Below are 144,179 nucleotides of genomic sequence, written 5' to 3' on the forward strand. Positions count from 1 at the left end.
CATAACCGGCTGGTTGGATTCCTTTCTGACTGACCCATTTTAATGGGGTTGGTCGGAAGGGAATCTGAATCGGATTTCTGAATGGCCTCCGACGGGCTTGAAGAGCCCGTCCGCCATTCGGAAAGTCTTCAGTAATCCCTCAACCGGCTCTTTCCGGCCGAAGGATTACGATGGCAGATTCCCAAAGCCTTTCTGTGCCGGCCTTTTCGACACACAAAGGCTTTGAGAATCTGTTTTTGAGGGCCCCCAGCAGGGGCCCCATGGGTGGGAAACAGCGTTCACAATGCTGTAAACACAACGCAGTAACTTTACAATGCGGTCGTTCGAAGGACCGAGTTGTTACCACGTGTGCCATTACATCGCAAGTCGTATCAACGACTTGCTGTAGGGGGTGTGCAACACCAGGGAATGTGTTGGAATTTAAATCCAACACCTTCCCTGCTGTTGGGCAAACTGGAGTAGGAATGGTAATTAATACTATTCCCAGGTCCAGCGCGCCCCCTACAGCAAGTCGTTGAAACGACTTGCGATCTAATGGCACGCATGGTAACAATGCAGTTGTTGTAACAACCGCGTTGTATAGCCATGCGTAGTGAATGTATGCGATGTAACGTCATACATTCCCATGGGTAGAAGGCTGCCAAATGGCGGCCTAGGGGGCACCAATGGTGCCTGCCTGTTTATCCCTGCACCCAGTGGCAGGCACATTGAGGTGCCTGCCACGGGATTCAGGGATGAACTGCACCTCTGCTCTTTCAATGACAGCATGCATTCTGTTCAGAATGCATGCTCCCATTGAAAATTAGAGGATTGCGACCAAACTGGGTTTGGTCGCATCCTACTTGCTGGGCTAGAACCGATGACAGGAGGTTGTTCGGTTCCAGTTCCCAACCGATGTCGGATGGACTCCGGTCCGTTGACATCGGAATCGGCCCCTTATTTGTATAACTAGTTTTACTCTTTGAAATTATTCAGAGTCACTCATGTCAAGATCAGGGTGGAAAATGGGATGAAGACACCCAAATATGATTGGAACAAAAGGAAAGCTGTTCTCAGCCGAAAATGGAGAATCCAAAGCAAAGGTTACATAGTGTGAACTTAAATGACCTTTAACACTTCTTTCTCTCACTGGAAAAAGAAAAATAACCAGATTTCTGTGTTCACAAACAGTAGCAGCTTCCCAATAGCACTCCAGGAATTCCATAAGAATGTATAAAAAGTCTGAAATGTACTCAGATAATAGGCTGGAGAGAGTAAATGCCCCACATAGCTCAAAACGCTTCTGCTAATTGGGCACAGAAAGTTGGCTAAAGTAAGATACTGAAAAACAAAGGGGGATATTATCAAGAAACGGCGTTAAAATTATCGCCACTTTAGCGGCAGAAAACTGCCACTAAAGCGGCGATAATGGGCTTGATAATATGCCCTTGAGAATTCCCATAGAAGCTCATGTTCTGGTGTCAACATGGGCTTCGATTGGAATTCTCTGCCTATTATCGCCGCTTTAGCGGCCGTTTTCTGCCGCTAAAGCTGCGATAATTTTAACGCTGTGCTTGATAATATGCCACAAAATTTTCTAGAAGAATGGATAGCGAGGAGCACATAGTTTGAATGAATAAAGCAGGAAGGAGTGTTAAATAAACAGGAAGGTATGGTTTATAGAAGAAGGAGCCATGCAGTACATAATCGGAACTACACACTAGCAGCAGTGACAAATCCTAATGGATGCTATTAATATCACACATTCATTAAGCGTTTAAGGCGTAATAAGGACCTAATTTTCTCTGCCTGGGACATTCAGCTCTTCCTGTGTGGTGCACTGCTTTGTTTAATCAATCAGGCTCTGGGTAGGCTCAGCCATACGCATTAAAGCTATTTAACTAGTGCTGCTGGTGTGGAGACGGTATAAAGAAGTAAGGTGCAGTGCTAAAATGAGCTTCAAGGATGAAGAGAGCAATACCCAGGACTCCTAAATCAAGGATGTTAACTTACTTGAATACTTGGATCAGAGGAAGTGACATCACACGCCCTTTCACCTCTAATAGCATCACCAGTGGCGTAGGGCAAAATGATGGGGCCCCCTGCAAAATGGACTCAATGGGGGCCTGAACGGTTGGGCCTCCCTGTACTGCAGGGGCCTGCACGGTAAAGCAGAGTGACTTTCCTGAGCATTTAACTATTTCTTATTCCATGCCATTGGACGCATTCTGCAGGGAATGGACAAGGAGGGGAAAGTTCACTGCCTTCTTCATCTACGAGAGCACAGGTGGCCAAGACCAGACTGGTCCTTCTGCCACTCTGGCACTTTCCCATTGGGCTGTAGGTCAACAGTTGCTTTCATAGTTGGATGGGTTATCATGACTGAACTATAAAAGCCCCTTACCCAGTCTAGCGGTGTTCTACTGCAGTGTGGGCAGGTTTAAACAGGGATGGACTTAGTTTGCCATCCGGGCTGAAGGTAGCAGGGGCAGAGCCAGGGCCATGGTGAACAAAGGGATAGCTAGCGGTAAGAGTAGGCGTTCATTTATACATGGTACTGTGATGCCTGCATTAGTTATGCTATCACTAAAATGTGCTGCCTCCATACATACATCTTCATTACAACGGCCCATTATTTTCCCCATTAATTCCTTCCAGCTGGAGCTATTGATATATATGGGGAGAAGGGGGAGGTAGTAACCAGGGTCAATTGGCGTTAACAAGGATTACAACAGGGAGCCATAGGTTTCCCTGAAAAATTTGTAATACCAGGGGATTCATTAATCCCTGATGGCCCAGTGGTTCATTGTGTCCCTCTGTTTTTCCCTATGACACATTGCCACACTACAGCCTTATTTATTTACTGCCCTTCTTACACTTATGCCGAGGGATCCAGGGGGCATCTCATCAAGGCCATGCGATAATTATCGCTCAGCGCTCTTAGCGCGAGGATAATTATCGCCGGTCAACTCTGAATTTTATCGTGGAGATCGCGTGCTATCAGCAACGCTTATCTCCAAAGCGATAAAATTCAGAGCGCAAGCTGCCAATTGTGCGATTATCGCTGGAAATACAGCAATAATCGCTCAAGGTTTGGCGAAAGCTTGCTGATAGGGCAAGGCATACTTAGCCATGATATCCACCTTACATAGGATATCATGGCTAAGTCAGTCTTGAAGCAGGCGTAAGGAAAGTAGCGATAACAGAGGTTATCACTTCTTTGCTTGTCGCTCTGCAGGTTAGCGTGCCCATAGATAATTGGAGAAATGTCGCTTAGCGACATTTCTCCAGTTATGTCAGGGCAGGAACGCCCACTTTGCATCTCATTAGAGATGCAAAGATGGACGTTGGGGGAAAGGGCGATAATGCAAGGATTCACACAATAGCGTAACCTTGCTGATTAGGCGATAGAATTATCCCCGCTTTCTGTCCAAAAACGGACGCTAAAGCGGTGATAATTTTATCTCCGGGGCTTGATGATATGCCCCCAAGTACCTTGTCGGTCTCCCTCATGCTGCTTTGCATACATGAAAATGATAGCATTGTGGAGGTAGTTTGAGTAGTATTTTAAACTGCCAACGTAAGACTGTTCTTTGAATTCATTTAGGGAAATAAAAGTATATATTTGTGTTGCGGTTCACTGTGTTCGCGTGGAATGTCTTCACGACGTTAGAAGTCTGCATTTTTGCAGAATCAATAAGTATTGCCTCTCGTTTTGAGTTGCTTGCATATCTCTAGCCTCCATGTGCCTCTTGCTTTAGAGGCACTGTCTCTTCGGTTGAATTGAATGCATTGTGGAGGACTTATGCGGTGGGCCTCATTAACTTTGTTGTATTTTATCTTTAAGACATCTAATGATAAGGCTATTGATAGGAACTGTTGTTGAAGTCGATTCACTGTAGGGATACTTTGTTCCTCTTTTTAAAATGTTTTGACAGAGGTTACAGCAAGCACCTGGTGTGCTCTGCTCTATCACAATGATGTAACCACTTCCACGAAGTCCCACTAGCAAGGACGGATTTAACTTTTAAGTTAACTGTGTATATTCTTACTGATAATGAGTACTTCAACCTGGGGGATCCAAGTGATGTAATTAGAGTTAACAAAACTCATTTAACTCAAGTAGGCAGGCTTTGACCAAAAACTTGATCTCGCCTGGAAATGATATCTACCACAAAAAAATTGAACACCTCCAAAATATGAAAAAAAAATCTGCTTATAAAAAAAATAGATTTAAGATAAAAAATATATATATGAACAAATACCACCGAATTTATGACAAATATCGACTAATTCATAATTAGGGCTCCCGGTTTCATGCTATTTTTTTTTTTTTAACATTTCCTTTTGTATTTATCCATAATAATTTTTGGGCCATCTTATTAGTATTTATCCATATTTATTTTGTGGTTTGAGAATAAGTGGAGTCAAATTTTTTACATTTCTGCATTTATTTAACTGATAAACATACACACATACTTTGATGTCTGTCGCGTTTTAGCACAATTAACAGCCAAATATGGCAAAACACTACACCCAAAGGAAAATATTAGCAATTTACTGCTAATATATTTTAACATATGCCTGTATTTAAAGATATCTTACCCTGTTTTTTAACTTCCCATTCTGTCTATCTGCTCATATGTTGTCTTGGAATTCACAACAGAAAGCATGCAAAGTCACTCATTCAGAGCACAATTTTCAGTATTTTTCCGTCTTAAAAAATAAATATGGACAGGAAACACATTGGGGCATATCAGCAACAACCGGCGATAATTATCGCTAAGCGCACTTAGCGCTAGGATAATTATCGTCGGCTAGCGTGGATTTTTATCACTGAGAAAGCGTGCTATTAGCAACGCTTATCTCAAAAGCGATAAAAATCCTAGCGCTAACTGCCAAACGTGAGATTATCGCTGGAAACCCAGCGATAATCCCACGAAGTTTGGAGATAGCTTGCTGATAGGGCCTCACATACTTAGCCATAATATCCACCTTCCATAGGATATCATGGCTAAGTCAGTTTCACAGCAGGCGTAAGGAAAGTAGCGATAACAGAGGTTAGCGCTACTTTTCTTGTCGCTATACTGCTTTGCGTGAGGCTTGATAATAGGAGAAATGTCGCTAACTTCTCCCGTTATCCTGGGGAGGAACGCCCACTTTGCATCTCATTAGAGATGCAAAGATGGGCGTTAGGAATTCAGGCGCTAAGGCAAGGTTTCACGCCATAGCGTGACCTTGCTAATATAGCGGTAAAATTATCGCCGCTTTTCGGTCGAAAACGGCTGCAAAAGCGGCGATAATTTATATCGCCGCCTTGTAGATATGCCTCATTGTTTTCTGTCTGTATTTATCTGTAAATATCAGTAAAAACTGAAAACTGGGAGCCTTATTCATAACGCAACATATTCTATTCATCACACCAACAAAAAACACATTGATAAAATAGTGGAGAAATTTCAGAAGTAAAATGCTATACAGTTTGCCTGTGGTGCGTGTCGAAATAATGTGAGGGCCAATAATGGATATTAGGGACTGGCTGCACAGGAAGTAATGATGCAAACGCGCTCGACTTCAGAAATAGACTTCAGGATGATTTGAAGGTATACAGTGGTAGTGGGAGTTTAAGAGGTGACAGGAGGGAGGTGGAGAGGTCCTTGGCGAGCACAGGATGGGCTGACTCTGGCCTTTGTGTGGGAGAGCGCTAGCATCCAAGTGATTCTTGTCTGACCTGCATTACTCTGCATTAGCCGCACAGACCTCCTTGCTGCAGCTGTCAGTCCCGCAAATTGGTCCTAATGAGCAGGACACCGAGGCTGGCCACGGATGCCTTGTAAATCGATGGCTTCTGACATGGGGCAGTCTCCGCACGGCCATCACTGGGGCGAGACAGGAAGATTGGCCTGAATTATAGAGGGCCAGCAGCGCAGGGACATCGCCTGGCGTGCAACGTGTGGGGGAGGGGGTGGCAGCAGAGATGGAGCACTCAGAGGGTTTTTTTGCAGTAGAAAGTGTCAATTGGAAAGACATTCTCCGCTACAACGGGGGCAATCAGGTGACTCCAAGTCAGTGGACACCTCAGCTCAAGGGAAGAGCTTTGCTTTAAATATCAATATATTCTGATAATTGTCGCGTTGATTATTTTTCCATTGCGCCCAAATCGATGATTCAGAAAAAATATCGATTTCTAAATGGAAAACCCTGGACTAGAAGCAGGGGTTGCAATGACATGTAGTCACCTTGGTTCCAATGGGTAAAAAAGAAGGGTGAGGGGTACCGTGTACCCCCTTTTAAGTGTGTTTCCTGGGGCGGGAGAGGTTTCGTCAAGTCCACTGCTTTACACCGTCATCTTCTTCCCTTGGAGCTGAAATCAGTTCCATCGCTTGCCTTGTTCAGAAAGTCTCTGAAAACTTGTCTTTTTGTACAGAACTAGGAAGTTATGGGACATCATCGAAAGCTTCCCTCTTTTAATGGGGACCCCCGTAGTTAGAAGCTGCCTGTGACTGTTATTGTAGCACTGAGATGTCTATTGGTGATTCAAGCGCTTTGTCAAGTACAAACAGCAAATCTACTTCCTGTCTTACTCAGTGCCTAGATGCCCCTTGGTAATTGCCTGCATTCTATAAATATTTTCATTCATTCATTCCAAGGATGAGAGAAATGAATATGTGATGTTTAGGTACCAAAGCCCGTCCAGAATCATCTTATTCTGAATTCATTTAGTACATGAAACCGAGGTGTTTGTTAGAAAAAAAATGCAAGGCCCCTGGTTACAAAAAAGGACAAATGAATCTGCTTAGAGAGGAGTCATTTTCCTTAGTGGTATACACAATTTGCATAATTTCTCATTCCGCACTACATTTTAGAGCAAAATGCATCCAAGTATCAATTTCTGATGCGAGGAAGCATTTTACACTAAAAAAGGGCAAAAAAAGCACCATGAGCAACCACTCACGTTTGAGTTGTACATCTGCATTGAAATTGGGCTTTCGCTATAACATTTTATTATAAATGGCGCATAATTACTTAAAGTGGTATAATGGCAAAACATGCTGTGCCAAGCTTAATACATAGTTCCTGAAATTATGCAAATTATGTCGGCATAATTTAAATTTTGACCAGGCCTAATTTTGTTTACAGTTGTCTGAAACATTAAACGAAACAAAACAAAAACAAATAGCAAAATGACCATGTCCCATCCTCATTGTAATAGCATCCTAGTGTTTCAATAACCGAGACAGTTATGCTGTGGGATCACAGGTCTCTTTGTGATGCTTTCAGAAGAAGACGTTTTCGAAAGTTACATCAAACTTACTATAGGTGTATCTTGGCCCGGAAAATGGATTGAAGAGCCTACAGGTTGACTCAGACTGCGTGGGTTCTTCAAGGTCACTATCGAGTACCAGCAAAGAAGATGGAAGATGGATGTGCGTTGATGATATCTACTAAAGGATGTGTGCGCATGTGGGGTTAGCTGCCTGTGAAGTTCAAAGAAAGCTTACCAAACAAAGCGACAAACATCATTTGGACAATGTCTCAAAATCACAAATCAAAGTGAACGATCACCCAATAACTTTCATCATAGACAGTGGTTCGTCGATTAATATAATGCCAGTGGAAAAGTTTAACAGCCTATACCCTGTGCCTCGCCTCACTTTGTCATGCACGAAGGTGTACATCTGGGCCACTTCAGAGTCATTGCAAAGACAAGGGTCATTCTCAGCAACAATGCGGCACAAAAAACATCATTGTGAGCCACCATTCATGTTCTACAAGGTACTACGTTGAGTGCCTGTTTGCTCAGTTTTTCCACCCCTGCTGTCATGGGATTGATATCCCTCAACTAAAACCACTGAGCTCAGTCTGAGGTAACAAGCCAATTCCCGTCATTGCTCCATGGCCTGGGAAAACTAAAGAAAAGAAAAATACAGACTCATTGCCCTGTTTCTCAGAGGCACCGTAGAGTTGCTTTTCATTTACAAGAAGCTGTAGAGAAAGAGTTGGTAGCACTCTTAAAGCATGATATCATTAAATGCTCCAAAGGCCCCACGCCATGGATTTCACCCATAGTAGTAGTACCGAACAAGGATGGTAGTGAAGCAGTATTCATTTGTGTTGATATGTGGCAGGCCAATAAAGCGATTGAGATGGAGAGAATCCCGGGTCTACACATTGCAGACACGATCATGCAATAGGATGGAGGCAAATTTTTTTCCAGTCTCGATCTGAATAAAGAATACCATCAACTTGAGTTGGAGAAGAATTACAGGTACATCACTACCTTTTTGATTCATGTTGGTTTGTTCAGCTAGAAGAGACTGAGTTTTGGAGTATCTTCGGCTGCTGAGCTATTTAAGGATGTTACTCGCCGAGTAATCCAACCTGTTATACATGCCTTCAATTACTATGATGAGATACTGTTTTTTGGGCGAACACAGGAAGAACATGAGAAAGTCCTTGCCCAAGTGTGCCAGTTACTTGCTGATGCAGGTCCACTCTGAAAGCTGCAATGTGTGAGTTTCACAAAACCAAACTCAAGATTTTTGGGCACATATTCTCTGATGGGTGAATGACTTCAGACCCAGACAATGTGCATGCACTGTCATCCACTTGCCCCCATGTTACTATGCTGCAATACTTTTTTAGCATGGCTAGTCATTGCTCAAGATACATTTTTACTACATTGAGAGACTTGACAAAGCAAAATGTACCATTTCAGTGGTTTCCGGAATGCGACCAGAGTTTCAAAGACATTAAACATGCCATTGAGAATGCAACTGAAATGGCCTAGTTTGACACCAAGATACATAGCGAAATAACAGTTGATTTGAGCCTGGTAGGGCTGGGGACAATCCTTGTTCAACACAATGCCCATCTGAATGCTCACAGCCACATCGTGGCCTTTGCCATTTGAAGTCTGTCTAACAGAACATGCCTAGTCTCATCCAGGGAAGGAGAGTCAGGCTGTGCTGTGGGCTTGCAAACATTTTCATGTATTCCTCTATGGAAAATGATTCACCATCATCACGGATCACCTGGTGTTGCTTACAGTGTATGAAATCCTGAAGGATAAGATGGCCCCTCGAATTGAGAGGGGGTTTATAATATTAATAATACCCATTATTGGTAAAGCGCAAACTAATCACCCCTAAGGGTCTCAAGGCGCAGGGGGTCCTCAGGGAGATTAAGTGAGCTATTGCCCAGAGTCACAGGGTGCTGGGCTGAGCTGCCGCTGGTGCCAGGAATTGAACCATGATCCCCATGCTCCAGAGTCAGCCACCCTGGCCCCTACGCCTCACCTTTCCCACAGGGTTTAGAGTGCAAGAGTACGACTAAGAGGTCATGCACAAATCAGGGAAGGATCAAAACTCAGCAGGTTACTTTTCACAAGTGCTGCTATCTCATCAGAGTTGGACCTCAAGGACAGCTGAAGCATATCTGAACTTTATAGTGAGATCCAGCTCACCAGGGGCTCTGTCTGTTGAACATATCATTTTGTCACCAATGCAGATAAAGGCATGACCATAATCAAAGAACTTATTAATACGCAATTAAGGAGGAGAAGTACCCGGCCCCCTGCCGACGAACTTGAATTCCAAAAGTTCAAAAATGTACAGGATAAGTTAGCCATCACCCAAGAAGGCGTTATACTGCAAGGCTCAAGAATCGCTATAACTCGAAGCCTAAGACAGCTGGTCATCTAACTGGTCCATAAAGGACACTGTGGTATCGTAGCCACCAAAAGAGATATAAGAGATTGATTGTGGTTCCCTCGGCTAGATGAGCAAGTCGAGAAGGAGCTGAAGGCGTGCCACATTTGCAATTGTTTGTCCCCAAAAGTGACGCAGCACTCAGTGACAATGTCTGACCTTCCTACCCATCCTTAGGAGAGGGTTGCAGTTGACTTCTTTGCATCTTTAGGAAAAGGACACCATCTCATGGTAGTCATAGGCGAATATTTATTTGGTGGAAGACCTATCTTCAATAACCCATAACAAAGTCACAGATTGGCTTGATGACATCCTTGCAACGTAGAGTATACCCAAAATCCTCAAGTCTGATAATGGCCAATCCTTTAACAGCAAAAAGTTCTAAGAACTTCTTGTACGACTCAACGTCAAACAACAAAAGAGTACACCTCTTTGGTTCCAAGCCAATGGTGTAGTTGAATGATTTATGGGTACCCTCAAGAAGGGCATTCAATGAGCATCCATGAAGGGAATTGAGCTGTACCAAGCCATGTGCCAACTGATGAGAGTCCAGCCACCTTGCTATTTAGGAGAGCCATCAGAACAAAAACTACCTCAATAGACCCCGGATCAATCAGTGAATTCTGAGCTGACATGTTTCGAGACACCGACGCAACTCAGAAAAGGAAAATGAATATATATGCAGATCAACGTCGCCATTCCCAGGAGACAGTCTTAGACAAGAAGACTGGGTACTGGTTAAGCAGAGACAAAGACAGAAAACGGACACTCCTTTTGATGCTGATCCTTTACAGGTCATTGCATGCAAGAGACATATGGTGACAGCACATCGTCCCAGACAATCCATCACTCAGGACACATCACATTTTAAACGCCTACCGTGACACTTGTCGAGTCCTGAAACCATACGTGAGGTGACCCACCAGCAGGTATGGCTCAAGAGCCTGAGCCTATGTTGCATTTGCTTGATCAGAGTGGACCTCGATCACCTCAGAACACTCGAGCCGGCAGACAAGTGCGAGCAGCTCGCCAACTAATCGAAGAAAAGTGATTTTAGTGGTCTCCCACTTTTTATTTAACAAGGGGTAGATGTAGCACATTGATGTCATGTGAACTAGGATCCCTGTGGTTCTGGATGGACTCTGAAGAGGAAAAACATAATATGTGGGGAGGTGTTAGAGTGTGGTTAATGGGGAGTATGATGTAATGCCTAGCGCATGAGTGTATGCTGAAGAATAAAGTAATGCTTGATCGCAGCTTCCATGTGGCATCATTTATCTGCATGCTGGGGAAGAGGCTGCAACATCAAGGGGACAATGAAGAGACATAAGGGGCTAACAGTGAAAAATGCATCTGGTAACTTGGAAATAGAATTGGAGGACTAGCAATGAAAGATAAATCAGTGAGTGGAAGAAAAATCAGGGGGAGAAGGAAAGAGGTTGTAGGATGTGACAGAAACATTTACCACCATATTGTGAAAGCATTATTGTGAGGGTGGTAAATGTGTAATAAGTCTATTTTGTGGCCTATCTGTTCTGTGTCATTTTATTGTAATGATGGTGTGTTGTCTTTTTTTAAAAATAAATATTTTTATTTTGTTTTGAAAGTAAAACAAAACGTCAAACAAAGCATGAATACACGATACACAATGAGTATCAGTCCACACCATCTTTGTAGGGCAATTATAAGAGCGATATGTCTTTTGCAGGTGAGTTTGTAGATGAGTTTGAACGACCTGGGCGTACAAGGATAGAAAATCACATTTACATTGTTCGTAGTTACTAGCAGTAGGGTCAAACATTACATCTTTTAAGGCTCCTCCCCCGATATTTCTGGCAGCAGTCCCCTTCCCTCTTCATCCCCCCCACTTCCAGACCATAGTATTTTTTCCATGGTGCCCATTTCTTCTGAAATGTCCGAGGGCAACCCCTAGCCTTGTATGTCACTTGTTCTGCAACCATATACAGATCAAGACTTGCCCTCCATTCATTAAGTGTAGGTAGATGAGGGCCCCCCCAGTACTTAGCTATATCCGTTTGGCTACCACCAACCCCAAGTTGGCTAATACAAGTTTGCTTTGCAGGATGTCCGTAGGGATTCCCAGGAGAAGATACTTTGGTTCCAACTCCAGTTGGACTTCCAATATATTATTGAGCTCTCTCACAATCCTTCCCCAGTAGGTCTGGATCCCGTTGCATTCCCAAAAGGGTGTGTATAAATGTTCTGCATTCCATGCAGCATCTGGGACAATCCGGGCTTGCAGCTCTCCCTATTTTGTGCAACCTTGCTCTATCAAAATAAGTTTGATGTAGAATTTTGTATTGAATGAGATGCAACCTTAGTTTAATTGCCACTTCACGTGGATGCATGAGAGCGGCCTCCCAATCAATGTCATCCAGTACCCCAGTGGTTCTCTCCCATCTAGCTCGAAGTGGACCCAATTTGTCGGGCATGTTATTGAGTAAGGTAAACAAAATTGCTTTGGCTGGGATCTCCTCCTGTAGGAGTCGACTCTCTAGCGGGGCTTATTCCGGTATTGTCTCCCCATCCAGGCCCTCCGCAACTCATGCATGCTTCAAATGAAGGTATGCATATGCCTGAGTATCACAGAGCTGGTATCTGGCTTGGAGTGAGCAGAATGAAGCCAACACACCTTTCTCCAGGACATCCCCTATTTTAGAAATACCAATTAAGTCCCATTGCCTAAAGCATCTCCGTTTTCCAATCTCGATCAATTTAGTTCCCTACCACAGTGGGGTCTCTCTGGTAGGTTTTTGGTCCCATTTCATTTGCTGCTCGGCACTTATCCATGCCTCTAATGCCCTGTGGGTTGCTTATTACAGCCGGCTACTTCCCTTGCCACCAGGTGCCTGGATCCATTCATTGATTACAATGAGATGGGATGCTCTATAGTATGCCCTAAAATCTGGGAGGCCCAACCCCCCGAAATATATGGGTTTCTTTATAGTGTTTGAAGTGCAATGCGTGGATAGGCCCCATCCCAGAGGAGCAAGTGCAATTCACTGTCTATACTTTTGAACATAATTTCTGGTATCTTACTGTAAGTGTTTTGCAATACGTAAAGCAACTGGGGGAGTGTAATCCTTTTATACATGACGGCCCTCTCCATAATCGTCAGTGGAAGCATACTCCATCTCCTAACATCTTCCTGGAAGTTTAACAGGGCCCGCCTGATGTTGCCTGCTAAGCTAGTTGCCACGTCTATGGTAATGTAGAGGCCAAGGTAGGTAAACCCCTCCATCGACCATCGCAAACAGCTAGGGTAGGTCTGGGGCTCCACCACCGCCCCACCGGGTACAGGGTAGATTTACTCCAGTTGATCCTATATCCCGCATGCTGCCAATAGTCATCAAAAATGTGTAGGATTTGAGGGAGTGTCTCTGTCGGGTTCATCACATATAATAGAATATCATCCGCATGTAAAGATATGCGTTCCTCGTCCAGCAGTCAGGATTCGTCTACAAAACCACCCAGCCCAAGGAAGACTCTGATGACACAGGCCAGTGGTTCCAATATAAGGGCAAAAAGTAAGGGGAAAGGAGGTATCCCTGCCTAGTCCAACTTTGAATCGGCCAGGTTCTCGAGAGAGCTCCATTGACCCGTACCCTAGCTTCGGGCTCAGTGTATAGCAGTGCCACCCAGCACCTGAACCCCGGGCCAAATCTGAATTTCTCTAGAGTACGTCTCGTAAAAGGCCAGTGGATGGTATCAAACGCCTTCTCAGCATCAAGGGAGAGGAGCAGGTGGGCCTCATCCCGGTCTTGAACAGCATTCATCCAATTAGCCACGCGTCGCAGGTTATAGCGCGTGGCTCGCTTCGGCATAAAGCCAGACTGGTCTCAGTGTATCGGAGGGGTAATAACCGTTAAGAGGCGTATCGCGAGAATGGTGACCAGGATCTTTGTTTCTATATTTCATTACGAGATAGGACGATAGGACCCATAATCGTCCGGGGGTTTCCTCGCTTTGGGTATCACCACTACCGTTGCCATTCTAAGGTCCGCTAGAGCGACCCATTGTCTTTTGAAGCCTGAAACTTCTTAAGTAAATGTGGGGCCAGTAGGTTACTGTGTGCTTTAAAAAATTCCCCAGAAGCCCATTAGGGCCTGGGGTTTTCCCCGATTTCAATCGACCAATGGCCTCTGTTAACTCTTCCAGGGTGATATCTTCCTCCAGCCTATCCCTCTCATCCTGGGCGAGACAAGGGGGTTAAACCTCATCAAGGTACTGGGTTATTTGTGCCTCACTCGTTTGTGCTCGGGCTGCATAAAGTGCTGAGTAATACCAAGTAAAATAAATCACCCACTATATCTTGGGGTGTAGTGTAAGTATGGCCTTGTTCCCTAATGGACATAACCCACCTCGACTCCAGTTCCTTCCTGCCCAACCAAGCCAGCAGCTTACCCGCTCTATCTCCTGTCTCATATAATCTATGCTGAACTGCGAGCTGGTGAGCCCGCGCCTCTTGGGTGACCGGTGCCTGGTATTCCCTCTTAGTAAAATCAATTTGAGGAGGGTATGTTCACTCAACGTGGAGGCACCACTACTTTCGAGGTCCACTAGCCTGCATTCCATAGTGAAAATCTCTTGGGTTTCCCGCCTTTTTTTCTGGGCAATAATATTTTGGGTTCTATCGCGTAGGACAACCTTGAAAGCTTCCCATAAAATAATGTCAGACTGTCCTGAGCAGTCGTTCTCTTTGAAGTAGAGCTCGGTTTCCACCCTGAGTTCTTTGGCAACCGTTTCATCTTTCAAGGCCAAGGAATTCAGTCTCCAAGTAGTACCTTGACTTCCCTTCTCCCTCCCACCCTTAAGAAGAGCGGTGAGTGGTCCGAGATACCCCTAGCCAAATATTCCACCTCCTCCACCTGCTCAATCTCGCCAGCTGAGGCAAAGAGGTAATCCAGCCTCAAAAACACACTGTGAGCCCCAGAAAAGTATGAATATGCAAGTGTAGATGGGTGGTGGCGCCTCCAGAGGTCAGTTAACCCAAGGGCAGCTTGGAACCTCGCTAGTGCAGTAGTTTCATGCGACCCAGGTCATGTCAGTGTACGATCCAAAGAAGCCCAGGTTCTGGTGTGAACCTGGGCTTCTATGGGAATTCACAAGGGCATATTATCAAGCCCATTATCGCCGCTTTAGCGGCAGTTTCTTGCCGCTAAAGCAGCGATAATGTCATCGCCGTTCCTTGATAATATGGCCCCAAGTTTTGTGGTTCCAGATGCTCTGGACTGCTACATATGTGCTATCTGGGACCTCCTATTGTCGAGTAACCCGGAAAGGGGGTAATTTTTTGATGAGGATTGCCACTCCCCTCGAACCTCAAGTGAATCCTGTGTGTGCCATGGTGGTGCAGCGCTCCCTACCCAGGAAAGAACAGTGTGGGCCCATGAGATGCGTCTCCTGTAGAAATAATATATATGGTTTGAGCCTTTTAAGGTAATTAGATTCTAAACCACATTTGATTTTGTTCCCTAACCCATTGACATTCCATGTCATCACTGTGTAACCACGCAAAACCAAAGGGGATGGTGGACGGAGTGTTGAACATTGCAAGCACTCATCCCCAGTCAACTGATCTGGGTTTAATTCATCATCGTTCTTTAGCTCACTCTGCCACCCCAGTTCAGACATGGCCATATGCAAATCAGTCTGACCCTGTGCCTCATGGGAACAGTCCAGCCTGAACTGCCAAGCCATGTCTTCCCTGAACCGGAAACAAGCATCCTGGGACCGGTTTCTGGCTAATCAGCCGTCATCAGCCAGGCTAGCTTGAATCCAGTGGCAAAGTGAGCAAGGGACCCACGATCTGGGTTTAATCCATCATCATTCTTTAGCTCACTTGGTCACCCCAGTTCAGACATGGCCATATTAAAATCAGTCTGACCCTGTGCCTTATGGGAACAGTCCAGCCTGAACTGCCAAGCCATGTCTTCCCTGGACCGAAAACAAGCATCCTGGGACCAGTTTCTGGCTAATCAGCCGTCATCAGCCAGGCTAGCTTGAATCCAGTGGCAAAGTGAGCAAGGGACCCACGTCTGGGCATACCCTGCCAACTTAGGGTGAACAAAGCAAAACCAAAGGGGATGATGGACAGCGTGTTGAACACTGCAAGCACTCACCCCCAGTCAACTGACCTGGGTTTAATCCATCATCATTCTTTAGCTCACTCCGCCACCCCTGTTCAGACATGGCCATATGCAAATCAGTCTGACCCTGTGCCTCATGGGAACAGTCCAGCTGATTTCCATATGACCATGTCTGAACTGGGGTGGCCGAGTGAGCTAAAGAATGATGATGGATTAAACCCAGATCAATGTACCTTTGGATGCGTAACGCTATACAACGAAAGTTTTGCAGGGAAGGTGATGCGTTGGTTCCTTACACGCAGGAACGGTGATGCGTTGGTTTCTTACTCCGTTTCCGTGGCGATGCCTTCTTCTTGATGCGACACGATGTGTGCACGCCCGACGGCCGTGCGGTGACTCAACGATTCGTCTGAGCCGCAACAGGCCCTGCGACACGCTTTTCTGGTGATGCGAGATGCTTCGGCGAGGCGATGCGACAGCTGCAGCAGCGACACCCTTGTTCAGTGATGCGACGACAGTGGCTGTGGCGGCGACACTCTTCTCCGGTGATGCAAGACGCTTCTGCGATGCGATGCGACAGCTGCAGCGTCTACACCCTTGTTCCGTGATGCGACGACAGCGGCTGCGGCAGCGACACGCTTCTTCTTCGTGAGTCACGCTTCCAGATCCTTGCGACACAGAGTCCCTCAGAAAGCCCAACACAACTGCAGGCACTTCCAAAGAACTCTTGGGGAGCTGGTGGCTGAAGTCTGTTGTCCCTGAGATTTCAGCAGGAGGCAAGCTCTTTCTCAATCCCTTGGAGATCCTTCACAAGTTGATGAAAGTACACGCAAAGTTCCTCTCTCCTCTCTTTGGCAGTTAGGCAACCACTGCAGGCCAATCCCTCAAGCTTAGGGATAGTATCTCCTCAGTCTCTCTGGTTCCTCTCCTCAGCAAAGGTTTCTTCTTGTTTCCCAAAAGTGATCTAAAGTTCTGGGGTCTGGGTCCCCCTTTTTATACACAGTTTCTCTTTGTTCTCTAAAGGCAGAGAGGCCTTTGCCTAGTCCAAACCAGTTCTGGTCAGTCCTGGAGCACTCTGTTTACATGACTCCTTTTTTTCTTTTACAGTGCAGGGCAGAGACATCAGACGCACCACAGGAGGGGGAACCAGCATTGTGGAGGGAAGGCACAGCCCTATTCAGGTCCTTGGTGCAACTCCTCCCACCCATATGCATGCAGATCTCTCTATTTAGTCCTGTGCTGACTCACCTTGTCTCCTGGAATCCCCCAGCCCCTGTCACTCAAACTCAAGACAAGGAATACACAACCTAGCAGAGGCAGGCTTGGATTGTTAGACAAGAAAATACCTACTTTCTAAAAGTGGTATTTTCAAACACAGAATGTTAAAACCAACTTCACTAAAAGATTCATTTTATCATTCTGAGTTCAGGCATACAAAACTCGAATTTCTACCTAGTTCCCTGAGTCAGTTAGGATTATAAAATGTAATAATCAAACTGCCCATTCTGGCCTATGGGGAACAGGTAGCCTTGCAATAGTGAAAAACGAAAATGGCTGTAATTCACTATTAGGACATGCCACACACACCAGGGCATGTCCTACCTTATACTTACAATGCAGCCTGCCCTTGGACCTACCACAGGGGTGACTAATTTGCAGAAAAGGGAAGGTTTAGGGACTGGCAAGTGGGTGCACTTGCCCAGTCAACATAGCAGTACCAGACTGTACACAGGCTCTGCAATGGCAGACCTGAGACACATTTTTACAGGCTGCTTCTGTGGGTGGCACAACCAGTGCTGCAAGCCCACCAGCAGCATTTGATTACAAGCCCTGGGCACCCATGGTGCACTGTACTAGGGTCTGACCAGTAAATCAAATAATCCAATCATGGACTTACTAATCCATACGTCAATTTACAATAGAGATCATATGCACTTTAGCACTGGTCAGCAGTGGTAAAGTGCCCAGAGTCATAAAACAGCCACCAACAGGTCAGAAAAATTACAGGAGGAAGGCAAAAAGTTCAGGGATGACCCTGCAAAAAGGGCCAAGTCCAACAGAGGCTTTCTATTCCCTAAGCCTCGGGGACCTCCCTGTCGTTGCCATGGTAGCAATCTGGTGTTTTAGCACTTTTCTCTGCCGCTTTTCCTTAGGTCGGTCCTGACTGGAGCTCGGTCTTTTGTCGATAGGCAAGGCAGCAGCTGGGGTCAACCCATGCCTCATCCGAGCCCGTTCTTCAATCCAGGACCATGCCTCCTCCGGTGTCTGGAAGAACTGCGTCGTACCTTGGAAGATAACTTTAAGTTTGGCTGGGAACAGCAACATGTATTAGATGGCTCAAAGTTTCACTTTAATGGGGTCAAAGGTGCGTCAGAGTTTTGTACATCTCGCTAATAATCTGGAAACACCATCACTCTTGAGTTTTCATATTTAATATCCCCCTTTTTTGTATCTCCCTAAGTATGAGATCTCTGCCTTGAAAATCCAAGAACCGGGCTATCAGTGGCCTAGGGGGAGCTCCTGGTGGCGGTCGGACATTAGGCACCCTGTGCTCCCTCTCTATGACAAAGCATGATGAAAACTGTGCCTCCGGGAGAGTATCCTTGAGAAATGTCAGAAGAAAATGTCCCTGGTCAGATCGTTCCACATTTTCCGGAAAGCCTATGAATCTCAGATTATTCCTACGGGCTCTATTTTCGGATCATCGACTCTCCAGGCCACCTCTTTCACTGTAGCCAAGAGTCCTGCCACATCTTTACATGTGGTGCGTTAGGTGTCTTCTAATTCCGAGAAACGTTGTCCTGCTTCGGTAACTCTTTCGGAGACTTTTCGCAGGTCCTGGTGCAGGAACGTAACCTCAGTTCGTATCTCTCCCATCTTACCTTCCAGGCTTTTTTTTCGGGATGCATGAATTGTCTGTAGAATCGTAGCAGTATCTGCGAGGGGGGCTGGATCTCCCTCTGCTCCCCCGGGCGTCGGAAGTACCATGGTAAAGAGGTCCAACTTCCCCTGTTTTGATATTTTAGGCTCCTTGTACCTCACCATCTTAGCCAATCTTCTGGAAGGCCGCAGTCGCGTGCCTCTCCCTATTTTTGCGGCCACCGCTGCCACCAGTGATGGGCTCCCTGCATTTCTCCCCTCAGGCTGCCACGGGGATGATGTGTTGTGAGCATTTGCACTGCATTATTGTATTGTGCAATTGTTGTGGTGTGTTCTAATTTGACAATGTTGCTGTTTTGTGCCCTATATGTTTCTATATTTATTGTATTTTGCTTTATGTTATTGTGTTGAAGTCTGCTGTGCTCTGTAATTAATTTAATCTTGTCAACAAATGTCGTTACATTTAAATCCAAAAGCAACATATTCCTTTTTGTTTTCTGTGACAAAACAACTAGACAATTATTGTCTAGTGTGGTAAAATTCCGCTGATCAAGCTCTTCTGCTATTTAGGACAACAATCAGCCCTAAACTGTGGCTCAAACCATATCTTGCATTAAAACTTTCATTGCCACTTTATGTGATATGGCCCAAAGTGTGAGGAAGTTTTATATACATTAAATGTTGCACATTAACGTGACATTAACACATATTCAGACTACTGCTATATGTAGAGAGAAAATATGTTTATTCATATTTAGTTGTTATTGTAGCTAATGTAGACCAGAATTTCAAAACAAGATAATGTTGGTTGCCATCTTTGTTTTCTAACATTAACCTTTTTTTAATTTCTAGTGAAGTTCAAGTTCAATGCTGTTGAAAACTATGTTCTTTTCTTTTCTTACCATATGAAGGTATAAAATATGCTTCTCCAATCGGTTAGGCGAAAAAAGGGGCGGGGGTGTGGCTGTCATATTTAAAGAGCAGCTCACACTTACATCTTCAACCCCTACTCTTATTCAGGGTCTAGAGGGTCTACACTTTTGCTTTCAGGTGGGTCCTCAACTATCCCTAGCGGGATTAGTCATCTATCGCCCCCCTGGGGGGGAGGAGCCCCACCTGATCACTTTGATGGATATTATCATCCAGAGCTCCTTCCTCCACCCTCAATTTCTGGTCGTTGGCGACTTCAATATTCATATGGATAGGGAGGAATGTGTCCCTGCAGCTTTACTAAGGTCAACATTGGATACAGCCAATCTAAGACTCATTAATAAGGGCCCCACACACAGAGCGGGACACATGCTTGATTTAATATTTTCTAATATTGACAATGTGTTGGCAGAGACACCGCTGCCAATGGTATGGTCAGACCACTCGCTGATTCCATTTAAACTAAAGTTAGCGGTGGACAAACCTGCGACAAGTAAGTGCTCTTTCAGGAAGAGACAATGGAAGAAGCTAGTTCCCGCTACGATGGGGCCAGTTCTTGCCCAGAACACACCTTCCCTCACCTCAAATGTCGAGACTGACGCACTGTTACTCAATGACTGGGTCGGAAACATGGTGGCTTCTATTGCACCAGCATCATACGCGACATCCAAGCGTGATTCCCCGTCCGCTCCCTGGTTCTCTCAGGACCTTAGAATACTAAAGTCGGACTGCAAAAGGCTGGAGAGGCTTTGGAGGCTACATTACGGACTCCTAGATAAAGTCCGATATAAGGAAGCTTCAAAAAAACTGCACAAAGCCATTAGAAAGGCAAAAAAACAGTTCTACGCTGACTCTATTCAACAAGCTGAACACTCGAGCAGAGAAACTTTTAAATTAGTACAGTCCTTCTTTAAACCTAGGTGTGTTGAGAGGGAGGTTCCCCCGTCGACCAAGCTGTGTAACAACATCTCTGACTTCTTTGACTCAAAAATTAAACAAGTCTATGAATCTTTTGGGCCAGAGAAAAAAACGGTAAAAACGGACTTTGCCGATAAATTGCCGGATTGCGCTACCTTGACACAATTTGAGCCAATAGCACTAAACTTGGTTTCGCAAGAACTTAGCCGTTGTCAGTCAGGATCTTCTGACGACCCCTGCCCTCCAAAACTCTGGAACTCCATAGCTGAATTTGTGGCTCCTACTATTCAGCAAATATGGAATGGGTCCATCTCCTCTGGGGTGTTCCCGAATATCTGGAAACACGCCACTCTCCTCCCGCTAAAGAAAAAACTAAATGGGGACCCCAAGGATCTTAGCAATCTCCGCCCGATCTCTCTGCTGGCGGCACCGGGCAAAATGCTAGAGAAACTAATCCAGCGCCAATTGAATAAATTCATTGAAGGAAATAATATATTACATGAGACGCAATCAGGCTTTAGACCCGGCTTCAGCACTGAGACGGCACTAATTGAGGAGGCAGAGTCAGTGAGGTGGTCGATGGATTCAGGGGACTCAGCGATGCTGGTGCTCCTGGACCTGTCGGCCGCTTTTGATACGGTCGACCACGCCATACTGCTGTCTCGTTTAGCGGAGTCAGGCATTAAGGCCCAGGCACTGGGGTGGTTACAGTCATATCTGACCCAGAGAACACAGAAGGTGGCGCTGGGTTCCGCCTCTTCAACACCTAAGGCCCTCAGCTGCGGCGTCCCTCAGGGATCGGCTCTTAGCCCACTTCTATTTAATATCTACCTGGCTCCGCTCTTCACGCTGATTGCCAATTGGGGGGTCAAGGCTATCTCATATGCCGATGACACCCAACTGGTGTTTCCGTATTCAGAAGTGTCTGAGGCGTCTTTTGCAAGCTTCAAGGGCTGTCTCCAAGATGTGGCTTGCTGGATGAACACAAATAAACTAAAACTCAATGCTAACAAGACAGAAGTGATCTTTTTCGGTAAAGGCCCCCCTCCCCCATTTGATCTTTGGTGGCCGGTAGAGATGGGACAACCTCCCTCGCCCAGCCACTCGGCAAAAAACCTGGGAGTGCGGTGGGATGACAGTCTGTCTTTTGTATCACACGTCCAGCAAAAAGTCGGTTGCTGTCTGTGCAAGCTAAGAAATCTACGTAAGATTCTGCGACTCTTGCCAGTAACTTGCCGAAAAACAGTGATCCATGCCATGGTAACATCCAGGCTGGATTACGCTAACAGCCTTTATCTAGGCCTACCAAAATACCTTATACATCGATTGCAACTGGTCCAAAATGCGGCTGCGAGACTATTAATGCGGATTCCTTTCAAGCATTCGGTCTCTCCACATCTTCTCTCACTTCATTGGCTACCAGTAGCAAATAGAATAAAATTTAAGGCACTTACATTGGCTTTCAGATCTCTATATGGCACTTGTCCAAACTATCTGAAAGCCCGATTGCCTAGATACACACAAACCCGCTCTCTCCGTTCCAACAACCGGGTTCTGATTGCAGTTCCTAGAGCAAAAAGAGCACGGCTGGGAGGACGGACTTTTTCGGCAAATGTGGCGTCACTCTGGAACAGCCTGCCCCCTGCTCTTCAACAGGCCCCTTCTGAAGCCTGCTTTAAGCGCATGCTGAAAACCTGGCTTTTCGCTCAACCACGCTAGGCGCTTACACCTCTAGCTCTCTTGATCAACATTTATATCTTGTTCTGCAGCGCCGGGACACCTCCTTGTGAGGTAGCTGTTTTCGCGCTTTATAAAATTCTGTGTTATTATTATTATTATTTTCTTTTGTTTGAGATTTTCTTGTAATGTTGTTTTAATGCACAGCTTTTTTTTAAAAGACGCCTGTAGTGTACAGTCGAGACAATGTATCCTAACTTGTTTCATATAGTATACATTTGAAGGCTGCAAAGAGTAGCTTGTATTCGGAGAAACCTTGATAAACTACTGAATATGTAATCGTATCATTTCGCTTTAACCCAACTGTACAGACTATTTGACAGCTTCCTGTAGTTGTGTAAACTGTTAGAGGTTTGTGTATGTTGGGGAGTAGGACAAAATGGAAGATTTCAGAGTGCTCTCTCTAAGAGAGGACTGACCTTTCCTTTGTCCTTTCCTTTGACCTGACTCCATGCTGGTTTGTCCTGTTCTACGTAAAATATGATGTAATGTGACTGCCTAATAATTGAAGCATCATCATTCTGATTATAAATTGCTGCTAATTTAGTTTTTGCCTTCTGTAAAGTAATAACTTTTATGGTTTGATACTAAAATATTCCCTGTTCTTTTTGTGTATCATAAATGTGCTTCACATACTATTGAATGGATGGACTTGTTGACAAGGCCCAGGTGTGGAACACGAAAAACTTTAGGGGATTACACCCACTCCCACTCCATCCAGAGAAGTGCTTTATGCTTCATGCTACTCAAATTTGAGCCTTACATGTGTGAAATAGAATAAGGTGGAAAACAGCCTAGAAGGTACCTTCTCTGTAGAGCTTGAATTAAGAGCACAGACTTCGTGAAAACCAAGACCATCATTTAGTGGAGAAAACCACAAGTGGGTTTGTCTGGAACCCCAGCTTCCATACAAATTACAAATCACTTGCGTAAAGCTTAGCAATAAAAGTGCTATGTTTAAAGTATTTTTTTCTGTATCCATGATCACATCATGCAAAAAGCCTATACCATAAACAAAATCCTGTTGGTAATTGTCAAGAAAAAAGACCAAAGGGGGTTGCAAAGTAGTTATCACACAATATTCCACCTTTTCCCTGCTAAGCACTACATTGGAGGTAAGGTAAAGCCAGGCACAAATGAAGATGTACGTGAGACTTTACTTCCTGATTTATACCTCAAGTCTAAATAATGCAATACGTGTCTACCTTACAGGCACCCAATATTGTGAGCATTAATGTTCTGCTCAGGTAGTACCACTTCTGTATGTTGAGTCCTGTAGGTGAGTCGAGGGGCAGATTATGAAAGTTGTGTAGAGCCCTTTCTTGCACTGATACACACCCTCATTAGTGTACCTGATGCAGACGTGGCTGTGTTATAGATGCCCTATAGCATAAAAATGTGATTTCTCCAGACCGAGTGCTAATTTTCCAAATTACAATATCCTCGAGAGAGAGAGAGTGCAGAAGTGAAAGAGGCAGCAGAGGTTCAACCCACTTCACCATGTTTCACAAGTGAGGCACGGCCTGTCTCCACAGGGGTCCAGAGAATTCCAAACAGGCTATAAAGTCTGTAACTAGCCCCCTGCATGGGGAGGGAGCTCCTGAGGGGTTGCAAGCAACCTCCTTGCCTACTCCCAAAGGGAGCCATTTAAAGTACACTAACTTGGTCACCTCCAAAGTGTAGCACAAATAGTGAGTTTTGTGACTGTCTTTTAACATTGTGCCTGCATCTGCAATTAGGCAAATGCTTACAGACCAATGTGTTCTCATTTAAATGAGGCCAGGCCACGATAAAATGAGGGACTATCCCTTTCTACATGCAGGTGCAGGAAAGTTGTGTGAGAGCAATGCATATTACAGACGTGGCTGCAGAATTATCTGACGCCAGGTGAACAGACTGTACTTTGAATTCGGGTTCTTGCAGATTCTCCTCCCAGTGCTTTGGATTTCCTAAGGAAAAACAATTCCTATTAATTGTTGCCTGATTCCCCAAAGCACAACGAACATTGCGTGTGTTTCTTGTCCTTTCTCTGTGCTTTCTAAATGGCTGCTCTAGCTAAGGGCCTTATTATGAGTTTGGCGGTGCGGGAGTGAGACAGCCCCGCTCCACACAGCCAAACCCATGTTTGAACCACCCACCAGATTATGAGTTTTCTCCTGTCTGGCGGGCAGTTTTTTTGGCATTCCCACAGCGGTGCCTATGAAATAGGCATGGCAATGGGAACGTCAAAATCAGTACAGGCACGGCATGGACTGCTGCAGTTTATGCCGTGCAGGTACTGCTGTCCATTCACACAGGGGGGAACATGTTGTGCCCCCTGTGTGCATCCACATGGTGTGATACACCAGGAGCTCTATAGGGCCCCCTTTGTTTCGTCACCACCACACTTTTCTTGGTGGTCGCACCGCCATCAAAAAGGTGGCAGTGTGGAAACTTGTAATATGCTTGGCAGGGCCGCTGCGGCCCCGCCAAGCATTTTGCAGCCTCAAGACCGCCGCACCAGCCCAAGGGATCTCTGATCCCTGGCAGTGGTCCCACGGTGGCCCAACCTCACTGGTCATATAGGGCATCAGAAGACCATCATCGCCATGCACCTGTGAGACTGGTGGCCTGTGGACTGCCAGACTTGTAATAAGGCCTAAATGTTTTCCTTGTTAACAACTCACTGCAGTTTACTGCTTTTTATCTCCGCCGGATTATAAAGTGATTTATGCTGCTGTCCAATATATGTGCAAGGGTTTCATAGATCAAAAAAAAAGAATGGCTTTTTTGGCTCAGAATTATCTCTAATTCCAGAATGATGCACAATATTATGATGGTAAATCTTATATATTGGCTACTTGATGGGTGTGTTGGCAGTGGAGATTTTTTGTCTCTTTTATTTCTTATGTTTCATAGCGTTTGTATGATTTATTCTGCTTTTTAGTAATTCGTAAGGTAACAAATTTATTCCAAGACAATAAACTTACACATTACTTTACATAAGTAATAACAGAGAATATGCAGCCATATTGTGTATATATGTTCATATCCATCACCGAATACTACAGTATGAAAGCATTCAAATAGAGAAAGTGACTTTCAGACATTCTTAGTGCAGACAGTAAGCTGAATTGTCACTAGCAACTCATTTTATTATAGTGAAACGATGGCCATTTAAGCATTCTCTAAGCAAACATGTATCATTGAACAGAAGCCAGCTTCACTCAATCTGCCCATAAACCTTAAATGTTCTCAGGAGGCTAAAAAGGAGTTTTGATGTTGTTTTGGTTTTAATTAATTACTTCCTAACCATAACTGTTCTTCAACTGTTATAGATTCCATAGGAAATGCGTTTTTGACTTGTCTATATCTTTGATGCCATGTGACAAATCTTAACAAATTTTTTGAAGAAAACTGTGCCAGCAATTCTAGTTGTACGTTGAAAGTTTCAAGGCGATCCGTCAAGCAGGGGCCAAGAAAAGGAGGGTCAAAAAATTTGTATTGTCCATGTTAATTCCCATAAGAATTTTAGATACGACTACAGGCTGAACCGCTGAACAGAATTACACTAAATTTGGCAGAAAGTTGCTGTCGGTTCAGAAAGCGACCTTTTTGTAAATTGGTGCAAATCTATTCAGTAGTTTTAGAGATATTAAATGAAAAAACGAATTTGTATACCTAGGGACGCGAAGACTCCACAAACCCTCCCGATCTTGTGCTGATATATGACTGGCTGCCAACACTTCAACCAGCAAGTGTTGGCAGCCATCTTGAGACTCTGCTACAGCTGAGTCCCTGAAAAAACATTAAAAAAAGAAAAGGGGGCAGGATAGGAATAACTTGATCACTTAGCTCTGCTCCTAGGGTCCCAGAGGGACCCCACCAAGATTTTTTAAATTTTTTATTTTCACGAACAATCGTGGTGAATCAAAGACTCCAGCCAAAAGAAAAAAAACAAGCACGGACTCCCGCGCCTGTTATGAAAAGAGTCCTGGGTGAACCAGGTGCAGGGAGCATTGTTTAAAAAAAGGACGAGGGCTCACTGTGCCCCCTCCTGAGGTTCCCGGGGACCACCAACTCATTGGGGCTTTATTTTTATAGATGGAGGAGGGGCGTGCAGACCCCCACTCTTGGGCTTCATAGAAGCCCCAGGGATCACCACCTCCCTGAGGAAATAAAATACCATATTAAAGGGGGGCTGCGGGGGCTTCCCAGGTGCCTGGCACCACGACCTGCCCAGGACCTGTCAAATATATAAAACTGTGAGGGATGTCTGAACGGCCTCCCTCCTGGGCCATATATGGCCCCGGGGACCACCACCTTCTCGGGGCAGGCCCATGATAGTGAAAGGAGAGGGCCATGTGACCCCCCTTCTGGAGCCCTTAATGCCCCTGGGGAACACCACCCCCCAGGGCCGGCTCCTGCTACGTCCTGGGGTGCCCATCCCCGGGACATAACTGTTTTCTATGACCTGGTGGGAGCTTTGACAACTCCCGCCAAGACAGAGCAAACACTAATTCCACTCCCAGCAAGTGGGAGCTGTCAAAGTGCCCCTGCTTGCTAGAAGCGGAGTTTTCATCGGTTTCCCTGCCGGCTGTCATGCGAGCAGGGACACAGATGAAACTATGTTTAGCAGCCCCCTATGTGTAAGAACAATTCTGGTTCCCGCTGGAGATGGGGAGCCGGCGGGGCCCGCAGGGACATTCAGGCTCCATCTGTGGTCCCCAATACTGCTGACTGGATTGCCCTGGGTGGGTTCCATAGCAAAATAAACAAAGAAGGGGGTATCCTTAGATGAGAGAAGGTAAAGACCTTCTGTCTGTTAGAGAGTTCTCAGAGAAGAAAAAAGAGAGGAATTATTTCTTTTTTATGAAACCCCTCACTCACCAACCTAGTTGGTGACATGCTTCATCATCGGGGTCCACCCGAGCAGTCGAATACCACTCGGGTGTGCTTCAACGCCTGATTACAGCGGAGCAGGTTTGTTATTATATCAGTACGTGTAAGTGACGTGTGTGAGTGAGTGAAATAATGTTAAAAGTAATCCTACTGTACTCCCTAACAAATTTAATATGGAGCAGCAGGGTCACGATTAAAAAAGTGGTGAAGTGTAATACTAATGTAGGTTTAATTTGACCTAAAGTATTATCCAAATATTGACGGTCTACATGTTTCAACCTTTGAGTGTAATCACAGGTTTTCGTCAGGACCTATCGACACACCGGGCGGTCTATACGCACTAAGGTGCATCCAACCCTGGAGCGTCTTTGTGCCACCTACATATACTTGCGAAGGTGGTAAAAAGGGTTCAGGGAGTCCTCTGTGTACAGATGAACCTGAAAAAAGCACATACAGTTCTGGGCAATCAGAAAATGATCTATTTAGAATTAGAATGAACAGTGCCCATTTCCGTGTGAACTCTCATTTTTGCGCATATAATCACCTCATTCTGAGTTATGCACCCCATGTAATTACCATTGGTTGTTGGAACCGAGCATTCGTTCCATATTATGCGAAACAAGCATCAACCCACTAAATCATTGTGGAAATCGTGGGTGTCTTACAGCTACACAGCAATTGTGAGTATACTTGATGTGTGATTCTATAGAGCGGACAAAGACGCACGTGAAAAAAGACTCTATTTGTGACATGTGTGCGCTAAGGAAATTATTTAAAAACAGAACATGGTGGAAAAAAGGAAAAGACTCAAGACTCACTCGCGATTCTTACTCGAATCGTGTCATGGGCTCATAAGGGAGACAGACGGTGCTGCATTACTGTTGGACAAGAAACACAAAACACGGGCGGCAATGGTCAGAACACTTAACTCTAAGTGCCTCACGTGTGCGTAGCCACCATACATACTTCCCTACATACTCTTACCTCAGCTCACCGACTGCCTACCACAAACCTGCGGTGCTTCCCCCAGGCACCCGGATGTTACTGAATGGGCAGCAAGGCTTCAACTAAATACTCCTCACTTCCTGGTTATACGTCACATGACTAGTGGGCGTGGCCTGGAGTGAGGAGACAATTCTTAAAGCGACAGGTCGATTTCTGCCGGTGAATGGCTAGTCATAGGTGAGAAAATAAAAGGAGTCCAGAGTGATTATTAAAAATATATTTACATGGAATAGGACCTTCCACACGTAGGAGGAATGCTACAGAAAGGAAAACAGTAGTTCAGTTAAAATTACATGGCACAATGAGGTTATCTGTTCAGCACAGAGTTCCAAGGTATGCAATCGTTCATACCATGTTTGTGGGTGGACAATCTGTGTATCCAGCGTTGTTCTTTTTCATACAGATATTTCTGTGTGTTAGTACCAGTCACAGTTTCAATTATCGTCCAACGCATATCGTTGGGTGTATGATTGTGTTGAAGAAAGTGTTCTGTTAGACGCGTGGTTTGTTTTTAGCATCTAATAGTGCTCCTGTGCTCACAGATCCTCTGCTTCACTTTCCTTGTTGTCATCCCTATGTAACGAAGTTCACACGGGCAGGTAATTAAATATACTGCATTCGTGGTGTTACAGTTTGTATGTTTTCTTTGTGACCATTCTCTGCCAGGTTCTAGGGAAAGTGTTTTTGTGGCTGTGGTGAGATGGCACACACTACAGTCTCCGCATGGAAAATAAATGACCTGTAATGTTAGGTAGCCCCATGAATTAAGGACAGTACATCTTGTTGGTGTTTCTGGTTGTTTTGGTCTGGTGTGTACCAATGCATCTTTAATACTCCTTGCTCTCTTGAAAGAGAACAAGGGTTTTTCCCATTTTAGATTGCCTGTATTCAGGATGTTCCAGTGTTTGTTAATTGTCCTTGTGACCTGGTTAGAGATAGTGCTGTATGTGGTGACGCACGTAAGAGGCGTGTCAGTCACTTGTTTCGGATTGGGTTCCAACAGTGCCTCCCGGTTCTGATTAGCAGCCCGTTTTTTGCAAGTTGCCAATATCTTTTCGGGATATCCTCTGTCTGACAATTTGAGTGACAGGTCATTAGCTTGGGAGCGGAAGTCAGAGCTCTTGCTACAGTTTCTCCTAATTCTGAAATATTGTCCGAAAGGGAGGGGCCCGCAGGGACATTCAGGCTCCATCTGTGGTCCCCAATACTGCTGACTGGATTGCCCTGGGTGGGTTCCATAGCACCCAGCATGTGAAGACTAGGCCACAGGGCATGGGGTTCTCGGGGCTGAAATTGACCCATGGAGGGGGGCCATATATCCCCTCTTCCCTTGTAGGTATTGGGCAACCGCTCCGCACACCATAGTAGTATGCAAAGGTCCTCCTGGCTTGATAGGCAGCTTACCAAAAGGTGCCCCTGTATGTTTCTAGCCAATTTTGGTGACACCTTCTTCATGCCAAGGAATATGAGGTCATCTCCACCAAACAAAGAAGCACTCACTTCATATAGCTAAGGGGAAGTACCCTTGAATGGTGAAGATTTACCTATTTGAGTCTTGTTTTCCTCTCTATAAGAGGATTCATGTTATCACAGATTTCTGGTTAAAGACGCAGAAGGAACACTCACATTGCCGAAATACACACAAGGTCCCTGGAGACATTTCCTCGTGGTCCATTACACAGATGTAGTGTAGGATACGCACCGGACCTTTACCCAAAGATGTAGCAGTTACTAATTAGCCAGAAGTAAGTATTGTACTTGAGTAGATATGTTGTTCAAAACTGTGGAATCTTGTTCTATAAATGGGCAGGTGCCGTTCCGTTGTGGCACAGTCACTCACACAACTCCTGACACACCCACACAGACACTTAGACACCCACTCACACACCCACTGACAGACGCACACAGACATTGATACACACTCTCACAGACCCACTTACACACCCACTCACAGCCCCACTCACAGATCTTCTCAGACACTCTCACATACACTCATAGACCTACTCAGACACTCATGCATCCACAGAGACTCACTCAGACACTTTCAAAGCCACTCACAGTCACAGACCCATTCAGACACTTATGCACCCACTCACAGACCCACTCCGACATGTACACACACTCACAGACCCACTCAGACAGTTATGCACCCACTTACAGAACCACTCATGCTCTCTCACACTCACTCACATAACTAGTCAGAGACTCATGCACCAACTCACAGACCCAATCAGAGACTCACTAACCCACTCAGAGTCTCATTGAGGAACTCATGCACTCACTCACAGACTGACTCAAACACTCATGGAGGCACTCACAAAACCCACTGAGACACTCACATACCAACACAAAGACCCATTAGGAAACTCATGCACCCACTCACACACCCATACAGCCACTCACACACCCACTTCCAGACCTATAGAGCCACTCACACCCACAAAACCACTCACACATCCAGTCACAGACCCATAGAGCCACTCGCACACCCACTTACCGAACTATACAGCCACTCACACACACACTCTTAATAGTTACAGGTTACAATTTGGAAATTAAACTTGAAAAAACTTTGAAATTAACTAAAAAAACAAAGGTTACAGGGACATTATAGTTAGGCCCAGATTTCACTTGTACAAAACCATAGAAATTCAGCAGTTATAGTTACCTGAGCTAGCTATAACTTAAATCTCCACAATACACTGCATATGACCTTACATTAGATCACTCATGACATGGTCAGTGTCATCAATAATGACATCTCAAATAACCCTGTAACTTTTGCTTTTTTTGTTGAATGTATATATATATATATATATATATATATATATATATATATTATCTACTGGCGGTCACCAGTAGATAGTTATAGTTAGGACCGTGTTTCCATAGGAAGTCTGCAACATTCTATTTGGAATAACTTTGGCGCCGGTTGACGAATCCTCGCAAAATTTTCAAAATAGGTGGGGCGCTCCGCTCCGCTCCTACCCTGAAAGTCTCGGGGTGATTCGTCAAGCGGGGGCCGAGAAAAAAGGGGGGTCCCAAAACACGTTTTCCATATGCATTTTTCCATAGGGACCTTTAGTCCAAGGTACAGCCCGAACGGCTGAACAGAATTACTTGAAATTTGGCAGAGAGGTAGTCCTCAGGTCAGGGAAGTGCCTTTTGCAGGTCTGGTGTCAATCTGTTCAGTAGTTCCTGAGAAAATCAAAAGTAAAATCATATATATATGTGGGCGGAGCCTAACCACACATCTCATCCTGAGATCTGATTGGCTGTCAGCACTTCATCCAAGAAGTGTTGGCAGCCATCTTCGGACCAATATACATGATAGCACCTCATTAAAAAGCATTGCAGTTAATAGAAGGTTTTAAGACTTTAGTTACATTATAAATCATTTGTTGATGGTACCATACTCATTTTAGGAATTGTGGTATGTTCTAAGGTGATTTCACCATGTGAAAAAGCCTTCTGCTGGGATATCATGATTGAGAGAAAAATATTTTCTCATGCTTTTCCCACAGAGGTTTGGAAGGTGATCTATAAGCTAAACTGAGAGCATATTTTCTGTAAATTCACATTATCTTTCTCAGTCATGTGAGAATGAAGTCTGACATTCTCAGTAAAACATGTACATCCAACACGGGCAGAGACTGTCAGTTGATTCCTTTGTGTTCTACTGCAGCTTCCCAGAGTGTTCCAAAGAACAACTAGAGCGCTAACAGTCCTACTTATGCCAAACGTATGGCACACCTGAAGCCATCTTGGTCGGAATAAAGTGGTAACTCTTAAAACATTTAATTTAAAAAGGAACAAAATGAGGGGGTTCATTTTTCCATAAAAAGTATGATTAGTGCTGCAGAAAGAAAAATTAGGGCACATTTTGAGTGACTTCTCAAATCCTCTTCTATTTCATTAAACAATTCTGACATGCAGACTGAAACATGCTCTTTCAATACCAGCAGCAGTTTTCCCTGGTGAGCAGTAGCTTTACTACAGTGATCTAATGAGCAAAAAGAGTGCTAACATTCTGAATTTATGGCAAATGTGTGACACATCTGAATGCCTTCTTGATGGAATCAAAGTAAAAAACTGAAAGTATTTCCTAATGAGGAGACTGCAGTAAATGAGGAAATTAGGAAACTTCATAACAAATAAGTCTCCCAAGATGGCCACCAGAGACAAAAGAGCCCAAATGTAGCCCAAATATCACCCAGATGTAGCCCAAGTATAGCCCAATAACATAATGTCCCAGAGTGTTCTTAAAAACAACTAGAGCGCTTACTGTCTTCATTATGACAAAAGTATGGCACACCTGAAGCCATCTTGATTGGAATAAACTGGTAACACTTAAAACATTTAATTTAAAAAGGAACACAATGAGGGGGTTCATTTTGCCATAGAAATTATGATTAATGCTGAAGAAAGAAAATGAGGGCACATTTTGAGTGACTTCTCAAATCCTCTTCTATTTCATTAAAAAATTCTGACATGCAGACTGAAACATGCACTTTTAATACCAGGAGCAGACTTCCATGGTGAACAGTAGTTTTACTACAGTGATCTAATGAGCAACTAGAGTGCTAACATTCAGAATTTATGGCAAATGTGTGACATATCTGAATACCTTCATGATGGAATCAAAGTAAAAAACTGAAAGCATTTCCTACTGAGCAGACTGCAGTACATGAGGAAGTTAGGAAACTTCATAACAAATAAATCTCCCAAGATGGCCACCAGAGACAAAAGAGCCCAAATGTAGCCCAAAATCACCCAGATGTAGCCCAAATATAGCCCAATGACAGAAGTGTGCAAAACACTTATTATTTTGTGTTTTTGCAGTGTTATATAGTGCAGACTTGTCAGGTATTGGAGTGCTTTACATGAGCATTGGTTACATCTAGGCCTGGGCGGCAAATTCTGTTCCGTTCGCGGAATTTGCGGAATTTGGGTAATTTCGCGTTCCGCGGAGAACGCGAAATTGCCCAAAAATCTGCGTTCCGCGACTTCGCGAAATGTTTGCTTGTTCCCGTTCTCAATATGCGTGTTCGCGAGATATTTTACCCCGAGCGCGCAAACAGCGATCGCGAACAGGAAAAAAGTATCGCGAACAAGCAATTCCGCGTGTTCGCGTAATTTCTGCGTGTTCGCGGAGATTTTTTACTGTTTCGCGGAGATTTGCGAAACGCGATTACGCAAATTCCGCCCACCCCTAGTTACATCACACAATAACAAATTCATTTTGGTTGTAGACATGGGGAGACTAAGTGATTTGACCAAAATCACAGAATGTCGAGCTGAAGCAGAAACTCCAACCTTGTCCCCAGTTGCAAAGTCTGCAGTTCTGGAAGTAACACCACATCCTCTCCCCTAAGTGCAACATTTAATCAAGTGGTCAACTGGATAAAAAAACATAAAGATAACAAATAATTTAAAAGTGCTTTGTCGCTATTTGAAAACTCAGAAAATATGTCCTTATTTTAGTCTTTTAGAGCACTAACCATAATTTTGATGCCAATATGACCCTCTCATATATGTAATTTCTAAAGGAAATGCTCTAGGTATTACAGTTTTGATTACATCAAGATAACGTCAGGCGTTCCACACTTTTGTAATAAATATAGAATGTTAGCAATCTAGTTGTTCATTAGGATACTGTTGAGAGGCAGAGGCCAGGGGCACGGACTCTGAAAATTGAAGGCAGGTAGGAGGGTGCAAAGTCAACAATTTAACCACACTGAGCAGGCAGGAAGGGCCGTGGCAGCACAACAGACTATGGAGGGCAGTGGAAAGGGGGGCATGGGCAACAATCCAACAATACAGGACTTGCAAGAGAGGCTGTGGCAATGTAATAGACCATTGTGGGCAGAAGGAAGCGGCAATGGTAGTACAACCATACATGCCAACAAACCCGATTCAGCCAGGAAACGTCCAATGTTTTTAAGCTCAAATGGGCTTTATTTGATCTGTCTCCTGTCTACAATCTCCTCTTTTTCAATGTAACTCAAAGGGGAAAATCAATACCCCAGTTTTTTTCAAAATCTCCCTCTTACCAAGTTCAAAATGTTGGCAAGTATGGTACATTGGATCATGGAAGGAAATGGGGTAGGGACATGGACTTGGATAACAGAGGACAGGAGGGACATGGAGAGGTGCACCAAACTGACCCTGCAGGGCAGGCATCAGGGTTTGCAGCAGCACAATACACCACACAGGGCTTGCGGGACGGGAGTGCAGCACAACAATCTATAGAAAGCAAGAGGGAGGGGACAGGACCATGCACATGGACAACAGAGAACAGAGGGGCAAGAGGCAATGGTAGCTAGCTGACCATAATGGACAGACAGGAGAGAAAGCTGCAGCATAACAGACCAAAGGGCAGGAGGGACGGATCAGGGGCATTACAATGGAACAGACAAGCCAGGAGGGAGGGAGTAGGGGTCTGCACATGTAAACAGGGCAGGAGCAGCAAAATAGCCATGGAGGTCAGGCAGGATGGGCACTAGAAGCAAGACACACCATGAAGAGCAACAGTGAGACTGTGATGGCATACACACAGACCATGGAGGGAAGGTGGGAGGGGGTCAGGGGCAGCTAATTGACCACACAGGGAAGGTATGAGGGGCCATGGCAGCACAGAAGACCATTCATGGCAAGTGGGAGGGTTAGTGGCAGCACAATAGCTATGATGGGCAAGAAGGAGGGTGCAGGGGCATGCACAAAGGACGATGGAGGATAGAAGGGAGGGTCAGGACCTGTGCACAGACAAGAAAGTTCAGGGGAAGGGGCCTCACAACAGACCGCACAGGGCAGGCAGGAGGAGCAGTTGCAGCACAACAGACCAGGGAGGGCAGAAGGGTGTGGCAGTACAATGGACCATGTGGACAGGAGGAAGAGGATAGGGGCATGGCATGTGGACAGGCAGGGTGGAGGTGGCAGGGACAGGTTACAGTCATCTGACAATGCTAGGCAGGTGGGAGGGGAGTGGCAGCTCAACAGAACACTCAGAGTAGATAGGAGTGGCAGGTCCATGGAACATGGTGGGCAAAAAGGATGGAGCAGGGGCATGCACAAAGACATCGGAGGGCAGGGGGAAGGAGAATAGGGGCAGCAAGCTAAGCACAGAGTTTAAGCAGGAGGTCAATGATGGGACATAGAATTGGGCAATGGAGGGCAGGAGGAGTGGACTGGTACATCATACTAAATTGAGGGCAGTGGCAGCACATCAGACCATGCATGGCAGGAGGGAGGAGGCTAGTCCATGGATTCACACAACAGAGGATAGGGAGGAGGGGGATGGGGCAGCAAGCTAACTGTTCAAAGAAGGCGGGTATTAGGAACTTTATTGTTTTTAAAACGTGTGTCTGTGCGAACTACTTAAAATATGAACAAGTATGCAGCATAATCTCACTTTTATTCAGGAAGAAGAGGACGTCTGTGACTCCGGGCTCACTTGGCAGAAACATCCCCTGACCCTCCACCCCCTATCGCAAAATGTAATGCCCGTGAAAAGGGTAGGTGAACACAGTGTTATATAGAACATAGTCCTGAGAGCACGATTGAAAATGAAAACTAGATATAGTGTATGGTATAAACTATGCACCAAAAAGTGTGATATAAGATGAACCGGGCGTGAAATATAATATGCAATACATTGTGCACAATGACAGATTCATTGGAGAGCGCGAGATAGCACAGGCACTAGCGCGTGCTATGCGATATGCGCCTTGGAGTGTAATATGCACAGGGCAGTGTTGTGTAACCTAACTAGTCTCTAAAGTTGTAATATAAAATATGTGCTGGGAGTGTAACGTTGCATATGCACTGTGACAAAGATATGGATCCCAGATTGTAATATGTATGGCATAGCACTGTGCGTTATAACATAGGCATCGAGGAAGGCACGTTAGATGGGGCTATATAACCCATGCGAAGACAAGTGTGGCATGACATATTCACGGGGTGGTGTTTCAGTGCACATGGGCTAGAGAGTGTCATAGCATATGCACTAGCTAGTGGAATACAACACAGAGGTATGTGGCACTCAGCAGACAATGGTGGGTGCAACACAGCATTGGGCTCTGCCAGGAGCGCGCTGTGACTCTCAAGTGATGTTCGTCCCCTTTCCAGAGAGTAAAATAAAAAGTATTACACATCCGGCAGTGGATGTGTGTTTTATTAACCGTGAGGGGGGTTTCTTGCATAGTTTTGGTCGAATTTTTGTCGAATCCCCTTTGAATGGCTTGGTGTGCATGTGTATTAAATGTGCCCGTCAATAGCTACCCATGTTTGTATAAATAAACGACAAGGGTGTCTACCGGGATTAGGCACGGTAAGGCATCAGACATGTCAGAGCTACACTAGATGTGTAAATACATTCTCCGTGGATTCATTGTATGCATAGTCGCCTTTTAATGAATATCACGCAAATCGTCATGGTGATAGGTACGTACGGTTTGTCCAGCATGTCCTAGGTGTGTCTATAAATATATATATTTTTTAAAATAATAATAAAAGGTGGCCGGCCCTGGGGATGGGGGTCAAAAAAATATAATTAGGAGACAGGCCCTGGGGGATGGGGTCATCAGGGCCAATAAATTAGAATAAGAAGGGGAACCACACAGCCCCCCTTCTTAAAAAATTAAAATAAATAAAAGACTGGCATCGTGCCGGAGGCGACGCCCCCTCCTTGCAGCACTCTGCAAACGCGCTCCCTGGCGAGTTGTAAGTTAGGGAATTAATTCCTCTTCAATACTGAGGGTCCCTGAGGTCCAACTAGCCCAACAGGCATCTCCAGTATGCGCCAGGGAGCTGTGCTGCAGACTGGTGTTCTGAGGCCAAGCCCCTTTTTACACCTCTCTGCAATGCAGCTCTGTGGCGCTTACTGGAGGTACCTAGTGGTCTAGTTTGACCCTAGGGACCCTTAGGATTCAAGGGGGCTTAATCTCTCAACTTAGAACAGCCACAGGGTGCGTTTACACAGTGGTGAAGGGAGGGGACGGGGCCTGAGGTGATGTGTGCAAACACGCACTATGGCACGTTTTAAATTGGGGATATAATTTCCCTTCAATACTGAGGGCCCCTGGGGGCTAACTAGCCCACCAAGTGCTTCCAGTAAGCGCCACTGAGCTGCATTGCAGAGAGGTGGTCCAGGCCGTGCCACTTTTTACACCTCTCTGCAACGCAGCTCTGTGGCACTTACTGGAGGTACCTAGTGGGCTAGTTGGACCCTAGGGACCCTCAGGATTCAAATGAACTTGATCTCCCAACTAAAAACGGAAACAGGGCGTGTTTACACAGTGGTGAAGGGAGGGGACGGGGCCTGAGTTAACGTGTGCAAAAACGCCCTGTGGCCTGTTTTAAGAGGTATTTTTAATCCCCCTGCCCTATTATATACTAGGGGCTTACAGAGGAGGTCATGCTAATCACAGGGGGACCCCAACGCATAATGTTCCCTAGTGTATGTAGGTGTTTTCACTGTATTCTAAGTGTCTTTTAACATAGCACTGGCTCTAGGACTGGTTAGTCAGACTCAGTTACCACCAGTATCCGTCTGAAAAAGTTGAGGGTACAGGATGATTTCGCAACAAGGCTTCTTTCTGCTCTTCTTTTTGTTCTTTCTGCACGCTATCCTTCTTCCTGCACTTTTCTTCGTCTTTGAGGACTTCTGTTGCTTCTTTCTGCACTTCTTTTTTTTCTTTCTGTGCATTTTTTCTTCTTTCTTCACATGTCCTATCTCTGTAGGCATAGTTAGAAATTAGCATTTAAAAAACCTTTGAAATTCACAGAAAAAACTTTAGGTTTCAGGCACGTTATAGTTAGGAATTAGCATTTAAAAAACCTCAGAAATACACTGAAAAAACCATAGGTTTCAGGGGTGTTATAGTTAGCTGGACTTTTCACTTGTACAAAACCATTGAAATTCCCCCGTTATAGTTAGTTCAGCTAACTATAACTCGCGCGCCCGCAATGCACTGCTGATGACGTCACATATTACATCACTCATGACATGGTCAGTGACATCACTCATGACATCACTGATGACATCTCAAATGACATCACTGATGACATCACTGATGACATCATCCTTGTGATAGAGTGGCAGACCTCCTCTCACCCTGATATAACCTTTGATACACACATTCAAAAATAGAGACTAAAATTTTCAAAACAATGGACATACCAATACCAGTTACAACAACCTCTTCAGTAATTCTAAGATCCACATACACATCCACTCATTCACCAACAGTCCTATACAGTCACTCATACATGTACTCACTCATCATATGTACTCATACACCTATACATCCTGTTACACAATGCCACTCATCCATAGAGTTACTCACACACATAGTCACTCATGCTAATAAAGAATCAAACATACATTTACTTGCATATACAGTTATACACACACCACCACACTTACTTCTACGGAAACTTACACATACTTAGTCTTTTAAACAATCACTTATAGAAACACATACTTATTCATACAGGAACTCTTTCAATCTCTCACTCTCACATATACTCACTTATATACACCAATAGTCACATATACTAGTTTAAAACATATGTAGTTACTCATAAAGACACTATTGAGACAGTCATTCACTCACTAACACACCCATACACACACTCATCCACCCATACAGTCCTGCACACATGCTGTCTTCAACACATACAAACAGTGAGTCACTCATTCATGCAACTATGCACTAGGTAATACCCCCCACCGAACCATGCAGACACTCAGACTGATACTCAAAAAACCAAATAATAACCTATATAGACACCCATGTAGCTACTCACCAACCCATGCAGCCACTTATACACAAAGTGAGAGACTGATACAGATATTTACATATTTAAACATTACTCACTAAGCCATGTATTCACTATGATACACTTAATCAGTCAGTTACACAATCAATTTTTCAAAAACAAATCATCCATTTAGACACTCATATACCCATTTATTCTTCCATCGACCTTGAGATATACATATATAAAACATATTTAATTTTCAGAAAAACACACATTCACTGGATGATGTCATCAGTGATGTCATCAGTGATGTCATTTGAGATGTCATCAGTGATGTCATGAGTGATGTCACTGACCATGTCATGAGTGATGTAATATGTGACGTCATCAGCAGTGCATTGCGGGCGCGCGAGTTATAGTTAGCTGAACTAACTATAACGGGGGAATTTCAATGGTTTTGTACAAGTGAAAAGTCCAGCTAACTATAACACCCCTGAAACCTATGGTTTTTTCAGTGTATATATATATATATATTCACTGAAAAAACCATAGGTTTCACACATGTTATAGTAAGCTGGACATTTCACTCGTTAAAAACCAATGAAAGTCCCCCGTTATACTTAGTGCAGGCAACTATAACTCACGCGACCGCAATCCTCTGCTGATGATGTCAGATATTACATCACTGATGACATATGTGTCTTTATGAAAAATAAATATTTGTAATATATGTATTACTAAAGATACAGTATTAGCATCAACAGAGGATTGCGGTCGCGTGAGTTATAGTTGCCTGCACTAACTATAACGGGGGAATTTCATTGGTTTTTAACGAGTGAAATGTCCAGCTAAATATAACGTGTGTGAAACCTATGGTTTTTTCAGTGAATTTGTACGGTTTTTTAAATGCAAATTTTTTTTTGAGATTTTTGGTAAACCTATGTATAAAATAATATATGTACTATATCCTGCATTATGGAATGGTTAATTTTTTTTTTATGCATTTTTTTCCGTGCGCGTACGGTAAGCTGACGCTATGTGCTCCGTACGTCATAAGTACGGTGCGCTTACGTGATACGATGCGCGTACGGTAAGCTGACGCTACGCGCTCCGTACGTCATAAGTACAGTGCGCTTACGTGATACGTACGTGACGTACGCGTACACGCATGCGTGTTGCACGGAAGCAACGTCGCAGTTACGCAGGGGCGTGTAATGCGCATGCGCGAGTGCGTCTTACGTACGCGCTCCGTAAGCGCTCCGTAAGCGTCACGTTTGCGCATGCGTACTTGTTTACGAGCGCGTACCGTAAGCTTACGGAGCGCGCACGGTAGGTCATGTGATCCACAAAGAACACTTTTCATTGGTTGAAACTACTTTCAGTTCCAGAAACTTCCCACACCACACCCATTCCCCTCATTACTGCTTGAGATCCCCTAGGAGAAGGAGCTGAATTGACATTGAGATACAATGGCAGAGCAGCAGACCTCTTCTGAGAGTGAGCCTAGCAGCACCATCATCAGACAGAGAAGGAGGAAACAAAAGGATTCTTTTGTTTGGGAGTATTTTACTTCTCCAGAGGGGCAGAAAAAGGTCAATGCTCCATTGGTCACTTGCACACTTTGTGACCGTGTTTTATCTAGAGGAGATCCAAGGAAGAAGTATTCCTTTGGAAATCACTCTATGAAGAGACACCTTAGGGATAGACATCCCAGGACCTTTGCTCGACATACTGGAGAAAACTCTTTAGTAAGTCACCTGAGCCCAACCTCAGAAGCTCAGCCGAGTACATCATCGGCAGCTCAGCTGAGCCCTTCCTCTGAGGTGGGAGCATCACCTTCTTCTGCTCCTCTGGACATTAACCCTCGATTTGGGAGGGTTGCAATGAGGTGTACAACGTGTTGTGGTCTTATTGTTTTTGGGGAGACCAGTGTTTCCCTTATTAACAATAAGATAGACCAGCACATTTGTAGACGCTCATAATATTCCCATTCTTTCTTTCCTCCATCCCTGTATTAACCCAAAGGCTCTTTTAAGAGCCAACCTTACCTCACAATTTTTTTTTTTTTTTTAAGCTTTCCTTTTTGAAAAAATGTTTTTGCCGTGTGCGTACGGTCCGCGTAATAGTTACGCGAATTTCTCCTCGCGGAATTTCTCCGTTTACGCCGTGCGCGTACGCTACGCGCATTCGGCGATTTTTTGAAAAAAAAATAAAATTCATTTTTGCCCTTGGGGGTCCTTCTGGGACCCCCTGACAAAGGCTAGGGGGTCAGGAACTGTCCAGCCTGCCCCCTTTTCACGTTATCCACCTTTGTTTTTCACCCCCTCAGACTGCGAGAGACAAAATGGCGGCCGACACTTCCTGGTTTCGACCGATTCGAATGTTTACTGAGATCTAACAACCAATCAGAATCGCGCTCGTGCACGGCGGCGTGCGCGTACGGTAAGCTTACGGTACGCGCTCGGAGCGCGCCCATAGATATATATATTGATTTAAATGCTATTTTCTCAGGAAATACTGAACAGATTTACACGAGACCTTCAAAAGGCACATCCCTGACCTGAGGGCTACCTCTCTGCCAAATTTCAAGTAATTCTGTTCAGCCGTTCGGGCTGTAGCTCGGACTAAAGGTTCTATGGAAAAATGCATGGGGAAAACGCGTTTTGGGACCCCCCCTTTTTCTCAGCCCCCGCTTGACGAATCCCCCCCGAGACTTTCAGGGTAGGAGCAGAGCGGAGCGCCCCACCTATTTTGAGAGTTATTCCAAATAGAATGTTGCGGATTTCCTATGGAAACACGGTCCTAACTATAACTATCTACTGGCGACCGCCAGTAGATTATATATATATATATATATATATATATATATATATACATATATTCTCCACACCAAGAACCGGACACCGACAGGAGATAAAATCTTTATTCCTCCATTACGCTGCGACGCGTTTTGGTATTCAGTGCCTTGATCACAAATTGCCTTTTGTATTCTATACATGTATGAATCAATTGATACTATATTCGATGCTTTTTTGAATATTTGTCCCGATTGGTTTTATTGAGAAGTTTTTTGCCTATTCATGTGCAATAGTTATTGATTAGTTGTCCCTTTCACTTATTACGATGTGTCATCACCCACTTTGGTTTCATCACATTTTAATTACGTTTTAAGTAATAATTGAAAGTTTCAGGTATTTTTACGATTTTTAAAATATTCCTTGAAGTTTATTACAATTTTTAAATGTACCTAATATTCATGAAGCAATGTCTATTATGTCTAGTTTATAATTGTTGTCAATAATGCTAACATTTCTGAACGTAGGCACTTGCCTAGTACTCACAAATGTTTCCTCCATGTCTATTTGTCATGTGCTCTATGTCAAATACGATTGTATGCACGTAGCACTTTAAATTTTGCACTTTCCTCCACAAGCGTCATGTGATCAAGGCCTCTTGAAGGCCAAAACACGGACATGAAGGGTATTCAATAAAGAAAATCTTCTTACCGATTTATGGGTCTGCTTTCATCTGTTTAGCTGAAGGATCGCAGTGGCGAAGGCTAGCGTATATATATATATATATATATATATATATATATATATATATTCACTGAAAAAAACATAGATTTTACAGACGTTATAGTTAAGAATTAGCATTTAAAAAACCTTTGAAATTCACTAAAAAACCATAGGTTTCAGGGACGTTATAGTTAGTTGGACATTTGACCAGAGAAAATCGCCTGTTATAGTTAGTTGAGCTAACTATAACTCACGCGCCCGCAATGCACTGGTGATGATGTCACATATTACATCACTCATGACATAGTCAGTGACATCACTGATGAGATCACTGATGACATCTCAAATGACATCACTGATGACATCCAGTGAATGTGTGTTTCTGTAAAGTTTAAATATTTTTCATATATATCTATGCCAAGGTGTATTGAAGAATGAGTGGATTTACAAGTGCCTGAATGTATTATTTAGTAGGTGCGTGACTGACTGTAGAAGTGAGTGATTGAACGTATCTTACTGAATGCATGGGTTAGTGACTAAACTGTGTGAAAGTCTGTATTAGTCTCTCAGTTGGTGTATAAGAGGCGGCATGGGTTGGTGAGTAGCTACATGAGTGTCTATATGGGTTATTGATTTGTTAGCTGAGTATCTGTATAAGTGCCTAAGTGTCTGTGCGGGTGGAGGGGGGGGTGTGAGTCTGTGCATAGATGTCTGAGTGGGTGATTCACTGGTTGTATGTATTCAAAAGTGCTTCTGGGAAGCACTGTATGGGTGAGTTAGTGTGTGTATGGGTGTGTTGGTGAGTGAAAGAATGTCTCAGTGGTATATGTGTGAGTAACTACATATGTTTTAAGGCAGTATATGTGAGTGTTGGAGTATATAAATGACTATACGTGAGAGTAAGTTATTTGAAGAGTGGGTGTATAAATGAGTGTCTGCTTGTATCAGTGATTGTATAAGACAGTAAGTATGTGTTAGTATCTGCATAAATAAGTGATGTGGTGTGTGTATAAATAACGCAGCTGGTGTGTATAACTGTATACATGAGTAAATGGGTATGTGATTAATTCTTTGCATGACTGACTAGGTGTGTGAGTAACTCTATGGATGAGTGGCGGAGTGTGACTGTATATATTATAGTACTGTATTGATGAGTAACTGCATGTATAAGTGACTGGATGTGAGTGTAGACCTAGGAAATAATGGGTGGTATGTAGTAGCTGGCATTGTTGTGTGCATGTTTCAAAAAAAGTAGTCTGTATTTTAGAGTGCGTGTATCAAAGTTTATATTAGGCCATCAGTATGTGCATCAGATTATCACGTGGAGGATGTCATCAGTGATTTCATCAGTGATGTTATTTGAGATGTCATCAGTGATGTAATCAGTTATGTCACTGACCATGTCATGAGTGATGTAATATGTGACGTCATCACCAGTGCATTGCGGGCGCGCGAGTTATAGTTAGCTCAACTAACTATAACGGTTGAATTTCTCTGTTTTTATATGAGTCAAATGTCCAACTAACTATAACGTCCCTGAAACCTATGGTTTTTTAGTGAATTTCAAAGGTTTTTTAAATGCTAATTCCTATCTATAAGGTCTGTAAAACCTATGGTTTTTATAAGGAATTTCGAAGGTTTTTTAAATGTTAATTCCATAAATTAATATTTATAAAACCTATATTTTTTCAATTTTTTTTGTAATATTTTGGAACTCTAATATCATTTTTTTTAAATTAATTAAAAAAATGGTGTAATGTTTTATATCTCCAAAAAATATGAATATCTTTTTTTTTTTTTTTTTAGAAGACTGGATTCCCATACCGGTAGTGTATCAAGCTCCATCAGCATGCGAATCCTATCCGCCATATTGCTAAACTCGTAAATGATGCACATTTCGTATCCAACTGGTTTGTGGCACCGCGTCCCGTGTAACATCATATACGTATGAGGTCGCGCCAGCTGCTACTTTGGTATGCAACGGGTTCGCAGTACCAAGCCACACGTTACATCACATACGTGTGAGGTCGCGCCGGCTGTGCGTTCTGTATGCGACAAGTGCACGCTGCCAGGCCCTGTGTTACATCATAGATGTATGGTGTTGTGCCGGGTACGCCATTCCCTCATTTTGTTTTGGTCTCAAAACTATATCTAAATATGTTTAAAGTGTATATGAGAACAAGCGATAATCTAAAATATTTTAAACATTTCTATATTTCTAACTGTAATAAACTTATATTATGATAAATATATTTTCTAAAAATCACGTCGGGTGCGGCCTCCTTGCACGCTCGGTGCGCGATTGCCATGTGACCTTAAAGAAAAGCATTTCATTGGTTCATAACATTTCCCATTGTAACAGTTGGAGGACCCCACCTATTTTAGTCATTCTCTCTACAGCGTTTGATGAGAGACTCCTGTTCTGCTTAGAGAGCTTTTTTGAAAACATTTTGCTATGTACACATATCTGACACTACACACAACATGCAACCATCATCTTCATCAATATTCATGCTCTGTAAAGTAGCCTTCCACCTGTGATAGCCATGCACCTAAAAGTTACATACCCAAAGTTTTCCCCACTGCCAGAGGTAACATGGTTGCGTACGCTGTCTACAGCACAAGGTAATGTGGTATGGCCCAGGGGCAATATCATGCATAGATAATGAACACACGTACACAGATAGATAGTGGAAGTGGGTACGGGCACGTGCGCTCGACTCCTCTTTAGTATCAGGGTCACATATCCAGTGACATCTGTGCTGGATGCGTGTGGGGTGAGTGTAAACCAGCCCTCAGGGAATGGTTGCGGCTAGCATCAACTACAACATTAATCATTGGATCACACACAGAGATTCAATAATAAAAGGGTCAATAGTTTGTGCTGCCGTAAGGTAGGGACACTAGATGTGAAATAATACACAAAAGATTCTATCGTAAAAGAAGCATAACTTGTAGTATACTGAGATACAGGCAGTAGATCTGAAATAACACACAAAAAGATTGTATTATAAAGGGTCCATCAGTTCAAGTGCACTCAGATAGCCACATCAAAAGCATTCAGCATGTGCACAGCCAGCGATGATCCGTGCTGCGAGCGGGCCGTGCTAGGAGCAATGTCTGTTGCCTACAGGACTGCCTCATCTGCAATAGCGACTCGATCTGAATTGTAAAAACTGAGAGCGGTCAGCAAGGGCCCACAGCCACGTGCCATTGACTTGAGCTGTCCTGTTTGCAGTACGCGAAGCAACAAAAACCATGTGCGGACCCTGCGATGATGCATATGTGTAGTGCGAACAGAGCGCACTGGAGCAATGTCTTTTCCCTATAGTACTGCATCATCTACAATAGCAACTCGATCTGAATTGTGAACACTGCTGTCTGCAGTGTAAATTGAAGGCAGTATTCAGCACAGTCATCCATGAATATTTTTTTTCACTTCCTCTTCACAAAATACAACAACATAAATTACAAAAACTCTGCAATAAATAAATCAAAACAATTCGAATTGCGATCTCTGCTGTCCACAGTGGAGACTGTTATTCAGTGTTCTTTTCCACTACCAAGAAGTATTTGGTCATTGTACTAAACCTATAACTCATCTAAAAAAACTTCTTCAAGCATGTATACTAAAAGGATATTGTGTATATTTCAATAGACGTTGTAGTTAGTTGCCTACTGTATTCTGTAATTTAACAATCACCACTCAATCTGAATTGTGAGCCCTGCTGACCGCAGTGTAGGCCAGAGGCAGTGGTCATTAACGCTTCACAGCCACGTGCCGTTGGATTCGAAAGCACGGAGTTGGTTGCACCTGATCGGGGGGGATACATACAAATAATCACAGACTTTAACTTCTGACATCCTCAATCACAGAATCAAGACTCCGTTTCACTGTTCGGACCTGCTGTACCGCGTTGTACTCCACCGTCTGCAGTCAACCAGCCCAATAATCATGTGCAGCAGTTAGCTACGGAAGCACAGAGTGTAATACACCTCAACGGAGGGAATTCTGTGAAAACCAAGCAGCAGGTAATATGGGACATCGTCCATTGGGGGATCAAGACACCATTCCACTTTTGGGACCTAGAGTTGGTTGCACCTGGTCGAAGGCAGTACCTTCATCTCCACTCTCAGATAAAGTTCTAACATCTTCCATTGTGGGATCAAGACCCTGTTTCACTGTTCAGGACCTGCTGTACCGCGGTGTACTCCAGCAACTGCAGTCAGCCAAGGCCAATGATCATATGCAGCAATTAGCTACGGAAGCACAGAGACTGATGCACCTCAACGGAGGGAGTTCTGTAAAAAACAACAAGCAGCAGGCAATATCAGACACCATCCATTCTGGGATCAAGACACCGTTCCACTGTTGGGACCTAGAGTTGCTTGCACCTGGTCGAAGGGAGAACCTTCATCTCCACTCTCAGATGCAGTTCTAACATCGTCCATTGTGGGATCAAGACACCGTTCCTCTGTTGATACCTGTTGGACTACTGTGTTAGTAGTATACATAGCACTCCACGGTGCTGGGCCTCAGGCTGGGCGTTGTCTGCCTGTGTCGCGGTAGCCAGCGTTGATCTCAGGAGCCTTCCCAGCTCGCAGACCTCGGCCCAAAAGCTTCAGCGGGCACGTGGTGGGCCCTCTTTCACATACGGCGGTGTGGAAAGGTGAACTGTAGGGCATATGTGCGTTGCAGCAGCCATGACGGTTTCTGGGTACCATCAGGCTGAGAGCATTATTCATGCAGCCACCTTCGCTCACGGCGTCAGCCTCGTGGCGGTGTAAGCTGCGCAGACATGTTCGCCATTCCGTAAGAGAACCACACCCAGAGAAACGTGCCTTTTATTCTAACCCCTACGCTAGCCTTGCGTACGCCGAGCCAGCCCACTATGCTAAAGATTTGGGGGGGGGGGGGAGGGGACACGTACGCGCTATGTTTTCCTAATCTTCCCTACTGACTGTACTATCATGGTTGCGTCCACTGTAGACTTCACTCAATAGACCATCAGTGTATGTTGACATGTACATGTCTGTGCTCTACATACTCAAGTCTGTCTGGCACGTCCCTTCAACACTTTGCATTTTATACTTTTATAATCGAGAATCACTTGCCACCTTCGTACATACTTTGCTCCCATCTCTCCCCGCATTATGCATTGTGTGAAAGAGGTGCTATGCCATGTTTGGTTTGTGTACATGGCTAGCCCCGGTTCCCACAGTACGTAGTGTTGTTGTGTCTGCTAGGTGTACATGTTGTTTGTCATGTTGTATTTGATTATATAAGGTAGCGCATTTATTTACGAGCAGTGGTTTCTCCCATTTACATATCACTGTCTTAAAGAGGATACAGAAGTTTTTCTCACAGGTGAAAAGTGCGACCACAATGTCAGTCATTCATTACTATGCAAGAATGTCCAACTGCACAACGCTTCTAAGCTTACAGCCCCCAATCTTTCTTAAAAGCACGCCAACTCGCACAATCAGACCAACATTCACACAGCTTTCTAATGGCAGTTATCTGCTCCTTAATATCATGGACTGCTACGGAATGTGAGCTGGCATACCATATGTCCTTACTGTTTCAAACCAGGTAACTTCCTGTGGCAATCTCTATTCCCACCCACACAAAGTAACTCCCAATGTTCAACTTGGCCTTCAATACCTACTTTGAAAATAGATTTTATTAAACTGAGCAAACTGAAAGCACTTTTGTTTCAAAGAGAATTGTCCCTCACTTCTCCAAAAGTAATTTAACGACTGCAGATAGCACAAACTTCAAGTAAAATACACTCCCTTTTAAATACGAACCTCGCATTACATTTTGTGAATTGTTACACAATTTTCATCCCATCTGACATTTAAGCTCTGGCACACTTTTTTAACACTATCTCCTCCGGCCTTGTCACAGGCTTTCAAACAGTTTTTGGTATAATACCAGACTTCATTCATTCGATCATCTCTGGAATAACGGGAACAGTGCCCATAATTCTCGCTCGTTTTGCGACCATCCTACTACTATTTTTGCTTGTAAAAAATGGCTGCGCTCCCTGTAGTAACAATCATGTCCAACAGAATACGCCTCTACGCGAAGCAACATCAATACCGTGAAAAAATGGAACAACTTTTCGGCTGCCTGCATCTATCTATTACCAGAGCCAGCTACAACATGACATTTATTTACACATATGCAATCTGCGTGCAACCATCTTTTTATTGCAAAACGTGCCCATTCGACTGGCAAATGGATCTATGCCTTGCCAACATCCCAACAAATGCTCCGGATATCCAGCAGGTAATGGAGTATCTTGAAAACCATGAACTTGATTGTTCGAGCAGTGGAGCAATGGCGGATGCAACGCAAAAAGGTATCCTGGCGGAATGGGATTTCTGCACAGCCGTGAACGATCTCCTGCAACGTGCGACCTTTGACAATATCGCAGATTGCCTCCCAATTCAAATTGCTGCTCCAACATTCGAGGAACATTACCGTCCCTTCGAGGATATGAATTGGATCGCTTCGCTTTTCTCACATGATGGCAACAATCGCCTCTTGGAACATTATGCATCTCATGCCACTGAAGAACTTCCGGACTGCAATCTCCAAGACTTGTATGAAATTCGCTTTATTCTTGGATTGATTTTTTCCAACTTTTCTGACTTTTTCCTATAAAAGTTTTTAATACACTTCAATTGAACTCTTTTCGTATAATAACTTTCTAAGTATGCTTAGGCATTTGAACTCTGTTTTCAGTATTGCCCCTTACCTCTCCAGACTATCCCGGGATGGGTGATGTATGGCCTATGCAAATACGCTATCTACTTGCTAAATTAGCCTAAACCCGACATTCATTTTGAAACCATGTCTATTCTTTGTGCACACGTCTCTCTGCCTGCCTGTTATCCACGAAGCCCTTTCAAACAAATTAGCTCATCCTCAGCCTCTGCTTACGAGCTGGCGATCAAGATCAAAAAACACGGCATTGTTTAGGAACTGGTTGGCACAGTGTGGTAATCGTATCCTACTTTTATTTTCATTATACAATTTACAGTCATTCATGTGTAATAGGTGTTGTTTATGTCACATGGAACTGTAACATGTAATGTGGAAATGACAGATGCAGGAGCTTAGGTTTGAATACAGCAGAAGCGGTTGGATTTTGCCTCAGCTGAATACCTTAGCTCTTGCACCAGTGGGTCCATTTATGGCACTTAAATAAAGACACTGTTTATATAACTTGCAGACTCCATCCCTTATTACACACAGCCACTTTCTTAAACACACCTGATTTCACCATTTGTCTTCTGTGGCATTGCAACATTCTGCATTATATTCTTCACGATTATTTCTTTATTCCTGCTTGCTACAAAACTCTATTTGAGTCTTCAGACCGGTAGGGGGGAGTAGTTTGCTTCCCACTCCCGCTATAGTCTAAACCCATACTAACACCACTTGCACAGCTATGCTACAACGACCAGTATGCTACAGCACCCAGAGCACATCAGTTTACAGCAATCAGCTCACGGTTTCATCCCCGAGTGTACCAGCACCTCACCTCAGCACCATCTCACTCTGGGCAAAACAGCACTTTCACACCAGTAGGGGTGAATACTTCGCTTCACACTCCCTATATAGCACACCGTAACCACCCCACAGAGCTCACAGCGCTATAGTCTAAACACATACTAAAACCACTTGCACAGCTATGCTACAGCAGCCAATATGCTACAGCACCCAGAGCACATCAGTTTACAGCAATCAGCTCACGGTTTCATCCCCGAGTGTACCGGCACTTCACCTCAGCACCATCTCACTCTGGGCAAAACAGCACTTTCACACCGGTAGGGGTGAATACTTCACTTCACACTCCCTGTATAGCACACCCTAACCACCCCACAGAGCTCACAGCTCCTATTTCCTACTTTTTAAGCCCTTTTTTCCCCCTTACTTGCTTCAACGGAATCGCAAAATGGCTGCCAACACTTTCTAGTTGCAGCCGTTTGCAGCCAATAATCAGCAAGTTCGTGCTCATAACGCCTCAGCCAATCAGATGGCAGAATTCCCAAATATCGATATCTGTAAATTTCGATATTTCTCCAAAACTACTGAATGGATTCACACCAAATAAACAAAAGCGTGCTTTCTAGACCAAGTCCCTTCTCCCTGCTAAATTTGGGGTAATTCCGCTCACCCGTTCGACCTGTAGCCTTGTCTAAAGTTTCCTATGGAAATTGCATGGAGAAAACACGTTTTGGGACCCCCTTTTTTCTCTGCCCCCCTTGATGAATCACCCCCAAACTTTCAACATAGGAGCTGATATGAACAAAGAATTAGTTCGGAAAATTTTATGAAGATTCATCAAACTGCGCCAAAGTTATAAGCAAAACAAAAAATGCTCTTTCCATGGAAACTTAGTCCTAATTATAACTACCTACTGGCGCCCGCCAGTAGGTAATTTTATATATATATATATATATATATATATGTATATATATATATATATATATATTTTTTTTTTAAGTTTTCATGATGTATATTTATATATATAAAATTCACTTAAAAAACCGTAGGTTTCACACATGTTATAGTTAGCTGTACATTTCACTCGTAAAAAACCAATGAAATTCCACGTTATAGTTAGATCAGGTAACTATAACTTGCGCGCCCACAATAAACTGCTGATGACGTCACATAGTACATCACTCATGACATGGTCAGTGACATCACTCATGACATCAATGATGACATCTGAAATTACACATTGTGGAGTGCGGTCGCGCAAGTTATAGTTACCTGATCTTTTTTTAAGTTCAAAAGAGTTTTATTGAGCAATGAAAAGGTAAATGCAATACAAGATATCAATTGGGGAGATAGGGAGGGAAAAAAAGGGGGAGGAAGGAGGAGGGGAGTGGGATTGCAAATGAAACATATAAGAGAAATTGCATATGGAAACAATGAACATGGGCATTGAAAAGAAATAAAGAAATTGTGTCAATCCTGATCAAACAGTAAATTACAAAGAGCATGAAAATGAAACAACAAGGTAAAATATGCAGAACATGAGAAAGGGTATCATGGGGGCTTGGGAACTTCTTGTTGGGCAGGCAATGGAAGGGAAGAACGAGCAGCACAATTATCTAAATATAGCGTAATGGGGAGCCATAAGTCTGCACGTTTAGCTGCCAAGTGAATAGGGAAGACAAATGCATTATCAAGTCTATGATTATAACAGACATTGTACCACCACGCTTTAAAGGAAATGTTAGATGCATTTTTCCAATTGACAGTAATCTGTTGAAAAGCAACAGCCAATAGCAGATCAACAATGCGAGCAGATGTGTCTACCTTATCCCAGCTAGTAGACAAACTGCCCAGGAAAAGATGAACAAGGGAAAAGGGGATGCTGGTGTGAAAAATAACATTGATTTGGGCCCACACCTGTAACCAAAAGTCATGTACATGCTTGCAGAGAGATAGCATGTGTGGTAGGGTAGCATTAGGAGCATCACAAGACCAACACTTGTCTGGGGTAGTGGGAAATCGCTTATGTAGTGTAGAAGGGGTGTGAAGTAGCCTGTTATAAATAAAAAATAGGGATTGTGTCAACGAAGCCGGTCTGGAAGTTTTGCGCAATTTTGTCCAAATTTTGTCCCATAAGGAAATCGGCCAATCCATCCCAAGGTCATCTTCCCACTGAAGTTCAACCTTGGATTTAGGCCTGAGTGACTCGGGTGTATGAAGGTATTTATAAAGAAGAGATGCCTTGGGGGCAGTGCGGAGGAGAGAGTGAAGTCGAACAGCAGGGGTGATAGGGATAGGGGGAGGAGAAGGAGAAGCCGAAAGTGGTAGATAAATCTCCAAAACAGCAGCCTTGAGGAGAAGATACTTAGAGAAAAAGGATTTGGGTAAGCAAAAGGAGGAACACAGGTCAGAGAAAGAAACAAAAGTGGAACCAGAAAAGAGTTGCGAAATCCAAATCAAACCACGGGATCTCCATGATTTCCAGTAAAAGGGCTTATTACCAATTAGGAGATATTTCTTATGCCAGATAGTGGAAGAGATAAAATCAGCCACGGTCACAGGGGGGCCGGGAGCAGCTGATAATAGAAGCTTAAGAGTGTACTTGTGGATAGGAGTGGGAGTCAACGAAGGCTTACGAGAAAAAGTAAGATATTCTGCAAAAGAGAAGGGGGAAAGTAAAGTACGCTCAACCTTAAGCCACAGGGGGCAAGGGGAGGTGGAATCTTGTAACCAAAGGGAAGCTTGACACAATAAAAAGGCCTTCTGGTATGCAGGGAAGTCGGGAAAATTAACACCACCTTCAGAAGCTGGACGTATGAGCCTAGCCCGAGACATTCTTGGTTTTTTGGAATTCCATAAAAACGAAGATAATGTTGAGTTAATCTTAGTAAAAAATTTCACTGGAATAGGGAGTGGAATATTGGAGAGTGTATATAGAATAATAGGAGATATCATCATTTTGATAGTGTCGAGGCGTCCCCACCAGGAGAGGTATAAAGGATGCCATCTTGTCGTGAGGTCTGCAATTTTCTGTGAGCATTTGGACATACACAGAGATAGTGTCTGAAATTGAGGGAGTAATATATAAACCTAGATATTTAATGTGGGACGGACTCCAGGTGAATCGAGATTCAATAAATTCTTGTTTGAAAGTAAATTTGGTTAGGGGAAGGATCTCACATTTATCGTGGTTAAGTTTATACCCAGAGATAGAGGAAAACGTTCTTACTTCAGTCATGAAAGCAGGGATGGATTCTGCAGGTTTAGAAAGAAAGAGTAATATGTCATCTGCATATGCAGCGAGTTTAACATGCAAATCTGCAATCTGGAAGCCATGAATGGCAGGGTTTTGACGCAACCTGGAAAGGAAGGGCTCCAAAGCAAGGTTGAAAAGAAAAGGGGATAAAGGGCAGCCTTGGCGAACGCCTCTGCCCAGGTCAAAAAAAGGTGAAATTTGACCATTAGCAAAGACTGCTGCTTTAGGATGAGAATATAACAGGGAAACTAAAGAGATAAATCTAGGACCGAAACCAAACCAAGTGAGGGTGTGGAAGAGATAGCACCATTCAACACGATCAAAAGCCTTTTCGGCGTCAAGGGCAATCGCTGCAAGTGAGTGCTGATATCGGGAGGACTTTGATAAGATATTAAATAAGAGTCTAGTATTGTCCGTAATGTACCGGCCCTTAACAAACCCAGATTGCTCCTCTCCTAGTAGTTCGGGGAGAAGGTGGTCCAATCGAATCGCCAATGTTTTAGCGAAGAGTTTGTAATCAATATTGACTAGAGATATGGGCCTGTAATTTTTGCAGTGTTGGGTATCCTTTCCGGGTTTAGGTATGAGGCAAATATGGGCATCAGAGAAAGTTCCTGAGGAGGCACCACGAGAAATAAAAGTACGCAATAAAGAGTGAAGTCGTGGGATTAGCAGTTTAGAGAAGTGAAGGTAGAATTCGACAGTAAAACCATCAGGCCCTGGGGCCTTGTTGGGTTTGAGATGTTGCAATGCAGTGAGTAGTTCCTGTTGTGTGACTTCTGATTCTAAGGAGGAAAGATCTGGAGGGAAGTCAGCTGGTGTGTGAATGGTGGAGAAGAAATGGTCAAGGGAGCTAGGGGTGGGTTGGGTTTCAGAGGTATACAAAGTTTCATAGAAACGTGAAAATTCAGCAAGAATATCAACATCAGTATGCTTTAAATTATCATCAGAGTCATAGATAGATTCAATATTTAGCTTATTGTGCTTAATCTTCAAATAATTAGCTAGGAGCTTTCCAGCCTTGTTCCTACCCCCGTAGAATTTAGCAGTAGATTTCAGCAGGTACAAAGAGGCATCTTCTGTAGACTTCTCGTTAAACTTGATTTTTGCTGCAATGAGGGCTGTCAAGCTATCAGGAGAGTGTGAGGTAAAATACGCATGTTCCAGTGTTTTAATGTCAGAAAGGAGATTTTTGGTAAATCTTCGGGCGTTTTTACGCTTGTTCGCAACATAACTTATAATAAAGTCACGTGCTGCTGCTTTAAAAGCATCCCAAATAGTATGATCAGGGAGGGTATCATCATCATTGAGGAGGAAAAATTCATCAAAAAAGGAAGTAAAGGTGGCTGTAAATTTGGGATCTGTGAGGAGGGAATTATTGAAACGCCATCTCCTAGGGCCAATAGTTTTAGGGAGTACATCAACACTAGTGAGGACGGGGGCATGGTCAGAGAGCAAAATCGGGCCTATCTCAGAGTGTAGGAGTGACTGAGCGAGGTTATGGGAAAGAAAGATGTAGTCAAGTCGTGACTGGGAACGGTGACAGGGAGAATAAAAAGTATACTCCCGCAGCTTTGGATTGGAGAGGCGCCAGGAATCTACAAGTTTGTGTTGTGAAATCGCGTGACTAAACAGCTTGTGGGGCTTGTTGGGGACATAAGGGGCTTTGGACTCTCTATCGATAAAGGGATCAAGGGGTTGATTACAATCCCCCGCCAGGATAAAGTTGTGATCCATAAATTTAGTTAGAAGTGGAGAAAAATCAGCCCAAAAAGAAGGTTCGCCTGTGGTAGGACCATATACATTGAGAAGAGAGACTTGAACACCTCTAAGGGACAACTTAGCGTAGACCCAATGACCAGAGGCATCCGACTCATGAGTGATAACCTGTAGGGGAAGAGACTTACGACAAAGGACTGCCACACCATTGCGCTTGCCATCGCCTTGTGAGAAAAACAATTCACCCACCCAACCACGCTTAAGCTTAACAGATTCAACCTCAGTTAAATGCGTTTCTTGAAGGAATGCAATATCGACATTCAATTTGGCAAGATGTGTCAGAATCCGTTGACGCTTAATCGGAGAGTTAATACCCTTCACATTCCATGACATAATATTCAATGACATGTTATCAACTTATTTATAAAAAATGTACATGACAAATCCAATGAAAAATAAGCCCATAAAGAGTAGAAAGTCGAGAGGGAGAAAAAAAGAAGAGTTGGTAGAAACATAGTGAAGACAAGAGAAGCAAACAAGTGACCATAAATATGAGCCATATCAAGAAAAGGAGAATAGAATGCAACAACGTCGTACGTGACCCAGAAAGCTAGGAGTAAGAAAGAAGTAGAGAGAAACATGGAAGCAGGAGGACAGGAGATGCAATTCCTATAAAAGACAAGTGCAAAAGCAGTAGCAGAAGACAAAGAGTATAAAAGGAAAACAGAGATACTGGAATAAGGAGCTAGAAAGGGGAAGTAGATTGAAAAGCGAGTATAGCAAGAGAAAAGAAGAATGCAATCCTCAAAAGAGCAACGAGTATCGATCAATAATAATAAATCAACGTGAAAATATGTGGACAGAAAAACAAACGTAAGAGGAGATAAAGGGGAAGGGAAAGGAGAAAAACCAACAGATATGCCGAGAGGGTAAATAAGGAGATGGGGGAAAAACATACCTACATAGAGAAGATACGAGAAAGGGTGGAGGGAGGAAGGAACCACAAAGGTGAGGCAGCACATCAAGGAGTAACGAGGCTGGGGTCGGGAGACATCTTCAAAACACGGGGATAAACTCCTGTAAGATGAAAAAAGGAAAACAAAGGGTTAAAATGTGCAGGAAGTCAAGATGGAACTATGACTGAACCCGAAGATCAGGGAGCAGCCATAATGTTGAGCAATAAAAGGAACCTTAACGTCGCCATCTGAAGGAGCAGAGAAATGCAGGCGAGCTATAGCAACAGAATAATCTAAGGAAAAACAACATAACATGCAAAGCCATATAAGAATTATAAAAACAATATTCATCCGAAAGCAGAGGATGACGGTCTGGAAGCATCCATAGCAGAGGAGCGGTGTGCATTGATGAAACTTTGTAGGCGCACTGGGTCCTCATAGGTTGTAGTCTTGTTGTTGTGGGTGACCTTGAATAGGCACGGGTGATAGAGGCCGTACCGCGCCCCCATCGCCCGCAAATCAGCTCTTAAATTCAGAAAAGCCTTTCGCCGAGCAGCAGTTGCCTTGGCATAATCCTGTGCGAAGAACAGGGACGAACCAGACCAGGTTAAATTCGGAAGGGATTTGGCCGCCGCTAGGACCAGCAGAAGATCAGTGTACTCCAGAAAATAGATGATAACCCCTCTAGGTTTCTGAGCGGGGGATGTAGAAGAAGGCGGTCGGCCCAACCTGTGAGCACGTTGAATGTTAAGGGTCTTATCTTGTGTCAAGTGTAAGAGTTTGGGAAGGAACGACTTGAAGAAGGCGATTGGGTCAGACCCTTCAAGCCCTTCAACCAGGCCATAAATGCGAAGGTTGTTGCGTCGATTCCTGTTTTCTAACTGCTCCACTTGCTGTTGGAGATCTGTGACCTGTGACCTCAGGAGGGAAACTACAGAGGATGTCTCTTGGAACGACTGAACAGATTTTTCAATCGACGTTACCCTCGTTTCCATTTGCGACCAGTTATCCGTAAGAACCTGGAGTTTGGTATTGGTCTCTTCCATGAAGGGGCGTAAGGATCTTATCTCGTCTAACAATAATTCCATGGAAACTGGCCCGGAGTGCTTTGGAGGTGAGAGAGAACTTGACTTGAGTCTTTTCGTGTTAGACTTAGAATTATCATGTGGGTTCCTGGGGGGATCCATTGATGCCTCTGAGCCAGATGAATTAAGAGAATCTTCCAGTTGTGAGAAAGCAGAAAAAACTCTGGAATTTTTCACAATTTGAGGTTTGGTACGACGAGGCATGCGTGGCGATGATGTAAGTCTACTCAGGTAGCAGAGCCGTGGAATATTGACAAAGTGCAGGCCACAAGAAGCAAGGATGAGGGCAATATATGGTGTAGCGAGACAGGAGCACGTTGATAACAGACTACTTCAAGCAGGGAATGTAGCCAACATCACAGCATCACAGATGACAGAACTCAAACGCCCGTTCAAATAATATTAAAAAGCGGAAAATCAGCAACCGCTTATTACACAGCATGAAGTGAGTCAGTCAAATTGAAGAAACCACAGTTAATGATTATGCTGACAGCAGAGAGCCACCTGGCAAATTCCAATGGAACTAGGCGTTAAATAGAAGGGAAGCCAAAAAGAATTCCATACAGGCAAGGCTATGTCTTGAAAAAAATGGCATAGAAGCATGAAAGTACAAGTAAAAGCATTTCATCTGGTCTGTAACTGTGCTTTTTCCTTTTTTTTTGAGAGGACGAGCGTTTAAGGATGCCAAGGTCACACACGAGAGTGATAAAGTGAAAAAACGGGTGAAACATGAGCCATTGTGATTTATGGGCGCCAGGCAACAAAGCGCTGAGTAATTAGCAGATAAATCACAGCGTAGAAATCACAGCGTAGCGCGCGTCATTTGGCGGCTCAAAATGGCGGCCGCACCGGAAAAAATTCCAGTCAGGACTTACGGAAGTCAGTGCATCGATGTAAGGCCAAAAAACACACTTCCTCAACGACGCGCGTAGTCAGGACATCTTCCAACACATCTGCAGCTAAGTGTCTTCAGGAAAAACGAGCGGGAACCGGCTCGTCTCCCAAAACAGCCCCGGAGCCTCACATCAGCGCCGCCGCCACCCGAGGGCGCCAAGCCACGCCCCCCGTTACCTGATCTAACTATAACGTGGAATTTCATTGGTTTTTTACGAGTGAAATGTACAGCTAACTATTAGGCCTGGGCGAAGCACTACGCTACGCTCGCGTAGTTTGCGAAGTTCGCGCTACTTCGCACTACGCGAACTGCACGTAGCACAGTGCGAACACGCGTAGCGTAGTGTTGCGTAGTGCTGCGGTCATTTTTTGCTTGCTCGAGGTCCTCAACGTCAAGTTGGCGACCGTGAGCAAGCAAAATGACATCCTGGCGAGACTTTTTCCGTGTTCGCGATCGCGAGCATGGAAAATAAACCTCCCGGCGAGATTCCCAACGCGAGAAGGTCAGGTTTCTCATTGCGAGGGGTCGCGTATGCTCGCGACCGCTCGCGATGAGAAACTACCAGTTCGCGTTGAGAAAGCTGCAGCTCGAGGAAAAATCTACTCGAGCAGCAGAAAACTACAGCTCGCACTGTGCAAGATGCCATTTTCAATGATTGCACAGTGCCGGTTGCTTGTCCGCACTGTGCAATCATTGAAAACAACATCTTGCACAGTGCGAACATGTTACTTCGCAGTTCGCGAAGTGCTACGCGTAGCTCGCGTAGTGCGAACTTCACTTTGCGTAGCTTCGCGAAGTGCTACTTCGCGAACTACGCCCACCCTTACTAACTATAACATGTGTGAAACCTATGGTTTTTTAAGTGAATTTGCAAGGTTTTGTAAATGATAATTCCTAACTATAACGTGTGTGAAACATATGGTTTTTTCAGTGAATTTGTACGGTTTTTTAAATGCTAAGTTATGTATTTATTTATTTTTATTTTTTTCTGGTTTTTCACTATGCGCACCGTGCGCACGCTGAGGGCCCTCGGTGCGCTACGCGCACCGAGCGCCCACGTTGCGCAGTCCATGCCGTGCGCGCCTCGCCTTTTTTTACGCAGTAACATTTTTTTTTTTCTCCCTTGTGGGTCATTTAATTTATTTAAGAAATGTGATTGTTACACGGAGCGCGCTTACAGATATATATTGATTGAAATGCTATTTTCTCAGGACCTACTGAACAGATTTACACCAGACCTACAAAAGGCACATCCTTGACCTGAGGACTACCTCTCTGCCAAATTACAAGTAATTCTGTTCAGCCGTTCGGGCTGTAGCTGTGTCTAAAGGTCCTATGGAAAAATGCATGGGGAAAACGCGTTTTGGGACCCCCCTTTTTTCTCAGCCCCCGCTTGACGAATCCCCCCGAGACTTTCAGGGTAGGAGCGGAGCGTAGCGCCCCATTAGTTTTGAAAATTTCGCGAGGATTCGTCGACCGGCGCCAAAGTTATTCCAAATAGAATGTAGCGGATTTCCTATGGAAACACGGTCCTAACTATAACTATCTACTGGCGACCGCCAGTAGATAATAGGTGGCACAGCTCCGTAGTTCACCATCATTTAATTTATTGTTAAATCATAAAAGGTTCAAGAAAAGCTGACCTATGTGTTTCGGTTGTAGCCTTTAACAGAGTCATGGAGTCTTTCAGTGCAGAGTGTCAATTGAAAGGAAAATCCTTAGCCCTTCATCCTTACCAACATCCAGTTAAGCCAAGCTGAATTACAAATCTTGTCATTGGGTTTATCCTTCAGTCCAGCAAGCAATTTTAATTAATGCCAGACACGCATGGACCTATTTAAATACACCAGAAAGCTGAAATTGCGCAAGTTCCATCTACTTAAAAAGAACAATTTCTGCAACAAGTCTGATGCAGGGGCTTTGTCGATCGGTAGTCCACCCATTTTAACTGTTAAAGATCTGGCGCTTTTACAAGATCTGCAATCTCTTCACAATGAAAACTCTTGTAATGATCTCAGTGAAGAACACATTTGTTTGAATATGGCTAGTAAGACCAGCTTCAAACCGAAGTCCACATTCATGCCCATAATGCTGCATGACAACATAGATGTTTTTCATGAACTTGTAGCAGTAGAACTGAAAAGGCTGTGTTCTAACATCAATCGTGTTCATCACAAGTAAACGCCACAAAATAACTGCTACGTTCAATTAATGAAAAACTTACAGACCAGCGGTAACATCATAGTACGCCAAGCGGATAAAGGAGGGAATTTGTGCTGTGGCCTCAGGAACTATATCTTGAGGAGGCCTATAACCAACTAAATGACAGACAGTGCTATAAAAGGAGTGATATCAAGACTGTAAAACAATCATGGTATAACTTCTACAACATGTTGATAGTCTGGAAAAGTGCAGGGCTTCTGAGCTAGGATGAATTTAAGTTTTTAAAAAATGATCACCCTGTCATCCCCGCTACGTACTTTATTCCAAAGGAACATAAGGATTCTCAAAAGCCTCTTGGCAGGCCTATCATTTCTGCATGAAAAAGCCTAACAGAAAATACATCTATATATGTGGACTCCTTCCTTCAGGACCATGTAATGGCATTGCCTTCTTCTATCCAAGACACTGCCGATTTCCTCCATAAAATAAATGATGTTGTCTGGCACAATGATTGCTTGCTAATGACGTTCGAGGTTACATCCCTTTATACCTGTATACATCATCAGGACGGTTTACAGGCGGTTGAGCATTATTTGGGTACCAGGCCAATTCAGTTTCACAATCACAACAAAATGTTGTTATCTATGATTTCCACTTGCCTCAATAACAACTTTTTTATGTTTTCAAATCAAGTGTTCCAACAAATCAGAGGTGTTGCCATGGGGGCCTGCTTTTCCCAGAGTTATGCTTGTTTGCATATGGGGCTGTGGGAGGAGCAGGTTCTCCGTGGCCAGTTAGCTGAGGGTTTTGCTGACCATGTGGCTCATTGGTATAGATATATCGATGATGTTTTTTTGATCTGGAAGGGCTCTGAGCAGCAGGCCCTTGAGTTTATTTCTGTGATTAATACCAACTCGCTCAATCTACATTTTTCACAGGCCACATCAGCAATGACAACATTTGTTTCCTAGATGTCGAGGTTTTTATTTGTAACAACAAACTTGAGACCAGATTGTTTAGGAAACCCACAGCTGGTAACACTGTTTTGCAAGCTGCTAGTCATCATCCGGGACATCTAATATGCAGCATTCCCTTTGGGTAAATGTTGCGTATTCGGCGCATATGCAGCACACAAGAGAAATGCAAGGCAGCCCAGTTGATAAGCAGAGACAGATTCTTGACCAGGGGTTATACTGCTGGTATAGTTGACAAAGCCATAAGCAAGGCCAAGGGGATCCCTAGAGCAGCGGCCCTATGTAACAAAAACTTGAAGGCAGCTAATGCAGTTGGTCAGGAGTATTCATCTACAAGATTAATACTGACATACAACAGGCAACACCAAGCCCTGCATAAAATCTTTAGAAAGAATTGGAGCTTGGTGCGCAATGACCCAGTTATTTGGTGATTTAATGTCAGCCACCCCTGACATTACTTTTAGAAAAGCCAAGTCTATGAGTGACACATTGGTCAAAAGCAGCCCGGAATTGGTTGTCGTGAAATCTTGGCTTAATTCCAGGAAGGGATTCATTAAATTAAATTTTTCATTAAAAAGCAAGGCTTGCAGACGGTATCAGTAAAACATTTTACAGAGTCACTTTTCAAGATGCCCCAATCACTATTTCTAAGCTGCTCACTTGTAAGACCGAGTTTGCGGTCTATGTGCTGGAGTGCCCTTGTGGCCTGCAATATGTTGGTAGTACCAAGTTGCAGGTCCACAAGAGAATACTCCAGCACATTAGAGCGATACATGGCAGGGACTCTTCCTGCCCGTTTGCACGTCACTTTAAGGAGTCCCACGATAATGACTCTGATCTTTTGAGATTTTTTGTGATTGACTCTGTCCTGCCACTTAGAAGAGGGGGAAACCGTGAAGCCCTTCTTTGCGCACTGGAAACAAGATATATCCTGGAATTAGATACTAAGACTCCTTATGGTCTAAACGCTATTGAAAATTTCTTCACATGCTTATAGAGAAGCCAGTTTGCATTAGTTTGCACACCTGTTATATGAACTTCTCATTGCTGCAGCCTCCATCTGTATATATATAAATAAATATATATATGTATTTTTTTTAGCTGAATTTTAACAGGGTTTTTTTAGGGCACACCTTTTTTCTTTAATACTTTACTGCACTAGCACTTTAGTATTTTTTAAACATAGAGGTTCAGTGGGAGGCCCACTGGGGCACGATTACTACTGTTGCTCGTTCTGGCACTAGCACTTTAGGCTATTTATTCGCTCAGTGGCAATTTTGTGAATAGAAACTTTTTTATCATGTAAACTTACTGCTTACTTTAAATTGCCTTTTGTATTCTATACATGTATGAATCAATTGATACTATATTCCATGCATTTTTGAATATTTGTCCCGATTGGTTTTGTTGAGAAGTTTTTAGCCTATTCATGTGCAATAATTATTGATTAGTTTTCCCTTTTGCTTATTACAATGTGTCATCACCCACTTGGGTTTTATCACATTTTAATTACATCTTAAGTAATAATTGAAAGTTTCAGGTATTTTTATGATTTTTAAAAAAATCCTTGAAGTTTTTACAATATTCATATGTAGCTAATATTCATGATGCAATGTCTATTATGTATAGTTTGTAATTGGTGTCAATAGTGCTAGCTTTTCTGAATATAGGCACTTGCCTAGTACTCACAAATGTTTCCTCTATGTCTATTTGTCATGTGCTCTATGTCAATTACGATTGCACACACGTAGCACTTTAAATTTTGCGCTTTCCTCCACAAGCGTCATGTGATCAAGGCCTCTTGAAGGCTGAAACGTGTTATGGCGGACACGAAGGGTAATCAATAAAGAAAATCTTCGCACCGACTTATGGGTCTGCTTTTGTCTGTTTAGCTGAAGAATTGCAGTGGTGAAGGCTAGCGCATATTACCTACTGGCGGTCACCAGTAGGTAGATATAGTTAGGACCTATTTTCCATAGGAAATCCGCAACATTCTATTTGGAATAACGTTGGTGCCGATTGACGAATCATCGCGAAATTCTCCAAACTTTTGCCCAGCTCTGGTCCGCTCCTATCCTGAAAATTTCACGGTGATTTGTCAAGCGGGGGCCGAGAAAAAAGGGGGGTCCCAAAACGCATTTTCCCCATGCATTTTCCCATAGGACCTGTTGACGCAGCTACAGCCCGAACTGCTGAATGGAATTAAACCAAATTTGGCAAAGAGGTAGTCCTCATTTCAGACTCGTGCCTTTTGCTTAAATGGTGTAAATCCGTTCAGTATCAATCAAATCAAATGATCTTTATTCGGAATTTTGAAATATCCATAAAAGTGCATACAGAATAAAACACATAAAATGCATAGTACATAATAAGGATATACATTAGTCTATTAGTATATATAATCGTAAATTCCACTTTATCCACTTCCAAAATAATCATACAGATCCAAACACACATATAATTGATTCTATATACAATTAATATCAGAATGGTAAGGTGCAATGTGCATTCAATGACCGTTATGCGTGTTCCATACTTGCCCTAGATCTCACACAGACTTTTATAAAACAATTTACAGTATGTATAACCTCGTCTGTTGGCAACATTTGTAAAAATCTCAATGCCAGATTAAAGTCCCTTAGATTATATTTACGGAAAATCGGCATTAAATATTGACGGGTATACAACTTATAATGCCCACAGAAGAGAAAAAAGTGCAACAGACTTTGTTTTCCACCCTCTGCACGGGGCAATCCAGCTCTTCTAAGCTTTTGTTATAGCCAAGAGGGAAGCTTAGTAAATTGACAATGCTTCCTTCCCGGAACCTAAATAAAAGGCTCCGGTTCCATCTTCCTATTGGGATTGACAGGTATCTACAGGGCTTATTTAGGTTATCAATGCCTGGATCAGTTAATGGCAAATATTTAATGACAGTAGATTTTACCAATTCGGATCTCCTTCGTTCCTCCTTATATAAATCAAACAGTGCCCGTTTTACACTGTTCTTGTGAGCAGGGGCAATGGTATTAGGGAAGCTAAACAAAGAACCATGTCCCACGCTCAACAGGCTATTATTGACTGCATTTAACCAGGGTATAAGGTGGAATTTTTCATACAATAAACAATCAGATATTATACTGCGTGTTAAGGATGCAGCTGGATTGGACCATATTTTTATCCAGAAAAGCACGGGCCTTGACCTAATAAAATCAGCAATATATGGCAGCCTAAGTTCATTGTGACAAATAAATGTGGGCGCACAGGGAACTCCCCCCAGCACCTTTCTACAAAATCTATTTTCCTCCAACTGGAGAGATGTGCTGTTACAATAACCCCACACTTCTGCTCCATATGTCCCAGTTGGTTGGCATTGGGTGCGATAAATATTGAGCAGGGGAGAAATGACATCAGCCAGTTTGGGTTGACGGAGAGATAAAATTGAATTGATTGATTTGCCAATTTTATTTCTCGCATAGGCAGCATGTGGCTGCCATGAGCCTGTATTAGAAAATAATAACCCTAGATAAGGGAAAGTGCTGGTGCATTTTAATAAATTGTCCCCTGTTTTAATTGAAGTAATGTTGTACTTTTTAGGTCCACAGTTCATAATAAAAGATTTATTAAAATTGGTACTTAAGCCAAAATCGGACATAAAAGCAACAAACCCAGTGATTAAAGTACGTAAAGCATTCGGGGTATGCCCCATTAATACCGCGTCATCCGCATAAAGTAGGGTAGAAATGGGGGAACCATTTATAATTGGTACATCCTTAGTATTCTTGCTCAAGGAGCAGCTCAACCCATTAATATATAAAATAAAAAGCAGTGGGGCGAGTACGCAGCCCTGTCTAACTCCTCTGCTAATAAAAATATCATCAGATAATTCACCATCATTATTAATACGTACTCTTGCCTTTAAATCCCTGTGTAAATAGGAAAGAAAATATACCAGTGAGTCATCCAAACCATACTCAAGCAAAAGTGACCACAACCTAGAACGATTAACAAAATCAAACGCGGAACTCAGATCCATAAAACCTAAATAAAGTGGGGACTTTTTAACAATAGTATATTTGGCCATAATCAAATTCAAATTAAGGCATTGTTCGACAGTGCCCACATGGCTTCTGAATCCCAATTGACTGCAATGTAAAACATTATTATCCTCAGCCCAATTCCTTATCCTTTTAAAAATTACCCTTCCAAGTACTTTGAGTGTATTATCGATCAGTGAAATCGGGCGGTAGCAGGCAGGATCCGACCTGTCACCTTTTTTGAATATCGGTACGAGGACACTGTTCGACCAGGAATCGGGAATTGAGCTGTCAGCCAAATTATTAAATAGGTTACATAATAAAGGGGCCCAAAAATTGATTTCAGATTTAATCTGGTCAATAGAAAGACCATCCGGGCCAGGGGCTTTATTACTAGCGCTCTCAAATATAGCATCCTCGACCTCGGATATTGAAAAGTTCAATCGGTCAACGGTGTCGGATAGGGGGCCAGTGTCTAGAGAAGTGGGTGATATAGCATAAATTTTGGAAAAGTGCTCTACCCACACCTCGCCAGTTATATTGCAATTGATTGGTCTGATGTTAGAACCAAAAGATCTGAGGGACTTGACTTCTCTCCAGAAACCTGTTGTGTCTTTTAATGAGGCAGTGCGCGTGAGAGATTCCCAGTGATTAATCACTAGGGCCTCAGATCTAATGCGTAACACAGATTTATATTTTAATCTAAATTCTCTCACAAGTTGGGCGTCCCTAGGATTGGTTTTTAAGGCCGCCCTCAGGTCCCTATTGGCCTTAGAGCAGGAGGAGTCAAACCAGCGAGGGCCATGATCTATATTAGGCCTAGCTGGTTTAGAAGATTCTCTTTTAATAGCCCCACAAAGATTACCAAAGGCAATAACCACATCGTCGCCTGGGCTAATATGCGACAGACAAGTCTCTACTATCTTAGGGTGTTTTTTAATTACTCTAGCTAAAATATCTTTATTGTCCACCCCTTTCCATATTAATCTTAGTCTATCAGTAGATAAAACCAGATTTTGTGCCCCAAACTCTGCTCTCGATGCAACCTTCGTGATCTGTGGATAATCTAAATATATTCTAAGCGGGTAGTGATCACTATATGCGGAACAGATAACTTCTGCTTTTAAAATTATATCACACAATGTCGGACAGATAAATATATAATCTATTGTAGAAGCGCAGCCCTGGCCAATATATGTAGGTGTTAATATATTGTTTGCACTAGAACCAGCGATTTCCATTGCGTTTACTAAATCATGGGAGGCTAGATGGTTTTTCAGCTCTTCGCCGTTTCTACATGGAGGACTATTGCGGTACATATGAGCATTAAAATCCCCTCTGATGCAAATGCCATCAAAGGGCCCATACTTCTGCCCCTCCATAATTTCATCAATAAAATTAAACAGTGACAAAAAATTGTCATTGGGACGGGTAACAAAATCATTATTATAAAAGTTGATTATACATAGTTTCATCCTGTTGGTGTACTTCATAGCCATAAAACATTTGCCCGGTGTAGGGATCAATTTGGTTTGTACCCCGGATTTTATTTTAGTCCAGATCGATAAACCCCCACTGGGGCGACCCATAGGTGAAGGAGTAGCCTTTAAATTATAACAACAAAAACCCTCCATTGTAGGTGTAGTTGTGCACCAAGTCTCTTGTAGCATCAATATGTCACAGTTATTTTTAACCCATTCTAACCATTCTTTAATTTTCATTTTGGTAATAAGACCCGCTATGTTCCAACTTACAAAAGATAGTTCGAAATACGGGCGCAATAGTCTTTGGTTCGTGGATTTTTCTCTCACTACAGTCCATGGCAAAAGTTGTGGGACTTCCTGAATTTCAGTAGTTGATGCCAGTGATAGTTCGACTGAATTAGTCGATGAGGGTCAATCTAGCATATCCAAATCTGACAAAGGTGCGAATCTATTAAACATATTAAATGGAAATGAAGCTGGCTGGAATTGCATAGGGGGTGGCTGAAAATGCATTGGTGGTGGTTGAAATTGCATTAGTGGTGGTTGAAATTGAATTAAGGGTGGCCGTGATTGCATTGTAGGTTGTCTGTAAAAGTAACTCAAAGGTAACATGGTTACAACTGTAGAAATAGCAGAGCAGTTACCATTCCTGTTGAGTAGATGTCTTACAGAACCAGGGTTTTTAAAATTGAGAACGATACAGTCACCTTCCTTATCTTTAGGTAAGGGGCCAACCCAAGACACCCTACGAGCCGATAAAATCTCTCTTGAGATGTCGTAACCGGCACCTTTGTGCTTAGCTAGCCAGTCTATACATTTATTTTGCAATTGCACCCATGATTCCCCCTGTTCCTCCCTCAACGATGGTACTCCTGCAAGGACCAGGACAAAAGGGCAAGCATCCGGTGGCAAATGTAAGGCAGGCCCTTGATGTTTAAAAGGCCTGCTTGTCCCTGCTTGCCCAGTACCTTTATTGTTATCAGCAGTTGGTCTTATTGTTGTTATAGATTGGGTAGAGCCGTTCTTGTGGTTGGTGGCGTTTTTATTAACAATAACGGAAGGGACAGTTTGTCTAGGTGCAGGCGTTGGGGTAGATTTGGGAGGTAAATTGGATTTTGCCAAGTTCTTCCCTCCATTGGCAGATCGAAGTTGAATTGTAGGTGGTACAGTAGAGGGGGCTGATGTGCCAGGGTTACTCGTTCCACCACCCAGTAAGGTGGGAACTTCCTGTTTCTTTAGTGACAAAGTATTGCTTACAGATTCAAGTTGTTTTACGAGACGGTCAGCTCTGATTTGATCCAGGATAACAGACCCCTTTCTTTTTACTTCTTCGTTTCTAACCAGGTTATCTAATCTGTCAAGTCTTTTAAAAACATTATTAAACTGGTTGATCATTTGCTTCTCTAGTCGATTAAAAATAGTATCCACTATAGTTTCTATAAGGTTCCCATTCTGTTTCGAGAGATGATAATTATCTCCGATTAGTGTTGTTTGGGTCCATATAGTATTAGAGGTCCTACTTGAGTCAGTAGTGGTTGCGGTGGGAGTATCATCATCCGCGACCACAAGAGCTTTATCCGCAACAAGAACAGTTTGTCCCCCAGTAGGTTTTTGTTTATTCCACAAGCTCTGAGGCGTAGGCTGATTCTTGCTAGTTGGGGGTTGTTTCCTTTTATTGGCACTAGGTTTGATGATGCCTCTTTTGCGTTTTTCCCCTCCCTGCTTGTTACGAGTGTCCATAGATCTCAGGATAGGAACATCATCCTGGGAGGCAACTGTAATAGTGGGAACAATTTCAGACAACAGGGACACGGGGGATGTTGATACCAATACCGGTTTTGTAATAACAGCTGGTGATAGTGGAATCCCAGGGCTATTCGACAATGATGTCGGCTGAGTAATATTGTTAGTGCAGCTCAGGGACATTCTTCTTTCAGTGTCGGCTATTTCATTTGATACCAAGTTCAATGCACTTTCAAGTAGGGAATCAAATGTAGCAGGGGGAAAAGGGAAATCGTCCTGTGTATCACCAGCATTAGCAGACTCCATAGTAGGGGATAATTTAGACTCACCACAGACGAGATGACAATGTTAGAGGGGTGGCCCGCCCGACCACTGCAGACCACTGATGGCCACAGACGGCCCGCCCTCTGCCCGGGCTCAGCCCGGCGATGCCCGCGCGCGTCCCGCGACGCGGGGGGAGCGTCTGTTGATGTAGCGCCTCCGGGCGCGCTTTCCGGCGGATGTGGGCGGGTCGCAGAGTGGACGCTGGGGGCTGTAGTCCTCCTCGAAGGCGGCCTCGATCAAGCTGGAGGCGGCGTGGTGGACTGTCAGCGACAGTGCAAGGAGGTGAAAGGTGCTCTACCCCTGACCCCAAGAGCCAGGTAAGAGCTGCTGCGGTGAGCTGTGTGGCTCTGAGGGCTGTGATTTAAAATGCTCTCCCCCCGTTCAGTAGTTCCTGAGAAAATTAGAGTTAAAAGTACATATATATCTATGGCCTCGGAGGATCCGCGCACCCTCCCCGCACCTTTCCCGAACCCTCCCGAGGACGAGCTGAATTCTAATTGGCTGCCAACACTCTGAATCAGGAAGTGTTGGCAGCCATCTTGTGCCTCGGTAGAACCGAGGCACAAGAAAACCGAAAAAAAGGCGCAAAACGCGACAAGGGGGAGTAGGGTAGAAACACCCTGACCCCCTAGGCCTGCTCAGGGGGTCCCACAAGGACCCCCAAGGCCCCAAAAAATAATTATTTTTTTTTTTTAAATCGCGGGATGCGCATCCCACTGACGGAAAAAAAAAAATGAAGCGCGGCTTACCGCGCTTCATTTGCAATTAGCCCCCGGGGGGGCCAAGTCCCGGGGGCAATTTTTAATAATAATGGGGGTCCCAGAGGGGCCCCCCAGCCCCGGGGACCGCCACCCCCGGGACTTTTGAGAAATACGTGGGGGGGGCTCTCAGCTCCCCCCAGCTCCAGGGACCACCACCCCCGGGGCTTCATTATAGTTGGGAGGGGACTGCCACCCCCCAGGGCTTTAAGTTAATGTATGCGGGGGGGCTCATGGCCCCCCCGCAGCCCCGGGGACCGCCACCCCCCTGGGCTTGTTTGATTTTTTTTTTTTTTTAAACCTGTGTGGGGGGCTCGGGCCCCCCCACACACCCCGGGGACCGCCACCTCCCCGGGGCACTAATTATTTAAAAAAGGGGGTCCGTTACGGACCCCCAAGCCCCGGGGACCACCACCCCCCCGGGGCTTTAAATTATGTGGGAGGGGGGCCGCACGCCCCCCCCGGAGCCAATGATGGCCCAGGGGACCGCCACCCCCCAGGGCCGGCTCCTGCAGTGTCCCGGGGTGCCCACCCCCGGGACGCTGCTGTTTAGAATGGCAGGGCGGGAGCCTCGCGGCTCCCACCCTGCCATTGCAAACTGCTTTGCTTCATTGAAGCGAGAGCAGGGAAACCTGCTCTCGCTTCAATGAAGCAAAGCAGATTGCTTTTCCACATGGGGAGCAGCATGTTAGTTGCTCCCCATGTGGAAAAGCAATGCCGGCTCCCGCAGGAAGCGGGAGCCGGCTGGGACCGTGGGGGGATTGGGACCCCCCACGGTCCCCAATGAGGTGGCCAGGCCGCGGGGGATGGGGTCCCCGGGTCCATAAGTGGCCCGGGAGGGGGGGTCACGCAGCCCCCCTCCCCCCGTTAATTTTTTTTTAACAAAAAATAATAAATCAATGGCCGGCCCCGGGGGATGGGGTCCCCGGGGCCTTAAGTGGCCACAGGAGGGGGGCTACACAGCCTCCCTAAAAATATATCTTTTTTTTTTAAAAAGGCCCATGTCCCGGGGTATGGGGTCCCCGGGGTAGATTAAGGCCTGGGGAGGGGGGCCACCGGACCCCGTCCACAGTTTAAAAAAAATAAAAAATAAGCTGCAGGACCTGGGGGATGGGGTCTCCAGGGCCAAAAAATAAGAAAAAGAAGGGGGGCTACACAGCCCCCCTTCTTAAAAATATATATATTTTTTTTTAAACGGGATGGGGAGGAGGCCACGCCCCCTCCTTTCATCACTCTGCAAACGCGCCCCCAGGGGCGTTTCCAGAGGGGGAACAAATTCCCCTTCAATACTAGGGGTCCCTGGGGGCCAACTAGCCCACCAGGAACCTCCAGTATGTACTAGGGGGCTGTGTTGCAGATAGGTGTTCTGAGGCCACGCCCCTTTTACACCTCTCTGCAACGCAGCTCTGTGGCGCTTAATGGAGGTACCTGGTGGGCTAGTTGGACCCCAGGGGACCTCAGGATTCAAGGGGAATTAATCTCCCAACTTAAAATGCGCCAGGGGATGCGTTTGCACAGTGGTGAAGGTAGGGGGCGGGGCCTGAGGTGATACTGTGCAAACACACCCTGTGGCGCGTTTTAAGTTGGGGAATTCATTCCTCTTCAATCCAGAGGTCCCCTATCAATCAATCAATCAATCAATCAATCAATCATAGGCATTTGTATTGCGCACTGCTCACCCGGAGGTTCTCAAGGCGCTGGGGGGGGGGGGAACGCTACTGCTCGAACAGCCAGGTCTTGAGTTGCTTCCTGAAGGCGAGATGGTCTTGCGTTGTCCGGAGGTGGATGGGGAGGGAGTTCCATGTCTTGGCTGCCAGGTAGGAGAAGGATCTTCCTCCGGCGGTGGCTCTGCGGATGCGGGGGACGGTGGCGAGAGCGAGGCTGGCGGAGTGGAGCTGGCGGGTGGGCTTGTGGAAGGTCAGGCGGCTGTTGAGGAACTTGGGGCCCAGGTCGTGGAGGGCCTTGTGTGCGTGGGTGAGGAGTCAGAATGTGATTCTTTTGTTGACGGGGAGCCAGTGCAGGTCTCTCAGGTGTCCGGAGATGTGGCTGTGTCGGGGGATGTCCAGGATGAGTCGTGCTGAGGCGTTCTGGATCCGTTGGAGTTTCTTCTGGAGTTTGGCGGTGGTGCCGGCGTAGAGGGCGTTCCCGTAGTCCAGCCTACTGGTGACGAGGGCCTGGGTGACCGTCTTCCTGGTCTCGGTGGGGATCCACCGGAAGATCTTTCGAAGCATGCGCAGGGTGTTGAAGCATGAAGACGAGACGGCGTTGACTTGTCTGGTCATCGAGAGGGAGGAGTCCAGGATGAAGCCTAGGTTGCGTGCGTGGTCCGTTGGCTTGGGGGTGGCTCCCAGGGCGGGGGTCCACCAGGAGTCGTCCCAGGCGGAGGGTGATGATCCCAGGATGAGGACCTCTGTCTTGTCTGAGTTCAGTTTCAGGCGGCTGTTCTTCATCCATTCGGCGACGTCTTTCATCCCTTCGTGTAGGCTGGCTCTGCCGGCGTCCGGGTCACTGGTGAGGGAGAGGATCAGCTGGGTGTCGTCGGCGTAGGTGATGATCTTGAGGTTGTGTTGACGTGCGATGGTTGCGAGGGGGCTCATGTAGACGTTAAAGAGGGTGGGGCTGAGCGATGACCCTTGTGGAATGCCGCAGATGACTTCGGTGGCCGCTGACCGGAACGGGGGGAGGCGGACTCTCTGGGTTCTTCCGGCGAGGAATGAGGTGATCCACTCCAGGGCCTTCTCCTGGATGCCGGTGTTGTTCAGGCGCTGTACCAGGGTGCGGTGGCAGACAGTGTCGAACGCTGCGGAGAGGTCCAGGAGGATGAGGGCTGCAATTTCCCCGTTGTCCATTAGGGATCTGATGTCGTCTGTGGCTGCGATGAGGGCGGTCTCCGTGCTGTGGTTGGCTCGGAAGCCGGATTGCGAGTGGTCGAGGGATCCGTTGGTCTCGAGGAAGGCGGCTAGCTGTCTGTTGACGGTCTTCTCTATGACTTTGGCAGGAAACGGGAGGAGCGAGATGGGGCGGTAGTTCTTGAGGTCGGAGGGGTCTGCAGTTGGTTTCTTCAGCAGGGCACTGATCTCGGCGTGTTTCCAGCACTCCGGGAAGGTGGCGGTGTTGAAAGGGGCGTTGATGATGTCGCGGAGGTGGGGTGCGATGATGTGGTCGGCCGTGTTGAAGATGTGGTGTGGGCAGGGGTCCGTAGGGGATCCGGAGTGGATGGTGTTCATTGTGCGTGTTGTGTCTTCGGTGCTGACTGGGGTCCAGGTGCGGAGGGTGGCGGTGGGGGGCATCGGTTCGGTGGTGGGGTTCGTGGTTGGTGGGCCGAAGCTGTTGTGAATGTTGGCGATCTTGTCGTGGAAGAAGGCTGCGAGGGAGTCGCAGAGGTCTTGCGAGGGAGTGAGGTCATTGTTTCCGGCGTCGGGGTTGGAGAGCTCTTTGACGATGCTGAAGAGTTCCTTGCTGTTGTGGGTGTTGTTGTCCAGTCGTTCCTTGAAGGCTGTCTTCTTTGTGGCGCGGATCAGTTGGTGGTGTTTGCGGGTGGCCTTTTTTAGGGCCGTCATGTTGTCTTTGGTCTGGTTGGTGCGCCAGGTGTTCTCCAGGGAGCGGTAGTTCTTCTTGGAGGTGATGAGCTCGTCGGTGAACCAGGAGGCTTTCTTGCTGCCGCGTCTGCTGGGGGGGTTCTTCTTCAGTGGTGCGAGGGCGTCTGCGCAGTTGGTGATCCACTGTGTGAGGTTGTTGGCGGCTTCGTTGGGGTCCGTTGAGCTGGTGGGGGGGTTCTGGCTGAGGAAGGTGGTGAGCTGGTCGCCGGTGATCTTGTTCCAGCTCCTGCGGGGGGCTTGTTGAGGGTGGTGGTGGGTTGTCGTTTTACTGAAGCTGAAGTGGACGCAGCTGTGGTCAGTCCACTGGAGATTGGTGGAGTGGCTGAAGGTGACGTATTTGCTGGATGAGAAGACTGGGTCAAGCGTGTGGCTGGCGTAGTGGGTGGGGGTGGTTACCAGTTGCTTGAGTCCGAGGTTGGCCAGGTTGTCCAGCAGAGCAGTGGTGTTGCGGTCCTTGTTGTCCTCCAGGTGGAAGTTGAGGTCCCCCAGGAGGATGTAGTCGGTGGAATTGATGGCGTGCGGGCTGACGAAGTCTGTGATGTCTTCGCTGAACTGTGTGCGTGGTCCCGGTGGTCTGTAGACGAGGGTGCCTCTGAGCGTGGTCTTGGGGTCGGTGTGTATCTGGAAGTGGAGGTGTTCGGCGGAGGTGAAGGTGTCATCGGAGTTGGTCGTGATGCGGATGGTGTTCTTGTGGATGATGGCGATGCCTCCTCCTGTCTGGTTGACGCGGTCCTTCCTGGTGATTTTGTAGCCTTCCAGGACGGCGATGGCGACGTCGGGCGCTGAGGAGGCGTTCATCCAGGTTTCCGTCAGGAAGGCGATGTCTGGTGCTGTCGAGTCGAGGAGGTTCCAGAGTTCGACGGCATGCCTGTGAACGGAGCGGGTGTTGAGCAGGATGCACATCAGGTGTTTGTTGCTGGGGCTCGGTTTAGCAGGTGCGGTGTTGGGTCGGAGGCCGGTGAAGCGGCAGGTCAGGCAGGTGAAGGGTCCGTGGGTGCGTCTCGGGGTGGCTCGGTAGCAGGCGGTGTTTCGGCCGGCGTTGAGTGCGTGGAGGGTTTGGCATCGTAGATGTGCAGGGTGTGCTGGCGAGGGCAAGGACCAGGTGGTCTGGCGCTGGGCGCGGTCCAGGCGCGGACGGGCGCAGATGGGCTTACCTTTGGCGCACCTTCGGCGCTCAATCGGCGCTCCCGCTGCGCGCGTCAGCTGCGCGGTCGCTCTGGGGGCGTCATAAGTAAGGAGCCGGGAGGGAGGAGCAGCTGGGTGGCGGGAGCGGGGCGGCGAATGGAATCACAGGGGGGCGGGGCCGCAGGGAGGCAGCGGCGGGAAATTCCAAGAAGCAGCGGGCAGCAGAAAATTCCCAGGAGCAGCGGTAAATTCCCAGGAGCAGCGGGCAGCGAGCGAAGGAATCTGCAGGCAGGAGGCGGCAAAGGCAGGCAGGAGCGGCAGCAGTGAGTGGGGCGACCAAGCCCTGTGGAGGGCTGAGCGGTCACCCCTAGGGGACAACTAGCCCACTAGGTACCTACACTAAGCGCCATGGAGCTGCGTTGCAGAGTGTTGTAAAAAGGGGTGTGGCCTCTGAACACCTCTCTGTAATGCAGCTCCGTGGCGCATACTGGAGGTACCTGGTGGGCTAGTTGGCCGCCAGGGGACCTCAGGATTCAAGGGGACTTAATCTCCCAACTTAAAACACCCCAAGGGGTGCGTTTGCACAGTGGTGAAGGTAGGGGGCGGGGCCTGAGGTGATATGTGTGCAAACACACCCTGTGGCGTGTTTTAAATTGGGGAATTAATTCCTCTTCAATCCTGAGGGTCCCTGGGGACCAACTAGCCCACCAGGTACCTCCAGTAAGCTCCACAGAGCTGCGTTGCAGAGTGTTGTAAAAAGGGGCGTGGCCTCTGAACACCTCTCTGCAATGCAGCTTCCTGGCGCATACTGTAGGTACCTGGTGGGCTAGTGGGCCCCCGGGGACCTCAAGATTGAAGAGGAATTAATTCCCCAACTTAAAACGCGCCACAGGGCGTGTTTGCACACGTCACCTCAGGCCCCGCACCCTTCCTTCTCCATTGTACAAATATTCCTCTAAAATCAGCCGAACTACGAATTCCGATTTACTCACCTGTTATCAGGAGAGAACCCAGTACTGCATCTTTTAGCCAAGCACTGACCCTGAAAAGTAATTCTAAGCGTACTTACCAGTAACTTGTATTTCCTTCCATAGGAATCCATTGTGTGGTTTTCAGCAGAAAAGTTTCTAAGTGTCCAATTTTGAAACGTACAGATATTCCTGTAAAATCAGCCGAACTACGAATTCCGATTTACTCACCTGTAATCAGGAGAGAAACCAGTGCTGCATCTTTTAGCCCAGCACTGACCCTGAAAAATAATTCTAAGCGTACTTACCAGTATCTTGTATTTCCTTCCATAGGAATCCATTGGGTGGTTTTCAGCAGAAAAGTTTCTAAGTGTCTATTTTCACAAACTAAAAATATTCCTAAAAAATCGTCTGTATGACTTAAACACATTCTTTCAACTGTTTACAGGAGGTTGGCCAGTGCTGGATCCAAGAAAAAGTAACGATAACACTACGTACCTGCTAAGTGAATTTTCTGCCATAGGATAACATTGGTGATTCTATGTGAAAAATGTTCTGTCAACTTTTAAAATACAATAATATTCCTTAAAAATAACTAATGTAACTAAAATGCTTTTACTCAACTGTTTACAGGAGATGTTCAAGGACTGAATCTAGGATCCAGTCCTGTGGTTAGAAAAGTAATCCATAAAGTAACTAATTGCATTTGACTAGAAATTCACATTGAGCTCAATGTTGCATTGTGTTTGAAATTGTGTTGCCCATTGCAACAACTGTAACTACTGTACTTAAAAGTCTATTGCCTATTTGCAAAGTATTTAAACTAAAGTAATTCATTCTGAGAAAGTATATTATGTATTGTAATGTATAATGTAATTAAACAAATAAAATATCTAAAAATAAACAGTTTACAAAATGTAGTAAATCAGTATCAAAATAATCAGTATAACAATACATTAAAAATTGTCATTTACAAAACCTTTGAAATTCACTGAAAAAAACATAGGTTTCAGGCCGGATATAGTAAGGAATTAGCATTTAAAAAACCTTTGAAATTCACTGAAAAAAAACATAGGTTTCAGGCCGGATATAGTTAGGAATTAGCATTTAAAAAACCTTAGAAACTCACTGAAAAAAGAATAGGTTTTAGGGGTGTTATAGTTAGCTGGACATTTCACTCGAACAAAAACAATGAAATTCCTCCGATATAGTTAGTTGTACTAGAAACCTGTATTGGTGTGTCAATGGTTTTAAATCTGGCACTCAGTATTTTACTGTGAGTGATGAAAGGTTATACTAGTGTATGATGAGGTGTATCTGATTGTCACATGGATGATGTCATCAGTGATGTCATCAGAGATGTCATTTGAGATGTCACTGACCATGTCATGAATGATGTAATATGTGACATCATCAGCAGTGGATTGTGGGCACGCGAGATTTAGTTAGTACAACTAACTATATTGGAGGAATTTCAATAGTTTTGTCCGAGTGAAATGTCCAGCTAACTATAACACCCCTAAAACCTATTGTTTTTACAGTGAATTTCTAAGGTTTTTTAAATGCTAATTCCTAACTGTATCAGGCCTGAAACCTATGGTTTTTTCAGTGAATTTCAGAGGTTTTTTTAAAAGCTAATTCCTAACTATATCAGGCCTGAAACCTATGGTTTTTTCAGTGAATATATATATCTATATATATATATATATATATATACAACCAAAGCAAAAAGTTCGGATTTGTACGCTCTCAGGAAGAACCAGGCAACAATCCAGTATGGTGATCCAAATTTAATACTACACAACGCGTTTCGGCGACAGCCTTGTTCACGTGTAGAATTACAAAAATGAAAGCAGGTACTGATAAAGTTTTGACAGATCCAAACATAGAAATAAAGATAGGACGGCGTTTGCAGTTTTGCTATTGAACATGGCATCCATCTTGAAATGGTAATGTCCGACTTATGTAAACATGCTAATGTGTATACCGACTGTTGACATAATTATAAGGTCCTAGTAGGTGTTACAGACTCTTAAACAAGCAAATGATATAACATAACAATAGTGTACGTGTGAACTGCGTTTGTTTCATTGCAAGCGAGAAAGGCCCATAAATTACGAAGTATAGTGTAGCATACACGGACCAGTTGGCTAACTTGTTTGCGAAAGAACTGACACAAGGACATTATCGGCAGAATGAATGCTGCTGCATGTACTTATTGCACAGGTTATGCTCCAACGTCAACAATTAACGGACTTACTCAAACACAAAAAATATAGTGGTTGCCAAGAACGCCGTAATGTATGTAAATGTCATAAGGCCATGTTAAGTTCTAGTTGTTAAGACATCAAATCACATGGTTGGAAATGTCAAGTATCTGTTAACTTGCAAGAGTCCCACATAATACGGCTGTAATGATGTTAGGATGGCATATCGGCTCCCACGAGAGATCGACAGTGTCCAGTGGTATGATGTAAATATACTATGTGTACCAAAATTGTTCCATAACGTGGATCGTGTACATACCAGTATCTGTCGGTGATTGTGAATGAAAAATGACCAACGTGCATACGAAGAAAAGGGTAGGTTGCCAGTGTGGGTGAGTACATGTCAAAAGGGTACCTTCCTGTTTTCCTGTAAATGAAAAGAGAGAGAAACAAAATCAATAATTAAAAACAGTTACTGCTATCATAAAAAACTGTACATATTGATAGCATACAATGCACATCAACAGCTGGAAGAAAAACAGAGATAGTAATACATAAGTTCCTCAATTGTTCTGTTCAGACACGCAAGAGAGAGAAAACAACAGCAAATAGCAAAAGAACCTTAGTTATGACCCAACTCTGAGATGAATTGATAGTTCTTCATCCATATTTAAACCTCCAGGGCTCTTAGTTTGAAAATCTATGATGTAACGTGATTCTCGCTGTCTTAAATTGAGTACCCGATCTCCCCCTCTGGGATTTCTGGGAACATGTTCTAGGATCAAGAAACTGAGATCTGCCACATTTGAGAAATGTTTCTCATCGAAATGCCGGGCTACCGGGTACTTAGGGTCATGGTTGGAAATGGCTCTTAGATGTTCCAAGATCCTCTTTTTAGCAGAACACGTTGTGCTGCCGATGTACCAGAGCTTGCAGGTACACTCAATGGCATAGATGACATGGGTGGTGCCACAAGTTAGAAATTGAGTGATCTTTTTGTTAATACCATTGTATTCTAAGGCTCCCCTGTATTTGCTGTGTCTGCAAGCCTTGCAATGGCCACATAAATAAAAACCGATGAGGCCATGGCTGGTGGTAGTAGAGTGGTTGGTAATGTCATTCCTGACTACCAGATCTTGTATGTTTCTGTTGCGTCTGTATGTTATACTGGGTCTTTGCATGATACTGGTACCTAGAACATTATCTGCTTTCAAAATGTCCCAATTTTTGGCCAATATGTGCTTAACCTTCTGTGATTCAGAATTGAAAGTGAGAATCATTCGAGTGTTGTCATTCTCATCTTGCTGATCATTCACCTTCTCACTGAGTGTGTCAGTTCTTTCAACCTTCTCTGCTCGCATCGTGGCCTTCTTGAGCACCCAATTAGGATAGCCCCTTGTGCGGAATCTATCAATGATGATGTTTTGTTCTTCTAGATATGCCTGAGTGTTGTTGCAGTTTCTTTTCGCCCTCAGCAGTTCTCCATAAGGTATACTCCATTTGAGTACCTCTGGATGACTGCTGAGGGCGTGTAGAATGCTGTTCCCTGCCGTGGCCTTCCGAAATAGAGAGGTGCACACCCTGCCTCGTTTGATCTCCAGGCTTACATCAAGATAGTCAATTCTATCTGCATTGATTTCGCCTGTAAGCAAGATGTTATATTTGTTGGTATTGAGTTTGTCAATGAATTTGGCAGCCTCACATTTAGAACCCTTCCAGATGATGAACAAATCGTCTATGTAGCGTAGCCACATGACGATGTTCTGGATGTCTTCCTTAAGGGTAGTACTGCTAAAGATCTCTTGCTCCCAGTAACCCATGAATAAATTTGCGAAACTGGGAGCAAAGCACAAACCCATAGCAGTACCGTTAACCTGCCTGTAGAGGGCACCATTGAAAGAAAAAATGTTGTTGGTCAAACAGAACTGTGTCATTTCAATGATCATTCTGCTGTGGTCTCTATATCTGAGGGGTCGCTCTTTCAAAAAATGTTCACATGCTTCCAATCCTTGTTGGTGATCTATTATGGTGTAGAGCGAGTGAACATCTAATACAATGAAAAGAAATTCTGGATTCCAAACCAAGTTGTTGATCTTGCCTAAGAAATCTTTGGTATCTCTTAGATAACTAGGCAAAGATACAACAAAATCCCTCAAAAAATGATCGACATATTAGGAAATATGTTCGCACACACTGCCTATAGACGAGACAATGGGCCGTCCTGGTGGTTTCTTGTCATCTTTGTGTAATTTGGGGATTAAATACAAAATGGGAAGTTTAGGATGGTCATTTTTTAAATAACAAAATTCCTCCCATTCAAGGAGTCCCTTGTCTCTCCAATTCACAAGTTTTTCCCAAATCTCAGTTATACTTTTGTCATAAATGTCTTGAGTGATAGATATGTAAAAAATTTTGTCATTCAATTGGCGTAAGGCTTCATTGATGTACTCATTTCTGTCTAGGACGACAATGTTGCCCCCTTTGTCAGCCGGACGGATCACTATGTTCATGTCTTCATGGAGTGATTTGAGGGCCTGCCTTTGTTTGTAAGATAAGTTGTTATTAGTCATTCTGGATTTTTTGTTGTTCTTATGTCTCAAGTCCACGAGTGCCTTGATAGTACACTCGTGAAAGGTATCTATATTGTCATGTGGCATTAAAGGTACAAATGTAGATTTTACCTTGAAATCTGTTTTGGCCGATGCTCCTGTGTCTAGTTCCATATTGAGGAAACACTCAAATTCATAAAGGACACTATGACCGAACTATCTCAACTTATGAACAATGACACAATGAACAAAACTCTTGAACTCATGAAAGAACGCCTCAGTAGGTGTGAAGATGAGATCAAAGCAAGGAAACAACGGAAAATGAATTGTGATTATAAGGATTATGAATGTGGCAGAATTCTAACATTCAGCAAAAAAATATGATCACCTATACAAGGACCAAATGATTGAAGATACTGCCACTAATGTCAGCAATGCAACATCAAACACTCCTATTGCAAGTGATACGGAATCTGATGTGTCCGATGGCAACATATCTAGTGAGGAACGTAATCCCAGACAAATCAATTTTTTAGACGAGTTCAGGGTAATGAAGAGGGATCGACAGACTTTGAAAGAAAATCCACCAATGAGAATGAGAGGACGAGGCCGGGGAAGAGGCAGAGGCCTAAGAAACGCCGAAATAGACAAAAAAGAATCAAACAAAGATGGCAACACAGGCAACAGAAGGGGCGTAATGGGAAATCGGCAAACACGCTCCAACAAAACATATTAATGGATATCAACATGGTAAATAAAACTGTGGTCAATCTGTCAAACAGACTTTTAAGCGATATAGAAAAAAGAACTCTATGTCTAGGCCTCTCTTTCTGCCCTTCATCCTCATTCAATTACACAGACACTAGGATAGATATATTCAAATTTGTAAGGAAATTAAAACTCAAAAAATGGCATAAGTTAAAGAGATTGGGGTCCAATCAGACTAGAAATCGTGACATCAGAACTAATGATAATTTGACTATTGGGGATGTAGACACTCTCATCACCATAGCAGAATTAAATTGTGACAACAACCTAGCAGATAACCAAATAGGCACCACACAAATTCTAGACAATATGGAACTAGACACAGGAGCATTGGCCAAAACAGATTTCAAAGTAAAATCTACATTTGTACCTTTAATGCCGCATGACAATATAGATACCTTTCACGAGTGTACTATCAAGGCACTTGTGGACTTGAGACATAAGAACAACAAAAAATCCAGAATGACTAATAACAACTTATCTTACAAACAAAGGCAGGCCCTCAAATCACTCCATGAAGACATGAACATAGTAATCCGTCCGGCTGACAAAGGGGGCAACATTGTCGTCCTAGACAGAAATGAGTACATCAATGAAGCCTTACGGCAAATGAATGACAACAATTTTTACATATCTATCACTCAAGACATTTATGACAAAAGTATAACTGAGATTTGGGAAAAACTTGTGAATTGGAGAGACAAGGGACTCCTTGAATGGGAGGAATTTTGTTATTTAAAAAATGACCATCCTAAACTTCCCATTTTGTATTTAATCCCCAAATTACACAAAGATGACAAGAAACCACCAGGACAGCCCATTGTCTAGTCTATAGGCAGTGTGTGCGAACATATTTCCAAATATGTAGATCATTTTTTGAGGGATTTTGTTGTATCTTTGCCTAGTTATCTAAGCGATACCAAAGATTTCCTAGGCAAGATCAACAACTTGGTTTGGAATCCAGAATTTCTTTTCATTGTATTAGATGTTCACTCGCTCTACACCATAATGGATCACCAACAAGGATTGGAAGCATGTGAACATTTTTTGAAAGAGCGACCCCTCAGATACAGAGACCACAGCAGAATGATCATTGAAATGACACAGTTCTGTTTGACCAACAACATTTTTTCTTTCAATGGCGCCCTCTACAGGCAGGTTAACGGTACTGCTATGGGTTCGTGCTTTGCTCCCAGTTTCGCGAATTTATTCATGGGTTACTGGGAGTAAGAGATCTTTAGCAGTACTACCCCTTAAGGCAGACATCCAGAACATCGTCATGTGGCTACGCTACATAGACGATTTGTTCATCATCTGGAAGGGTTCTAAATGTGAGGCTGCCAAATTCATTGACAAACTCAATACCAACAAATATAACATCTTGCTTACAGGCGAAATCAATGCAGATAGAATTGACTATCTTGATGTAAGCCTGGAGATCAAACAAGGCAGGGTGTGCACCTCTCTATTTCGGAAGGCCACGGCAGGGAACAGCATTCTACACGCCCTCAGCAGTCATCCAGAGGTACTCAAATGGAGTATACCTTATGGAGAACTGCTGAGGGCGAAAAGAAACTGCAACAACACTCAGGCAGATCTAGAAGAACAAAACACCATCATTGATAGATTCCGCACAAGGGGCTATCCTAATTGGGTGCTCAAGAAGGCCACGATGCAAGCAGAGAAGGTTGAAAGAACTGACACACTCCGTGAGAAGGTGAATGATCAGCAAGATGAGAATGACAACACTCGAATGATTCTCACTTTCAATTCTGAATCACAGAAGGTTAAGCACATATTGGCCAAAAATTGGGACATTTTGAAAGCAGATAATGTTCTAGGTACCAGTATCATGCAAAGACCCAGTATAACATACAGACGCAACAGAAACATACGAGATCTGGTAGTTAGGAATGACATTACCAACCACTCTACTACCACCAGCCATGGCCTCATCGGTTTTTATCCATGTGGCCATTGCAAGGCCTGCAGACACAGCAAATACAGGGGAGCCTTAGAATACAATGGTATTAACAAAAAGATCACTCAATTTCTAACTTGTGGCACCACCCATGTCATCTATGCCATTGAGTGTACCTGCAAGCTCTGGTACATCGGCAGCACACCGTGTTCTGCTAAAAAGAGGATCTTGGAACATCTAAGAGCCATTTCCAACCATGACCCTAAGTACCCGGTAGCCCGGCATTTCGATGAGAAACATTTCTCAAATGTGGCAGATCTCAGTTTCTTGATCCTAGAACATGTTCCCAGAAATCTCAGAGGGGGAGATCGGGTACTCAATTTAAGACAGCGAGAATCATGTTACATCATAGATTTTCAAACTAAGAGCCCTGGAGGTTTAAATATGGATGAAGAACTATCAATTCATCTCAGAGTTGGGTCATAACTAAGGTTCTTTTGCTATTTGCTGTTGTTTTCTCTCTCTTCCGTGTCTGAACAGAACAATTGAGGAACTTATGAATTAATATCTCTGTTTTTCTTCCAGCTGTTGATGTGCATTGTATGCTATCAATATGTACAGTTTTTTATGATAGCAGTAACTGTTTTTAATTATTGATTTTTTTCTCTCTCTTTTCATTTACAGGAGAAAAGGAAGGTACCCTTTTGACATGTACTCACCCACACGGGCAACCTACCCTTTTCTTCGTATGCACGTTGGTCATTTTTCATTCACAATCACCGACAGATACTGGTATGTAAACGATCCACGTTATGGAACAATTTTGGTACACATAGTATATGGACATCATACCACTGGACACTGTCGATCTCTCGTGGGAGCCGATATGCCATCCTAACATCATTACAGCCGTATTATGTGGGACTCTTGCGAGTTAACAGATACTTGACATGTCCATCCATGTGATTTGATGTCTTAACAACTAGAACTTAACATGGCCTTATGACATTTACATACAACACGGCGTTCTTGGCAACCACTATATTTTTTGTGTTTGAGTAAGTCCGTTAAATGTTGACGTTGGAGCATGACCTGTGCAATAAGTACATGCAGCAGCATTCATTCTGCCGATAATGTCCTTGTGTCAGTTCTTTCGCAAACAAGTTAGCCAACTGGTCCGTGTATTCTACACTATACTTCGTAATTTATGGGCCTTTCACGCTTGCAATGAAACAAACGCAGTTCACACGTACACTATTGTTATGTTATATCATTTGCTTGTTTAAGAGTCTGTAACACCTACTAGGACCTTATAATTATGTCAACAGACGGTATACACATTAGCATGTTTACATAAGTCGGAATTTACCATTTCAAGATGGATGCCATGTTCAATAGCAAAACTGCACACGCAGTCCTATCTTTATTTCTATGTTTGGATCTGTCAAAACTTTATCAGTACCTGCTTTCATTTTTGTAATTCTACACGTGAACAAGGCTGTCGCCGAAACGCGTTGTGTAGTATTAAATTTGGATCACCATACTGGATTGTTGCCTGGTTCTTCCTGAGAGCGTACAAATACGAACTTTTTGCTTTGGTTGGACATTAATTACCGGCACACTCCGCCGGAGTGTACGCCACCTTCCTTGGGGTCCCAGTATTCCAGAAGGAGCTTCGTGGAAAATTACATATATATATATATATATTTATATTCACTGAAAAAAACCATAGGTTTCAGGGGTGTTATAGTTAGCTGGACTTTTCACTTGTACAAAACCATTGAAATTCCCCCGTTATAGTTAGTTCAGCTAACTATAACTCACGCGCACGCAATGCACTGCTGATGACGTCACATATTACATCACTCATGACATGGTCAGTGACATCACTCATGACATCACTGATGACATCTCAAATGACATCACTGATGACATCATCCTTGTGATAGAGTGGCAGACCTCCTCTCACCCTAATATAACCTTTGATACACACATTCAAAAATAGAGACTAAAATTTTCAAAACAATGGACATACCAATACCAGTTACAACAACCTCTTCAGTATTTCTAAGATCCACATACACATCCACTCATTCACCAACAGTCCTATACAGTCACTCATACATGTACTCACTCATCATATGTACTCATACACCTATACATCCTGTTACACAATGCCACTCATCCATAGAGTTACTCACACACATAGTCACTCATGCTAATAAAGAATCAAACATACATTTACTTGCATATACAGTTATACACACACCACCATACTTACTTCTACGGAAACTTACACATACTTAGTCTTTTAAACAATCACTTATAGAAACACTTACTTATTCATACAGGAACTCTTTCAATCTCTCACTCTCACATATACTCACATATATACACCAATAGTCACATATACTAGTTTAAAACATATGTAGTTACTCATAAAGACACTATTGAGACAGTCGTTCACTCACTAACACACCCATACACACACTCATCCACCCATACAGTCCTGCACACATGCTGTGTTCAACACATACAAACAGTGAGTCACTCATTCATGCACCTATGCACTACGTAATACCCCCCATCGAACCATGCAGACACTCAGACTGATACTCAAAAAACCAACTAATAACCTATATAGACACCCATGTAGCTACTCACCAACCCATGCAGCCACGTATACACAAAGTGAGAGACTGATACAGATATTTACATATTTAAACATTACTCACTAAGCCATGTATTCACTATGATACACTTAATCAGTCAGTTACACAATCAATTTTTCAAAAACAAATCATCCATTTAGACACTTATATACCCATTTATTCTTCCATCGACCTTGAGATATACATATTCAAAACATATTTAATTTTCAGAAAAACACACATTCACTGGATGATGTCATCAGTGATGTCATTTGAGATGTCATCAGTGATGTCATCAGTGATGTCACTGACCATGTCATGAGTGATGTAATATGTGACGTCATCAGCAGTGCATTGCGGGCGCGCGAGTTATAGTTAGCTGAACTAACTATAACGGGGGAATTTCAATGGTTTTGTACAAGTGAAAAGTCCAGCTAACTATAACACCCCTGAAACCTATGGTTTTTTCAAAGAATTTCTGAGGTTTTTTAAATGCTAATTCCTAACTATAACGTGCCTAAAACCTATGGTTTTTTCTGTGAATTTCAAAGGTTTTTTAAATGCTAATTTCTAACTATGCCTACAGAGATAGGACATGTGAAGAAAGAAGAAAAAATGCACAGAAAGAAACAAAAGAAGTGCAGAAAGAAGCAACAGAAGTCCTCAAAGACGAAGAAAAGTGCAGGAAGAAGGATAACATGCAGAAAGAACAAAAAGAAGAGCAGAAAGAAGCCTTGTTGCAAAATCATCCTTTACACTCAACTTTTTCACACGGATACTGGTGGTAACTGAGTCTGACTAACCAGTCCTAGAGCCAGTGCTATGTTAAAAGACACTTAGAATACAGTGAAAACACCTACATACACTAGGGAACATTATGCGTTGGGGTCCCCCTGTGATTAGCATGACCTCCTCTGTAAGCCCCTAGTATACAATAGGGCATGGGGATTACAACTACCTCTTAAAACAGGCCACAGGGCGTTTTTGCACATGTTAACTCAGGCCCCGTCCCCTCCCTTCCCCACTGTGTAAACACGCCCTGTGTCTGTTTTTAGTTGGGAGATTAAGTTCATTTGAATCCTGAGTGTCCCTAGGGTCCAACTAGCCCACTAGGTACCTCCAGTAAGTGCCACAGAGCTGCGTTGCAGAGAGGTGTAAAAAGTGGCACGGCCAGGACCACCTCTCTGCAATGCAGCTCGGTGGCGCTTACTGGAAGCACTTGGTGGTCTAGTTAGCCCCCAGGGGCCCTCAGTATTGAAGGGAAATTATATCCCCAATTTAAAACGTGCCAAAGTGCGTGTTTGCACACGTCACCTCAGGCCCCGTCCCCTCCCTTCACCACTGTGTAAACACGCCCTGTGGCTGTTCTAAGTTGAGAGATTAAGTCCCCTTGAATCCTAAGGGTCCCTAGGGTCAAACTAGACCACTAGGTACCTCCAGTATGCGCCACAGAGCTGCGTTGCAGAGAGGTGTAAAAAGGGGCTTGGCCTCAGAACACCTGCCTGCAGCGCAGCTCCCTGGCGCATACTGGAGATGCCTGTTGGGGGCGCGTTTGCAGAGTGCTGCACGGAGGGGGCATGGCCTCCGGCATGATGCCAGTCTTTTATTTATTTTAATTTTTTAAGAAGGGGGGCTGTGTGGTTCCCCTTCTTATTCTAATTTATTGGCCCTGATGACCCCATCCCCCAGGGCCTGTCTCCTAATTATATTTTTTTTACCCCAATCCCCAGGGCCGGCCACTGTTTTTTATTATTTTAAAAACATATATATTTATAGACACACCTAGGACATGCTGGACAAACCGTACGTACCTATCACCATGACGATTTGCGTGATATTCATTAAAAGGCGACTATGCATACAATGAATCCACGTGGAATGTATTTACACCACTAGTGAAGCTCTGACATGTCTGATGCCCTACCGTGCCTAATCCCGGTAGGCACCCTTGTCGTTTATTTATACAAACATGGGTAGCTATTGACGGGCACATTTAATACACATGCACACCAAGCCATTCAAAGGGGATTCGACAAATATTCGACCAAAACTATGCAAGAAACCCCCCTCACGGTTAATAAAACACACATCCACTGCCGGATGTGTAATACTTTTTATTTTACTCTCTGGAAAGGGGACGAACATCACTTGAGAGTCACAGCGCGCTCCTGACAGAGCCCAATGCTGTGTTACACCCACCATTGCCTGCCGAGTGCCACACACCTCTGTGTTGTATTCCACTAGCTAGTGCATATGCTATGACACTCTCTAGCCCATGCGCACTGTAACACCACCCCGTGAATATGTCTTGCCACACTGCGGGCTGGCTGCGACTCCATCGCCCCTCTAAAATGCATCTCGTCCAAACGCTTCAAAGATGCCAACCGATGGTTTACCAACGACCTAAAGACTCAAAAACTCAACCTCCGCCAAGCGGAACGTCTTTGGAGACGAGATTACTGCCCCACCTTTAGACTCCAATACACCACCCTCTTAGCCCAATATAAGAAGTCTATTTTGGAAGCCAAAAAGGCTTACTTCTCATCAAAAATTCATCTTGCGGAGAACCGGCCCAGAGAAATATTTTCCATCGTCCAAGACCTGGCTTATTCTGACAGAGCTTCTCTCAAACCCCTTCCTTCTCAATCACTTTGTGACTCCCTTAATTCCTTCTTCCTTGATAAAATCAGTACGATCAAGGCCAAGATTCCTCCCCCATCTTCCTCTTTTACCGATCCCCACTGCCCTTCTGCCGTGGCTCGTTTGGACTCCATTCCCCCCCTCACAACCGATTCTTTCACTTCTATTCTCTCTATGGTTAAATCCGGCTCCCCCTTGGACCCCTGCCCTGCCTATATCCTGAAGCAGGTTTATTCCCACTGCCCTATTCCTCCTCTCTCGTTTCTCAACAGCTCCTTATCCCAGGGTATTGTTACCCCTGCACTCAAATCAGCAGTGATTGTACCTATTTTAAAAAAACCTGGCGCGGATTCCTCAAACCTTGTCAATTACCGCCCCATATCCCTTCTGCCCTTCCTGGCAAAGGTGCTGGAACGTCATGTGGTCAGAACCTTGAGCCAATTTGTGGAAAGCCACAGCCTCTTGGCCCCAAGGCAGGCTGGGTTCCGCCCCGCACACTCAACCGAGTCAGTAATTATATCGGTCCTGGACAATCTTCGAGAAGGTATGGATTCCAGTCAGCCCCAGGCCTTGGTCCTTCTAGATCTCTCCGCCGCATTCGACACGGTGGATCATACCATCTTACTTTCACGTGTCGAGGCGGCGGGAATCGGAGGGACTGCCCTGTTATGGCTCTCCTCCTTCCTGAGTGGGCGTACCCAAGCGGTTCGCCTGGGCGAGTATTCAGCTGACTATCGCCCAGTCCAGTGCGGGGTCCCCCAAGGATCCTCCCTATCCCCTCTGCTATTCAATCTTTACATTGCCCCTCTTATTTTTGCACTACAGCAACTGGAGGTCTCTGTCTACAACTACGCAGATGATCTCCAGCTTATTTTTTCTCTCTCTCCCTCCTCCCAGTCAATTGCTAATTTTCAGTTCATCATGAGTTTTATCCAGGACTGGATGAATTTCAACCACCTGAAACTCAATCCCGACAAAACGGAATTGGTGTTGACGGGTGGTTGCTCCAGTCCATGGTCCTCCTCTTTCTGGCCCTCCTCTCTAGGCCTTCCACCCACGCCAGTCCCCTCTGTCAAAACTCTGGGATTCAAAATCAATAATCAACTCTCTCTTCATTCTCAAGTCAGTGCCGTTGTCTCCTCAGCTTTCCTCTCCCTCAGGACTATCCGGAAAGTTTCACGTTTTTTCTCTCCATCTGCCCTTAAACTAATACTTTTGGCCATGGTGACGTCTCGCTTGGACTATGGCAATGCCCTTTATCATGGCATGCCTGCGTACCTCGTGAGGCGCCTACAACTAGTTCAAAACCAGTCGGCCCGACTGGTTTTTAACTCACCCAGGTCACAACATGTTACTCCCCTTCTTAGATCCCTCCACTGGCTCCCTGTTCGGCAACGCACTCTTTTCAAGCTTGGCTGTACCATCTTTAAAGCCCGGTCTGGCATTGCCCCGGCTTTTATCAACACAGCCATTCAAGACTATATCCCTCCTAGAGAACTGCGCTCTACAACCCAGCAACTGCTGGTGGTTCCTCGCTTCAAACGGAAAAAGTGGGGAGGTTCCAAATTCTCTACCACGGCCCCCGCCTTTTGGAACTCTCTCCCACTCCAATTGAGGTCTTGCTCCCAATATCCCTTATTCCGTAAAGGCCTCAAAACATTCCTCTTTACTGAAGCCTTCCAATCTTAAACCACCTTGATCCCTTAGCTCTTTTGCCCCTTGAGCAGCAGTAATTGCATAGCGCCAAGAAACCGCCTGGTGTACGAGCGCTCTATAAATTCTTTAAAACTCAAACTCAAACTCACACTTGTCTTCGCACGGGTTATATTTCCCCATCTAACGTGCCTTCCTCGATGCCTATGTTATAACGCACAGTGCTATGCCATACATATTACAATCTGGGATCCATATCTTTGTCACAGTGCATATGCAACGTTACACTCCCCAGCACATATTTTATATTACAACTTTAGAGACTAGTTAGTTTACACAACACTGCCCTGTGCATATTACACTCCAAGGCGCATATTGCATAGCACGCGCTAGTGCCTGTGCTATCTCGCGCTCTCCAATGAATCTGTCATTGCGCACAATGTATTGCATATTATATTTCACGCCTGGTTCATCTTATATCACACTTTTTGGTGCATAGTTTATACCATACACTATATCTAGTTTTCATTTTCAATCGTGCTCTCAGGACTATGTTCTATATAACACTGTGTTCACCTACCCTTTTCACAGGCATTACATTTTGCGATAGGGGGTGGAGGGTCAGGGGGTGTTTCTGCCAAGTGAGCCCGGAGTCAGTCACAAACGTCCTCTTCTTCCTGAATAAAAGTGAGATTATGCTGCATACTTGTTCATATTTTAAGTAGTTCGCACAGACACAATGTTTTAAAAACAATAAAGTTCCTAATACCCGCCTTCTCTGAACAGTTAGCTTGCTGCCCCATCCCCCTCCTCCCTATCCTCTGTTGTGTGAATCCATGGACTAGCCTCCTTCCTCCTGCCATGCATGGTCTGATGTGCTGCCACTGCCCTCAATTTAGTATGATGTACCAGTCCACTCCTCCTGCCCTCCACTGCCCAATTCTATGCCCCATCATTGACCTCCTGCTTAAACTCTGTGCTTAGCTTGCTGCCCCTATTCCCCTTCCCCCTGCCCTCTGATGTCTTTGTGCATGCCCCTGCTCCATCATATTTGCCCACCATTATCCATGGACCTGCCACTCCTATCTACTCTGAGTGTTCTGTTGAGCTGCCACTCCCCTCCCACCTGCCTAGCATTGTCAGATGACTGTAACCTGTCCCTGCCACCTCCACCCTGCCTGTCCACATGCCATGCCCCTATCCTCTTCCTCCTGTCCTACATGGTCCATTGTACTGCCACACCCTTCTGCCCTCCCTGGTCTGTTGTGCTGCAACTGCTCCTCCTGCCTGCCCCGTGTGGTCTGTTGTGAGGCCCCTTCCCCTGAACTTTCTTGTCTGTGCACAGGTCCTGACCCTCCCTTCTATCCTCCATCGTACTTTGTGCATGCCCCTGCACCCTCATTCTTGCCCATCATAGCCATTGTGCTGCCACTAACCCTCCCACTTGCCATGCATGGTCTTCTGTGCTGCCATGGCCCCTCCCACCTTCCCTGTGTGGTCAGTTAGCTGCCCCTGACACCCTCCCACCTTCCCTCCATGGTCTGTGTGTATGCCATCACAGTCTCACTGTTGCTCTTCATGGTGTGTCTTGCTTCTAGTGCCCATCCTGCCTGACCTCCATGGCTATCTTGCTGCTCCTGCCCTGCCCCCAGCCCTCTGTTTACATGTGCAGACCCCTACTCCCTCCCTCCTGGCTTGTCTGTTCCATTGTAATGCCCCTGATCCGTCCCTCCTGCCCTTTATGGTCTGTTATGCTGCAGCTTTCTCTCCTGTCTGTCCATTATGGTCAGCTAGCTACCATTGCCTCTTGCCCCTCTGTTCTCTGTTGTCCATGTGCATGGGCCTGTCCCCTCCCTCTTGCTTTCTATGGATTGTTGTGCTGCACTCCCGTCCTGCATGCCCTGTGTGGTGTATTGTGCTGCTGCAAACCCTGATGCCTGCCCTGCAGGGTCAGTTTGGTGCACCTCTCCATGTCCCTCCTGTCCTCTGTTATCCAAGTCCATGTCCCTACCCCATTTCCTTCCATGATCCAATGTACCATACTTGCGAACATTTTGAACTTGGTAAGAGGGAGATTTTGAAAAAAAAACTGGGGTATTGATTTTCCCCTTTGAGTTACATTGAAAAAGAGGAGATTGTAGACAGGAGACAGATCAAATAAAGCCCATTTGAGCTTAAAAACATTGGACGTTTCCTGGCTGAATCGGGTCTGTTGGCATGTATGGTTGTACTACCATTGCCTCTTCCTTCTGCCCACAATGGTCTATTACATTGCCACAGCCTCTCTTGCAAGTCCTGTATTGTTGGTTTGTTGCCCCTGCCCCCCTTTCCACTGCCCTCCATAGTCTGGTGTGCTTCCACGGCCCTTCCTGCCTGCTCAGTGTGGTTAAATTGTTGCCTTTGCACCCTCCTACCTGCCTTCAATTTTCAGAGTCCGTGCCCCTGGCCTCTGCCTCTCAACAGTATCCTAATGAACAACTAGATTGCTAACATTCTATATTTATTACAAAAGTGTGGAACGCCTGACATCATCTTGATGTAATCAAAACTGTAATACCTAGAGCATTTCCTTTAGAAATTACATATATAAGAGGGTCTTATTTGCATCAAAATTATGGTTAGTGCTCTAAAAGACTAAAATAAGGACATATTTTCTGAGTTTTCAAATAGCGACAAAGCACTTTTAAATTATTTGTTATCTTTATGTTTTTTTATCCAGTTGACCACTTGATTAAATGTTGCACTTAGGGGAGAGGATGTGGTGTTACTTCCAGAACTGCAGACTTTGCAACTGGGGAACCAGGTTGAAGTTTCTGCTTCAGCTCGACATTCTGTGATTCTGGTCAAATCACTTAGTCTCCCCATGTCTACAACCAAAATGAATTTGTTCTTGTGTGATGTAACCAATGCTCATGTAAAGCACTCCAATACCTGACAAGTCTGCACTATATAACACTGCAAAAACACAAAATAATAAGTGTTTTGCACACTTCTGTCATTGGGCTATATTTGGGCTACATCTGGGTGATTTTGGGCTACATTTGGGCTCTTTTGTCTCCGGTGGCCATCTTGGGAGATTTATTTGTTATGAAGTTTCCTAATTTCCTCATGTACTGCAGTCTCCTCAGTAGGAAATGCTTTCAGTTTTTTACTTTGATTCCATCATGAAGGTATTCAGATGTGTCACACATTTGCCATAAATTCAGAATGTTAGCACTCTTTTTGCTCATTAGATCACTGTAGTAAAGCTACTGCTCACCAGGGGAAACTGTTTCTGGTATTGAAAGTGCATGTTTCAGTCTGCATGTCAGAATTTTTTAATGAAATAGAAGAGGATTTGAGAAGTCACTCAAAATGTGCCCTCATTTGCTTTCTTCAGCATTAATCATAATTTCTATGGCAAAATGAACCCCCGCATTGTGTTCCTTTTTAAATTAAATGTTTTAAGTGTTACCAGTTTATTCCAATCAAGATGGCTTCAGGTGTGCCATACTTTTGTCATAATGAAGACAGTAAGCGCTCTAGTTGTTTTTAAGAACATTCTGGGACATTCTGTCATTGGGCTATACTTGGGCTACATCTGGGTGATATTTGGGCTACATTTGGGCTCTTTTGTCTCTGGTGGCCATCTTGGGAGACTTATTTGTTATGAAGTTTCCTAATTTCCTCATTTACTGCAGTCTCCTCAGTAGGAAATACTTTCAGTTTTTTACTTTGATTCCATCAAGAAGGCATTCAGATGTGTCACACATTTGCCATAAATTCAGAATGTTAGCACTCTTTTTGCTCATTAGATCACTGTAGTAAAGCTACTGCTCACCGGGGAAAACTGCTGCTGGTATTGAAAGTGCATGTTTCAGTCTGCAAGTCAGAATGTTTTTAATGAAATAGAAGAGGATTTGAGAAGTCACTCAAAATGTGCCCCAATTTTTCTTTCTGCAGCACTAATCATACTTTTTAATGGAAAAATGAACCCCCTCATTTTGTTCCTTTTTAAATTAAATGTTTTAAGAGTTACCACTTTAATCCAAGCAAGATGGCTTCAGGTGTGCCATACGTTTATCATAAGTAGGACTGTTAGCGCTCTAGTAGTTCTTTGGAACACTCTGGGAAGCTGCAGTAGAACACAAAGGAATCAACTGACAGTCTCTGCCCTTGTTGGATGTACATGTTTTACTGAGAATGTCAGACTTCATTCTCACATGACTGAGAAAGATAATGTGAATTTACAGAAAATAAGCTCTCAGTTTAGCTTATAGATCAACTTCCAAACCTCTGTGGTAAAAGCATGAGAAAATATTTTTCTCTCAATCATGATATCCCAGCAGAAGGCTTTTTCACATGGTGAAATCACCTTAGAACATACCACAATTCCTAAAATGAGTATGGTACCATCAACAAATGATTTATAATGTACCTAAAGTCTTAAAACCTTCTATTAACTGCAATGCTTTTTAATGAGGTGCTATCATGTATATTGGTCCCAAGATGGCTGCCAACACTTCTTGGATGAATTGCTGACAGCCAATCAGATCTCAGGATGAGATGTGTGGTTAGGCTCTGCCCACATATATATATGCTTTTAAATGCTATTTTCTCAGAAAATACTGAACAGATTTATACCAGACCTGCACTTCCTTGACCTTATGGCTACCTCTCTGCCAACTTTCAAGTAATTCTGTTCAGCCGTTCGGGCTGTAGCTGTGTCTAAAGGTCCTATGGAAAAATGCATGGGGAAAACGCGTTTTGGGACCCCCTTTTTTCTCGGCCCCTGCTTGACGAATCACCCCGAGACTTTCCTTTTTTTTTTTTATTTTTTGTTGACAACACAAAAAGACAAAAAAACAAAGATTAGCTGATAACATATACATTTGATTTCCGATAAGGCCATTCAAATAAATACAAAAATAGAGACGAAGTAACAAAAAAAAAGTAAAATTAAAGAAAAGTTCCCCAGATTTTATCGAATTTTTTCATAGATTTCAAACCCCTCGTTTTGGCAATAGCACGCTCCATAGTATAAATTTCATTAACTAAAAACCACCATTCCATGATGTGTGGAGGTTTCTCAGATATCCAAACTCTGGCAATTGTCAGTCGAGCACAGGAAACTAATACAGTTAATAAATCTTTATGTATGCAATTCTCAGATTGTATGTCTAATAATATAGACATTGGGGTTAGAGGGCTAAAGACAATTTGTTTTTGTAGTAAAATATTTTCAAATCCAAGCCAGAACTCAGACAAAGATGGACATGAGAAAAATATGTGAGTAATATCAGCCGCAGCAAGGTCACATTTGGGGCACTTGGAACAAGAGCTTGATGTACGATTTAAAGACCAATTAGAAATTCTAAATGGTGTATAATAAAGAAAACAGATGGTTTTGTAGAGCTGAATCCTCAAGCTAGAAGATTGTACCACTTTGTTAATATTACAAAGTGACGCCGAAATCTTGGTGGGGGTAATGTTAGTCCCCAATCTAGAAGCCCATTTCAGAGCAATTTTTGGACAGTTATCCTCTTTAAAGTTAATTAAGCATTTATAGCCCCTACTAATTAGTGACTTCTGGTTCTTTGAGTAGAAACATGTCCATAAATCTGAGTCTGAGATTTGATTAATTTTCATTTTTCCAACCAAGAAATCTTTGATTTGCATATATTTAAATCGCATACCGTCCGTTAAATTAAAAAGAAGTTTAAGAGTTGTGAAATCTAAAAATCCCTGGTGACCATATAGATCACCCAACAAATTAATTCCTAAATTAGCCCAAATAGTCCCACGTCCGTCATTAAATATATCTGGTAGCCCAGGATTACCCCACAAAACAAGCTTTGAATGAAAAAAAGAGGTCTTACATGTAGTTATTAAAGTTTTCCAAACCGCGACTGTATCTCTCGCAGTCTTAAATTTAACCCTTTTAAAATAGTTAGGGTCGTTAACTCTTGCTAAGAAAGCAATTGGAATCATTACCTAACATGAGTTGGTGGTAGTAGTATTGATTATTAGTTACAAATAAGCTACGAAAGCGGCCGAAAAAAGTTGCCAAAAAGTATAATTTGAAATCGGGGAAGTTTAAGCCGCCCTTATTAGTTGGCAATTTAAGCAGGGCAAGCGATCTTCTAGCTTTCTTATATCCCCAAATATAGCTGCTTAAGATCCCGTCTAGTTTCTTAAAAAAAGAATTATTAACACATAAGGGTATAGACCTAAATAGATACATAAATTTGGGCAAAATCTTCATTTTAATTAAATTGATCCGGCCAATAAGGCTTCGAGGTATTTTATGCCATTTCTTAAGTACGCAAGCTGTTTCTTTCAATAAGGCATCATAATTCAGGTTTTTTATGTCACTTACTTTAGCAGATATTTTGATACCTAGATACGTCGCCACCCGGCAAGTACCTTGAACTGAGGTCAATGGTTTGTAGTTTAATATAACTTGGGTTTTGCTTAAATTTAATTTGTATCCTGAGATTGTTCCAAAAGCTTGAGATTCTTCTATTATCATAGTAAGAGCTTTTTCTACATCAGTAGAGTATATAGCGATATCGTCTGCATAAGCAGTTATTTTTAAAGAGTTGGAGCCGAGTTTTAACGGAATAATATGTGATTGGGTTGACAATGAATTTATAAAAGGTTCCATGGAGAGTGCGAATAATAAGGGTGAAAGCGGACACCCCTGCCTCGTACCCCTAAGTATTTTAAAGTTTGAGGAAGTCATACCTGCATAACTGATTTTGGCAGTTGGCGAGTCATATAGAGCCTGTATCCATTTTAAGTATCTGCCGTTAAAGCCATAAGCCCTTATTACGGTCCAAAGATAATCCCACCCAACTCGGTCGAACGCCTTTTCAGCATCTAAAAGTATCATACCAAGTTGGGTGGAATTAACCGCTGCTATATCAAAAGCAGTAATTGCCATATTTACATGGGCCGTAGTGTCTCGGCCAATAATAAATCCGTGTTGTTGAGGACTAACTAATTCTGGCATATAAGGGGCCAATCGAAGTGCAAGTATTTTAGAAAAGATTTTGGCGTCGACATTAATTAAAGAAATAGGCCGATATGAGGCGCATTCCTCAGCTGGTTTATTTTTTTTAAGGAAGAAAACTATTTTAGCAGAGTTCCATGACTCTGGAACTTTCCCTGTTTGATCAATCGAATTGATTACTAAACAAAAAAGGGGGAGTATTTCATCAAGACAGGTTTTATAAAATTCTATAGGAAGTGTATCTTCCCCTGCAGCTTTACCAGACGGAAGAGAAGCAACAGCCTTTCTAACTTCAGCGGGGGTAACATTCTCAGCTAATTGCTTACTATGTTCTACAGTTATATTATTATTAACATTCTTTCCGATGTATGCTTGAATGTTATGTAGAGTTGGGAATATTTTCTGGAGTGTATAGATGGCTATATTATTTAGCAAATTGTGTTACGATATCGCTAGTTTGATCATAAATGGTATTGTTAGAGCCTTTAATATATTTAATTGTTGTGTTAGCTTTGTCATCTGCAATTTTATAAGCCAGAATCTTACCTATTTTATCACCACTTTCATATTGAGAGATTTTGAATTTCTGCAGTTTTACAGAGGCTCGTTCTCTGAGAGCTTTTTTAGTAGCAGATCGAAGGCTGATTAACTCCAATCTTAATTTATCCCCATCTGAAGTACCTTGTATTAAAGCGTCTGCTAGTTGATTTTCTAAAGATAGAATTTTGGTAGTAATATTCTTATTATCTTTGCGAAGTTTAGAGTTTTGTGTAAAAACAAATTGTTGGGTAAATCCCCTTATACTGGCTTTGCAGGCATCCCATACGTAAATTAGAGAAGTAGTATCAAGGTTTGTATCGATAAATTCAGAAATATGTTTCTTAAGTTGTAAGATGAATTCTGAATCTGAGAAAAGATATCTCGGGAAGGAGAATAATCTTATGTCTTGAATTCTTGTGACTGTTCGAAAAATAAAAAAAGAATAGGGTTATGATCTGATGTAAGCCTTGGGCATATGTCAATAGTACTAGATTCCAAAATGCTATCAGAGGCCCATATCATGTCTATCCGGGAGCATAATTTATGGAGGTGCGGAGTAGTACGTATACCCTGGTGTTTTAGGGTGAAGAGTTCGCCAAGTATCTTTTAAATTATGTAGCCGACCTAATTCTAAAATGGCCGCGCGTGTCTTCCGCATACGTTGAAAGCCACTATGTTTAGTAGTATCTATAGTATAATCAATTATACAGTTAAAGTCACCGCCAATTAAGAGTTCGCCTTCCCATTCCAAAAGCTCGATATTTAACCAATCAAAGATGTAAGGATCGTCAACATTAGATCCATATACAGAACACATTACATATTTAATATTTTCCAAGTGAAATTGAATAATTATCCATCGGCCCCTTTTATCTACAGCAGTTTTAATGATATTTAATTTCAATTGTCTTTGTTTTAAAATGGCAACCCCTCTAATAGTAGCATTTAAGGTTGTTCATGCAATAACCTCATGTGTGTCTCAGTAAGTAAAACTAAATGGGGATTGTACAATTTAAGCTCTTCTTGTACTAGTCTTCTCTTGTTCTTACAATTAAGGCCCGAAACATTCCATATTAAACAGCTGAGTTTAGACATTTTTTTAAAAAGAAAGGGAAGTTAGCAAGTCTAATAATAACTGTCATATATATCAGCATTCCTTTTTTATTATTTTCAAAAATTATTGGCATAGTGTTGTCATTTTTAACATTTTTTACCACCACCCATGAACCCCTCCTCCTCCAAACCCACCCGATCCGGGACCTTCCCACAGACCCCCTGGGGAGAGCACCCCCTTGTTGCATGCTGCTGTTTGGCAGCCTGATTGAGGGACAGTGTCGGATAGCTCCCTCTCTTCCTCTCTCCACCCACCCCCAAAGGGGGGGGGGGGGGAGTCCCAAAAAAAAAAAGAGGAAAAGCCAAGTACAAAAAGCTTGAAGGGCATAAGAGAAATAGCAAAAATAATCCGTATTAGTGGCTCAATTTTTATAGGCACACTACCCAATATAACATTGCAAATATAGTTGCAAATATAGTTCCACCAATCTGCAAAAGCTTTTAAGTAAATAATAATAATGTACATGAAAGCAATTGTTAACCAAATTTCGATAGTGTTATCTCAGCTTCTCTGACGTCAGTGAAAGTATAGGTATGGCCCCCTTTTATTACTCTTAGACGGGCAGGTTCCTGCAGGAATGCCTGCCCACCCAAAGATTTAAAAGGATCAATGAGCTGTCGTAACTTCCACCGTTTGTCCATAGTAGCTTTACTCAGGTCCGATCTGACAAAAAACGTGAGGTTATCAACTTTAATCGGTGAGTTAGGCTTAGCCTTGGAGGAAACTGCTTGCCTTAGTAAATAATTACCAAAGTAAATCAAAAAAGGCCTTGGAAATTTGTTCTCCTTATTTCTCAGGGCAAAAGGAAGTCTATGTACCCTTTGTAGCTGAGAATCCCAATCCCAATCCGATAGATCGGGGAAGGCTTTTTGGAAGAGGTTCACCATAAAAGCCCGCGGGTCAGATCCTTCTGAGCCTTCCGCTATACCGAAAAGTCAGAGATTTTGCCTCCTTTGACGATTTTCCATGTCTTCAATCTTGTTTTGGAGGGTAGATATTTGCAAGTCATGTTGATTAGATAAGGTCTCAACCCGCCCAGATGTCTCCTCAATATCTGCCACTCTTTGTTGTAGCTCCGCCACTTCCTGGGTAATTATTCCAAACTTGTTAGTAGCTTCTTCCAAGGACCTCTGTAGCTGACAATTGTCTTCTCTAAGCTGTAAGAAATGCTGTTGTGCTTCATTTCTATGATCAGTCAGAATTTTTAAGATCTGATCAAACGAAGAGAGGTTGCATTGTATGTTCTCTTGACTTTGAGCAGGCAGAGCACTTGAAGCACTTGGAGTACTTGGAGCACTTGGGATACTCGCAGGAGTTGAAAGTAGTTGTTGTTGAGAGTCCAAATCAATAATGGCTGCTATGGGAGCCATAGGACCATGAGACCCAGTGAGTGGACTATCCGAAGGAGATGCAGATAAAACAATTGAGGCAAGTTGGACTATTTTATCTCCTGGTATGAGAGGGTCTTCCTTTAAATACTCTTCTGATTCTTCTGCTTCAACAGGGTTAGTGCCTGAAAGGCGCAGGGCCATATTCTTGACCCCTCCTTTTGCCTGTATCCACCTGCGTAGGGGGCTCTCATCAGAGATAGTTTTACCACGTGTTTTATGCATTGAGTTCATATGCCCAGAGTTCAAAGCGGACGAAGCAGAGATATTAAGAGTCTTCCCTTTCTTAATTTTATATTTCGCCTTTGATTTTCCTTTTTTGGGTCCAGAGTGTCCAGAGTGTTGCAAAGGGGATCTAGACACGTCCTCCTCTCCTTCTTCATCAGAATCCTCATGCTCAACAACCAAGCAGTCATCAGTCTCTCTGTGATTTACTTCGTCTTCTGTTAATGTAGTTTGTATGCCCGCAGTGGGTGATATCCGTGTAGCTGGGCTCTGTTCTATAGAAACATATGTCTGGCTGACCCCAGAAACACAAACAGACGATTTCAAAGTATCCACTATGTCAGCTATGTCAACCGTCAATTTCTCCCTCCCAACCAGTGCAGAAGACTCTAACTGTCTCATATTGGATGAATTAAAGTCTGTTTCTCCATTACTCCCATTAATCCCATTAATCCTGTGGTCATCGAATTGTGGGTTTAAGTCTTGGCCACATCCAATATCAGTATCAATGTCAATGCCAATTGAAAATACAGCGTCGTTATGTATCAAAGATAGAGGGTTAACGGAGACAGCATTATTTTCAGAAGTAAGTGCGGAGCCGGGTTTGCCTTGTGTATCAACGAATAATAAGGAAGGGCGGATAAACAGCTTACCGGGAACCGCTGCTGCTCTCTCAGCTCTCCCGGTGTGTTCTGTTGAAACTTCCGATGAAGCTGCTGGAGGAGTCGGTAAGACAGCAACGGTATTTCCCCTGGAAGCAGAGTTCTCAGTAATATGACCTTTCCCGGTCCGAGCCATTCTGTGAGCGTTCTTTGGAGCCATGACGTTAGTAGGCTGAGTATGCCGTACCTCTTTCCCTCCACAGGAGCGGGAATCGTAAGTAAAACCGAGAGTTGAGCACACAGCCGGTCCAAGACCCAAATAATCAAATGAAGAACCCTGCAAATCCACGGCTCCGGCTACACCCAAGGCAATCGTTGGGCGAGTGAAGAGAAGCCTCCACCTTCGCCTACAGCGACCCAACAGGAACCGCAGCATCCAATTTCTTCGCACAGCGATAAAATCAGTGAATCGAAAGAGAAGGCAGGTTTGGCTTATCCTCCTATTTTTCGCCGCTTCTCCAATTCTCGTCTTGATTACTTATGCTTTTCCCCGCATAGTTTCTCTCGGCATACATCTGGGACATCGGAGAGAGGGAGGAAGAGGGAGCATCTCACAGCACTGCCGCTCAGCGGCGCGTTCAAGCCGCCATCTTGTCCCCCCGGCTTTCAAGGTAGGAGCTGAACGGAGCGCCCCATCAGTTTTGAAAATTTCACGAGGATTCGTCAACCTGCGCCAAAGTTATTCAAAATAGAATTTTGAGATTTCCTATGGAAACTAGGTTGTAACTATAACTATCTACTGGTGACCGCCAGTAGATAATATATGTATATATATATATATATATATATATATATATATATATATATATATATATATATGCATATGTGTGCAAATATATATATATATACTTATATTGAGAAGTTTTCATGATGTATTTATATATATAAATAGAAAAGTTCTTGATGCTCAGACATACAGATACACATATTTTATGTAGATGTGCCATAATTTCTATGTGAAGAACAAACTCGGGTTTTGGCTAAATAGCAGCAAGGCCAAGCCACATATAATCCAAAGAACAAAACCAGTGCCAATGCTGCACTTAATTCTAGTGAAGAATTAGACCATGAAATGAATAGAACAGTTTCACTCACAACCACTTTTTCCGTTGGATTTAATTCAACATATTTTTATATACAATACATTTATTTTTCAATTTGTGTAGTTTTAGTATCACATATTCAAAAAGAAAAAAAGAATACAACATAAATATACACATTTATATATACTACTTTTTGCGACACCCCCACTTACATACAACAATCACTCATACATACTGAACAGACACATTCAACAAACATCCTCAATAGATGCTGTTTATGACAAGAAAAAAATTAAATGAAGTAAATATATAAAAGGCCATCGATAAATATAAATTGGCACAATTATAATACACTGTATTCTTTCATTTGAAATTGATTGGCCTAAAGCGAAGAAAGGTCTACGCGTTTCGAATCCCTTTGCGTGTAGGGATTCTCATCAGGACCAACACTTTCTGAAACAAAGCAAAAACAAAACCGAATTTTACTAAATGACCCTAACATAATTGGATTTCGCACCGCATACCTAGTTCTAGCATCTTACCTGCAACTCAATGTATGCAGAAGAGACTTTCAACAAGAATTATGAAGCCGTACAATGACCTGAAACAAGCAAAAAGCAACAAGATTGTAACCTAAATGAAAACACCTATTCAATGGATGAGCCACCTAAAAGGATAACAGTCTTACTTGTTAGACTTATTGTGGTGTCAGAATGATGATTCTCTCCAATGGCGTCAAGGTCTGAGTCTTTAAAAACGCTGTGTCCCCAATGCAGCAGACACCAAGCTTTTTGTGCAAATGTTGCCGTTTACGGTTGCTTATGTAAATTCTAGTAAAACATAAGATATCAATGTAAGTCAACGTCCTCCTTGGCATGTATAGCGTTTCTATTTAGACAAAACTGCGCAGGGTTAGAGTTTTTACCTGGGAAAGAGACGTGAAGACTCGTCAATGCTCCACACTCCGGGCGTGTGGCGCCATAATGGTTGGAATAGGATTCCGGTTAGAACGGCAGCTATTTGAATGCAGGCACTTCCGCCAGAATTGATTCATGGGAGTAGTAGTTTCGAAGTTGTTTTTGTCGTTGGTCCTACGTCTAAGTTACTTGTGGGCAGCAATCAAATTGTAGCCTCGTATGCGCATTTGGTGTCAAAAAAATGAAATGAATTGAGATACATAGCTATTACGTGAAAGCACCGTAATTGCACATTGATGACCAGTGTCAAAACGTCGGAATAAATCGGTGCTCATGGGAGTTGTGGTTTTATTAATATGTTTTTTTATATAAAAAACTGAATTGACGTAACCAAAACTTTATTCTAGAGATGGAACACCATGGTATGTGCTAAGATGATGGGGCCAATGCATTTACAGACTCGCAAAACTTGTACTTTGTTTAAGTTATTAGAAACAAAGGGGACGCTGTTATTGAACGAATGGTATGATTTCTCCACATATAACAAGTGCTCTGTATCGAAATGTGGCGCGTCAGTGGCATGATGGCATCTTCAAGCCACAGGTACGAGAATCGCTTCTGGGCAAAGTACATTAAAATTATAAGCTACTAAATGTGTTTTGTAATGACAAAAACTGAATGTGGTATTGTCCAAAATGAAGCTTAGGGCAATCAAGAGTAATCAAGAAAATGGGGCCAATTCGTTTGCAGACTTATTAAAGCTTGAAGATTGTTTGAAAGTGGAGCGCGCCAATGGTAAAATGGCAACTTCAACTAACAGACACGAAAATCGCGTCTGGGCAAAGTTAAAAAAATGTTAATATTAGCTCCTATGTGTGTTCATTGTAAATAATGACACGGACTGCATACGGTATTGTCCAGAATAGAGCTGGGGGCAGTTAAAGGTTGTAAATCTCAGAGATTTCATTCAAACCATCAACCGACGTGTTGAACTTTATAATGAGCATTGCTTCCCTTTTTAAAAGTTTAGCATCAAGGTCTATGTGACACAGAAATTCCAATATCCTTATATATGCCATCCATTATTTTCATATTTGTCATGTCACCTCATTAGTTAAATTCATCACATCACGTGCATGTAGTTCCATAATATAAAAACATATATTTAATACTATAGCCTGGGAAAGTAACATAAATCCTGGATATGAAAGTTTTATCTTCCTTCCCGTTCAGTTAGTGTTATCTGCCCATACCCTGGTGGACTGTTCTTTATACACATAGGGCCATATTCACAAGGAGCTATCGCTGAATTAACGGCACTTTATCGCAGCCAAAGTTGTGATAGATTTACCACCCCATTCACACGCTGGTGTTAACGGCCCACAGCACCAGTTTACCCACGATAGCAGCCACAAAAAACATCGCCACAGAGGACCCCCGGAACTATTGCTAATGAGATGCAGAGTGGGTGTTTCCATACCAAAAGCCGTGACCACACCACTCCTCAACATTCACACTTACCAAACAGATCTGCAACAAGAACACAAATCCGGCGATATGGCGCGTTAGCAGCAGAAAATCTACACCTGCTCTGACCTGGTGTTAAGTCGGACGGCAGCCTGCACCACAAAAGGGAGACCAGCCCAGGGCCACATCAGAAGGGCAACAGATGCCATGGAGCCACTCATCATACGGCCCGGACACCCAAGAGGGCCACAACAACCACCAACACCACACCGAAGCCCGCAACACCCCCCCGGACCACCCCCAACCCCAGACTGAAAAACAGCACACCCTCACCACGAATCCCAATACAAACATTTTGCCTGATGTCGCACAAGCAGGAAAATCAACAGACCTGCGTGGCCAGAAAATAGAGACACAGTCAAACAGCAATGCAATCAACCTTCGCAAAACACCATACAAACAAAAGCCAAGACAATCCTTAGGATGAGTCTTAGCGGCCCCTCACTGGCCAATCCGTAGCACACAGCCTGGAAGACCAAACCAAAGAGAAGAAGCCATAAGCCCTCCAAATGAAAGAGAGCGCGGGAGAGAGACGGAGTGAGATTGCACAAGCAGCGCAAGGCCTCTCAGCCACCTGGCTCCACATGCCAACATAGATGTGTGTGGGTATCGCCATCCGTACACCATGAGCCTAAGGCCATGTCCCAATCTGAGCGCCAAAGCCACATCACATTCCGAAAATGCAAGTAGTAGTCAGACAAACATCAGGGATGAAAGCTCCATTGTTACAATGCAGAAGGCGGGACGACACCTGCACCTCTGACCTTGGACCAGAACGCACCTGGAATACCCTGAGAGAGATGCCATGGCAGACGGGGACGACTCCCACACCACGCATTCCGCAAATGAACTATCCGACTCATCCACACCCCACACACAGAAGCCCCTGCCTGTGGTACCCCCGCATGAGATGTCCTTGACACACATGGAATCAGAAAGCCACTCTCCCCAACGTTGCACACACATTCGAATCACTGCTCAGAGCTATGGCATATCCCCCACACAACTGCCGCTGTTCAGAAGAGTGCCGGTTCCACGAGACGCACCAACGCAATGGCAGGCCACACCAGGCATATGCACAACCCCTGGCACGTATGCTGCATTTACTGGGCGCACTGCCACTGGCAGTGCTGCGGATCAGTTACCGGCTCAGCTTCCACATTGCCTACATCACATGCATCCAGCCCTGGTTCCACTGCCGAACATGCATATACGAGTATCCCATGGATGTCTGCCTATCCAACACAACTGTTGATGAATTGTACTATGACCTGTGTCTGCGCCCCCTGTTGGATCACGATCAGGAGTGTAACCGAAACAGCTGTGCATGGGATGCCCTGACATACTGCGTATGTATTGGTAGTTGTGCTTGGGAGATTGCACAATTCCTCATGTGCACTGGCCACATCGAGGCACTCCCCTATTGGGCTGTGTTGTGGATTGGTGTTCCTTGAACACAACAACAGCATACTATTGGAACACATTGCACATGAAGCTGCATGGGCATACATGGACGAGTAACTATGTTCCTGCAGCCACATCCGATTGGCACCCACAGCACATGTCCCAACAACCTGTTGCATCGTGAGGAATGCCCACATATCCTACCACAACAGAGAACACGTCTGCCTTCGTCTGGGCCCTGGATAAATGTGCGTGAAACAACCTGTGTGTACACACACATGTGCGAGGTGATGCAGGACCATGCCCGGTGCAACACATCATTGTTTGGCAATGTTGTCAATTCGGACACACTGCTGGGGAGAGCACACACATGGCAATGTTGCACGACATGTGAACCTGTCAGACCCTCACACCTGATCACCGTCAGCAGAGCAGACAATCGGTGCACTCCGGAGGCAGAGAACTATGCAGATCCCAGGGGCAGTGAGTCGTGCCCCCTCACACGGGGAAATGAGCAGACGCCAAAAAATACCATGACTCATCCAGCAAGGCACGATGGGCTGAGAGCGTTGCCATCCATGATGAATGTTGCCCATTTTTGCCCAAACATATCATTAACCTCGAAATGTACCCATGCTGTGTGTAAGTGTCTTAAGCATGTCCCTGCCTGTTGGGCCGTTGCCTTGTCCGTACTGACACGCACATGCCAATAAAATCTATGCAACTCTACTGGTGTCTGACTGTGAGATGTGTTGTTTGGATTCACCACTCATGTGCCACAATGAGCATCGTCCCTACACAGGTAGGAACTGACTGATGCATGTGCAATGGGAGGGTGTCCCTTTGGCAAGCTCCACCTCTGTGAGCCAGACAGTGTTATTGGATAGGCGCTGGACGACATGTGCACTTACGTGACTACAGCAATGTGAGTATGATGTCCAACCTCTGACCTTGTGGAGCAATGTCATATATCACAACAGAATGTGTCCACACAGATGTGTGTGATTAGGTATGCGACGTGAACTTCTGGTGTCACATGTGGTGTAGGACACCACTCCAGGTCTGCTTTCGTTTGGGTCAGTCCTACACACAGCCCTATTCAATACATGGATGTGTGCCTATGTTTGGGGTTGTGAGATTGCTGTTGATGTGCAATGGGGACACAGCTGGTACTCACCTTCACTGTCATCCAATTGGCCATGTGTCTCAGGGATACACATGCGCATAGATGTCAGTTACCAGGGTGTACCTTCATGTGCAATCATTGTCCCTACATCCAGCCATACCTCCATACGTGAGTGAACATAGTGATGACACATCTGTGTGATCCAGAATGTTTTATTCACATTCAGGTGATTGCGGGAACTGGGGCTGTACATGGCCATCCAAGCCCATATCACACGGAAGCCCAGTGGTGGGCCAACCAGAGTTCTTTGGGGATTGCACAGTGATTAGGAAAAGGGAGTGTGCAGCCCACAGCAGGATTGCTGTGTAATTGTCCAGCGGTGACGAAATGGCAGTCCGTGTTGGGGTCCAGGTGAATGTCGCTGAGTGTTCTGGGGGTCAGTAGGAGGTATTTCCCAGGGAATGATGCATAGGTCATGACCAGGCAGGGACAGGCCATATGGCTGTGATGGATGCTACTGCCTCCTTCCTCACACAGTAATTCACATTCCCTACTCACTCCCCTGATACGGGTTCTGTGTCCGGTGTGTCCGGTGTGTGTGGCGGGGAGATGGCTGTATCACTGTGTGCCACAGACACATCAGACTGCGAAGGTGGTGGGGCAGCATCACTGTGTGCCACCAACACATCAGGGGTCAGAGCTGTGTGTGTCGATGTTCCCGCTGCAGTCATCTGAGACAGGCTCAGTGGCAGCAATGGCAAGATGAAGTACTGCAGGGCATTGAAGTTCCCAGCTACTACTCGCTGGTTTCCAGCCGTGGCACACATCCTTCCAGCATGTATCTGCACCATGGTCTCCATTGACCTCCGCAGCTGTGCCAACTCTGTGCTGTCATCGCTGGCGCCTGGATGACCAGACAGTTCTTGTATTCGATTCATGGCACCAGCGAGGTCAGCCAAGGGCTGTGGCTGAGCATGGAGTGTACAGGGGGTGTCCAACAGGGACTGTACGTGGTCCCTGATGGGACTCAGACACCCACTTATGGCATCGAGTTTGGCTGCCATGAGCTCAAAACCCACCCGCAGCTGATAAGCCAACTCCACCTGCCAATCCAACACACGCCATTGGAATTCCATGTATTGGTCGTGGGGGTCCTGGGAGACAGCCGTGGTGGTGTGTGTTTCCTGCTGTGTGGTCTGTGCAGGTGGTGGGGTCACCTCGAAGCAGCTGGCCTGCCCTGCTACTGGGGTGGGGTGCAGAGGCTGTCCATTATCCGTTGGAGGGTGTCTTGACATATGTGCAGGTTGTCCTCCTCCTCATCACTGATGTGAGGTGTGGTGTGCTCTGCAGGATGTGTTATTTGTCCCTCTGCAATGTAAAGGGGAGATACAGGTTAACAGAGTTTCACATGTATGTTGCAGATTTTCAGATGTTTACATTCAGACTGCATGCCAATGTACATTATGAATGTTTTGGGGGAGCTGGCTATTTGATGGCAGTCAGTGTGTTTTTCGACTACATGACGGATGTCTGGTAGTGCCTGTACATTATCATCACACAGTGTCAGGCAATGCCAAATGTGAGTGGCCAGTCACTACACACGAGCGTAACCTGTTGTGAGCTCTGTCCTGTGGTGCTGGTGTTGCACTTTGTGCCACATTGGCGTCATTGCTGATGTTCTGTGATTGCTATGTGTGTGTGCTGCATTGTGGTGAAGTTGCCCCTGCAGCTCTGATTACATGTTTTCTTCTCCCTTTAATGCGGGGTGCCTTTGAAATGTGTACTTTTCGGGGCCTGATTTGGACTTGGGTCATATGTGCTCTCGGACATATTTTGTGGCCTGGTTCATTGTTTGTCTGCTGCGTGTTTCATAGGGCATAGGTTGTGGGAGCATGTGGACATGTCAGAGTGTGACCTGCTGCTTTACTGATGTGATCAGCACTGGGCTACCTCCATGTCGATTCGTCGAACATGTCATTTGTTTTGGCAGCTGCCATGCTGTCGGACATGCAGTGTTACTTGCATAGTCAGTGTGGGTCACAGAGCCGATGCTTTGCTGGATTCATCATATTTGCATGGGTCGGGTGTGATATTGGTGATGGGGGGGCCCTCTGTGCACATTGTGGATGGGGGCCTATTTGGCATTTCTATGTGTGCTGTAGTGTGCCAAGTCAATCAGGGACATGTTCCGCGGTCATTGTGGGTGTGCAGTGTGCTGCGCATACTTGTGCATGAGTGTCATTGTGCCCATCTCCCCCCGCCCCCCGGCCCTGGTGGTTACTCACCCTGTTGCTGTTGGGTCAGGTCGTATCATGCTGTGTCCAGGCCCCCCAATCCTGCCACCGTCTCCTCACAGCTGACTGTGGCCACCATTTGCTCCAGCTCATCCAGCTCCTCCTGTGTCGCTGGAGGCCCACCTCCAGTCGCAGTTGCTGCCTCCCTGTTGGCGGCAAGCTTATGTTTGGTCTGCCTTTTTAGATCATACCAGCGCCTCTTGACCTCCTCCAGTGCCCTACTCGACACTCCGACTGCATTGACGTTGGTGACGATGGCCTGCCGTATTTCGGTTTGGGTTGCCAGTGCCGCAGTGGAGGTGCCGAACAGTTTTTGATGGTGTTGGGTCACCTCTGTGACGATGGTCCGGTCTTCCTGCAGACTGAACACCATCTTCCTCTTCCTCTTGTCCTTGCCCTTCCCCGAAGGCGGAGTTCCTGGCTGGTCCTCCGCGGGGCTTGTGGTGTTCGGTTGTCCTCTGCACTTGGTCCAGGTGCATCCATGTTGCTACGCAGTTTGAATTGTTTTTTGGCTTTTTTTTGTTGCTTTTATAGTGCATTTTCCCACCAGACGCGTGGGATTTGCAGGCCTGTGGCTGGTCTTCGCTGATTTGTGTACCATGATTGGCCTCATTGCATGTTTTTTGCGTTTGCGTATCGAATTTTTGTGCCATCGTGTTGAATTTGACGTGGACATTTTGCGCGTTATCTGGTGTCTATCACATGGTACTGCCGTGTTGTGAATTCCATAAGAAAAGAGGGGGTCTTGATGAAAAGGATTCCTGATAAAAAAAGCCATAAGTTCACATGAAGCTCAGCATCCGCATTCAGACCCCAAGGGTGTTCAATTCCCATTAACATTATCCACCTGGATTCTGCCTTCTGGTTCAGTTCAGTTCAAAACTAGTTTATTTAGACCAATAGTCCTGAAACATTTTTAAAACTTACATTAATACAACATTTTTAAATCACAATTCTTAAAAACATCATAAAACATCATAACATTTCATGTGATACACTCAATTGTCCTATCCACAGTTCATATACACAGAGCACCTAAAACTATAAAACAGCCTTTCAATTACAATAATATTTGAGGAATACTTTAACTTTTTGAATGAACTTCCCCATGGCACAAGCTATGTTCAAAGTACTCATTTCAGTTAAAAGGTTTACTGCCTGAACCCTATATTTGATATCATACTTTTTAAAAATCGGGCGTAAAAACGAATTTCTTATATCTACAACTAACTGACAGTCAAATAATATATGTAAAATGTCACAGGTTGTTCCCAAGGTGCAGACACAGTTTCCCTTAATATCAATCATAGATCTATTTACCCCATTATTAACATAACAGGGGTTAACCCCAATTCGTAGCCTTAGTCATTCCCTTCTAAACCAATGGCAGGGCAGCCTATCAATGTAAGGGAAATGTAGTTTGTTTTGCCATGCGGTGACCATAAAGCGTACAGAACCTTTCTGCTGGAGGTAATCTTGGTCCTATGCTCGAGAGATTTCTTTTCCCAGGGCCCTGAGTTCTCTCTTATCTACCTCAATTTGATGAGTCTGAGGACACAGCTTAACCCTCAACAATCGTAATAGGGCCATGCAAGCTGTTATACTCCATGAGGTAATTCCCAATTCCAATCTCACTGCTTGAACCATTGAAGATTTAGGCAATGAGAATAGGTTTTTCGGTGTTTCTCCCCCCTCAACGTCCCACCCGTTTTTGCCACTCAAATATAACAATTCAGCACCATATAAAAATTGTGGTGGTACCATTGCTGTGTAGGCGTTTAGGAACGGTCTATCGGACATTTCACCATAATTACCACTGAATTTTTTCAATCCGCTAACCGATGCTGATGCCCTGAGCTTTAAAGCGTCAAGGTGGGTGTGTCAATGCAGACTTTTCTCGAACCACATCCTGAGGTACCTATATTCGGCTACCTTTTCCAACTTCTCAGAACCCAGGAACTATGTAAACCCTATTTTCCTCCGACCAAAGCATAGAATCTTTGTCTTGTCCATATTGATAACAAATTTTTTTGCACCACAATATTCATTAAACCTATTTAGCTTTCTTTGTAGGCCAATCTCTGTTTGATCAATTATAACATAATCGTCCACATATAAAAGACATGAAATGTGTTTCCCATTTAACTTCGGACTTACCCCCCTTTCATTACCTAGAATTAGGGGTAAGTCTGTAAGTCTGCAATAAATAAGGAGAAAAGTAAGGGTGCTATTACACACCCCTTCCTCAAACCATTGCCAATCTGTATTTTCTGAGATAGACTCCCCTCTACATCTAGATTTATCTGGACCCAGTTATCAGAATGAAGTGCTTGGATCAGCCTTAGCAAATCCCTTGTAATGTTATACCCAATCAACGTCTCCCACAGCATCTCCCGGTCCACTAAATCGAATGCTGCTCGGAAGTCAACAAAGCAGCAGAACAACCCTCTCCTCTGCTCTATCGACTTCCGCGCAATGGACCAGAAGGCAAAACAGTGGTCAATTGTTGAGTGTCCCTCTTTAAAACCCCCCTGTTCAGGGGGGACAATCCAATTATCTTCTACCCAAATGTTAAGTCTTCCCAGGATTAATTCGGCAAAAATGTTTTCGCCTATATCAAGCAGGTTTATTAAACTGTAGTTCTTTGGGGCTTTTAAGTCACCTTGTTTATGGATTAGTCATATTATTGCTCCATTCCAGTTACCTGGTATAATGCCTGTATTTAGGATACATTTTTGCAAACAACTCAGCCCACCACTCCGGCCTTGATTTTATAATCACTGCAGGCAAGTTGACAGGGCCTGTGGCATTGGTAAGGTTTAGCCTAGATATAACTTTTCTAATATACTCCTTTATTTCCTTCCTCCCTCCTGGCCAAGGTATTATACTCACTCTCTCTACCAAAGGCCACTTTCCATATATTTCACCCAGATAATTTACCCACTCATATTCCGGGCCAACACAAAGCAGAGACCCTAATGTTTTACCGGAACTTTCTTGGACCAATTTCCCAAATCCTTTCAAATCTTTAGACTCTATCGCAGCTAGCAAACTTGCCCAACAACTATCTTTATAAGTTATTTTTTTATTCCTAATAATCGTTTTATATTTTTTCCTTAATTTCAGGAGAGTGCGAAACATTCCAGCATTAAACCGTACTCTTATTCTTCTTTCTCTTTGCCTAATACTTGCTTTTACTTTTGACATTCATCGTCAAACCAGGGTTGTCTTTACTATGGGTTCTATTTTTACTTTCTACCCCATGTTTGCCACATTTAATTTCCATCCTTAAACATTCCACCAGTTGTCTTATTGTGTTTTCAAACCAGACATTGCCCTTGTTAGTCTGAATGTTTTCTAGTGGAAGGGTCTGCTGTACCGCAATTAATTTTCCAATAAATTCCTCCGATATATGGGTTGTAAGCCGCCTTGGGTAGACCACATGTACCTGAAGAGCTATATCTCTTTGTTTACCCCTTTTACCATATAATTCTAACTCAAGAGGGTAGTGATCACTATCTTCCACATTTACCACCTCAAAGCACTTAATTAATCCAAAATTCCAGGCATGTATGAACACATAATCAATGCAACAAGGTTGAGGGCCTATCTTAAATGTGCGCTTTGACAGTTGATCAGCCTCCATTCTTTCATTCACACATACCAAACCCATAGAGCCCAGCAGTTGTCCTAAAGCCATATCTTGGGGCGAAATAACCCCCCTAGGGAAAATGGCCTCCTCTATATTATAGGAGATCAACAATTCCTCACACCATGGATCTATTCTACGGGGATCTAGTTTATGGTTAAAATCACCCAACATAATGTTATGTTATGTTATGTTATGTTAATTAGGTCTTATATAGCGCTCGGCTACTCCAAGGAGTGTCCCGGCGCTTTTAATAACAGCCTGCAGCAAAAGACACAGCACAATAGACAGAAACGGGCGCAGCAGAAAGGAAAGAAAAACAAACTAAAGAGCAAAAAGCCAAGTTTTAAGGCCCTTCCTAAAAGTCAGCAGGTTAGAGGTGTTGCGTAATGCCAGAGGCAGAAAATTCCAACTCTGCGGCGCCAACAACTTAAAAGAGCGACCTCCAATGCGGGCCTTTTTAACTCGGGGGACCACAGCCAGAAACAATGATTCCGACCTCAGAGATCGAGCCGGATGGTGAAAGGCAAGGCATAATGAGAGCATCATTCTGGTAGTTGTCAGATACAGTCATCAAATCTTCTTTTAAATTTCCCATTTCCACCTTATATTCATCCTCCTTCCTCTTCTGTATGCATATGTTAACAATGACTATACCTTCATAGTGTGGGGCGGGGGCCAACAACAACATTCCACACCCTAATGCCCATTTACATTTTAATTCCAAAAATTCCACCCTCCCGGCAATTTTTGTGAAAATCAACGTCAATTGACCCCCAGAAGGTCTACCAAGGGGTTGCTTCTTTGCTACTTCTGACTGGTGGGCAAACCCTTCGATTACAGAGGTTTCGTCGCACAGCCACATCTCCTGTAAGCCCACAATATTGTTACAATCAATAATCTTTTTTAAACTTTCCTGGTTCAATATCCTCTTATAACCATTTATATTCCAGGATGTTATAGACAGGCTGTGTGACGACCCATGCTCCTAGTCATTCTCACTCAAGCACCCTTCTTCCTCATAATCTAAAGATGCTAAAGCTCTGTATCTATTTCCAGCTAATGTAACTTCCTCGCCTCTCACTATCTCACTACCTCTTATTGTTATTTCGAGTTCTTCATTGTTGTTCCAGCAGGTATCCATCATTCTCACCTGTCGGACTCCCAGTCCTGCTTGATTCGTGAGGAATGGCTCCTCCTGCCAATTATAATACCACATATTATAATCCAGGAATTCTTTCCTTTTTACTAATCTAATACCTTCCTTTTGTAACTCACATTCTGCATTTACTAATGCTGTTTTTACAAGGGCTGAATAATGGAGGACCTTAGTCACTTCACTCCCTTTACTGTTTGCCAAGAACCCCACTTCTCTGTGCTGATATTCCATAAACTTGCACATTTAGATAGGGAAAAAAGTAGTTGAGATCTATTTATTGGGATTAGTTTCCTCACTTTTTTCCCACCTTTACCCTGACTTATTGGCTCTAAGAAAACCCACAGGTCCTGACTACGTTCTGCCACTAGACCCAGTGGGTCCCCAGATGGAGCAATCTCCCTTCTTCCTAAAAAATCTACACCCTTTCCTTAATTCATTTGGCCTCAGTAACTGCAGTGGGTACTGGGTCTCGCTTGTAGGATCTTTTCCATCCTCCCTAACGTATCCCCCCCTCCTTCTTTCTACGCCCGGGTTTTCTTGATAATATTTTTGGTACTCCTAGTTTTTCCTATAACTTTTACCCCCCTCGTCTTTTCTTCAGGTTTCCTATTAAATATTCCTTTTCCCTGGGTGTTTTTCTTTATCGGGGCTGGGACCACGTTCTTTACTAAGCTCACAGGTTCTTTTTCTACCCCCTTACCACTTCTCTGCCGCCTTGGGGCTCGGGCAGAGGTACCACCGCCTTACTGCAAACTGCAGCTCGTTCTGCAGGTTACAGGAACAAAAAGCAGCGAGGGCACTGTGAGGAGGCCGAGACTTGCTTGCGCTCAATCGCCCTTGGCCACAACTAGATGGTGTTTCGTTGGGGCTCCCACTGAGAACAAAACTCAGCGGGAGTCGCGAGAACGTGAAGCACCAACTCAGTGTTCTCCTCGCGCCCTCCTCGCAGGCTCACTTGCTGGTGGTCAGCGTGAAAACGTGGACTGGAGTGCTTTCCGTAGCTCCAGCTCTCTGTTTCCACCCCAGATTTTCTGACTGCATGATATATACCACTGTTACTCAAAGTACGGCCCAGGGCCGCATGTAGCCCTCCTAACATTTACATGCGGACCCCTGGTCAAGAGCAGCTGTGAGTTGCTCAATAATGTTTCAGCACTAACAATAATAAGCTGAGAAATAAACAATCAAGCACCTATTTTGCTATTAGTGCGTGTTAAAGGAAGGAAGTAACTAGAAAGTTCTGCACTGCTCAACTTTAGGAACATCTTCGTTTCAAAAGACGATTGCGGCAAAAGTGTGAAAATATGACAGTCTCTCCAAAATTCAAAAAGTGTATTTTACACGGGGAACCTCTTCACATTAATACATCAGATTATATCAAATATTATAATATATTGAGAAGTATTATTTTAAAAGTGATAGTTTTCAAACATGAATTTAGAAATATAAATTCTTCCCTCTCTTCCTCTCCTTTGCGATAATGAAGAAAAAGGAGGACAAGAGAAAAAAAACAATTGCCTAGGATTATACAATTTGACAAATTAGGCAAGTTGTGAGTAATTTTTTTTATCACATTCAGCAACTGTTGTTAGAAAAGTAGACGCACACGGTCTTCAGATCTACTGAAGTGTTACTACAATGCCTACTCTGTCAGGTGGAATATCAAAGATATTGAAGTAAAAGCCTCACTCACATAATAGTGACATGCTTCATCATAGGCAAATACTCCACACCCAGATAAGATGGTACTATCTGGGCGGACTCAACCAAAGATGTAATGGGAGTGCTTAGATAAATGAGTAACTGGTTAAGCAGGGAACCAGATTTTACTTAAAAATACCTGAGTATACCCCTACTTGGTCCTTTATTCTGGTGTACTCCTGGTATCATTAAAAACTTCGTATTGGGTTTTTTTTTAACGTAATTTCATTCAAATATACCCTCATATAAGTGCCAACATGTTTCGGCCCATGTTGATAGCCCAATCGGTTCTGGGGGCGTTCGTCAGGGCGATATATTTCTGTTCCTTATCTTTAAGGTCCCTGCCGTGTGTAAGTGCATGTGCTACATGCAACCCAAACGTGAGGCCTAAAAAAAAAAGAGGGGGCTCCCCCACTTGTTTTATTAAACACATGAGGTTTTTCCTGGAAGATGGTGAGTGTCGTTACCCCCCCCCCCCCAATTCTAATAAGGCATAATTGCTGCATAATTTAGAAAAAAACACAGCATAATTTAATGTTAAAGCTCTGCAGAGTGATTTGTGAGCTGCCATTAAGATGAACAAACCCATATTTCACAGTAACTCCTGAAATAGTTTAAATATTCTACTGGTCCCGTGCCACTGATCTCTACCAGTGTGGTGCGTAACAAATTAAATATAAATACAAAAATATTGCTGCCAAGCTCCTATAAAACTGCTTTCATTTTTCCGGTGAGAGCACTGCTATTCTGCTGTGCTGTGCTCTGTCATTAAGCCGTAGAAAAATGTAGGATAAAAAGTTATAAAACCCAATGTATAATATGATTACTTAGTCCTTCATGCCTGTTCAGTGGAACTAAACCCAGTATCTGTATTCATGTTCTCATCCAGGAGTGTGGCGAGAACCACTCTAATTACTTTCATATTTCACTATACTAATTCACCACTAATCCTTAATGGGTTCCAGAGTAGCGTGCTACTCACTTAATAAAACGTGTCAACACCCCATCATGGGTAGCAAGCGATATATAAATGCAACCCTTTTTCTGTCTTCTATCTCTCCAAATAACTGACTAACATATCCACCACTCAAATGAATTTCAAATTTCACTATACTAATTCACAACTAATCCTTTATGGGTTCTGGAGTAGTGTGCTACTTGACAAAAAAGCATTTACAATTACAATTTAAAAAGACGGGGAGGTTAGTTAGAAGCCTCATATTAGCCATAGAAACAAACAATCAGAAACGAATCAGAAACAAAATGGTTTATTTAATTTGTGCTTTTGATGGTGATGATAAATATTTCAGGGAAAATCTAAGGCAAGAGATTCCATATATGGTCTTTCAAAGTAGACCAAAAGCATTAGCAAAGTAGTGCAGATTTACACCTAAAACATTCTGTCATCAGTCTGTACCCTATTTGACTGGTGTCCCATGTGATCCCTGTGCCCTCTATGAATGTAAATTTTAGTGATTTGCGGCCCATGTGGCCACTGCAACCGTTATCAGTGATCGGTATCCTAGGTCGCCCCTTTGGGAACTGTATATCGAGTGATCTGCACCATGTATACATTAACACTTGTAACTATCGCCGCCCACAGAAGAAGACCTCGGGCATATTATCAAGGACGCTGTTAAAATTATCGCCGCTTTAGCGGCAGAAAACTGCTGCTAAAGCGGCGATAATGGGCTTGACACCAGACACCAGAACATGGGCTTCTATGGAAATTCTCAAGGGCATATTATCAAGCTCATTATGGCCGCTTTAGCGGTAGTTTTCTACCGCTAAAGCGGCGATAATTTTAACGCCGTTTCTTGATAATATGCCCCTACTTTTTTAGACATTTCCCTTCTGATCCACCAGCCCTCATATCTCTGGGAGGGGGCATTTGCAGCAGGCAGGGGAGAGATTCAGCCAATTCTATTGAGACGAGATTTCAGTGTACTTACATGGTCCACATTTACTCCCTCGACACTTTCCATTTTAAAGGTATGGCATTACAGTGAGGAAGGCTGTGTGTTTGTGCCATTGTTTTTCTTTATCTGTAGCTGGGATTAGACAGCATAGGTATGTGAGGATTTCTTCTCAGTTGTTGGCAGTAAAGGAGTGCTGGCTTGGTGAGGAACGATTTTATCTCAAGGGGTTGGGTACGGGTGATGATGCTAGGGGTGTGGGACTTTTTCGTTTATGCATGTTGGGCTTAAACAATAAAAAAAATTCAAGTATTTTTTACATTAACTATTTTAAAAGTTTACTTTTCCTATGGTGATTTGAGCTGATTAATTGTACTTGCTACATTTTCAAATTCAAGGATGTCTGAAATATAAGAAGAGTTAAGTATTTGAATATAATAATTAGATCATCATCAACAACAAGAAAGCTTTATTGCGATTCGATAAAATCATAAAAGCACAATCATAAAATCACAATTTTCATAAAAATATAATTTCCAATTAATTAGGAATTTAAAAAATACAGAGAAGCAATAAAATGGTAAATCAGTAGTCAAGGTGGTTTAACGAAAATCTAGCCATAGTGATACTAATATATCAGTGAGTAATTTTTGCTAGTAATTTCCTACGGATTAGCCACATTACAAACAGGAACTTTGAAACTGAGACCACAATAAGTGGGTTTGTGTTGCTTCTCAAAATCCTAAAGAAATCAAGATAGCTCCTAAGGCCCAAATTTAGACATAACTGTATAATCCATTTTTTCCGAATGCCAGCATACGCAGGACAAAAAAGCACAACATGAATCATGGTTTCCAATTCGGTTGAGCAGCCCGGGCACACATGCTGTCTCCCGCTCACCCATCGATCAGTAAATGAATATAGGGGCAGGGTGCCATATCTGAACTGTAAATATAGCTTCTTTGCTAAGATAGGCTGTATGACGTCAAGATCAGGCACAAAGGCATAAAAACATTTGACGTCAAGGAAAGCGTCAGTCAGACTTGATGGTTTAGCCGAGCTATAAGTGTTCAGTAAAAAGTAATCTTTAAATGTTATGGCAAGAGATTTCATGGTGATGCCTAAAATTGAGTCCTCAGGGTTATCCCAGAGGTGAGCAAGACCGATCTGATTGAGTGTCTGCCGAACATACTGGAGCCAAGAAATCTTATCGGCTCCGAGGGTACCCAAGATTACTTTCAGTTCATCTCTGTAGCATGCCAACTCAGTTGTACTCCAAATCCTCCTCCAATACATCACAGGCCTAGTAGCAACAACCTCTGATAACGGACAAATGTTTAAATCCAGCCTCAGAGGTGTAAGCGGCGTGTTGTTTGGGAGAGTTAAGAGTTTCCTAAGAAAGTTATTTTCAGTACTAACCAAATCATTTACAGAAGTATGGCCCCATAATTCAGCTCTATAGAGTGTCGAGGATCTGGATTGCACAGAATAGATTTCAAGAGGGGCACTTATGATTTTTAGGCGGCATTTTTTGTAGACTTTAAGGATGCCCCCTATAGCCTGATTAAGTTTTAGATTTGCTTTGATCTTTTGTGGGGACCATCCCATTTTGTCATTCAGGGTCAGACCTAGGTACTCAAAAGTAGAGACCCGATCCAAAGGGATACCTTCCATCTTAGGATGAGGGTAGTTAGAGGGTTTTACATTAAATGCCATATATTTTGTTTTATCTATATTGACCACCAAATTCTTTTTGTTACAGAAGTTAGAAAACTGGTTCAACACCCGCTGCATGCCCATCGGTGATTTTGACAACAGCAGTGTGTCGTCTGCAAACATGAGTGCAGGATATCTTTGAGAAGCCAGTTGTGGAGCGTCAATGTCTGTAGTTTCCAAAAGGTCGTCCATGAGGCCATTAATGAAAAGTGAGAACAGGGTTGGGGCAAGGACACAGCCCTGGCGCACACCCTTCTCCACTGGGAAAGGGCCGGTTAGCTGACCAAATTTTCCGTAGCGGACTCTAGCATATGTCCCATCGTGGAGAATCTTCAATTGATAGCATAGATAGGGTGGAACCCCCATATCTAGCAATAAGTTCCAGAGCTGGTTGCGGACCACCATATCAAATGCAGATTTCAAATCCACGAAGGTCAAATATAGACTACCCCCCTCCAATGTGACGTGTTTCCAGTAAAGGATCTGGAGCCTAAATAATTGGTCCATAGTTGAAATTTTGGACCTGAATCCCGCTTGAAGTGGGGTAAGGATATTATTCTCCTCAATCCAGTTCTGCAACCGTTGCAAGAGAAGTCTAGAGTAGATTTTTTGGCTCACATCTATAAGGCTTATAGGCCTGTAATTGCCTGGATCAAGGGGGGATCCCTTTTTAAAAATCGGGATAATTTCCGCACCCATCCAGGTAGATGGAACCGGTAAACCTTGCAGGATAGCATTAAAAAGGATTAGGAGGTAGGGAGCCCAGACTGACTGTTCGTCCTTGTAAAGGTCCCCGGGGATCCTGTCCAACCCAGGTGCCTTGTTTGGTTGGAGATTATCCAATGCCAAGCACACTTCTGTTAACGTCCAGGGAGGAGCATCCCAAGATGGATCCATGGTCATAAGAATGACAGGGGGATCAACTCTTCTGGTTAAGTTAATGGAATAGAGTTTTTTGTAGTGTGAGGCCCATGCGTCTTCAGAAACATTAGGGTCAATCGTGGTTTTACCCTCCGATTTCCCAGAGTGAACAAGGTTCCAGAAGGTCCTAGAATCTTTTACCATAAGTGCTGATCTAATGTCGAGCCATATTCCCTCTTCCCATTCAATTTTAGCACTAAGGATTATCTTCCTGTAAGCCCATCTTGCTTGCAAAATATGTGGTCGATTACCTTCCTTTAAAGCCTGTAATAATTCCTGTTTGGCTATCCTACAGCCCTTGGTAAACCAGGTATTTGAGTTCCCAGATTTCTTTGTGTTTACTGTACCTACTTTATAGAAAAAACCACACAATATATCAACTAGGTCCTTATGAATTTTAGCTAAATCCATAATTTCACCAGCTACAGGGTTGTTGACTTCCGTTTTGAACGCTCTTTCAAGGAGGGGAAGAATCTTTTGATACATACTGGTAATGACCGCATCAGACTGTTTTACGGTACACCAGCGTATCCTCTTCCCCCCTTGGATGACTCTTAGAATCCCTGCTGAAGAGGTATCTTTATCTGGCCCTATGGTCAACAGTTGGTAGTTCAGATCTACTGTCAGGGGATCGTGGTCACTCTCCATACGCCTAATTATTTTAAAATCCAGCACTTTGTGCCCCTTTGAAACGGCCTTTACACGCTCTCAAAGAGAATGAATAAGTAAGGGAGGTAAGTTGGAGAACCAAGGGGGTCCAACGTTTGACTGCATACATACTAGTGGGTGGAATAGATCTAGCATCATCTTCCTCGGAAGTAAATGGGGTTTCTCCACACAGGGGCTCGAAATGACAGTTGAAGTCACCTCCAACCATCAAAACCACGTCATCCGAAAGGGATTCTAGAAGAGATGACAAGGCCTCAAGAGTCGGTGATGTACCACCCCGACAAATTGGGCGCGAGTAAACGTTAATAAGTGCAATTTTAGGGGTCTTCCTATGGGACATGAGGATACATATTATGTCTCTGCTATTGGTTTCTACCCTTTTGATCTTAAAACCAAGGTGGGTGCCCACCCAGACACACAAACCCCCAGATGGTCTACCCTTTGGACCTTTTAAAGCAGGTTGCATAAAAGTAATATATCCCTGTTTGTGTATGGGTTCTATAGACCACGTTTCCTGTAATAGGCAAATCCCGAAGGGATCTGTAAATGAACACCAATCTGGGTTATCAATGTTGGAGGCCAAGCCCGCAATGTTCCAGCTAAGTATTTTAAGCGTTCTGTTAGCGGAAGATGAATCGTTTATAGGGTTAGTCTCAGAGGCTAAGGTGTTAACAGATGCTGGAAAGTTGTTAGATGTGTCCACCCGAACCAAAGATTGAAAAGGTATATCCCCCATATTGTTTGGACCAGTGTATGGAATGGCCACGGCATTCGAAGATACTAACGCCATAGGCGGAATCACCGTTAAGGCTCCAAAGCCATCTTTGTCGCCATTCTCAACAACAGGGGAGGTGGAAGATGAATGATAATTGACATACAACTTTAGTCATTCCACCTCATCCAAGGAGCTAAACCTGTTGTTGACTGGAAAACCCAAGACTACATTATCAGACATCCTACTCCACATATCATCAACTGATTGCCCTTGATCGTAATTTTTACGAATCGGTACGGGAGGCCTAAGACAAGAAAAGGAGGGTTTGTTGGGGGGAGGATAAAAATGTCCTAGATTAAATGTTTTGATGTTGGAGGTTGCATTATCAAAGAAAGAATTATAAACATGGTCAACTACCTCAGGGTTTTTGAAGTTGACAATAACGCAATCACCTCCCACATCCTTTGGTTTGTGACCCACCCAAGCAACTCTCCTGACAAACAGAATAGATGAACATACATTCCTAGGCAATGGTCTGTTAGTATTCAACCAAAATGTTACTTTGTTTTTGAGTTCCTGGAATGATTCAAGTCTCTTAGTAGCCAGTTTGGGAACATCAGTCAAAATGACCACATAAGGGGCACTTTCTGGAGGGAGGTCGATACGACGTAGGTCGGTGTGAGGATGGGGCACATCAGGAGGCTCTGGGCAGTGATTATTGATTGGTGATATACTATCATGCAAATTTGTGGTGTTGGGCACTGGTATCCCCTGTCGTAAGTTTGAGTGGGGATTACAAGGGACACCCTGTTGTTGAATCTGTCGGGTGTCAGATGGTATTTGAGGAATAATAGGGACACCAGATATTTTATCCTTACTTTGGCATGGATGTGAGCAGGGTTTGACGGTCTGTGCGTAATTGACATTATTGACCGTAGCAACCTCCAGTGCAGCCAACCTTTTCTCTATTGCGTCTAATCTAAGCTCAAGCGGTTGAATGGCTAGAGCTAGTACTGAAGACATTTTCCCAAGTAGCAACTCCATATCAAATAACTGAGGCACTGGGTCTTGGGGGAATCGATCTGTGCAAATTGGCTGGAAAGGAACTATAACTGCAGGTAGAGAAGAATCCAACGTATCAGGATTTAGTTTCTGAACTTTTTTTTTTCTACCTCTTGGCGAAATCACAGTTCGTTTCCTTTTGGGAATAGTGCCCACTTCCCGTGCTGGAGGTGCTATCAAAATGGGAGGGTCTTGTTCGGAGACTGGAACACTAGAAGCAGTATCAATAAGGCCTTTGACGGGGGCAGTAGTTAAATTTGTTAAGGGAGAATGGCCATTATGTGGGCTCATAATTGGAGGGGTGAAAGGAGGGACGACGGGAGAGCGACTAAGCGCAATTGAGCCCAAAGAAGAGCGCTTGGAGGAGACCGGCTCCATAGACAGCCGTCGCTCAGTCATAGCGATTTCCTGTTCAAGTATAGAGGAAGCCCTTACAATAAACTTATCAAGTGAACCCGCAATATGGTCTGTAGTAGTGGATTTCATACCCCTTTTGTTCACCATTGTTCGACAGGCCGTTAAACAACAACAAAGGTACTCACGAAGTTCGTAAGAGTAAGAGAGTGGGCCCGGTCCGGTCACGCTCGGGCACGAACGGGCAAAAACGGGCCCGCCCTTGGCCCGGGCTTCGCCCGGGACGACGCCCCGGACGCGTCCCGCTTACGCGTAAGTGGAGAAACAGTTATAGTAGTCAAGGAGGGAGGGGCCGGGAAGAGCCAGTAGCTGCAGCAAATGATCAGCAAGGTAGTAGGGCCGCTGGTACTCACAGTCCTGGGGATTGATGTAAAAGAGAATCACCGCTCCCGCACTTCTCCGCCCAGCAGATGCCTCCGGTGAGTTGTATGATGTGAACAGAGTTCGTAGACCAAGCCAGGCTCCGAGCGGCTCCCGCGAAGCGGGGGCCGCGAGGCGCTTTGTAGTGGGAGGGAGGGGCCGGGAAGAGCCAGCAGCTGCAGCAAATGATCAGAAAGGCAGTAGGGCCGCTGGTACTCGCAGTCCCGGGGATTGATGTAAAAGAGAATCACCGCTCCCGCACTTCTCCGCCCAGCAGATGCCTCCGGTGAGTTGTATGATGTGAACAGAGTTCGTAGACCAAGCCAGGCTCCGAGCGGCACCCGCGAAGCGGGGGCCGCGAGGCGCTTTGTAGTGGGAGGGAGGGGCCGGGAAGAGCCAGCAGCTGCAGCAAATGATCAGCAAGGCAGTAGGGCCGCTGGTACTCGCAGTCCCGGGGATTGATGTAAAAGAGAATCACCGCTCCCGCACTTCTCCGCCCAGCAGATGCCTCCAGTGAGTTGTATGATGTGAACAGAGTTCGTAGACCAAGCCAGGCTCCGAGCGGCAACATCCATTGATTTTTTTTTGTTTAAAATTGTTTTTGGGTTTTTAACCTCATACATACCTGATTGGCGTAGTACAGACATGTTTGAGCAATTCGTATTCGTAATACGGACAAACAGGAATACATCTACAAGAAATCGAGTTTGTAATAACTGTTCATACAATGTTCAAGTAACATTTACCGGTGGTACAGATTAGGTGATACCTGTTTAGTAGGTCCGGATACATTAATAAACACATGTAAGAGCCTGGTTGGGTGCGTTTCCCGGGAGTCTGAGGGTGTGCCTATCCCCATGATGACGTATGGGCGCTATGTAGTGCAAGAAATAAGGAGTGCATTCCCTATTAATGATCACCGGCCTTGGAAATGCCGATGGAGAGCGTTAACTTCAACCTTGTGAGGGTGAACTGGGAAAGCTGTAAGGGGGGCGGCGGGTATGTGAGTTGCTGATGTTTGATATGTGGCTGGTCGTAGTGTGATATCATCGTGTGATCATGTATACGTGGGGAGGACCATCTCGGGCAGTTACGGGCCATCTTGGTTCAGTATGTGGGGCCTACTGGGTTGGCTTGGGTAGGAACCATCCATTGATAAGCCTAGTTTAGGACTTCATTGAGAAAATGACAGCTATACAATCAATGATTCTTCATTTTTTTCCTTTTCTTAAGTCCACCCGGACAAAGTTGCCAGTGCTCACATCACAACAGGGTGTCACATTTTCATTATATATATTTTTATACAATGGAGGCAGCACTCTGGAGTTTTAAGGTTTCAAGGTTTTAATCCAGCACCAATCCAGTGGAGTGTTGCTGGATTAAAACCTTGAAACCTTACATCTCCGGAGTGCTGACTCCTTTGTACAAAATTGAATTCAGGGCCAGGATCCGGCCCCCCCGGATGGCACCCGCTGTTGAGCGCACTGAACGACCCAGGGTCACATTGCAGCAAAATATATATATATATATGCGAGCTCGGAGGAATTGCAGTTTGGAAGCGGATTTTAATCTGGAGAGTAAGTGTATGACCCAAAGATTTCGGGAAAGGGGATATACTCCCCGTATTATTGAAGAGGCACTGACCAGGGTGAGGAAATTCACACAAAATCAGCTACTGACACCAAAAGAGAAAACGGGTGAGGAGAATAATGATGGGGTTATAAGATTTATAACTACCTATCATTCCAATTCCTGGGAGGTTCGTAACTGTTTGAAACACCATTGGAAAATCCTGTCCACTGAATCGACACTGAAAGACAGGGTAGGACTGTTACCCAATATTACCTACAGGAAATCTGACTCTCTAAAAGATAAATTGTGTAAAAACGAGTTATCCAGTAACAGCAGTGCTCATAGTGAGATACAGGGATTTTTTACTTGCATGTGTTGCAAAGCCTGTAAATTCAGCACCAATGTTAAAAAAAGTACGCTACCCTGTCAGTGATACTGAAAGGTACATTGGGAAACATCTGACCTGTTTATCTGATTATTGTGTCTACGTTCGGGTTTGCCCTTGTGCTAAGAAATATGTGGGGAGCACAATATTTACAGCAAAGAAACGTGTTTTGGAACATCTAAGGGCAATCCAGAACAAGGACAAATTGTCACCAATTGCTAGACATTTCGAGGAATTTCACAGAAGCAATCGCAATCTGTTGAAATTCTTTGTAATTGACAGAGTGGAAGCCACAAAAAGAGGAGGGAACAGGATACGTAAACTTCGCCAACTGGAGTCAAGGTATATCTTGGATCTGAATACCAAGATCCCTGAGGGCTTAAACTCTGAAGAAGAAATGTCTTGGCATCTAGGGGAATAGTATTCGAATAGTTATCTGTTTTGGATAAGTCAGTTTTGGTGGCCGTTACATCCAAAGAATGGGTATTCTTTTTGTTATTTCCGGGTGTGCAGCAAAGGTTTTCTATTGCACATTGTGCTGCTTGGCGGAATGTGCGTGAAACATTATGAGATTTTAGGCAGAATACATTTTCCCTTCTATTAGGCAATGATTCATTCTAGGATGAAATGTTGATTTAGTTCTGTGTGATGAGGTTTGTTCATTCTCTATTACTATGTATTGTAGGTAATATGTGAGTTTTTGTTTTATTCACTGTTCCCAATGTGGCAGGCCTATTTAAGAACAAAGCCCACGCGGGTGTGTACTTTTTATTCCAATTGTCTCATCCAGATTTTCTCTCCTCTCTCTTCTGTTTCAGTTTCCATTGAACAGATATGAGAAGTGAAGAAGCTTCGGTTCCTATTGTGGAAAAGTACCCATTTATCCACTTGGGTTTAATTGTAGTCTGTCCAACTAATGCTTTTTAGCTTATGATGATTGTGAGGGTTACAATACCTAGAAATACTCACTTTGTTTGGAATTTATTAGATGCTATGTTAAACTTGGTGGTTTGACCTAACCCACTGGGGTATGATATGTTATTTAAGGAGGATCCTACCGGATTCCAGCCCAATAATGGCATGTGGATAACCAAACGATTATTGATTGCTATCATTCAAAGTTTGGTTTTATCTCATGAGTATAATTTTATCTCTTGAGGTATATTGTTTGATCACCAGGTCTGTTAATTGCAAAGTATCAAGAAATTCAATAGATTTATGTATCTTACTTTGTTTATTGTTTTCATTGTTGGATCGACACTTGTCTACTTCCGTTATTTAAAAAATGAGAGAAATATTTGTTTGAGGAATTATTTAAAACAAGATGTGTTCCGAAATAGCACGGATTGAACATTGTTGGATTGACATTTGTCTACTTCCGTTATTTTCATGATGAATATGTTTACAACAACAACTTTATTATTTGAGATCACCGTGCTAAGATGGCCGCCACTTTTGGGTTACAGATCGTGATGTTGATGTTAATGTCCGTCATTTATGTTGTTTACGTTGCACGTAACGTGTATCATGCACTATTAAATGTGTTTACTTTTTGATTGAATTTACCCGTGACCAAGGCGAGTTTCGCCGAAACGCGTAGGGTAATTTTTCTGGCTGAGGCTGTATGAAATAAACATGAATTGTTAAAGATGGATGGACTCTGAAGCGGTGATTTGCTCGTGACAGGAGTGCATTCTATACTTTTAGTATTTGGTGACACGAAATATATATATATATATATTATCTACTGGCGGTCGCCAGTAGATAGTTATAGTTAGGACCGTGTTACCATAGGAAATCTCAAAATACTATTTTGAATAACTTTGGCGCCGGTTGACGAATCCTCGCGAAATTTTCAAAACTAATGGGGCGCTCCGTTCAGGTCCTACCCTGAAAGTATCGGGGTGATTCGTCAAGCGGGGGCCTAGAAAAAAGGGGGGTCCCAAAACGCGTTTTCCCCATGCATTTTTCCATAGGACCTTTAGTCGCAGCTACAGCCCGAACGGCTGAACAGAATTACTTGAAATTTGGCAGAGAGGTAGCCGTAAGGTCAAGGAAGTGCCTTTTGCAGGTCTGGTGTAAATCTGTTCAGTATTTCCGGAGAAAATAGCATTTAAAAGCATATATATATATCTATACGCGCGCAGGGTGCGCGCACCGTGCGAGCACCGTGCGAGCACCCTAACGTGCGCGAGCGTAATTCTGATTGGTGGTTACATGTTAGTCAACGTTCGAATCGGTCGAAATCAGGAAGTGTCGTCCGCCATTTTGTTTGTTTTCAGTGCGAGAGTGAAAAAGGAAGGTGGCGAACGTGAAAAGGGGGCAGGGTAGAGAGTTCCTGACCCCCTAGCCATTGTCAGGGGGTCCCTGAAGGACCCCGAAGGCAAAACATTTTTTTTTTTTTTTAAATCGCGGGGGTGCGCGCACAGTGCGCGCACCCTAAAAACCCCCCAAAAAAAAAATTTAAAAAAAAAAATCGCAGGGTGAAAACCAAAAAAAAATACACATTTTTTTTTAATACGTAGTTTATTGTAAAATAAATATATAAAAAAAATAATAATACATAAATAAATTAGCATTTAAAAAACCGTACAAATTCACTGAAAAAACCATAGGTTTCACACACGTTATAGTTAGGAATTAGCATTTAAAAAACCTTGCAAATTCACTTAAAAAACCATAGGTTTCACACATGTTATAGTTAGGTGGATATTTCACTCGTAAAAAAACAATGAAATTCCCCCGTTATAGTTAGTTCAGATAACTATAACTCGCGCAACCGCCACTCTATCACAAGGATGATGTCATCAGTGATGTCATGAGTGATGCCACTGACCATGTCATGAGTGATGTAATATGTGACGTCATGTGCAGTGGATTGCGGGCGCGCGAGTTATAGTTATCTGAACTAACTATAACGGGGGAATTTCATTGTTTTTTTACGAGTGAAATATCCACCTAACTATAACATGTGTGAAACCTATGGTTTTTTAAGTGAATATATATATATATATATATATTCACTGAAAAATCCATAGGTTTCAGGGCTGATATAGCTAGGAATTAGCATTTAAAAAACATTAGAAATTCACAGAAAAAACAATAGGTTTTAGGGGTGTTATAGTTAGCTGGACATTTCACTCGAACAAAACCATTGAAATTCCTCCGATATAGTTAGTTGTACTAACTACATCTCGCGCGCGCGCAATCCACTGCTGATGATGTTACATATTACATCATTTATGACATGGTCAGTGACATCACTGATGACATCTCAAATGACATCTCCGGTAAATAGTTGAGTAAAAGCGTTTTGGTTACAGTAGTTATTTTTAAGGAATATTATTGTATTTTAAAAGTTGACATTTAAAATTTTTTTCACATAGAATCACCAATGTTATCCTATGGCAGAAAATTCACTTAGCAGGTAAGTAGTGTTATCGTTACTTTTTCTTACTCAGTGGTGGATCCTGGATCCAGCACTGGCCAACCTCCTGTAAACAGTTGAAAGAATGTGTTTAAGTCATACAGACGATATTTTAGGAATATTTTTAGTTTGTGAAAATAGACACTCAGAAACTTTTCTGCTGAAAACCACACAATGGATTCCTATGTAAGGAAATACAAGTTACTTATAAGTACGCTTAGAATTACTTTTCAGGGTCAGTGCTGGGCTAAAAGATGCAGCACTGGGTTCTCTCCTGATTACAGGTGAGTAAATCGGAATTCGTAGTACGGCTGATTTTAGAGGAATATTTGTACAATGGAAAAAGAAGGGGGCGGGGCCTGAGGTGACGTGTGCAAACACGCCCTGTGGCGCGTTTTAAGTTGGGGAATTAATTCCTCTTCAATCCTGAGGTCCCCTGGGGGCCAACTAGCCCACCAGGTACCTCCAGTATGCGCCAGAAAGTTGCATTGCAGAGAGGGGTTCAGAGGCAATGCCCCTTTTTACAACACTCTGCAACGCAGCTCCGTGGCGCTTACTGGAGGTACCTGGTGGGCTAGTTGGTCCCCAGGGACCCTCAGGATTGAAGAGGAATGGCTGCCAACACTTCCTGATTCAGAGTGTTAGCAGCCAATTAGCATTCAGCTCGTGCTCTGGAGGGTTCGGGGAGGGTGCGGGGCGGGTGCGCGGATCCTCCGAGGCCATAGATATATATGTACTTTTAACTCTAATTTTCTCAGGAACTACTGAACGGATTTACACCATTTAAGCAAAAGGCACGAGTCTGAACTGAGGACTACCTCTTTGCCATATTTGGTGTAATTCCGTTCAGCAGTTCGGGCTGTAGCTGCGTCAACAGGTCCTATGGGAAAATGCATGGGTAAAATGCGTTTTGGGACCCCCCTTTTTTCCCGGCCCCCGCTTGACGAATCACCATGAAATTTTCAGGATAGGAGCGGACCGGAGCTGGCCAAAAGTTTGGAGAATTTCGTGAAGATTTGTCAATCAGCGCCAACGTTATCCCAAATAGAATGTTGCGGATTTCCTATGGAAAATAGGTCCTAACTATATCTACCCACTGGCGACCGCCAGTAGGTAATAAATATATATAAAATATATATATATGTATATGTATATATGAATATGTATATCAGCTTCTCACCTCCTCAGAAAATGCCGAGACACAAAAGCGACGGTGCACCCCAGGGTCTGAGGTCCAGTTTTCACATTGTCATTCATCGTGCAACCAAGCATGCGTGCACTCCTTCCATGAATTACCACCCACATCCGATTGCTCGAAAGAAAGAATTTATTTAAATTGCATCAAGCCAAAAAAAAAAGGCAAACTCAACGCGTTTCGGCGGATACTGCCTTGCTCACGGGTAGTTTTGTTATTTACAATCCGACATTTAAACAAACATTTATTTTGACATTACGTACAACGTGATGAACAATAACATAGAAAGTGTACCAGTAATTGAAAAGGACTGTCGGCCATCTTGTAATGGTTTTTTGAAAGACTCGTAATTTGATTTACCACATACTGCTACACAATACCGGAGAGCTAGTCATGAATGCCCGATAATTAATAATCACTCTCTGTATTTTCACATAAAATTGCTTCTTAATATTCCTGTTTGCACTCAAGGTTAACACTCCGTAAACCCCATCAGTATTTTAAATAAACAATAATAGTCCTATCAAAAAATAATCGGTTTACGTCCCCCAATTTCAATGTAATCGCGATTTAACATAAAAAGAAAAAGAAAATTGAATCGCGGTATTCTTATTACAATACTGTCTACGCTAATGCCATAGATAAGTAAAGTCAAAAAATATCGGCTAAACATACGTAATGGCTTTAATTCAAGACTAATCTGCTATACTTTAACTTTCCTCATTATAATGTACATCAGAACTCAATGGTTATATTACTGTTGGCAGCAAATACAATAAAATACCCTAGTGGGTTAACAGTCTTAACAATTCTCCCCATATGATGTACATCTTAACTCCAAATATTCTATTACCATGGACAATACCAGAACTTCAATACCCCAGTGGGTTAACAGTCTTATCAAGGTAGGCATCAAGGAAATATACAATGTATAATATATAATATAGTATTGTCATATAACGCCCCAGTGGGCATGAAATCTTACTTCCCATTCAAAATTCGTACCGCTATACATATTGTTCATTCAAGTTTTTTTCTGCATCCAAGATGTAATACCACCTAAAAGAGGGGAACATATACAAAGATTCAAGGCTCACACAATATCTTTTTACATCTGGCCACCCATAATGAAAGTGAATAAAATGACATTAAAATTTGTACAGAATATATAATACAGGAGGCACAATCATCCCAATATATTTCTTGTTGTTGTTATATACATTATAATATTCCTAGACAATTGATAAAAAATGTAGAGGATGAAAAACAAGGAAAGTAAAGGAGAGAGACATAAGAAAGGGAAGGGGGAAAGGAAGATCGAGAATCAGAATTAAATCCCCATATGATTTTACTCTCCCAAATACCAGGACAACTCTTCCTCAGAATTTAGACCACCAGGGATTTTCGAATCGAGTTCCAAAATGTACTTAGATTCCAGTTGACGTAATCTACGAATCCTATCACCACCTCTGTTTGAGGGGGGGATCCGATCAATTACAAAAAATTACAGTTTGTTACAATTACTTTTATGTAACTCCTCGAAATGTCTTGCTACTGGAGATAGCTTGTCTTTATTTTGAATAGCTCTCATATGTTCTAGAATGCGCTTTTTTGCAGCAAACATGGTGCTGATCACATACTTTTTTGCGCATGGGCAGACTAGAACATATACACAATAGTCAAATGTTTCTCGATTACCCTCTCTAAGTCAATAATAGGATAATATACACTTTTTACATTGGAACTATATTTGCACGCTTTACAAGACATGGAAGTATAGAAACCCTGGACGTCTGAGCTAGTAATTTTAGCTCTAGACACATCATTCATACAAAGTCTATCCTTCAAGGAATTCGCCTTTCTATAAGTGATGTCAGGATGGTTACTAACAACACCTTCCAAGGTTGATTCAGTTTTCAAGATTTTCCAATGTCTGTTAAGGCATTTTCGCACATCCAAAGAACTTGAATTAAAAGTGGAGATATATCTGATGATATTATCATCTTCCTTACCACCCTTCTCTTTAGTAACTAGCAGCTCCCTTTGTTTAAAGGGCATCTCTGATCGAATAAGAGTTATACCCCCTTTCCAAAAATCTCTATGTCATACATTCGTATTCCCTCACAAAGTCAGACTCTGTGCTTCAATTCCTCTGCGCCCGAAGGAATTACCCATAGGGTATACTGCGAATTAATGTTTTTGGATGACTACTCTGTATATTCTATTCCCAATAAGTCTAGCGCCGGTAGAGGAATCTTCACAAAATTTTCTAAACTTTTGGCCAGCTCCGCTCCACTCCTACCCTGAAAATTTTGTGGTGATTCGTCAAGCGGGGGCCGAGAAAAAAGGGGGGCCCCAAACGCGTTTTCCCCATGCAATTTCCCTTAGGATCTGTTGTTGCAGCTACAGCCCGAACCGCTGGGCGGAATGACACCAAATTTGGTAAAGAGGTAGTCCTCAGTTCAGACTCGTGCCTTTTGCATAAATGGTGTGAATCTGTTCAGTAGTTCCTGAGAAAATTAGGGTAAAAAAGTTAGTGATATCTATGGCCGTGGAGGATCCGCGCACCCTACCCGCACCATAAGCGCACCCTCCCGAACCGAGCGCGCACCTCCCGATCGCGCACTGAATGCTAATTGTCTGTCGAGTGTCTGTCTACATTCGAAACCAGGAACTGTTGGCGGACATTTTCTGCCTCGGAAGAAGCGAGGCTGAAGAAGCAAGGGGAATAAGTGTGTAAAACATATAAAGGGGGCAGAGTGGAAATACTCTGACTCTCTAGAGGTGCTTAGGGGGTCCCAGAAGGACCCCCTGGGGCCCCATTTTTTTTTTACAAAACGGCGAAATGCACGCAGGGGTGCGCATCCTAACGTGTTGGTTGCACGGATTCTCTCGGGTTGGGTGCGCGGATCCAAGGAAAAAAAATTGAAATTTTTGGGAGATAAAGATCAAGTTAAGTGTTTTGTTCTTGAGTGGCTCTAAAAAGAGCCGTTGTGTTCATTGCGAGTTTTTGGTACTTATAAGTAAGTACCTATACAGAGTCTAATGTTGTTGAGGAAGACTCTGTTTCCTTCATCAGTAAAGTGTACTCCATCTCTCCTTTACATCTCTTGCATATGAAAGCGCAGATTGTTATTGTAAATGGACCCCATTCTATAGTCTCGGAGAAAAGCAGAAACAGATTCATTCACATGTTTCGTAGCTTTCTCAATTTGTGGACAAAAATGATCAGACCATTTCCATTTCTGCCTTTGGCATATGTTAGAATACACAAAGGCAGTTTTGGGGAAAAGTGAAATCAGTTCTGCAAAGGTGTCCTTCATAAGCATTTCCAGACCTACCCCAGTCAAAGTGCCTAGGTCATTGCCACCACAGTGCACTATTATGAGGTCAGGGTGTTGGATATGCATGAAGGATTTCACCAATGGCATCAATTGATGCCACTTTAACCCTCTCTGTCCAATCCATTTAATGTCTACATTTGGCAAACCTAGGTCTTTGTGAATGCCTTTGTTTTCTGCATACCTTTGGCTTCAGAAAATATAGCTGTGTCCCACAATCCACACTCTAAGCATCTTGAAAGGAGGTCTGGATGCACTCAGATGGTCTCTGTAAATGAAATGGCAGTTTGGAAAGTAAGATGTTTCTAAAATGGTGGTTAAGATGTAGTTTTGCAAAGACAAGAAATCATTGGTTGTTTGACAACCTTCTACACTGAAAGGTAGGGTGTATATTTCTGTTTTTTAAACGCATGATTCTTATTGGTTAACAAAAACTGATTGTAGGGAACATTATATATGATAAGTTGATATGTTGAAAAGTCAAGCACACTTGCTGTCTTGATTAGCAACATTGTGTGCTGAACTTGTTACCTGTGTGCTCAGTACAGTGTTCCATGACCTGTTTCTATGGTAACGGGCAGATGGCAGATTGGGGGAAAGGTTCAAATTTATGTCATTTGGAAAGGGTTGTAATGTTTAATCAATAGAAATGTGTGTTTTCTTTTGAATTTATGTGGGAAGGAATGTGATTTGATGTTTACATGTATATGTGTGGGAAATGAGAGGGAAACTTTGCCATTCTTTGGTTCTGCTGACAGGTGCACAGTGCAGAGATTCTGTATAAGAAAATCTGGTGTGTGACTGATATCTGGTGTGTGACTGATATACTTCTTAATCTACAAAACAACTTGAAAGGTGAGTTATTTAATTGTGAGGGGATGTAGGTAGACTATTTTGATTTTAATCAGACTATTGTATTTCTCCTGCTAAAGTGTAGGGAGTACTTTTTTTCTCTACAATCTTATTGACAGTGTGTGTGCATGTAGAAACCATTCTGTGATAAGCATTTGTGTTTTTCATGTGTTTGCAGACAGATAACTGTGCTGTTTTTATATTTTGGTAGAATTAGAAACCAGTCATTGTTTATGAATTTGTGAAGTGAGTTATGTTTCTACACTAAAATGTAGTACTCCTTCTAGATGAAGAAATGTGTTTAGGCATAGTGCAAGGGATAGTGTTGTTTGTCTAGAATCACACAGTGAGTCTGTGTGCATTTGGGAACCACTGTGAGAGAAGCATTTGGTAACATCGTGTATTTGCTGACAGATAACTGTTTTAAAACCTGTCTTGTTGTCAAGTTTTAGTAGCATTAGAAGGCAGTTTTTGCTTATGCTTTGATTAAATGAGTCAGGCTTTGACACAAAAGTGCAGTCCTGAAATGTGTAGATTGTGTACAGTTCCCTTACCACTTCCACTGTAGTGAATGAGTTTTGGTAAATTCCCAGGGATAGTGGTGTTTGTGTAGAATCACACTGTGAGTGTGTGTGCATTTAGGAACCACTGAGAGAGAGTTGCATTTGGTAACATCATGTATTTTCTGACAGATAACTCTTTTAAAACCTGTCATGTTGTCAAGTTTTAGTAGCATTAGAAGCCAGTCCTTGCTTATGCATTGATAAAATGAGTCAGGGTTTGACACTAAAGTGCAGTACCATGCACTATTCTCTTCACTGCGCCAGAACTGAAAATTTAAAAGTTTTACCCAGGCACTGTCCTAGCAGTAGTCTGATGATTTAGTCAGTTTCCAAGTACTCATGTTGTGAACCATACATTACCACATAGACTGCTTCAAATGTCTATGCAGTATGCATGCAGTCTTCTAACATACTATACACTTGTCTTTCACACCTTCAATTCCCTAGTCAGTATCCATACAGTCCAGCAAACATATTGTCACTCCTGTTGCACTCCTCTAGTGACCCATTCAGTACCAAGTACTAATCCATTCACTGTGCCAAAAGCCAACCACTTATAAATTCACCCAGGCTCTCTCCTTGCTGTACTCTAATCATTCAGTCAGTACCCAAGTACTCATACAGTGAGCCAGGCCTTAGCACATAGACTGCTTCAAGCGCCTATTCACTATGCATGCAGTCCTCTAACCACCTACACAGTTGTTTTTCACACCATCAATTACCCAGTCAGTATTCATTCACTTCCAGCAAACACCCTGTCACTCCTTTTGTACTCCTCTAGTGACCCATTCAGCACCATGTACTAATCCATTCACTGTGCCAAAACCCAAACACTTATAAATTCACCCAGGCACTCTCCTTGCAGTACTCTAATCATTCAGTCAGTACCCAAGTACCCATCCAGTGACTCAGGTCTTAGCACATGGACTGCTTCAAACCCCTATCCACTATGCATGTAGTCTTCTAACCACCTACACACTTGTCTTTCACACCTTCAATTCCCTAATCAGTATCCATACTGTCCAGCAAACATCCTGTCACTCCCTTTGCACTCCTCTAGTGACCCATTCAGTACCAAGTACTAATCCATTCACTGTGCCAAAAGCCAACCACTTATAAATTCACCCAGGCACTCTCCTTACTGTACTCTAATCACTCAGTCAGTACCCAAGTACTCATGCAGTGAGCCAGGCCTTAGCACATGGACTGCTTCAAATGCCTATCCAGTATGCATGCAGTCCTCTAACCACCTACACAGTTGTATTTCACACCTTCAATTCCCCAGTCAGTATTCATACACTTCTAGCAAACACCCTGTTACTCACCCAGTGTGTCTCCTTATAGTAATGTAATCATTCAGTCAGTTAGCATGTAGTCTTTTAGTAAGGTAGGCTTTAGGGCATGAACTGCTTCAAAGTAGTATGCACTATGCATGTAGTGTTTTAACCATCGTCACACTGTGGTTCAGGGCTATAGTTTCTTAGTCAGTTTTTATATAAAATGTGTTTGCACACTAATGGAATAGTATAAATTTGAAAGTTATTAATATACATTTATTTGTGATTCTTTTTTACAGATACTGTTTTTCAACGTTAAAATAGAAAAATCATGCCAGAACAAAAAAAGAAAAAGAAAAAGAACAGAGACAGGAGGATTATTTGAAGAAACATCAACCACAAGTATTGAATGTACAAGATAATGTGGCTAAAGGGAAAACATCTTCTGGTAAGATCACAAAGCAATTTGTTAAAAATGTTTGTAGGAGCAAACAGAATGTAGATAATGCTGGAACTACTGAGAATTCTTCAAGTAAGAAAAAAATTCAAAATAAGAGGAAAAGTAAAAAAGCAACTGGTCAGTCAAAGGAGATAAAGGATGGTAGAAGAAGGCAAAATCAGTATAAGGAATTAAGCAAAAAAATATTTTACAAGAGAGTAGTGCATAATTTGCTGAAAGATGTGAAGAAATATAAAAAGAGAGCTTTATTTTATAAAAAGAAGAAGCATATTGAAAACATTGTGGAAAAGGCTTTTGAAGTAAAAAGGAAACTGTTTATTTTAGTATTAAACAGAATTCGATCACTAGATAAACTAATCCATGTAATGAAGGCCAAAAGTAGGAGGAAAAGAGTTATTAATAAAAAAAAATGTTGTGATGTTTTTTTGGGAGGATGGAAACACAGTTCCAGTTCAGAGCCTTTTTTTAATGAAGAGAGTTATTCACTGAGCGAAAAATTATTGTATGCAGTTGACACCACTGGTAGAGGTTATGAGTTAACCGACGGTTGTTCAATTGAGAAAGAGAAAATGGTTGAAAGAAATGCAGAAGAAGTGATAGCTGATGAAGTTTTAGGGAGACGTGCTAAAAACCCTGTGTACACTTGGGATTGCGGTAGTGTTTGCAGTGTACGACAGGAATCTATTGAATAATGATGTAGTTTTTTATGAGCATATACTAAAAAAAGTGTAAAACAAAAGATTAAGCTGTTGCAAGGATTAGACCCTTGCAGAGTAAGAAAACATACTGGTTTGCAAGGTCATTCTCTGGCTTGTCTCTCTAGGAAAGTTTGTCAAAGTGTTTTTTACCATTTCAGAATGCTGGCAGTACATCATACTCAAATGCGGAAGTTAGTGAGAAGATTGTATTATGCAAAAAGTCCAGCACTAAAGTTAAGTGAGTTGAACAGTGCTCTTTTGCGTGGGTCAGTATGAAATGTGAAGCAGGTCTGTGATGATATTGAGTTTTGTTACTTTGGTCCTCAGCAAGAGAGTGAAGAAACTGACACATTAGTAGAACAAAATGTTGAAGACAATGTACAACCCATAATTACAGAAACATTTGAGGATGAAACCACAAAGTTTAAGGTAATTTCAGGTGAAAGACCAAATGTTTCTTGTATTTGTTGTCGGCGAAGTCTCTATAAAAATCAGACTAGGGGTGTCAATCTGTATTTAAAAAGTGAAATAGAAGATAATGATAAGTGGATGGAATTTGCAACTTATTTGCTGGTAGAGGATTGTTTTGATTTGGGATGTGAGCAGCGTATTTGCAAATATTGTTATAACAAATTAGATGAGAATAAAATGCCTGCTAGAGCTGTTCATAATAATCTAGAGTTGGTTGCTATTCCTCCAGAGCTGATAGATTTAAATACGTATGAGTCTATTCTCATACAATGTGTTCACCCGTTTCAGGCTATTGTTCGTATGGAGCCCAAAACAGGTAAATTACCTCCATCAGAGTTGCAAAGAGGATTGAAAGGAAGAGTTGTGTATTTACTGTTAGATTTAAGGAAAAATATTGAAACTATTGGTGTAGACCATGCAGAAAATGAGCCACTAGTCATTCTAGGTAATGGTGTTCCTAATAAGAATAAGAAAATTTGGCAAGAGTTAGTGGATGTTAGAAAAGTGCAAAAGGCATCATTGTATCTGTTAAAAAATAATGAGAACTATAGAAATGTGTTTGTAGGAGAAGAAGAAATAGATTTAGCAGAAGATACTGAAACATTAAGTGGACAAATAGAAAAATTGGACATGTCCAGATGTGAAGAAATCTATGAACATTACAGTGTACATCCACTTCATTCCAAAGAGGTGATGAGGAATACAATTGAGTTATTTCAAATGAAAAAAGCAACAGGAAGTCCCAAAGGTTTATTGGAAGAGAGCTTGGAATCTCGTTGTTTCCCGTAGTTGTTTCCAACAGGAAAAGGTGGACGATATGATGAACGTCCTGTGCAGATGCCTGCATCTGAATATTGGACAACAAGATTATATGCAGAAGATCCAAGATTTCGACAATGTATCCCTTATATGTTTCATCTTCTGTTTGAAAGTGACTTGTCTGGACTTTCATATGCAGTAAATCACATTTTAAAAACTGGAATGCATCTTCAAAATGTAACTGCAAAGGATTTTATGGATAAAGTGCATCAGAGAGATGATCATTTTGAATCTCAGTTGATTAATCTGATGGCATGTCAGCGTGGGACTAATGAATATTGATACCGTCGACATGGAGAACTGAAATGTATGCTACGGAACTTGGGAACTCCTACATGGTTTGTTACACTAAGCTGTGCTGAGTATGCTTGGGATGATTTACTTGAATTTCTTCGAGAGGCAAATTCCAATATAAAAAATATTGAATACAAGACACCTGGAGAATTGTGCTCTTTGGATCCTGTTAATGTATGCAGATATTTCAATCATAGATTTGAAGCTATGATGTCTTTCATCTGCAATAAAGGAGAAGTTGTGGATTTCTTTTGGAGAAAAGAGTATCAAGTAAGAGGTGCTCCTCATATACATATGTTGTTATGGATCAAGGACGTCCCCATATTTGGAACAGATTCAGATGAAACTGTTTTGTCTTTCATTGAAGATCATGCTACATGTGCTCTTCCCAATAGCAGAGAAGATAACAACTTAAAACAACAAGTCTTACGATTTCAAAGCCACAGGTGTGTAAAATACTGTCGACGAAAGTACAAGTCAAAGGATAAGTTCTATACCAAATGTCGTTTTGGATTTCCACGTCCTGTATTATCCAAAGGAAGAGTGAACAGTTTTATGTCAGCTATGTGACATACTATCACAAGAAAGTCTCCGAAAAACACCTACAACTTAAGAAGAAGCGAAGAATCGAAATACATAAATGACTACAATCCAGTTATTTTATCCATGTGGAACGCTAACATGGATATTCAGTATGTTGCGGACAATTCCATTGCTGTTGCTCGATATGTAACGTCTTACATTACTAAATCAGAAAAGACTGAATTGAACGAAATGTGGGAAGAGATTTCTCACGAGAAGACTCTAAGTAAGAAATTATACAGTGTCAGTTTGAAGATGTTATCGCATCGTGAAATTGAAGCATATGAATGTTCAGATCGGTTATCATCTGCAAGTCTATATTCCAAAAGTAGAAGAATCATTTGGGTGAGTCTAGGTCTTGCAGGAATGCGAAATCGGGTCCTGAAATCTGTTCAACAAATTGAATATTTAGCAGAAAATGAACCAGAAAGTACAGATATTTTGAAAACGAATATTTTGGACACATACTACCCAAATTGAAGTCATCATCTTGAGAACATGTGTATCTATGAAGTGCTGCAAAACTACACATTTAAACGGAATACCACAGAGAATATTAACGATGGAAAATATGGAGTGATTGGTTCCGAAGGATGTCTGGTGAAACAAAGGAAAGGAAATTTAATTAATCACAGATAACTAAGTTACGACACTGCTGACAAAAGGGAATTTTACTATTTAGCCCTGTTGCAAATGTTCAAACCATGGCGTTCAGAAGTGGAATTACTTGGAGATTTTCCCAGCTATGAAGAATAATTTAATGCTTCTAAAGATAGCATACAATGCAGTGCTTTTGCAAATTATGTCAAAATGTTGAATGATCAAATTGATCAAGAAGCTACAATTGCAGCTGAGATTGCTAGAGACAGTTCTCAAGACAGTCAAAGTTCTGCTTCACTGAGTCAAGATCCACTAGGACAACCAATTGTTGAAAATGAAGCAGCGATTGCAATGAATGAGGTGGAAACAGCAATGTATCAAGCTCACGAAGATACAGTTAGGAAACTTGGAAGAACAACTAAATGTTGAACAGAAACAAATATATCAGCAAGTGAAAGAGCAGATTGACCATGGATTACTTCATGAAAAGAGATGGTGCTCATGTACATCATTTCAACCTATCCGAATGTATGTGAGTGGTCAAGCTGGAACAGGAAAAAGTTTCTTAATTAAAGTAATTACAAGTTAGCTGCAGAAAACAACTGATTCGCATTTGTCTTGTGTTGTCACTACTACAAATGGGTTGGCAGCACATAACATTAAAGGAATTACTTTACATTGTTTACTAATGCTGCCAGTAGAGCATGAGAACAAATTGGAATACAACAAGCTATCTGGAGAAGCTTGTTGTGAAGTTTCAAGAGTCCTGAAGAAAATGAAACTTCTTATTATTGATGAGGTGAGCATGGTCTCAAACATGATGCTTGCCTTTGTGCATTTAAGAATGCAGCAAATTCTTAAAACAGAGTATGACGTGTTATTTGGAGGAAAACACGTCATAGTTTTTGGAGATCTACTGCAACTGACTCCGGTAAAAGGACAACCGGTATTTAAAACACTTGCCCATGAAGATACCAGAAAGTCTCTTGGCAGTGTTGCTAATGTGAACATTTGGAGTAATTTTGAATACAAAGAACTGACAGCAAATATGCGACAGGCCAATGATGCTGAATATGGAAGTATTCTTCAAGATATAAGAATTGGAATTCTTTCAAAACAAGGCAAACAAGCTTTGGAGAGTCGATTACTTTGCAATGTCTTTCCAAATGAAAATGCAGTTCTTGCAAAAGTGTACGTGGAAATTGCTAAAAATAAGTCAGTGATTTGCTTAATGCCAACACTGCGCGAGTGTTCCATATTCAATGAAGAATTATTGAAACTGGAAAATGAAGAAATTGTAAAAATGGAAGCCATCGATAAAATACTGCATGAAGGAATCACTATTATTTTGACGGAAAGTTGAGATCAAAAATGGATTGTTTAGAAAAAAAAATATCTAAAACTGCTGGTTTAGAAAAGACACTATATGCGCGTGTAAACTGTTGGGTAATTTTAAGGCGTAATTTGGATGTAGAGAAAGGTTTAGTTAATGGTGCAGTGGGTAAAGTGGTGGATTTTGTGAATTATCAGAAAAAAGAAGGAATTGAATTTTTGAAAAATGTAATTTGATCAGATTGATGAAGTTAAATAAATTGGTCGTTGTTCAGTTCGTTTTTTGCTTGTTAAAGATGTATATGTCCGTAGGAAACAGTTTCCATTTTCTCTGGCATATGCAGTGACTATTCATAAATCTCAAGGATTAAGTGTAGACAGTGCATTGGTGAACATTGGATCTACTGTATTTAAAGAGGGTAAGGCATATGTTGCTTTGTCGCACGTCAGAACATTATCTGGTTTGTTTTTGATTGATTTTGATGAGACAAAGGTTACTGCAGATGCAAACTGTGTAAAAGAGTATAATAGGTTAAGAAGGGTGTATGCTCCAAATTTAGGTCAATATCCTGTATTTGAAAAGCGTGTGGTTGGTCGAAAAAGAAGGTTTGAGAATATCTGTTCTGACGGTGTCGAGAAGGGAAAAGAACAAGATAATGTTGTGATTGCAAGTAAAAAGAAATCAGACACTGTTGAAGAGATTGTTGGTTATCAGTTTGAAAATAGTTCAATTGTCAACTGCTATGCTAATGTAGTGGTCAATGTTGTTTTTTATCTTGAAGGTTTGCAAGAACAAATTATGCAGATTCGGCAAAAAAGATTTTGTTCTCTGTTGCATTCTGTTTATGAAAAATTGACAACAGATAGAAGTAAAATACAATCTGTTTCAGATATTCGTAGTCTTTTGGGTGTGTGTTCTGGTTCTACACAATTTACACAAAATATCCAACAAGATGCTCAGGAATTTTTAATGTATATGCTTACCATTTTTGAAAATGAAGGTGTAGAAATAGAAAATATTTTTGGCCTTTCTTACAAATGGGAACCTCATTGTGAAAATTGCATGTATACATGTAGCACCAATGTAGACACTGAGAGATTTCTGTATTTAACATTACCAAACTGTAAATCAGAGTCTTTCAATAAATTAGTTAAAGGTGCAATTCAAAACATGGAGTGTAGCCACTGTAAATCAGAAATGTTATCCACATTATTCTTAACAAAATATGGAAAATACATAATTATAATGATGCAACGTTGTACAGCTGACGGAAGAAAATTGGATACTTTAATAAAGCAATTTGTAGCAGCACAACTATCAATATCAGGAAGGACTTTTTGTAGCAATTGCAATAATTTTCCATGATGGTCCTTCCACCACATAAGGACATTACACTGCCTATCTAAAATGTGAGAAAGGCTGGACACTTTGTAATGATTCCCAGTTGGTTTTTAAACAACGTTTGCCTAGGGAATTACAAAATTCCTACCTAATATTTTTAAAGTCAAAGTTTTAGGAAGATAAATCCCTCTCTGAGGAATTTATTATTATAATTTAATAGGACTACCATTGGACAATTTACATAAAGAAGGAGTGCAAAAATACCATTTGGCCTCAAGGAAAGGTTTATTTTTGTATTACGGACTTTTTGGTGGTCATTGATTTGGTGAATATTTTAATACGGCAATATTTACAGTATTTATAAGTTAAAGGTATAACATTTTGTAAGCTGTAAGCATTTCATATATGTGTGATTTGTATTTTCTGGTATTTTACTGAGAATAGTATGTTTTGGTTTTTTTTAACAATCTTTCTGATTGTTTCTTTTTTTGCCCGCTGTTAAGTGATGAGTATGATTGAAATCACTATTTCTAGTGAAATTCAATATATTCTGAGAACAGCAAAAAAGGCAAACAAATTATGCTGTGTTGTAAAAAATTTATTATTACATGCTATAATTTTCTTTTCTTTTCTTTCACAGATCCAAATTTTAAAATAAGCAATTTTTATGAATTTAGATTGCAATGAAAATCTATTACTGTGAAGGTAAGTTTAACTAAGTCTCAATATGCAGAATGAGGAGTTCTGCTAGAAGCTACAAAGTTGAAACACGTTTCTAAAAACACTCTGTTTATACCTATGTAGTTTTAAAATCTGACCATGATCAGATATCATGTGACCTGCAAAAAAAGAGATTTGAGGGGTTCATAATATTTCCCATTGTACCTATTGAAGGACCACAATCATTTCAATCATTCTTCTTTGAACATCTTTGCAGACAAAACTCCTTGCTTACCTTCTATCATTCGCAAGGAATTTTAAAACCGTAAATATGTCACTTTGTGTAACACAGTTATTGCGCAAGACACTCTTTCATATTTACAAAGAGAGGAAAAGGCAATCTGTGCACTTTTTATACTCCATGTAAATACAACCTCATTATGCACACCACTTTGCGTTGAAAGGGTGTTCTATAAGTGTGAATACTCATAGAACAAGACACATGTCTACATTTATCAGAAGTCATAAATCTTGATATGTGTGTGAATGCTGCACCATTCTAAAATTGGTGTAGGAAAGCACAACAAGGAGAATTGTTTTAATTTCTCCACATTTTTATATATTCAATGCATGCTGAAATGTTCAGCATACATTGAAGGAGAAAAATGCATTTTCTCATTGTTTTTGTGCAGGAAGGTGTGTCTTCCTGCAGAAAAACAAACAGCACATGACACAGATATCCTTGCACTATGGTGCAAGGGTGCCTGTGTCAGCACATGGCTGCAGTTTAAGCAGCCATGCAGAGAGAAGCATAGATTTGCAACATATTTATGTACATATGTTGCATCCCTGTGCTTCGGAAGTACTACAGTACACTGCAGTTAAAGAGGTTACTGTGTGATGCTGCAGCACTTCCTCATAGTTCTGCACTTATACATTCACCATACGCTACTAATGCATTCATTCAGTCAATTACGTACTACACATACATTCATCTAAACTTTCACACACTAACAAAGAAATTTAGCTCTTTTTTTAAACCCGGAAAGTTAGTTCTTAGAAGAACTTTTTTTTTTCTTCTTTCTTCTTTTATATTTTTTTTTTTGGTTTTTCTAACAATTTTGTGATTTTTTTGATTTATCTGGAAAAAAAAGAGGATGAATCAAACAATGAGCTTCAGGGAACAAAAAAAAAACAACAACAAAAAAAACTAGCAATTGTGACTTTCTTGACGGTGGCAGATCAGATCGATCGACTGCCCACCGTAGCACAAAGTCGCATTGCACTTAGTGCAGAGCACTTTTATAAATTGAAATTGAGGACGAATGTCCAAGTTTTGGGCTGATGGATGCACTCTTGAAGTG

The 144,179-nt window shown here is 43.1% G+C and overlaps 1 long non-coding RNA gene across 1 annotated transcript; it reads right to left on the reverse strand.

Annotated features, from left to right (window-relative positions):
* Positions 1-101,450: 101,450 nt before the first annotated feature.
* On the reverse strand, positions 101,451-102,432 carry LOC146868622 (uncharacterized). The gene is made up of 4 exons (XR_014966318.1): positions 102,321-102,432; positions 102,084-102,225; positions 101,938-101,996; positions 101,451-101,848 (listed from the first exon to the last, which is right to left on the reverse strand). It is a non-coding gene; the product is annotated as an uncharacterized LOC146868622 (long non-coding RNA).
* Positions 102,433-144,179: the final 41,747 nt, after the last annotated feature.

The sequence above is a fragment of the Triturus cristatus genome, chromosome 1_2, assembly GCF_964204655.1.
Source record: "Triturus cristatus chromosome 1_2, aTriCri1.1, whole genome shotgun sequence".
Taxonomy (NCBI): domain Eukaryota; kingdom Metazoa; phylum Chordata; class Amphibia; order Caudata; family Salamandridae; genus Triturus; species Triturus cristatus.